Source organism: Arctopsyche grandis, chromosome 11, assembly GCF_051622035.1.
Source record: "Arctopsyche grandis isolate Sample6627 chromosome 11, ASM5162203v2, whole genome shotgun sequence".
Classification (NCBI taxonomy): Eukaryota; Metazoa; Arthropoda; class Insecta; order Trichoptera; family Hydropsychidae; genus Arctopsyche; species Arctopsyche grandis.
The window spans coordinates 19,409,178-19,553,356 of NC_135365.1; the positions used below are offsets into that span (position 1 = coordinate 19,409,178).

Below are 144,179 nucleotides of genomic sequence, written 5' to 3' on the forward strand. Positions count from 1 at the left end.
CAGAAAATCGTCATCTTTTTCATGTTTCTATGATTATTTAAAAAAAATAAAAATCGTTCAGAATAAAATTCCCTTTTTTTTCAAAATTTTTGTGTTCAAATTAAATGTACAATATGGAAGGTACTCAGGGAAGCTATCGACGACTTTTATTTTCAAAATAATAACAGAAACATGGTGATTTTATGAAGATAACGCTTTAAATGCAACATTAATCCATTTAATATATATATATATATATATATATATATATATATATATATATATATATATATATATATATATATATATATATATTATATAAATAAAAGAAGTATTGTTTTTATTATGGAGTGAAAATGGAAATTATATTGTTTATATTTACATTTTTTTTTTCGATTGAGGTATACCGGTTTAACGTTGATTTTTATAATAGCCTGATGCGAGTGTATTTGTTTCATATTATATAAGATTTTCAAATTGAAAAGAAACCGACTATTCTAAACTCTAATTAGCGAATTTGAAGGAAATGTTGATGACCAAAACTCACTTGAAGAAAATATTCATCAAATGTCACACTCCGTATTACCTAACTTGACCTTTTTTGAACGAGGCTTTCCATATGTTATAATCAAATAAGTCAATTTGACATTTAATTAATCCCTTTTGATAGTTTGTTCTACATTGCGAGATTAATGTGTCGATTGTGTGAGATTAGTTTTCCTTTGATGAAAATACCGATATTAAACACTTCGTGCGTTGAATAATAAAAAAAAAAACAGTGAACGGTGGTGTGTAAAAGCTCTCTAAAACTTTCGTCCGTCAAATTAGTAATTATTATTCACGCTAATGAGATTCGCATTGTCGACCCGAGATTGCGCTGCGAGATTGTTGCGCAACAACAACAACGTTAATTTGCCTATCGACCAGCGTTTTAGATGAGCACGAGCAGATAAAGCTCGCTAGTTTCGGTCATTACTACATAATACGGGACGGGACACACACAGGCGTTGGCCAATACGCAAATAAATCATTACGTATTTAATGTATTTATTTGTCTCAGGGTCGGGATGTCGTAACTTAACTTGATTTCAAGATTATACATATGTATTGCGTCATTTGAATGTTCGGTATCGTCACAATATTAGGTGAGAAAACTACATTAATATTGTATGGAATCTTCAAATTGAAAGTATTACGGATGAATATGAATAATACATATGTATATCTGAAGATAAATCTTTTGATGGGAAGATAGTGGAAGTTCCCAGTTGCGGGTTGTTGACATAAAAATTGAGATAGTAAAATTATTTGATCGTTTGAGGTTGAGTATTATTGAAAATGATAAGCGTGTCAAGTTGTGACAACTTTTACGATTATTATATTAGGTATAAATTGAATAACAAGCAGTATCGTAATCATGGCGTCCCACGACACTGGCCTGTACCTGTCGCACGTGAATTATTCAAATGGGACGCACTTCCACGTACATATTATATACATACATACATAATGATGTAGTGCGTTTCAGTAGAGTCTGTTGTGAAACAGATTCAAATCTAATTTATGCAAAAAAATAAAGGCGAAAAATTGAAACCATAAATAATATTAATGGTCGCATTATACGAGTTGTCGCATGCGAGCCACTGGCTGCGCTCTCGGAGTTTACCAATCGATGCTGTTGCGTTCTTTCTGTGTATGTATTTGCCAACTAATGGAGTCTGAGTAATTTGCGGATGCAACGTTTTGCAACAGTCCCGGCAAAAAGTTGTCGATTTGTCTTCCATTTTTGCGAAACGGCCCGTACCTACGCTAAGGTTACGCTATCACGGGTAACGAAGCATAGATTGATAACGCAGTATTGCGGTCAAGAATGCTAATTCGTCCATCTTGTTTCATGGCCGAACGTCGAATACAATTTCTTTCGGAGAACCGTGCACTAAGTTCACTTGTTAACATTTATTAATGCTGTGTAGTTCGGCTTTGATTGATTGATGGCAATACGTAATATAAATCTACAAGTGTGTGTGTGTGTGTCTGGTGAATGATAATTCTTTTTTTTTTCGACGATAGAATAGGAAAGCGCGCCTGAAAAGGGCAAGCTTCTGGTATGCTTAAATGTAAGAACTTGGAACTGTTATCATTCCATGTGATTTAATGATGATTTTTATAAGGAAAGGTTTTTTTGTATAAATTTATTGATTTAAATTCAATCGTATTTTTTTAGATTTGAATCAGTCAAATTCTGTCACATGATTACCAATCATATATACATGCACATACATATGTACATACTCGTATATACAAACATATGAATGTACATATCGGGCTTAGTCTCGTGAGTTTTTGGTTTTTAAATCTTTTGAGTGGTCTGGTTTAAAATGCAGTATGACGAGTTTTGTTTATAAAAAAACTTTATAATTTAGTACTTGTTTGAACCATTTATATCTAAATTGACAAATGACTCTATAAATTTATTTAACAGTCTATAGACTATAAATTTGTTTAACAGTCATGTGTACTTTAAACAAATCAAAAAACTGTCTCATAAAATCTCCAAAAAATACACATATATTAAATGTTTATATATATATGTTTAAATATACTATGTATATTAATATGGATTTTAGATACCAAAAATAATTCAGAATATTGATAGTTGGACACTCCTACTTCAAGTCAATGAAAAATGGTTATGATGCGGTTTTTTTTATAATCACTGATTTATCAACTTAGAGATGGATTGAACTGGTGAATTGGTATTGTCAACTATATTATTGCTGCTAACTGTAACATCCCTTTAGTAGGTAATTGTGGTTACCTACTAAAGGGCTGAGCCAAGAAAAGTTAAAAACGAAAATCTGTCTACAGTGAATTTTCTTGAATATTTTTTTTTTTTTTTGGTATATTTATTTAATAATATTCGGGAAAGGCGGCAAAGCCGATGGACCCAAGGGGTTTGTTAATACACAAAGTTGTAAAAAATAAAAATATCAAATACAATTAAAAAAAAATCAGAAACACAAAAAACCGAAAAGAACTCAAGCCGAGGAAAATAAAACAAAAAAGAGAAAATAAAAAATATAAACTTAAAAAAATGAAGAACTACAAAACACATATTTAATTTTAGGAAATCTTCAAGTTTATTTTTAAAAGGGTTTAAATTACTAATTCATTGGATAGACTATTACGAAATTTAACCACTCTATTTGCAAAAAAGGATTCTCTAATTAATTTTTTTGGAGTCTAACTTCTCAGATGAGTGTTATTGCTAAACGTAAGGAAGTTTATCATTTATTGTAATGGTTATTGAAATTTTTTTAGACTTCAATTAGATCACCTGTTAATCTTCTCGTCTCTAAAGTGGAATGATTCATTATTTTCAATCTCATATCATATGAAAGTGATATAAGTTCGGAAGGAATTCTTCTTTGGACCTTTTCTAGATAGACATACAACGTCTTTTAAAAAAAAATATTTACATACTTTATTATTATAATAAATACATAAAAAACCTAAACGAAACAGATCAGTCCATCTACACGATAATCAAACAGGTCCAAATGCTCCACTATATCGATAAGGAACTGGACAGTCTCTACAAGAGACGAGTTCTTGCAACAATATGTTGGAAAAATCGACGATGACGCAAAGCTCTACAACATTGTGGAGCCCAAATTTTAAGCTGAGACAAAATCATTATTTTCATTTAATACCACAAAGAAGTATTTTGAAATGGCAACAATCTTTATCGAAGATAGTGAGTCAAAACTTAAGATACCTAGTAAAAAAAGCTGTGGGAAATAAATACGGGTCATATTCACACTTTCTCACGTATGTATGTAAGGTATCGAAGAATCTTCTTTTGTACTCTTTCAATCAAGAGAGAGAATTTCATTTCACTGGGACTCCATATGATAGACAAATACCATTACCAAAAAAGTAAGAAGATGCGTCGAGCGCTTACCTTAATTATTTTCTTAATTTATTATGATGACTCAAGGATTTTTTTTTTAAAGAAATATGTACTTTGCAGTTGCACTCTCTTGTCGGTCGCGCCTAGAATACTGACGATCTCTTTATAGACGATAATTTCATATATGTATTTATGTATATACGATGTTAAGGTACCCGTCTGAATTGCGAATATGTGAATGTGCACATTCTCGACAGTTATCCTGTCAATACGGCTCGGGGGCGAATTTTCTCGCGCAATATTTGTAATATATATGATAAAAAGTTGTATTTTATGTGTGTCGAATATGTACACGACTTTTGCATTACAAACGGATAGATATATGGGTATGTTCCATTTAATATTTTAGAAACGTCTAATACGAATTCCGTACACGACAATATACATACATAAGTCACGGTGGTCAAATTTGATCGACCGCGCCGACGTGTGACCTTTGCTGAACAACAAAAGTTCGAACGTTTTCAATTCGATCAATCAAATTTGTAAAATGTAATAGCTAACAAGTTGCCCTTAGGAGCACGAATCTCGTAACAAAGAAATCAATTTATACGCATTTAATTTATTCTCATTCGGCGTATGCCCTAAGGACTTTCGAATTAATACTTTTATGCCGTTATAAATTGCATTTGGTAATGATTAATAAAAAGTAGGTATCAGTATGCACACTCGGGCGCGTGATATTAAAATTTTAATTGAGCGCGTGGGTCGTTTTTTTCCCGCTATAAATGGCGTCTAAGTCGTTTTGGAAGCGTTGAAATTTAAATAGTGAAATAAAAAAATATATAAAACGGTTCGTAGGTAGCGAACAATTAACGAACGTTTGTCGGGTATTTGTTTTCGAGACGCGTAATTTATATGGATGTAAATCAAGCTACATAATTGCTCAAAGCGCGGTACAAAATTGGAATTGCAATTAATCACATGCGAGCTGGTTGCACACACTGGTGAAATATGGTACGCATATTTATGCTAAGGAGATAATCTCACGCACGTTTAGATATGTATATTTATAATCGTTTTATAATTAGGTGTAATTTTATTGGGAAAAATCTGGGAAAACGAGCGAGTAGATCGTTATCAATTATATATAAATTATTTTAGGATACACTATGTATGCATAGGTCACATTTTAACAAAATCGTATTTGAAATAATAATAATTTGTTTGATAAAAATGAACGGAATCATAAAATATTTGTTTTCTTGTAATAAAATTGAAGGCAGTAACGTCCCGAAGTCATAGGAAGGTGAGGCAATTCCTACAGGCAATAAATTTTAGGGGGTGGCAAATTATGGCAGAATAAAATTTATCTATTTATATATGTATATAAAAGTGAATGTCTGTCTGTGTGTCTCGTATAGGCTCCTAAACCATTGAACTGATTACGATGGAACTTTCAGGATTCGTTGTATGCATTTCCGGGAAGATTATTGTGAAAAAAAAATCACCCAAAAACGGGAACAGAAACGGGAAAAACGGAAATGATTGTCATTGTAACGCAATAATTTCTAATGTGTTTGCTACCTGCGTTTTTCCGACAAATGGGAATGAGAACGGGAATGCGTTATTGTGGCATTGAAACGCATGCCGGGTTCAGCTAGTTTGAAATAAATTTATCAATAAATAAAATTCTCGGAAAGAAACTTGTTCTCTATCTGACAAAAGAACGGCAAAGAGTAAGTTTTAAATGGCGGCATCAATGATTAATGACTGTAAAGTCAAATTGTCCTGCATTCTTTTGACTAATATCTGGAATGGATTATGTTTCACACTAATGACCACATATTATTGAGGGTCTATCTCAACAATCTGTTCCTTATGAAGATATTTTTTTATTTACAGTGGATATGAAGTAAGTGGTAGATATTTTAATAGTACAACTTATGTAAATGAATATATGAATAAATACATGACTTTTGAATATTCTTCTTCTTAAACAGTGACATTCACAAAAATCCGCGTGTTTCTTTTTTACTGAATTAAGATAATATTTTATTTTTGATATTCTAATCTTAAAAATATGCTTACTCATATTTTACACATTATATACATATGTACATGTAAAATTTTTAAAATACAAACCATTTATCACCCCTCTAGCCCCTATTAATATTAAACCCTCTATGACATTATAACTATGAATAAAATATTCATTTAAACCATATCTCTTTGAGTACTGCTCAAGACGCAGGCAACATTTTGAGTACTGCTCAAGACTCAGGACGTCACTGAACCATTGATGTATAATACACTAGATCCGCCCTCACGTCTTATACTGGTCTCCTTTTTGGCGCATGCAAAATACATGGCGCATGCACAGTTTCTCTTAGTAGGTAGGTAGGTACCGCTGCGTCGTAGGGAAAAAAACCTTTACTTCCCCGCTAGTTAAACCCCCCGCACCCCTCAGTTAGTGAAGACAAGATCTCCGACCAAAATCACACGTCAGGGCCCATCTATGTGTATTATAAATCAATGCACTGAACACATTAAATGCGGGACGGGTACTAATACCCTTTTGCCGACTGATAGTTACTTGCGGGAAGGATATTTTTATCGATTACGTAGTCTGGTGGTTATCGTCGGGTAAAGTATAAATACTCTTTTTTTTTCTTTATTTTGTTAAGTTAATTGAATCTTGATGTTCGGCTGCTCCGGGATTTGGTAAGTTTGATATTGAAAAAAATATTAAAATATGTTAAATACTTTGAAAGTTATGACATTTTATGTAATTTTCAAATAATTGTGGGATTACGCTAATATAGGTCGCAAGCGATTAGTCACAGCTCCCCCCATATAATGTGTTAATTAATAGGCTACATTTTTACGACAGATATGGGGCATTTACATACTACATGACCAATACAAATGGACCAATAACTGTATAATACTTAATTTCTAAGAAATCAAATCAAAATGTGAACAACTTTTTGCAAGTTTTGTGATCTAAAATTACCAAATTTTTCTCTTGACTTATTACTTTTATATGATCTTGGCTTAGCCTAAAATGTCAATACACAATTTCGTAAATTCATGTCAACATTTATCTTGATATTTCGCGTCCCCTAATTTTTGCGCCCAGTACCAAAACATGCTGCACCTGCGTTCATATTATACGTACATACATATGTACATATGTCGTTACGACCCTGAACGTGTTACGTAGAAAACGAACATCTCGCATTTGACACCCATCGATTACGTCGCAAGGACATAGCTGAGTCTGTCCATTGACAGCAGTTATAATAGTGTCGAATGTGTAACCGATACGGCTATCGGGGCGGCTTCCACCTGAAAACGTGCACAATTTAATTTAATGCCACATTTAAGACGGTCGACCCACATATGTCCGTCTGTAGAAGGAGCTGATCGACTGCAGCCGGTGTGTGTGTGTGTGTTTGTGTGTCTGCACATTTCGCAATAGGTACACGTGATTCGCAAACTTCGGTACCTACGAGTATCCATCTACTTGTAGGCCAATTTATGTACAAATGGCCGAGCCCTGCAAAGTTAGTTTCATTCGATTACGTGACATTTCGTGAGTATTTTCTTGGATTCGGTCGAAGCTTACAGTCAGAGATGTTTCCGTTGAATGTGCATATGTATGTAAGTAACTATGCATGGTAATATTATACATATGTAACAGCAACAACGATTTTTAAGGGGGTGTTCTAGTCTAGAGGGGCAAATTTTGGGCGTTTTTTAAAATTCAATAAAACAAAAACTAACAACATTTTTGATATGCATTTTTTTATTATATGTTTATTAATATTTCAATAATACATAACAAAAATGAAAAAAAAAACATTAAAAATTGAAAAAATTACAGGCTGGTAAAGTGGGGGAGGTAAAAAAAAGGGTGCCTCCATCTTGACACGATTCCAACCCTTCTAGTCATCCGAAAAAAAAAAAAAAAAAGATTCTTAATTAATAAGAGTGTCGCTATGGTCCGTACCTCGGAAAAAAATAAAAAAAATTTTTTCGCGAAATGGCAACTGTTTGAAAAAAAAGTCATTTTTTGGCTTTTTTTTCAAAGTTTTGAATTTTTTAAAAATATTAAAAAACAATATTTTTACATAATTCTGGTACGGACCATAGAGGGATATATAAAAAAGAACCACACCAAATTTTAAGTTAACACTTTACTGTCCGCTCACGCGTATATGCGTGAATAAAAACTTTGAGTAAAAGTCCGCTCACGCGTATATGCGTGAATAAAAACTTTGCGTAAACGTCCGCTCACGCGTATATACGTGAATAAAATTAGCTTGCACTTTGTGTACATACACGCACACAAAAGCAAATTCCCATACATATATGTATGCATACATATCTATATGTGTGTATGTATATCTATATGTATTTATTTTAACGCTGCGATGATCTCATCATCGGTTAAAGGTCATCTGAAAATCTTGATTTACTTTTTTTATATAATAAAATTTTTGAATTGAGAAAAAAAATTAAAAATATTCTCATCATCTTAACGATATAATTAATTGCAAAATTTAAAATGCAATAATTTTTTGTACCAGGGTAACCATCCTTTTTTTATAGAAAAAAATTTTTGAAGCGGGAAAAAAAATCTAAAAATATAGCATCGTCTTTTAACTATAAATAATTGTAAAAATTAAAATAAAATAATTTTTTGGACTGGGGTGACCAAACTTTTTTTATACAACAAAATCAGATAAAAATTTTTATACTAAAATCATTTTTGGGCTATAAATGATTGCAAAATTTTATATATAATAATATTTTGACTAGGGTAACCAGCCTTTTTTTATTCAAAAAATTTCTTCAAGTTGAAAATAAAATTTAAAAATATTCCTATAGTTTTTATGCCATAAATGATGACAACATTTAAAATAAAATAGTTTTTTGGAGTAGGGTAACCAAACTTTTTATATAACATTTTTTTTAAAGCTAGAAAACATCTAAAAATATTACCATCATCTCTGTGATATAAATTATGGCAAAATTAAAAATATGATAATTTTTTGACTAGGGTAACCAGGCTATTTATACAAAAAATTTTTTCGAGTTGGAAATAAAATTTAAAAGTCTTAATGCTATAAATATTGCAAGCTTAAAATATTATTTTTGAGACAGGGCTTACCAATCTTTTCATACAACAATTTTTAATGTGAAAAAACAATCAATATAATATGTAAGTAATGTTTAATGACAATTTATTATTATTTTAATTTAAAAAATAAATAAACTTAAATTAAATTTTAAAATTTGTGTATTGTTGTTAAAATATTATTTTTTAAAAAATTTGAATATTTAATAATTTTAAAATAAAATTAGATCAAATCAAGATACAGTTAATAATGTATGTATGTTTAATTTTAAGCGAGAAAAAATCCAAAAATATTCCCATCGTTTAAATGCTTTCAATTATTCTAAAATTTAAAATAAAATACTATAATTTTTTGACTACAGTAACCAGCCTTTTTTATACAACAAAAAAATATTAAAATATTCCCACCGTTTTTATTCAAAATTTAAAATAAAATAGATTTTCAAAATAAATTAGATTATTTTGTCAATTGAAAAAATTCGTTGTATAAAAAAGGCTGGTTACCCTAATAAAATTTATAATATATTAAATTTTAATCATAAAGATGATGGGAATATTTGTAGATGTTGTCTCGCTTAAAAAAAAATGTTGTATAAAAAGGATGGTTACCTTAGTCCAAAAAATTATTTTATTTTAAATTTTGTCATCATTCATAGGCCATAGCATAAAAACAATGAGAATATTTTTAGATTTTATTTACAACTTGAAAATATTGTTGCGTAGGGGTGGGTGGAGGATCCAAGTAAAAGGCCAAAGTCGTTTCACTGCATTTATTGGTGATTAAGGAGATACACGCACTGGCAGTGCTCCGTCTAGAATGTCTTGATATCGCCTAAGTACCGCCTTATAACGGATAGATCTCTCAGGGCATCTTCAACGTCCGATTTGCTTGCCTATTGTTATGGTCACGTACTAGATGTCCCACGCTACCGCTGTGGGTTCTGAGAACTCTACCGGAATGCGACCCCGAGTTACCGCTACTCCCGCTAAGTGCATTCGGGGGAGATAATCCTCGAAACCAATTATAAAGGTCACACAGTCTCTGGGATGCTACTCGGCCTAATCCGATTGCACTTACTCGGCCTAATCCGAGTGTACGTAACAATATTTTTTGTATAAAAAAAGGCTGGTTACCCTAGTCAATATTTAATCATATTTTAAATACTGCAACTTCTTCAGTGGGATTCATCGTTGGTGAGTATGAATGTAAGTAATTAAAAATATGGTTTGTACGTTCAACCAGCTCACTCACTTCTGGGGTATGCTGGTATCACTTCTGGGGTATGCTGGTATCACTTCTGGGATATGGTGGATGCTGGTGTTGTCTAACACTAACCATACTTTTTCAAGATTAATACTTAATATTTGAGAAACACCGAGTTTAACATTATTATTTTGACATCTTGGTCTTGAACTTTCGCAATTTACAAAAAAAAATAAAATGTCGTCTCGTAATTATTAATGGCTAAAGAGTATTTTTTAAATAAAAAAGTTAGAGAATCACCGAATCAAAATTGTTAATGTATTTACATAAAAAATACAATTTGAGAATAATTCTTGGAAAATAAATTTTATGACCTCTTAAAAATAGTTGCCTTTTTTAAAACCAAAATATCGCTTTACAAAAATGCAAGTTAAAGAAACACTGGATCTTTAAAAAATTTAAAACACAGATGATACTGTTCTCAAGGATTCACTAGTTGATTTAGGATACTAAAAAAATATACTTATACTTTACAGTTAATTTAAATTAAACCCAAATATCCTATTTAAACATTATCCTAAGCAACTATTATTCCGAAGTTATCACTAAAGGGCGGATAGAGAGCGTGCTTTTTCCAGGAATCACGGCATTTTGTGTCTATTCACAAAGCCAGAGTGCAATAAAAAAAGGTTCGGCGAACCTTTAACAAAGGTTCATCATAAAAATGAACAATGCACAACGAACAATAAACAAAGAACGGCACGCTTCCGGTCCGACCTCTAGTTATCACAAATTGTCTCATTTTCAAATGTGTGAAAAATGATTTTATTTTTCACATTTTTGAAATTTTGATTTACCATGGTCTGTCTATTACTGTCCACTACTACAAACTTCAGTTTTATGCTATTTTTATATTCAAAGGCTATTCGGATGACATTTACATAATTTATTATTTTTTTTAATTAATTCGCGTACTCCAGTTTAAAATCCCTGGTTTTAATTTTTAGATGTTTGCAGAGGGATATAATGAACATTGTTTCAAAATATCACTACAATACGATCATTATTCTAGAAGTAATCAAATGCATCAAAAAGGCTTTTTTTCTATTGAAACTGAAATCGGCCCGGATTCTAGTGAAAATAGTCGCGCACATTTCCGGACATGGGTGAAAACAATCCACGCGTCAAAGCGGGCGGTAAGGTGTTAATTGGTCTATTAGAACTTGAGATATCATGTCAAACTCGTTGGAAAAAGTAGTTCCGAGAAAAACGCGTTTAAAGTTTCGGGTAACGTTACGCGCCGGTCGGATGCCACGTCACTAAAACAGCTATATCTCCGAAAATAATTTGAATTTTGAAAAATCCTCTTAAGGACATATTTTTAAAGGTTTAAACTTTGAAAATATGAAACACAAAAAAATCGATATTTTCAAATTTCTAGACTAGAATACCCCCTTAAGAGGGCTGTACACCCAAAATCTTAATTTTGTTACCGTTCCTTTCTTCGATATATATATTGAGTGTATGTATATATTGAGTGAATGCGACAGTTGCGCTTCGACCAGATAAAACGTATTTTAAATTGACAAAATCGAGGTTTCGTATTCTCCTATTTTCTCCTCCAAAACTGGATCAATTTTAAAAAAAATTTCATCATCGGTATGAGAAAGATACTTTCTGTGCATCTATCGGCGTATTTTTTTTTTAAATCGACCATTAAATAAGCACGCTGGACTCGTTCCGTGGGTGTAGAAAAGAGGCGATTTTATAGATGTTTGGCGGCTCCTAGCTCCTATAAAAAATAATTTATCAAAAAAATAAAACGATAGATGCACCCCAATGGTGGATATCCATAGCATATTAAAAAATAATTTCTCTAGTGCCATAATTGAGGAAGGGAGAAGTATAGTACGTTTGTATGGACAAGGCGCTGCTGTCCAGCCCTCTTAAGATGCTGCAATTTTCAAGCTTTGTATTCTGCTTTACATAGTGTAAGTGAAATGTACGTAAGGCATGGTTGTAATAAAATGATGTGCTAATAGGTTCACAGATGCAATGATCAATTGGGCAATTTAGCTGTGACAATCGTGACGATTTATCGTAGCGCTAAAGTTTTTCAAGGACTCAAAATATTATTTAATAATGAATTAATTAGCAGCGTTAGTTTTATTCTGAGAAATAATTATCCAAACAAAGTTAAATAAATGATTTTGAGTAATAATACCACTAGTTACGATTCAAAAGATATCTTAGGCAGTGATTTTTGATACAGACAAATTGGTTAATCTGTTGGAAAAAGATAATTAAAAAAAATACGACACCTATAAGGGGAGGTACCATTTTCGGCCAACTTAAAAATTTACGTCATATACATACATAGATAAACATTTTAGTAGTTTCAGTTCAATATGATAGGATAGTATTCAAAAAACCCCTAAAATAACACAGGCATACAAACTAACACACACACAGATTCTTTTCTAGATCATGAAAACCTGATCAGTGATCGATTCTTAGTTCGAATCAGTCAAAGTCTCTATTTCGAATTTTTGCATGATCATAAAATTTCATCTATTTTTACGACATATGTATGTGCATACATACAAGATGGTAAAAATGTGCTTTGCTAAGTTTTTATTGATTTTTTTTTATATTTCTAGAGCCACTCTTGGAAATTTCCTCATTTATTGGAAATACATACGTATATGTATGTACATATAAAGAAGATTCAAAATATGTACAATATTTAAAATTGGTATAGTATTTTTCTATTATTTATATTTTTTATGAACATTCATATAAGCTACAAGTCACGTGCTTCCGGTATGGCATTAGGAATCTAGCATTTTTGAGCATCGTTCTTTCTTCCCGGTTTTAATACAACATCAATTGAGCTGAATAGTTGACGATTATTCACTGTTGTGAGTTCACAAAGAGTATAGATAACTCAACGGCGAAGGTCGCGTTGCATCGTTTTGTTTTTGGTTTTTCCTTTTTGAAATTGATTTGAGACGCCCGTGGAACGATTTGACGACCTTTCACCGGTGTGAGGTCGCCTCTAGCCAACAATTAATATAGAAACTCATTTATATATTACAAATATATTTAGGTGTGTGTGTTGCGAAGAAAGAGAACCGTTGCGTTGACGGCTTGATTCATTCGGCGGGTAAAAAGAGCCCTTGATCTCTAAATTAAGGGGGCCCCTTAGGTGGTTTTTGATTGATTGATGTTGCGATGAGAAAAATTTAGGTTCGTTTCAAGGACCGATCCGTTTTTAGGTTAAGGTTTGTGTGCCATCGAATTTATTGTGTTGTAATAAATTGATGTTGTTATTGTTACGCTCGGACTTGTTGATCGTTTTCAGGACTATGTTAGGTATGGTGACTTGATGAGTAACATCTGTCTTTCTTATATTTAATTAAAATTGTAAAATAATTGAATGTTTGTAATTTATATTTTTATTAACCGTTAGTTTCGAACATACACATCTGTGTTCATTATGAATTTAGAGCCATTAATGATTCTGTTGTGGAGATATTAAATTGTTATATGAGCCGTTACAATTGAAAGTGGCATAAGTAAGCCACTTTTCTTCATTTCGAGAAATATGTCACTAAACATGAAACATAATGTTTTGCGTTTAACAATATTTAAAAATACTAGTGGCCGGGAATACTTTTATTTTGATTTTCCGAGATTCTGGACTATCGAATTAAAAGAAGTGATAACAATTTGTGTCTAGAATTGAAAATTGTACTTCTGCCACTTTAAAATATAATGGCTCATGTGGTCAAGTATAAATTATTCCATTGGATTTTATTGATTTCCTTTCGAATTGTTAATATCATAGAAATTTTAATGTAGTAAGTACATGGCTAGATAATATTATAGATGTGGTCATATTCAACCATTGCCTTTCATTTTACTTTTACTCAAGATGGCAAGTAGACGACATAGCAATTCGTATATGATCACATTCAATAAGATTTTTAATATGTGTTTATATACATATATTGTATGTATATGCATATGTATATTGTACAGAAAAAAATCACGAAGTTGCGGATGTCTATGAACTATTCGAATGATTTGATTCAATCGAACAAGACTGCGTTCAATATTTAGCAGTTTTCTTATTATGGCTACGTATTAAAATTAGACACGTGACCCCCTCTATTATAAAAAGTTTGATTTGATTTAGCGAGAATTCGCTCTTGGCAAGGTTGGTAAGAATGCTTTTCTAAAAGGTTAATATTGTTAAAATAAGTCTAGCATGAATTTTAATTAATTTTATTTAGAACGCTGCATAGTAAACAGTTAATTCATACTATTTCGCTTTGATATTTCATTAAATTGGTACATAAATCAGTCAATTTTCTCACGTGCCAACGAACGTTTTAATTATGTTTAGTATAATGCAACTTGATTGCCGATTAAAAATGCGTAAATATGTAATTTATTTTTATTTGAAATAATATAATATGTATAATTACATCGTTTGATTAGAGGGTACATGCATATGTATGTACATATGTACATGCCAATCTTGATTATTTTGAAATTTTCGATTTAATGCATTACACGTAGTACTAGTAATACATATAATAGATATGTACAACATACGCGATCGTAGTATAAAATTATATTATATTATTTTGGAAAATTATTTAGGACAGTTATGCAAAAATAATCTAACTTTTTATCGTGTCAAATTATAGTGCAAACTATAAATTTTAATGAATAATCATTACATTGTTGATTTTATCTTACCGTTTTGTGAAAACATAAATTTTTCGTGCGTGTAAGCTGTTCGCGCTGTACGGAAAAATTTATCGATTGCACAAATCTAACTGGTAGTATATGTATGTATGTATGTATGTGAGCTATGCGGATATCGTGTTAGTTAATTATAGTTTTTTTTTTTTAGTTTACTTAGTTATTTATTTATTTCACCGATCGATCGGGTCAATCGTGCACTGAATTCGAGTTCGTTCAGTTATCCGGCCGAGTATGTAGCCTGTCAAATCGGTCCAATTACGCATCCGTTTTATTTGTTTTCGCCGACCGCAAACCACGTTTGTAGAAATGTTAACCGTTAATTTGGACATGGCCGAACCGCTGTTTGTTTTAAGACCGCAAATTGTCGTAACGACCTCCTCGTTACGACCGCAAATCAATGAAGGATCGACGTCAAGTGCTGTAGGTATTGCTTTAAGTGAAATTTTTTCATTTTAATTGGAATTGTGACATTTCAGTTTGTAATTGCGACATTTCTTTTTTTTTTCAAATGTAATTTTGCTGTCTGCGATTTATTTTCCGCTACCCAAACGTATGCTTTGAAATCTTCATTGCATTTTTAATATGGCTTGAGAACTGTATCGTATTCCCACAAAGCTTCGAATGACCGCTTTAAATTGCACATATTAATTTTTTTTTTTTTGATTGTAAAAATGCGATCAGCTCTTCGTTCGACAATTTCTAAATAAAATTGGCCAATCTGCAAGTACAATGCAAGTAGAATTTTACAAAACGTGCTTTTTTTTGTGCGGATTCGATCGTGGAAAAAACTTTTCTATTGAGCAACTATTCTCCAAGTGTACGCTTTATATATGTTTTAATTGGAAAAATATTACAAATCAAATAAATAAACTCTTATAATGCAATATATCATATCGGCAATATTTACGACGTTGTATCTAATTAGTTTACGGTTCTCGATTTTATTATATGTACTTACATACATGTACGAATACGATTCGGATCATTTCTAGTTAGCGATTTCGAAATTTTTTTTCCTAACTTCAAAGTAGTATCGGCAATACATTTTTCAACGCCATTCAAACATTATTAAGCGTGAAAACATATGCTCGTACGCCATTATTGAATTATTGCAAACGATTACCGAAGAAGAGGGGAGATAGAGGTGGGGTTCGGTTAAAAATTGAAATTCAAAAAGCCGGGCCAATTTCAGCATCGGGGGCTAATGACTGTGCGAAAAAGAGCGTTTAGTCGCCATCATTAAGCCGTTCGTCCGAGTAATTGAAAATATCAGTGAAAGACCTAATTGAATTTCTTTTGAAAAATCGTTTGTTTAGCGTCGATTCATTGTGATGTGAGTCCGTGACACGAATTACCCGCCAAATATCATTACAGATAAATATTTCTTTACAATTTGTCGTCGATTACATGTATTTTGTCCCCGCTCCGTCGTAATTGACGAGATAGGATATCGTCAAATTAGCGAATTGCCACACACACACACACACACACACACACACACACACACACGCACCTCGTTAATTTTCTTCTTATTATGCCTATTATGCGCTCCACAATCAAATAAATCAATAATAATACAATGAGTACGGTTTTGGATGTACTTTGACGTAATACCATTGACTTTCTCAATTGCGGTTAAGTCGCCCATAGTCAATAGAGCATGAATAAATGATTCGTTGCACGACTGTTTTTTTTTTTTTTTTTGACATTTTCCCCGTACAGTACGAAATTAATAGTGAAATGTTTTTGAAAAGTTGTCATAAAAAATTGATCGTCAATCAATTATGGCTCCGTGATTCGATAGATGAAAATCGACTTTCGTAAGTCGTGGTCGTTCTGGTGTTTCTTACCATGTTCGAATTCACTGAACGAATCGTTGAATGTGTACCTCCGTATTATAGCATATCTACAATTTTAAGAAAGTTCTGATAAAAGGATCCAAACTACATGAGTAAAAAAAATTACCACCTTTTATTGTAATTGTATTTCCATTTTCATGTAGTAGATTCCGGGTACGGGTAAGAGATATCAAAAGGACTTTTGATATTTGTCCCAAATAAACAGCTGCTCTGATTTACAAATGATTCAAATTTTTCTTGATTTTAAAAAAAGTTCCATCAAAATTAATACTATTTTAATTTTTAACAATATTCTTCGTTTTGGCAGTTTTTTTATTGATCCACAAGCAATTAAATTCATTAAGATTGTCCTCTTCTATATTTTTATCATCATTTAGGGTCTAAGCTACAAACTATTTACGATTATGTACCTGTTTACGACCATGTCAATGATCGTATTTCAACCTTTCTATTTAGGTTCTTTCTTACGAATACACATTTATGGCTCCTAGCTACATATTTACACTTTTAATATTATTTATGTCGTTTTCATTTTCATTTTGTATTTTTATTATAATTTAGTATATTTCTTGGTATTAATATATAAATAAAATATGTACATATGTACATATTACGAAAAATCAAATATTTCATTAATTGACTTTTTTCCAGCTTCTGAGCGTCACACATTTTTCTTTCTATTTATATTTAAGCTCCCCTAACGATGTGATACAAAATATGCCATAAATTTGATTCTGAATGCGTACTTAAAAATTCACATACTGCTCATTAATTAGAAGTAGATCATTAGTATTAAAAGTTGTTTTACTAAAAAGCGTCCGTTTGCATTTATGCCCTACTTTTATTTACCTTCTCGGTTGTACATATGTAACGTATTTTCATTGGATTTAATTGACATTGCTGGCTAAATTTCGTTCATTATCGACGAGCAGTACTGAGTACATACCCATGTAGTTAATGCACGCAAATTATCACATTCCATTCAACAAATATTTGTCGTTTATGTATGAAGTAGTTCATTTTTGGAGTTTTCCACTTCAAAAGGTGTCGAGATTTTAAGCCGTACGCCCAAAAAAGGTTGACTGTCACTATTCAAGATTCCATAACACGACGGTTGATGTAACATCAGTTTTGCTGACGGGTCACAGCCGCAGATCCGCTAAGACGTGGACCGCTTGCCGTTGACCCGACTTCCGCTTTCTAATACCACAATGGCTGAACGGTCTTCAACGAACGCTGTGCTTTGCGCAAATTTCAGCCGTCGACCAGGAAACGAAGTGTCAAAATCGAAATTTTTTCGCTCGATAATGCAATTCATCGCATTTAAAAAAATTGCGACTAAGTGTCATACTTTTGCGAAATTCAACCGAGATTTAGAAACGATGCATTCAAACGACGATTAAGCACACGCGTCGTTGAAAATTGCAATACGGCCGAATATTGAATATTTATCGATTATTTTGCCACAGCATCTTTGAATAATTCATCGCGATTATTGATTTATTTTGATTCATTGAGCGTCAAAAATTGAAAAAAAATGTCGTCGCGTTAAACGGTGCAAATAATTCATTTCCATATAGATTTTTGCAACCGAAGTGCGGCGCTAAAATATGAATTAATTAATATAATGTCAATGTGAGTTATGTGACAATGTCAAATATAATTTATTCAAAGTATATATTTACATATTATTTAGCCAAATTATAATATTTTATAATAACAAGACAGTATTACATTATTCCTATTTTTTTTTTATAAATTAATCTTTATCTCATATCCAGCTTTGTTCTGATTATATTCCATTCATTATGAAGAGTCTTCCAAACAGACGTTTTATATAAATAGTTTTATTAAATGTTTGGCAATTGATAAGAGTTGCATTTTGTTCTTTTTTTTTGAATCACAATGTAGTACAATTTTTTTGTAGTCAATTTGAAACAATATAAATTACGAAAGCCCATTAATCGATTAAATTTAGCGATACAATGAAAAAACTGGACTTAATAAGTTAATTTTTATTTTTTCAATATTCAATTTAGCGTTGTGCAATTGATTCGACAATATCCAGTGTTAATTGTTCCACGAATAATTACTATCACCTTGCGCATACATTATCGAATTATGACGAAATACGATTGCTCAATTTCGCTATTGGAATTTTTTCATTATTTCGGCACGAGCAGGGTTAAAAAAACAAGCTTAATAATCGAGAGTTTAATCAGAGTTTGCGGATATTGTGAAGTTGCAGGTAGGTGCAAGATATGTATTCAGATAGGTAGGTATACTAATTTACGAGACTGAACGAGAGTATAAAGTCTTACATAAACATCAGTTTTAAGTGAACGAACGCGGAAACTGTGCCACACGACAATGCACTGGCTAAAGTCAATATATTTCGCGCGATCAATAATTTGGTAGCATTATTATTACTACGTATCGATATGGACACGCCCTGCCATTTTGTTATAAATTCCACTTGCGAAAACAGTTCTGATTATTGAATTCAGAGCGGAGACTATTTTTCATTCTTTATAATTATACATTCACGGAGATTGCACGAAAGTTGGGTATCTTGAAAAAAAAAAATGGCAGTGGCGTACTTTGCTTGCGCCACCTAAAAATAGCATGTTTAAAATATTGCATTATAGATGCTTGTCAAAAATGATGTGTAGTATCTTTAATATTTTGTATTTTATTATATATGTATGTACGTATGTACGTATGTAGGCATGGTTTATAGCGTTTGAGTTAATATTATAAAACGGTTAATGATATAATAAAGTTAAACGCCTGGAGGCTCACATCCGCGAAAATAATTGGCGTTTGGTGAACACAATGGACAATTAATATAGGCATATAATAAATGGCGAGTGACTCAAATATGAGCTAAATACTTCAAACATTATGAATGACTCATCGGTGGAATGAAATCCCTTTTTCTTTTGTGTAATACCTATGTAATTTAATAATCTATGTGTTTAATTTTCTTTTACAATTGGCATGCAGACGGATGTAGCTATTGTGTTTATTAAACGATAGTCGGAAATCCAGCCCTCCAGTCACGTCTCAGCATTTAATGATAAATATCAGTTTGAAATGATTTTTAGTTGTTTTGATACGGTCAAATAATATTACAGGGTCGATTGCCCTATGATGCGTGAAATGATTTGGGTGACGTAGTAAAGTTTAGTAAATCAAATAAAGCGAAGTAAAAATCTTTCGATAAATTACTTTATTTTATTTTACATACATAAAAGCATACATACGCTACCACTAAGCCAGCAGTTTGGCTTAGTGGTAGCGTATATATTTAGCGCCACTGAGGTCAAGGGTTCGAGTCCTCGCCATCTGCTGGTTAGATTTGGGGGTTTTGTGACTCTAAATCGATCGTTTCTCTATCAGAGTTTGCCAATTTTATCTGATCATTGCTGAAACGGTTCCTGAAAATTGGTATTAGACCTATTCCTGTTGTCACAAAATCTGCCTGTGTATAATTTGTAATAATTATACACAGTAATCTGAAATCTATAGATATCTCTATAGACATCTCTATAATTTCGTATTTATTATATGTTTAAAAATTATACACAAAAAAAAAATCTAAAAATAATCCATAGATGTCTCTGTGATTATTATTTCTGATTAATTGTTATATGCTATATATTCTGATTGTATATGTATTACTTTATTTCTGATTTCTGATTGTTTATGTATTCTTTATTTCGTTAACGTACACCCGTCGCATTGGAGCAAATCTGTAATGACGAGTGTATATTGATTTGTAACAATAACAATATATATATATATATATATATATATATATATATATATATATATATATATATATATATATATATATATATATATATATATATATATATACCAAGAAGGCCTAACAAGTATACCCCAATGCGCCTTTCTAGACAATTAATTACAAAAATTGCAGCATTTTTCATTACATAAATCGCTGTATTTCGAGAGGCTGAATAACACGAAATTAACAATTAATTAATCCATTGATATATCTATGGATTTAGACTTTTACATAAATTGTTACATATCGTAAATAAATCAAATTCAGATATTTGTGAAATAACGGTTAGGATGGTTTTTGACAAATTGATGAAATCAGATAAATTGTTTCAACAGTGAAATCAGATAAATTGGCAAACTCTGATAGGAAACGATCGACATGGAGTCACAGATATCCAAGTCTGACCAGCAGCATAAAGATTAGCACGGGTTTGAACTCGGTAGCCTCTCAGTGTTAAACATAAACGCAACCACCGAGCCATACTGCTGGCTTAATGTTATTTAATATAATTAATTAAAAATACACCTGACGTGAGATGCTGATTTTGGTCTGGGTAAAATAGTCACGCAGCCAAATTTTTTGGTCTAAAGGGTTATTTGCAGACATTTATTTATTTTTATTAATTTGTGCACTGTGATATTTATTTGGGTACTTGATTAAATGCAAATATGGACCCAGATAAAGATTTAAAAATCCGCATCGAGATGGCTAGAATAGCGTTCATCAAAATTAAGGCGGCGCTTACAAACGAGCATCTCAATCTTCGTACGCGTTTGAGATTCGCGAAGAAGTACGTCTGGTCAGTGCTGCTATATGGATGCGAAACGTGGACTCTGAAGACCAGGATGATCAGCCGCAACGAAGCTTTTGAGATGTGGGTCTATAGGCTCATGCTGAAGACCCCATGAATCAAATATGTCACGAATGTTGTCCTCAACATGATAGGGAGACGCAGGTAGCTTGTTTCTATCATCAAGCGGAGAAAGATGAAATACCTCGGACATATGATACGGGGTCCAAAATACGAATTATCCGTTTGATAACCATGGGAAAAATATGAGGTAAAAAAATGGATTGGCAGGAAAAAGTTGTCTTGGCTTCGAAACATGCACATGTGGACCGATATGACCGCCGAAGAGTTGTTTCGAACCGCTGAAGACCGATGCGGATATCATATATGTAGGTGGTCGCGAACGTTCGGATGCGGACAAGGCATTAGGAAGAAGAAGAAAATATTTATTTCTCATAAATTATATGGATTCGAAAGTTGGAAAGGTTTATCTTTTTGTTTTATGACATTTTGTTCGATTTGAACTTACACTTTGATACAATGTGTAGTTGATATAATATTAATTCAAAAAATAAATGGCAGAGTATTGAAATTCATTTATTCGATGAAGCGATTGTTTATAATATATAATATAATATAAATACATACATATAATATAATGTAAAAGGTGACTTACTCCAAAGGTTAAAAGATTTCAAATGAGAGATGTAAGCGAACTGGTTTTCGAAATGTAACAGTCGTACGTTACGATTTTTTCTTTGTGATTAAGGATACAACATGATAATTATTATTTTTTAAGTATAAAGCACTATTTTATTAATGCTGTCATGTAAAATAAAAGGCTGTGTATTTTTTTTTTTAAGAAACTTTGTCATACGATATATCAAAAAGAATTAGAAAAATGAACCAGTAAATTGAATCACCCGGTTATTTTTATAGTTACGTATACAAATTGCTTTTAGAATTTTGTCGTATTGAAAGTGTGTTTTATTTTTGACTTTGTTTATATTGGACTTTCTATGTTGTTTAGATTTTAGAAGGCAGATCGTTTGTGTGTACTTTTTGCGTTAACTTGCCAAATTTCACAATTGTTTTGTAATAAGTTCATGTGACCAATTTCACGGTCAGACGAAGCGATAGCGAGAATTGATGAAGCGTGAAGCGATCGATCGGTTTGATGATTGCGCCGGAAATTGACGTAAAATTTGGCAAAAGTTTGTTTCAAAATCGTCGTTTTGCGAAAGAAAGTAAACGGACGTCAACCCTTTCAATTCCGGCTCGGAATGTGAGATGAAAAAAAACTGTAGATACATTTAATTTTGAATAATTGAATGTGGTCGATTGTCGATTTTTGATACAACACATATTGGAGAGTTAATGTTGATTGAACGACTTTCGACTATATTTCGATAACAAGTGAAAAGGTGCTGAAGGCTCGCAATTCAGCTAAAAGGTTAAAAACGAAATGCGCCACTTTCTTTTTCTTCGACAAAAAAAAACAAAACATGAAAACCTTTACGTAAAGTTTTAAAATACACGTTATTATGTACGTAAATGGAAGAGATTCATTGTTCAATAACTATTAATTTTCTCTTGTTCAACGTATCATCATCACTCTCTTATGTTATATGCACGAAAACAATATATGTACGTACTTATGTGCGAGAAAGAATTGCGATTTTAATTTGCAAAATAAATCTCTGTTCATGCTTTCGTTCAAATATCAATAAATCATCTCACAAATTCTCACACTGTGCGTGATATCGTTTAATTAGCTCATTAAAAATATTTTTGCTCTTGTTTTTGTTAATAAACAATAAACTTGAAATTTGTCTTCGGTATAGAATTTTTTTTCAGAATTTTTAGGATTAAATTGAGAGTGCTTTAGCTGTCAATGTGAGACAGCTTTGGGCTGATTTTTTTTATCACATTTATTCGCTTGATTTATCATCTTGTAACTTGCAACTATTCCTTAAAATTAAAATTAAAATAATACGTCAGAATATTTCTGAGGCAATCCAATTGGAGGATGATTTATTCAGTTTTTCTTTACAATAAACATTTTTTTGTATCGTTATTTCGGCCATCTGTTATATTAAACAGGTATAGCAATCGATTAACCGTAAAACTGTTTTCAATAAAAACCTTTTGATATATAATATTATTAGTTTTCGCGGCTGCTGACCTAAATACTTCATGTAATACTATAGAACTGTAAATCTATTAAAATATTTAATACAATCTACATATTTAATTATATGACAGGTATATTGTTCGGAATTTTATTGTGCCTATACAAACACGATGTGAACCGTGCATTTTATTGTTTTACAATACTTATTATAAATTTCATAATAAGACCGTTATTTGATTGGTGCACTCAAAAGAACCATAAATTATATTAAATCAACGTATTTTTTGCAGGGCTATTGTATTTATTATACATATACCTGTAAGGTGCATTAATACAATAGAATGGGACAAGAGGAGAGCGCATATCACAAATCGAGATTCGTTCATTGATGAGATTCAAACCACACGGAATCGCCGAAAAGGTTAGTGAAATCTCACGTTTCTTTCACTTCGATTATGTTCTTACGTTAAATTAAATACTATTGTATTATTCCTTGAGCGTTTTATCAATAGTCTAGCGATCTCAACACGTAATATTGTATTTATGAGACATACTATTTTACGCATTATGTAATTTTGTTTGTATTCGACACGTTTTTTGGTATGAAAGTGATTGTTTCTTTGAAGATGAACAATGCCGGTTGTAATTATAGTCTATTAATTATTTTTGATTTAGTGGCGAACGGTCGTAAGTTCGTCTGTTTGTTGTCTTTAAGCAGGAAAGTGCCAGTTAATCGTGGGTTTAACTAAACTTAACGAAATTGATACGTCACGACCGTGGCTAAACCTTTGTGATTTTTTCTCGCGTTGCGCTATTTTTCAACACACACATCTCTCTTTTCGTGTCTTTTTCGTAGACTTTCGACCCGATCGATATGTATATTCGCTTTCTACGTGTAAGAGCTCGAGCGATGCTTAATAATGCTCGCTTTTGAATGAAAACAATAGCTTTTTTTAGTTGCAAAACAATTACACGACTTTTCTTGGCACGTGCTCTCATATTGGTCAAGAACCGCCTGTTTATTTATGCGTTTTTTATTTTAATTTTATCGCTGGTTTTTTTTTCATTTCCAATCGATCTTGATAATTACGCATGCTCAACTACTTTTACTATATCAGAATCTGATTAAAAAAAAGCGGTCGTTTGAATACGGTGTCTGAACGAATATGATCCTACCTGCAAGTCGCATTTAAAAGAAACGTTGAATCAATGTTATAAAATAATTGTTGAAAAGGGTCAATTTGAATCTTATTTAAATTTTATGGCTCAATCGAAGAATGCGTAAACGTTTTATTGCTACTGAGCTTTATTTTATATCTTTTATAATGTGAAAATTTATTGAATAGTACGTTATAATGTCATTATTTCATGTGTCTGTTGTATATATGAGATTGCAAAATGTTTATAATTTGTTTGAACAGTATTTATTTTACGATATGCGAATTATCGTAAGATAAATAAGCAGGTGAATAGATTTAAAAGTGTATTTATAGCTTATAGGAATTTGTGTGTCACGTTATTGCTTAATTTGCGTTTATTTGTTTTATATTGTTCACAGTTAAATGAAATTTTGCATAGCGCAATAACGCCGATGCGACGTAAATGTGTTAAGATTTTGCAAATCATTCAATCTATTCAATATATAACCCAGTTTTAGATTAGATTGAAATAAAATTAAACATTTGTTTGTGAATGAAGTGCAATCCCACGTGATTTTTTTTTACTTTCATATCGCTATCGGTGTATCTATAATGTCATATTCGATTATGAATCTAAACAAAATTTATACAACCGCCTACAATTGATTTTACGGAGGTGACTTTTTATACGTATGTATATACATATGTACATATGTGCATATATTCATATGGAAATTTCTTCTTTGATATGTATTTATGCTTGTATGTGGTTTGTATTAGATAATACAGATCAAAACGAAACCAGATCACATCGTCGATTTATATTTGAAGTGGAAGAATTTACTAAAAATGTAATATGTAATGGTGTAAAAGTGAATGGACCGCGTAAATGGAGTATCTACATAATTATGTATTCAATTTTTCTTATTTACATACATGTATGGAGCTTATTCGCAGGAGTTTGAATTTTTTTCTTAGTATAGGCGTACATGTACATACCTACATATGTATGTATGCATACATATACATATATGCTTACTTATATATGATTTACTGAATAAGGTTAATTTCAGAATCCCAGTTCGATACTCTAGACGCGTTGCACTCTTTTCACTTGATCCTTTCAATACTAATTCCCAAAAATATTTTTATCTGCAGCGCGTTTATCGCATGTTTAACGGAGAGCTGAATGAGGTTGATCTGTTTGGTATTTCCCTACATCAATTCAGGTCTAACATCAAGAGAATCTTGACCGATTGATTCATTTTTTCTCCTATTCTATTTTTTCAATATTTCCATTATTTTTATACTTTAGTTTAGTTATGTAATGTGCTATTTAATCATATTATAGCTTTCATTCTTTTCCTTTTCATTTGTTTATTTTGAATTTACCTTTTTCATTTGTTTTTTATATTTGTAAATTTCAATTTCTTCTTATATTCTATCTTATAACCTTTTCCAAATATTTTAATACTATAGTTTAATTATGCAATGTACTACATATTTTGTCATGCCTTTATTCTTTACTTTTTAATTTGTTTTCCTTATATTTATCTTTTTCATTTTTGTAAAAATCTATTATTGGACTCGGATGTTACATATATTATTTATTTACTTTTTGTTTTTTTTATACCTATCTCTGTACATCCTGTCTGTTGATTTTTCAATTAATAAAAATAAAATAAAATATGCACATTTGTATGTACATATATTGTAGGCTGCGTGCACGTATGCCTGCCCACATAAACATAATCTTTTGTTGTATCCACCATCCTAACGAAGAAGAAAAAATCAACAAGGCACGAAAGTTGACATGAACGAGGTTTATATATGTATGTATGTAGGTAAAATTTTAATTTATTAATACTAATTTTCTTTAATTACAATACTATTATTATTATTATTATTCGTATTGTAACTTTATTTTAAATTATGTATCAATTTCTTTCCGAAACCACCCGTTGACATTTCAACGGGCACAACATTAGTACTATTACATATATGAGCCGTTATATTTCAAAGTGGCTTAGATCCACTTTTCTTCATAAAATATAATGATATATGTATAATGAAATATAATGATTTGTGTTTAACAATATTTAAAAATACTGAAGGCCTGTAATACGTTTATTCTGCTTTTCCTAGATTCTGGACATATCGATATATTACCCCTATTTATTTCCCACTGCCTTTTTACAAGGTGTCCTAGGCTTTGACTCACTATCTTCGAAAAAAATTATTGCCATTTCCAAATACTTCTTAGTATTAAAGGGAAGTATTGATAACACTTCGATTTTGTCATGTTGATAAACTGGTCAGTTTCATGAGACTCGAGTATGTTTGAATGAGATGAACGATTGCTAATTTGTTACTGTTCTTGTTTTATTGTAAGACTGGTGTGACGCATTGGGGCAACCTGTCAGGTCACATTGGTTATTAATAGTGGTAGGACCGGAAGCGTGCTTTTTCCAGGAAACAGGGCGTTTTGGTTCTATTTTCCAGGAAACAGGGCAAACTACAAAGCTAGAGAGCATAAAAAAAAGTTTCATCATAAAAATGGACCAAGCACGACGAACAATGAACAATGAACGGCGCAAAGTTGGTCCTCTCTTAAGTCATTAATTTGTTACTGTTATTATTATTCTTTATTAATTTTTATGTATTTATTATAATAATAAAATGATAAAAAAAATCTATACATGATCTAAAATCTATACAGACAGACAGATAAACATTGATTTTTTAATCAGTCTGTCTGTCTGTCACGTATGTGTTCCTACACCTTTCAATCTTACTTACATGAAACTTACATGAGTTATTTTGTGTATGCCCGCGATGGTTTCTGTAAAAAAAATCGCCCAAAAAAGGGAACGGGAAAATAGGAATTAGTGGCATTAAAACGTAATAATTTCAAATGCGTTCGCCACCTGCGTTGTTACGGTAAAATAAACAAACAACTGAATAATTTCAAATGTGTTCGCCGCCTGCGTTTTTCCGACAAATCGCCCAAACACGGGAACGGAAATTGCATTGAGTTATTATGGCAACCATTCAACCGATTGTGATGAAACTTACTTTACGTTATTGTGTGCATGCCCGCGATGGTTTCTGTAAAAAAATCGCCCAAAAGCGGGAGCGGGAAAAACAGGAACGGGAATTGAAGACGTTATTATGGCATTGCAATGCATGCCGGGCTCAGCTAGTAAATAAATAAAAGTAAGTGATTAAGAAATTCAAACAGAAATGGTGTTTTTGGAACTGAAAATTGGACTTCCGCCACTTTCAAATATAACGGCTCATATTTTGATGTGTTCTGGCCAAAATCGATGTTTCCTCCATCTCATACTTTTATTTATTCATATATTTATACTTTTATTAAATTTATTTTTAATGAACTAAAAAAAATGTGGTACATTTACTTTGGGTTGCTCAATTGTTTGTCTTGGAATGCAATATTGAAATTGAATTTAACTGATTCTGTCAATTGAGTAATTGCGGGAAACTCGCACGATCGCTTTCGATTATTTCGCATGAGCTTTATCAGGCTTAGACTTAAATTGAAAACTCAACCGTGACCCCTTCAATTGACAGATATCATGCTTATTTTTTACCCCCATTTCCTTCGGTGTCAAAACACATCGCAAACGCATATCTACATATGTACACAAACAGTACAGTATTACCCGTCAAACTTGCTATACCATTTCACAAGTTCCGATTAATTTTCCGCCCGTCCACCGACATCCACCTGTCGCGATAAGCTTACACCGAATTAATTACACGACAAACGTACTCATAATATGCAATGGCAAAAAAAAAATAAACAGTCGGCTTTCGATCAAAAACATAAATCACCAAACCGCCTAGAATGAGTGATTGGTTCGGTCGGCAAGTGTTGTTGCCCGCGCCTTTTCTCCCTCTCCACCCCGTTGAAATTGCACAAGCCTCGTGCAATTAAAGTAGGCTTTTGTTTCACACCGAGACACGTACTACTCTAACAGGCCAATAATTACAGCCAGCGCCGTATGTGTATATAAATTATCATACGACCCAAATCTGCTATACCCGCGGCAAGTACGTCAGGATTCAATAATTCGTGCGTTTTGTGTGTCTAATATGCGTGCCGCACACGGTCTCGCCTTTTATTGCCTCGGGATGTTGTATACTTATGTATGTACGTACGTTGTTGACGTGTCATTTGACTCTAACACGTGTATGTGTGTGTGTGATGCAGCGATTGCCAACCTTTTTGCGGAAAAATCCGTTGCGAATTCTGCGATCGTGTGTCACGATATACGGTCGATCGTTTCAATCTTAATGCACACTAAAGACGTAAAGTGACATAAATGTGGTTTGTAATGAAATCACAGTCTGTCTGTCGTATATGTAACAGGTGGCTTAAAAATGTTGACTCGATTTCTCATTTGAATATTTCGTGTTGCAATTGTTATTTATATTATTATTATGTTAATTGTATGTACATATATGTGAGGCGTTATATTTGAAAGTGGCAGAAGTCCAATTTCCAGTTCCAAAAATGCTATTTTTGTTTGACTTAATTCAGAAATTGTTTTCACTTGAAAAAATTAAAGCAAATTCACTACCACCATATTCAATGTTAAACCCCGAAACCAACTCTCTTTCCCCTTCAGCGAAATCAAAAGGAGTTCGATTTGATATGTCCAGAATCTTGAAAAAGCAGAATAAACCTATTACAGACCACCAGTATTTTTAAATATTGTTAAACGCAGAACATTATATTCAATGTTTTGCGAGATATTTCTCGAAATGAAGAAAAGCGTACTTATGCAACTTTCAATTATAACGGCTCATATATATGTACATATATTAAGCCAGCATAAGCCAGCAGTTTGGCTTAGTGATAGCGTATATATTTAGCATCACTGAGGTCATAGGTTCGTGTCCTCGCCACTGCTGGTTAGATTTGGGGGTTTTGTGACTCCAAATCGATCGTTTCTCTATCAGAGTTTGCCAATTTGATCTGATCATTGCTGAAACGGTTCCTGAAAATTGGTATTAATCTAATCCTGTTGTCACAAAAATCTGCCTGTGTATAATTTGTATTAATTATACACAGTAATCTGAAAAATCCATAGATGTCACTATGATTATTATTTCTGATTAATTGTTATATTCTATATATTCTGATTGTATATGTATGTATTACTGTATTTCTGATTTCTGATTGTTTATGTATTTCATTAACGTACACCCGTCGCATTGGAGCAAATCTGTAATGGCGAGTGTGTATTGATTTGTGACAATAAATAAATAAATATGTATGTATAGGATGAGAGAAAATCAGAATTGTTTTACTACATATTTTGACTAAATTATTTTTTTAATATATTTGTCTTTTCATTATCTTAGTGTTCATTAAGCTGGTTGGGATGTTATTGATGTATTTCAATGATTCAGAATCTTGTTGTTTGACATTTCAGTTGCGGTGTAAGATAGAGGTGGAGAAGTGAAGTGAACTGTTTTATAGACAATAATGTGAATATTTATAATTTAAGAATCTGATTTATGTACATATGTATATAGTTATAGATCCAATTAGTACTCAGAAAGAATAAGCTTTCAAAAGCAGTTAAAGATAGGGTCATTTAAGATTTCGACCAAATTTTAGACCAGAAAAATGTAACAATTAGAAGAAGAATATTTTTTAATGATGCAATCATTCGTTCAATTGTGTCAAGACTAAAGGCGATCCACTTTCATACGTTGTTCGAAAAGTATGGTAATATTGAAACCGCCAATATATTTTATTTCAAATATTTGGGGAGGATTTATTTTATTTTAACAATTTTGAACAAGCATCCATTTTTTACAACCTAGTAACATGATAACTGTCGGCTGTTATTGTATGGCTGACGGACTTGATACGTGCATAAATAGGCTACAAATGTCAAATATTAATCTCGATGAAAATTTTAAAATCGAAACTGATGATAAGTTCGTAAATGTCTTTGAAGCTTTGTGTATCTACTTATAGGATTTCGGTTTCAACTTTCTTTAGCCTCGTTTTCGTCACACTATTGCCATTTTATTAAAAGGAAAAGTACTTTCGATCTTTACTGGTTCGAAAAACAAATCGATAGATTAAACCGCAAAAGCGGAAAATTTCAGCGTCTGGAGCTTTTAAAAAGCTCGTTTGACCGGTGAACGACCTGCCCGAACGCGAAAACTTTCCCTCCCAAGTTCAGCAATAAAACGATAACATTAAATTCACACATATGTACATATATACAATATATCGAATCACATAAACGAGTTTCATGCGAACGAACGGAAGACCTAGCAGAGTGCACACCGCAAATTTGAATACAAGCTTTCTTTTTTTATGCACTTCATCCGATGTGAACGATATCCAATATCGACTTCCTAATCGTGTATCGCGTACGATGCACTTGTATAAAGATCGGAGAAGACGAAAAAGTTTGGCATTCGCTATTAGAAAGGCTTTTATTTAATAGTACTCATATAAAATTCAATCTTATAATAGTGATTCATACGGTTCCTTTGAAGTTCGTTACGCATTCCGTTACACCCGCTTATATGTAGATATATTATATTTTATTGTTTCGGTACTATTGCTCAAATCACTGAGTGTCACGATGCCTGCAGGCTGTCAATTGTGCGATTGTGCTTATCTATTGCGATTAATAAAGTTTTCAAGCAAATGTGTGACAAATTATGTGCGATAAGTAATTGTAAAAAATTGAGCACGCGTGTAATGATCGATACGAGTCAATTAATTCGTCGTCACGTTTGTATGTATGCATGCACATGAGAGCGAGGGCTTTTATAATTGTTATGTTAATAATTGTTTTGGTGAATATTCAAACGCTACTGATATTTTCTATGAATTTAATTTAATAGTCATGGTAACAATGGAGAAATAGTGAGACTGTGGTTTATTTGCAGATTGATTGTGAACTTTGCCCTCACTTTGATCGTATCTTGAACAGTATAATTGATCTCTGCTTTGGTAGCCGATCGCAAATCGTATCGTATTCATACATATACATATATACCTACCGATATATATTAGTTTATAAACAGGTGTAAGAAAAAATCATAGATATTTGCTATAATTATTCAAATATTGATGAATTTCGTATACATACATATTTACATATGATGTTATGATGCCCCTTATAACGGTATATATTTTATTTTATGATGAGTCTTCACTTTTCAACATTTATATGATGTGAACTTTATCTTTAATTTATTATAGTATCAAAATATGATTTTATGCGTGAAATTTTTTGTTAAAAATAAAACTTCATTTTTAATGAATAATAAGACATTTTCAATGTGATTGTTTTATTAATGACTTCATTAATTCATTAATATTAGGTTTAATTTTATCAAAAATGATCTAATTCGTAAAGATTTAATAAAACTATATTAACTCATTATGGACCGCCCGCATTTTCTGAAAACTCTATGTGAGAGTTCACGTATTTTTCGCAAAGCAACGGTAAGAATAATAAATAGGGTTTATAAATTAAACATATCTTCCAAATCTGTTATTCAATTAAATTGAAAATTTGAATACAGCTTCTTTAAATGCGACCATATGAATGATCAAATCAGCATTTTTCAAACTGTGGTGATTGAGAACTGATCATTGTGTTATTTATTTTAATAAGAGATTCTATTTGAGAAATATGTATGATATGCGAGAAAAACTATTATTATTATTAATAATTCCGTGGAAAAAAGGTCAAGCTGTAAAATGTATTTATCAATATTTTTGTATAAAGTTACATACATATGTTGGTATTATATGATATTTATGAATGGTAGTTTGAAAATAAATCTTCTAAATGATACTTTTTTTGTATGAAGTTTGAAAGATTTAAAAACACATACACTGTGTTGACGGCCTTTGAATGAAGTTTTAGTAAAAACGCAGCGTATGTATTTACGGCCTATAGTGTAAATATTAAGACTATCTTAAGCAAATCATAAACAAACACGCAATTGTACCTATTTTCACTCCTCAAAAAGATTTCATTTGTTACACTGGAAAATGATAGTTTCGACAGGCGCCATTCATTGACCTTTTTTTATTTCGATGCTACGTATTTATTTTTCATTCAAAATTCTAGATATTCCTGCCAACATGAATGTAAAGATTTCTAAATCGCAGACTTATTAAATTTGCAATTCCCATGTGTATGTATTTTCGCATGCATTACCCGTATGTCAGCAACATATCTCGCTGCAATAAATCACTATTTATTGAAAAGTAACGATTTTACCGGTGACACTTACGAACCTAGGGTACTTGTAATACTTGCCTACACACACATAGTGTAAAATTTATCTTCGGATCTAAAAAAGGTAATCGAAAATGCTGCTAATTAAACTGCCAGTGTCGTGATCCGCTTTGGGCTAACCGCGGTGGCTATTTGCCACGTTTTAATTAGGTCGATTGGTCAATGCAAATAATAAAAATGTTAATATGTAACGCCGGTGCGTGACCCTGTCGTGCTAAAACGAAAGGACGTTCAATATTTAGATTTTCACCATTGATTTAATTTGAGAGTTCGATTATAGTGCTTATGACAGTGACGCATGCATTTCCTTTCTAATATTCATAATAATGATAAAGTATAAAAAGGAAATTATTCATATAAAATTGTTCGATTCCTTGTATTTGAATTGCTCGGTAGTAAAAACATTAGAATAAAATGATAACATGGAATGATCTGTTATTAACTAACGGTAATCGTGACACGTTCATTCATATTTTATTTTATTAGTAGGTATGTACTACGTGTCGTTATCGAATTTGAGCGGTTTTGATCCGCACGATTGATTTCGTTCCGGTATGGCGGAAATTGGCGATTTGTCGTGATACGAATCCGGCGCCAAAATGTATTCGCCAATTCGCGATTAAGCATAAGAAACTATTATTATATTATCATTCGAGTGAAAGCGTTATGCGTTACGATTTATGGGTATTGATTTTCAATACAAAAAATATAACATTTTCTATATTGACGACTTGGCAGTGGCATGAAGTTTATATATTATATATCATAAGAATATCCTTGAAATATTCATAAAGCTTACTAATAATCTTTTGAAGCTACTCATTTAACATAAGTACCTACACAAAATAAAATATCAATATTAGATATAATATAACATTAGATATTTACCTATACATACATATATCTATGTAGGTGCGCACTAGACGTGTTAGATTAATATATAAATATATAAATATAAACCAAATTTAAATTAAGTTAAAAAAAACATTAAAATAAGTGTGTTTGTATGTTTCGTTTTGCATAATTTTAAATACATAATTTATTTTCAGTATTGTTGCATCAAAGAAAATATACCATTGGAGTTCAAAGATCAGTTTTACCCAATTTGGAATGTTTGTTTGTGTGTTAAAAAATCATGTCAAAGGTGTACATATGTAAGTTTACCAATTTAGGTGTATAAATTATATTAAAAAAAAATCTAGTTATCATATCTATTGCAAATTCGTTAATATGCTCTCTGATTTAATCTGACGTACATATCTTGATTACTTTCTATTCTGAAAAGTTGTCACTTCGTATTTGGTCGAACTCATCTTTAATTGGACATATGACTTACGAACATATATTTTTGTTTTTGTTTCACTTTTGATTTCACTTCGTGAAAAAATTCAAGGCACTTGCTTTTGAATGAATTGTTTCGCATACATTTAAATATTTAACGGGCGGTTTTTTTTCTCCCACTTTTTATTTGCATAATCTAGTATTGAACTCGAACACGTTATTGTTATTTCGACACAATCCATATAAATAATTATTTAAAATATCTATATAAAGTATCATACGAACGACTATCTTAAATATTTTTTTAATGCAGATATTACCGCATTGATATTATTATTTCGCTTGACTTTCCCCGAACGATCAATTAACACACAACACAACGTCGATACTATCATCGATCATAGATTTTTTTTTTAAGTTGTGTTTAATTTATCCGAAACGTGTTAAGTAATTTCTCCTTAGAAGTCGCCTTGCACAAGTGTCACGTCTCACTTTCCTAAAATGCGTACCGACCGTTGACAATGCTTTACATCTCAATTGAACTGTATTCAAATCAGTCTCTTTGTTTTTGAGTTTCCATGGAACTTGTAGTGCAATCGATTAAATTACACCGCGTCGGATTAAGTGTGACTTTATCCTTGCCCCACGCACGCTCCGAGCCGCTCATTTTAATTTGGACCAAATTCCGACATTAGCCACACGTTGCATTAATCAAATATGCGATAAATATGGGTGCGTTTTAATAATAATGAAAACACATAATCGACACTGATCAGTGATCACGAGTCGTGTAAACGTTACGATGAAATTTTAATTGAGTAGAAAAAGGTATTGCGCGCTCGCTCGCGCGTTCATATCACCAGAATCGAGAGAGTCAGTGACTCTCAGTCTTCTGTATATGTACATAAATACATACATACATATTTATATACATATAATAAATTGATTCTTTTTTAATTTGAGATGTTTGATTAAAAGAATTAAGAATGAAAAAATTGGGTTGTCACAATTTATATAGGTATATATAGATACGTAAATTGATTAGTCAGTATTTTAATCAATTTTCTGTGTAAAGATACGGGTATCTAATTTTTGAAATTAATATTTTGGATAAAATGCATTAAGTATATAATAATAATTTGAAATGTATAATGAATTAGGTTATTGTAAATATTATAGAATAAGTTTTACGAGTCTATATTTTCATAATTATAGAATTCACTCAACCGGGAGTGAGTTGTGTCATTTGTAAGTATTGTTATAACAAGATATAATTTTTTATAGAATCGGCAGGTAATGAGGCAACGTTCTTGACAAACCTGCAATGCAAATAATTGACAAAAAATATTTAAGGGATAATATTTTTGGCATGGCTGTAAAATAAATTACACGACAAATGTCAAATTAAATTGACATCTCTTAAATCGTCCAGCAAATCAAACGTCATACGGATTGCCAGTAACAAAAATAAAATTTGACGTTTCAGTGAAATCATAATCAGTTACATTTTCACTGGGTAATTGTAATATCTTAGCAACTTAATATCTTAACACTTATTTATTTAAGGATTAGGTTAGGTTAGGTTAAGTTAGGGTTGGCCTTATTCATTTAAGATTAGGTTGTTAGAGTCGGTATTTATTTTTTCGAATTTTATTTTTGTTACTGGCAACCCATGTCACGTTTGATTTGTCGCGTGAAAGCCGAATCTGTCGTGCGAGCTATTTTAAAGAGGGGCATTCTTTTTATTTGCCGGTACCCTTAAAATACAAAACTAAATCCCTATCTTGAGCAAAGCCTATGAATAACTTCTGTAGTTGAATATCTGAGTGGTTGATCCATGAACTGTTTGGTATTGAGCTTTTTTTTCGTTTAACTGTGCTAAAAACTTCAAACAAAACGCTTCAAAAGATTTCAAATTATATCAAAATACATCTAAGGTCTAAGTAAGGTACCATGAGATAGTATGTATATCAAAGTTGAGAGATATGTATCTATGTAATACTAAATTTTATTATCACATATGTACATATGTATATGTACATGTAATATCAACTAAATAAATAATCACCCATGAAATTGACGCATTCTCGAGAGCTTTAGGAGTTTGATATTATTTTCCAATTATGCTGTCAGTATATTAACTTTAATACAAGATGATATCTACCACTATAAATAGTGACAAAAAAATTTAATATAATAAATAGAAAATTATCACTAGATTATGAAAGTAATTTATGAACATAATTTATGAACAATAAAATTAAATTTTACAAAACAAATGATTTATTTAAAAAGTAAAAGGATTCAATTTCAGAATATCGATTGGTTGGCCCATGTTGAAACAATGACACAGTTTTTTATGCACGTAATAAGTATCGATTGCCCATGCATCGCTTCCCACGGATGTTTTAAATTGCCCACCGCTCTACATATAATACATTAATGCGCCACTGTGTGCGTTGTCAAACTCAATTTAGGTAAATTTGAGGTTGTTGCGGTAAGGCTCTGTGTGTGTAGTGTGACCACCCGCGCTGTGTCCACAACCGAGTCACCGTCGTAATGTTGCGGTTGACGCGCTATTACGCAATCGGCATAAAGTTCGCCACGATTGTAGTGCGTGGTCCACGCAGTCCCGCAATACACATTTGCTAAAACGAAAAATAATTCGAGTTTTGTCGCAAGTTATCGCAACAGTGCATAATTTATTGTTCCGGTTCTCGCGGAGACAGCGGGCATTTCGCATCGAGTGGTGAATGTGACCCATTTGTGAACTCGCCGCCATCATTTTGAGAATACGCAAACGTACTATAACAAAACGTGCAATTTCGTACTCTTATTGATCAGCTTGCAACCACAATTGCGAATCTTTGAGGCGTAACATGAATCTTAATCAAAGTCCACTGTCCTAACTTCTAAGTGACATATTTTTACATACCTCCTTTACGTTTCACATGGCTTTCGTTTTAGTGGTCATTTTTATCTCTTATCCGATCGTTTTCATACTTTGCCATATTGCTCATTTTGGTCATCAATACACGTTAGTGTATCGTCTGCCATTACGTTGGAGATAAAATATCGTATACAACGCGTTTTAAAAATGGGGCTAGTAAACCTTCCTGACGTTTAATAAGCATTCGTCCCGTGTCTTCCAACCTGTTCGCCTTGATATGGCCATATCAGATTTTAATTGTTTAAATGCCTATAATTCACTCTATATTTTATAAAATTTGCTCTATAGGTTCTCGTTATCTCTAATATTTAAATATTTATAGTTTTAACTCTCATATGTATATATAAATTAGAAATTTGGCGTCTAGCTTCATGTAATGTAATACACGATATATATATATATATATATTGATTTTTGGCCAAATATGTCAAATCTGACATTTCACTGTATATCTCCTCAGTCGGTTTTATCTGCGAGATAAGTATTCAATACGAAGTTAATTGTTAATATGATTTACAATAAGCTTACATAAATTAAGTTTTTTACAATAAGCTTAAATACATACATCACATACACTTATTTTTAGTTATCAGCTGATTTAATTATAGGTGTTCTTCTCTTGAAATACATAATTTAATAAAATAAAATGAACTGGTAAGCTAATGGGTTCTACGAAAAAAATATTGTATTTGTGTGCTTGTTTGAGCTTGCAAGATCATATTGATTCATTATAGACCGCTCGAATTTTCCGAAAACACTCTATGAAAACTGCAAAGCAACTGTATAAATAATAGGTTTAGAAAATTAAACATAGCTCTAAACCTTTTTATCAATGAAATTGGGATACTTTTTATCAATAAAATTGGAAAATTGGAATACAGCTTCTTTACAGTTTTCTTCGATCGTATGAATTATCAAATCAGCATTTCTCAAACTGTGGTGATTGCAGTATTCAATTTTGTATAAAATTTATGTTCATTTCAATATTTATTTATTTATTTTACATACATATATATGTTTATACCAGGAAAGCCTAACAGCTAAACCCCAATGCGTCTTTCTAGACAATTAATTACAAACATTGCAGCATTTTTTATTATATAAATCGCTGTATTTCGAGAGGCTGAAGATTTTTAAATGTGTTTATCGATATTTTGAATAAAGATGCTGGTATTTCTGAAATGATATCTATGAATGGAAATTTTAGGCTAGATCTTTAAATAATACTTTCTTTGTATGAGTTTTTAGGATTTAAAAACACACGCTGTGTTGACGGCTTTTGAATGAAATTTTATTAAAATCACAGCGTATATTTTTACGGCCCATAATGCGTTAAGTAACTATGCTATGTTTGGTTTGGTATTGATGGGTCGTTGAGTATGTTTTTTTTATAGATTGAAAATAATAATATGAACAATGCATCGGTTAGTATTTAATTGATTCTATCGTACGAGTAGAAAGTTTAACGATGTTCATAAATGTCTCATTACAATGTATTATATTTTTATTATACTACAATATGTATATGTACATATACAGAGTGTATCAAAATCCTTGTGTATGTGATTTTACCGTTATATCTATTCAAAAGTCCAAACTTAATTCATTTTGAAGCACTCTGAACATGTTTTATCAATTTCATCCATTAGTTTGATGATCGAAAGATGGAATATATGTATTTCGAACTAACTAAACTAACTAAAATATATAACCGGAGAGAAATGTTACTATATACATATATAATTACTGTTTATTTTTTATTTTTTATGCTTCACATACATATAAATATATACCAGGAAGCCCTAACAGGTAAACCCCAATGCGCCTTCCTGGCTAATACAAACATCGATTTACAATTTTAGAAAAAGCATTATAGATACATCTATGGATTAATTATATTTTGTATTGTTTTGCATCTTCAAATTTCGAGATGCTGAAAAACTTGAAAATTGCGAGAAATGGGTGAAGGTCGTCAATTTGTTAGAACCATTTCAATGAAAATCAGATACATTGGCAGAATCTGATAGGAAACGATCGACCTGGAGTCACAAACCAAGGTCTGGCCAACTAGTGGGACTCGAACTCGTGACTACTATGTTCAAAGGAAAAATGCTAATCACCAACAATGCCACTAATATTATATACTAGTGGTTTTTCCCAGCTCTGCTGGGTATTTATGATATAAAGCGTTTAAACATGGCTAATCTAATAATAAACATTTATTTGTTTTTTTATTAAATTTATTTGAACCGAAATTTTTTTTTTTTGCGTTAGCCAATTAGAATTGAATTACACACTCAACTGGAACTGAAAAAATATTCCTGATCCAAACTGAAAAAGAAATCCGAATCGAGAACTGAAACAGGAATCCGGATCCGAAACTGAAAAAAGAATCGGGATCCGGAACTAAAACAGGAATCCGGAACAGGAACTAAAAAAAGAATCTGAATCCGGAACAGAAAAAGGAATCGGGATCCGGAACGAAAAAGGTAACAGGATCCGGAACTGAAAAAGGAACCCGGAACCGGAACTGAAAAAGGATTAAGGATCCGGAACTGATCAATGAGTTCGGAGTCGAAATCTGTACAAAAAAAGAAATCTAAATCGATATCCGTCGTCATAGAAATTAGATTTTTTCGATAACGTCACGCATTCTACCACCCACACCTTACATTAAACCTTACAAACTCTCTTTCGAAATTATATATTAGTTTAGAAAATGTACATATGTATTAGTAACACGAAACATGTACATAAATTTCTATACATACATATAAAGTTAAAATTGAATTAATATGCAAAGCGTATTTTTGATCAATCTGTACCTACATATGTATGTACATACAAGTACATGCGTCGATATTTTCAATATAAAAAATAATTACACGTTGAATGGTGTTGACCGATATAAAAAGCTATTGTTGTACAAATTTCGCTAATGGATTTTCTCGCATGTTAACACGCATCCGCCGTCGGATAAATGGCAAATGCGATAAAAAAAGCATTCGACGCGGTATTTTCGCGATATCAAGGTGAATACATATGCAATTTAACAGTAAACATTACGCTATAGTTTTCGTAACATACTCACTTATTTATGTACAATATATTATATATGATTATACGCGATCGGTTAAAAGTTCGAGCTCACCGTGCGTCACCTCTACGTACGGACGCAGCCATTTTAGATCCTTAATTTGTCTCGCCACTTACTTGAATTATTTTATTTTATTTTTTCATACTATATTATTACGCGTTGTGCAATTTTAATAACCGTTTACGATCATTATTCAAAATGGAAATTAATCGCGTCCTCAAGTTATAAATTAGTGTGCGCGTAGTCCCGCGTCATGGGTGTCCTCGAATTTAACACGCATATAAATTACTGCGCTTTCGAGACTTTAATTTCTGTTGAATCTTGTTGGTTGTTTTTGTTCTTTTTTTGTATTTTTTTTTTATTTTGCGTCGTTTGGTTTTGAGCGACTTTCACAATGTTTCGAAGCGTATGCTGCTCGCGTCTCACGTCTCTATGGACACAATTTCTTGGACGTGTCGCAAAATGCAATCGAACACGCTCGACGACGATCGGTTTTGGCAATTTCTCTTCTATATCCTCGAAGGAAAGGTGGTTTGGGCTCGCCTTTCGCAAACGTGCGATCGATTTAGCTGAAATCTGCAATTATGGTGGTTTACTTATTCAGTGCATGTGTGATGCTACTACGTCAGGTAGATTGAGATCGAAATCTTTGATCTTTTTTGTATACTTATTTTGCAACGGTAGCGTTCATTTAGTGTGAACGAGTTGCAATACGCTACTGTGTATAGGAAATATAACCGCTTTTAATATGGTTTGATGAGCTAAAATATCCACAAAAAGTCGATTTCATGTAGCGTTCCATATTTGTGACATTGTACGACTTCTATGGTGATTAATATTTTAGATCGGATCATCGAATATGTATGAATAATAATAAAAAAGATATAAACAAAAATAGACGAACAATAGGTGATTTAGTATTGATTTATATCGAGAGAAGAGCCTGAAGAAAAAGACCTTCGATCAAGTGTTTTGCCAGTGATGATGTATTGATGTGAAACTTATACATTTAATGCCAAGATGCTACACATAGTCCAATATACTCAAATAAATATGGAACTGTGTATGCTTGGCATAGCGATGAAAGACAGGAAGTGGAATACGTGAGTGAGAAGTATGACAAGGGTAGTGGATATAGTGGATAGAGTGAAGAGATTGAAATGGCAATGGGTGGGCCACGCGACTAGAAGAAAGGACGAAAGGTGGATACAATGTGCTAAAATGGTACCCGAGAGAATGCAAAAGGGTGAAATGAAGATCGCAAGGAAGATGGGAAGATGAAAATAGAAAAATGTGTGGAGTGAAATGGATGAGAGTTGCGGAAAATTGAGAAGAGTGGAAGTGTGTTGGAGAGGCCTTCATCTAGCAGTGGATAGTGAGTGGCTGTAGGTGATAAAGATATCAAAAATAATGGTTTTGGTTTGTGAGCAAATATTTGAATTTTTGATTAACATCTAGTAAAATATTATAATATGTACCGTATATATAAGCATTATTCAAAATTTGGCGTAAATATACACATTGTTTCTTTTGTTGTATGTTGCAATCTGTGTGAATCATAAGGAAAAATTTAATGATAAAAATTTTAATTTATAGTCGGTGTTGATTGGATGCCATGTTAAAAAAAATGTCGTCATCATAAAATGGACCGATGACAGGAATCAATATCTTTTCCATGTTTAAAAAATAAATAAAAAATACATGGACGTAAATATTAATATGTAATTAAGTTTTTTTATGGGTAGTATATTATACCTATACAGATTTTTATTTCGGTGACTATTTATCGATTTTTTTTATTTAAAAATATCATTAGTGTTTAAATACATAGCTGGTTACGAGAAAGTCTACATATATACAGGCTTATATATGTATATGTATATAGGCTTCGTAAAAAATTTATTCTAAAAATCGTTACCTGAATGAAATCGAATTGGTACTTGAAACTAGTCGGACAATAAATTTGGGTGTAAAATTTCTAAACGCTATAAACACAGACCTGTTTTTAAATATGTTATGAAAAATTACATTCAAACTGTTTCCCGTACGCTTAAAGTGGTATTGAAAATATGTATCTTCATTTTTTTATTGTATATCGAAAGAGAAAGTCAGTATAGTAAAAAAAAAAACATAATTAAGATAACATACTCAAATGTCGCTTTGAATTTAATGTTTAGGTATCCATTAAGACGCATTTACGGTAAGAGATTGCGTGTCACTGTTACCCAATGAATTTTTAATACATCCTCCATAACTTCAAGTTAACGTTCAAGAGAGAAACTATTTGAACACATTAAACCCCACTCGAACAGCAAACTGCACATTGTGCACAGTCCAGCCAGACGAATTTCCCAATTTGAACCCATAAGCCAAAGAGAGCACCGGCACAGACTCACATGAAATTGTCTGTCCGAAGCATAAAAATTAGCAAACAACCCAAAAAATGATTACAACGATCCGTGAGAAAGAACAGTGTATCCACGACGTCTGATACCTATCCATCGAGCGAGTTTCGCAACGACCTAACTAACAGGAACGACCGCCTTAATTATGCCTCTTTTTATTTATGACCCTAAATTAACATAATGGCCTGGAAACTCGCGCAAAACGAAGTTTTGCACGATCGAAACAAAGACGTAAGCAATTCGAGATTTGCGTCGAATCCGCTAGCTAGACACTTTTATTGTTTTCTCCGAATTCGTTTGAGAAACGGCATTGTTGTGGAACATGTGCAAATGTGCCGAAAATGCATAATATTGCATACATGTATGTAATGTGCTAATTATCTTAAACTGGTTTATAACGTCTCTGAATGTTTATTAATATTTTGAAATGTTTAAGCTATTAGTAAGTGCAGGTGATTATTCGTAGTTTAAATTCCATTAATCCGTTCGATATATATGTGTATGTATGTCTCTATTTTGCATGCATACTATATATGCACGTATGCACGCGAAATGATTGCACATTTCGCCTCGCGGCTCGTTTAGAACCTAGTATGTACGTTTTATAAATACTAGGATCGTTTAAAAATCTTTGAAACGTTCTTATTACAGGTCAGAATTGGTCAATCTGTCGAAATGCCGTTAAATTTTATTATGCTAACATTTTTTGCCCTCCCCCACCCCTCCTTAAGTTGAAACGGCAAATCACGTAGAACAATTCATTGCTGCAATATTGTTGTTCCATTATGGATAAATTTCAGACGACGAAATGCATTGCAAATCGATTTTAATTTGCAACATTTTGTATTAATTTTATGGGCCGTTTCGATATGAGCCATTTTTTTCGTAAACGCTTCAATATGAATATTCAGTATGAAGTTTTGTATGAAAATTAACACACTACAAACGGCTCTACATAATGGGTTGTTATTATAGCACTATCACTTTCGATCTTTATTCCCAGTCAGCATGATCATCGTGGTCATACATATGGTGCATTTCTAATTTGATGATTTATAATTTACATCCGTTTAGTAAACGGTAGCGTGTTCTAGTATAAGTAGGCGAATCAAATTGAAGCGATTAAATTTGTACGCAGCTCTACATTCTTATCAATTAGCGGTGTTATTTATCAATAACGCGTTGGTAAACGTTCCGAAATGACCGTTTTATTTCGCAATTTGGCAAATTTGTAAAGTTTACAATGTGCCGCGTACAAGCATCAATCACCAAACTGAGAGTAATAATTCTTAATGATAATGTAAAAAAAAAATTCAAGGTAAGTGAATAACAGTTTATATTTTTCCACTTATAGACATGTTTTATGTTTTTTTTTACAATGTGGCAGTTCATTCTAGAAAATGGTAATTTATGTTTTACAGAGTTGAAATTGTATTTTAACTAATTTGTACATTGACGTTACAAAATCGATTGTTTTTAGTGAATGTTTATTAATGTTTGCAAATTTCTATAACTCATTTAGAATGTGAATAAAATTTATCCTATACTTATAAATTATTCTATTTATATTGGGATATTATGTAGCTTGTGTATAATGAAGCATATAACAGATAAAAATATAATTTCAATAAAATATTTTAATTTCAAGTAATAATATTATTTATTTATTTATTTATTTTAAACAGACCATTGTGGCATAACAGGAATTCCTAAAGCGCCACAATGGTCAAAAAATATAACACAAAAAAGAAAAAAAACAAAATAACAATTAAACATAAACATAAATACATCCATACATACATAAAAAATAGCATTTATAATAACAGATAAAGTAAAAATATCAAATAAAATATAGCACAAGGAATGCCTTGCACCTACAGCCAGTTTCAATAAATATGTAAGAAACAACTACAAATACAAAACATCCCTGTAAGGCCCAAATGGAAGAGAGTTAATCAAAATTTCACTCATAAATCACAATCAATCATGAAAACAATGATGAGCGCAGACTACCAGATAAATGGGTTAGAGTAATTTCCGACAATTTACGCTCACTAAGGTGGAAAATATCACATTCAGTCTCGGCAGCAACGATTTCATTAAGAAGTCGGATAGCTCTTGGAATAGGAGCCATTCGAAAAAGGACTGTGCGGGCAGGAGGTACAGCCAGCAAATGATGATGTCTACCACGCACATAGTGAATAGGGACATAAAGCCCCAACTGCTCCAGCAACAACGGGCATGACGTATTACCACGTAAGAGCAGGAGAACGAAACGAATTAATGAGAAGTTTCTCCGAAGTTCAAGGGAATTATACCCAAGCATGCCCAAAAGGAAAGGAGTGGGGTAGAGATATGGGTAATACCCATTATGAAGATGTACATCCTATCAAGGTGTACATATGTAGATAGGAAACTAATTAATTTTAAATTACTCTTTCTCTCTCGTTCGCCATTTCTAAACTGAAAGTAAAATACCTAACTACTAGTACTTATATTAATTTTAATATTCGAGGCTCTAGCTATTGCACGTTTAGATTTGCACTACGTATTTGATAATCAATAAGTCATTAATATAGTATATTAATTATGTTATATTAAATATATTATGCAATTCAACAATATTGCAAGGCGGTTTCAATATTCCATTACAGCAAAATCCATTTTGCATAATATTTAACATAAAAAACTTTTTGTAAATTTTGGACTATTTTATAATAATCTTTCTTACAATTTTATCTTAGACTCCTTCTAATTCTTTCTGCACATCATTTACTGTCTATTCAAAGCACTCACTATCTGTATTTCGTTCGTTCAGAATAGTTAGGTGGTTGCGTTAATGCTAACCACCGACAGGTTCCCGGATTCAAGCACTGGGCTGACCTCTATTGAAAATTATTTAAGTGTATAAGTATTTCTGTACTGAATAATAAGACGTCTTCGGATAAAATCCAATATCCAACCCACGTCAGTAACATTTTGACACGCCTTTATGAATCTTTTTCAGACATATAATATTAAAACAATGTAATGCATTAATCGTTTGAGTTAGATATTGTTTGCAGAACTGCATATAGTTAGAGTAAGATAATGAATTTTACAGGTTTGAAAGATTTAGCCGGCAGCATAGCTTAGTTGTTGCGTTAATGCTAACCACCGAGAGGTTGCCGGGTTCAAAGAATTTATTGACTGACCTCAATTGCAAAGAATTTGTACCGAGTATAATCTGCAATGCTACGGGTCAGACTTGAATATTTGTGACTGAAGTCGATCGTATCCTATCAGAGTTTTCTGATTTATCTAGTTTCATTGTTGAAACGGTTCTTTATCAAATTGTCAAAACCGTCCTACCCACTATGTTACTACTTTTTGAATATGATTTCAAATTTATATAATCTATAAATTTATATATGTAAAAATTTATTACCATAAGTGTCACTCAGGGCAACCTGTAATAGCATCATGGGAAATACATATATGTATGTACATTAATAAAAAATAATACTTAGAGAGAGTATGTACTTCAAGTTTCGACTTATTCTTTTCTTACATCTTTTTCTTCTTGAATCGACTTATTCTTTTCTTACATGTCTTTCTTCTTGCATGGACTTGTTATCAATTTATCAAAGATTTTTATTATAGTTTTGACCCGTTATGGGATGAAATTTTCAGTTCATGAGACATCCTATTTTTCTCCAATTATTATTTTAAAAATTATCTCTCATCTCCTGAAAGAGCTATAGTTTTCTAATGCTAATGAATTGAGACCACTAAAATACCTGATAATCTGGTAGGTAGATGAAATTCGAAATAGAATCACCATTAAGTATGCTAATTTCAAAATAGAAATTCCGGAAAAAACTCACCTACCAACCAAAATATTTTCACAATCCCCATATCGTATTATATAAGATCGCGAATATAATACGCACCTATATTTAATGTATGTCGTGTGAACTAATTTAATGTAACACACAATGTGTTAAATAACAGTGTTGCGGTCGTGGGCATCCATGACCACGGATAATAATGGCGCGCGGATAAGAAAGGGTAAACCAGTGCAACGAGAGTGACTCTCGGGCCACTGTCACTTTCAGTGGGGATAACTTCTTGCAGAACTCTTCCTACGGAGGTTAAACGTCTCAGACCACTCAGTCTCATACCAGTGACCGACTAACGCGGACACTCACACGGTTTTGGTCCATGACAAGAAGCAAACTTACATACAACCGAGTCGATCACCGTCAACGCCAAAATGTTAATTCAAACGTTACGCGCCAATGAAACTGCGAGCTCCCGATAAAATCCAACCAATAGACTTATTTATTTCAAATAGCTTTTAGTTTAGATTATATTAATCGAACTATTATTATATATTATAGTGTTGTTAATTGACGGATTTAGTGTGTGTGTTGTATATCCCAGTGCTGTGCCAAATAGAAAATTTAAAATGTTCGACAGGTGAGCTCGTCTATTCTCTACTTGATATTGTATTATAAATGTGTCTATGTAATATTATACATATATTCAGATGAAAGGAAAATCTTTTACGGCTTCCGGTCATCTTTTAAACTGGTTTACTCATGTCATTTGTTTCACTTTTCATCTTCGGATTCTTCTTGATCTTTTCTCTTCTTGTTGGAGAATGTTAAGGCAATTATAGTCAATTATGGTTAATATGTGTACCATAAGGTTAATAAGCGTTGAATAACTTTGTAGAGATCGCCTCAGAGCTGATGTTCCTTGTAAGATACTTTCTTTGATTTGCGGTTCGAAGGTAATTTTAATGATTTATAAATTTGGTCTCAATATATAGCGACGGTTTAGATCCGCATTTTTATATGCAGTTTATCCTTGAATCTCATCTGAGCAAAAATCAAACCAATAAATCATGGTTTATTTGCAATTAAACTGACACGCTTATAACTAAAAATCTAATCGTTTTAAAAATGTATTGTTTATATCGCATACAAATAACTCTATTATGTTCATTTTAACCTTGCAGTAGATATTATACACATAAGGAAGAAATCGTTAGTTAAAAATGCAATTTAATACTCGTTTTAGAATGATCAATCAATGCTTCAATTTATATTCAATATTTTGAACTTCGCAATATGCATTATATTAATTAGCATTTTTTTTAAATGTATTCATTATCTACTTTTTCATTTCCTTATCCTGTTATGGTTTGGATTTCAACTTGTTCAGTCTTTTTCAAGAAATTCATAATTATCAACAATTCTTTTCTAATTTTCACTAATGACAAGTTTCAAATCACCTCTTTTTTATTATATCTTCATAACTAATCTGCAGAACGAACCTTTGCTAGCTTACACATATTAACATATGATTCAATACTAACAATTTCTTGATTTTTTTCCATTTGTTATTCTGTTTTTTAATTTCATATGTATGTACATACACTTTCGCGCTCTACATTATTTAAATTTATTCATATTCTTTTATTTGTAAATTTTCGCAATGTGCGATACTTAACGAATCCGTTTGATTATATTTTCAATCGAAAACGTTCGTTTAAATTTTCGCAACGAATATCAAACGGCTTTGCAAAACGTTTCCCGGAACTTGCTTCACAAGGAGATCATTTATTTTATTACAAATGAATGCAACTATAAAAATTCAACTGCTAATATACGATTTCCTTCGATATAAATTCTCATAGTATAATACATATATTAATATGCATATACGATCGTGTATTTTTTTTTAACGGAAGTCTACATTTATATGCTTCGTTAAAAGTGTCGAGACACACGTGTATCCGTGTGGCACACTATCAATTATTCAACGTCTTTTTATTTACATTTATTGATCGATATTAATTATTTTAATTTTGTCTGGCGACTTTGAATAAATAAAAAATGTGCACGTGATTATTTGAATAAAATTTATTTTGCAGACTGAGCGTAATATAATAACGAGCTATGAAAAAAAATGTCGTCTTTGATCTTTGACTGTGTCATTTATTATAATACCTATATACTAACATGTACATAAGTATTTCGTAACAGCACGGCTTTGACACAGTGAAACGGTATTGTTTCATCTTACATTGTATCGAATTGCTCAACAAATATGTACATAGTTTAAAATATATTTCATTTTAAAAAATGTACGATATTGAAAGAAAGTGAGAGATGGTTACCTTGACCTACCTTTTACGTTGCGGTCTTTCGAGGTTCACCTTGTGGACTCGCAAAGGAAGCCGCAGACAGGCAATCTCTCAAATAGTTCAATCATTTTTATTACACACGTTTCTTATACCCAATGTTCGGAATAGATGTCATTGATTCAGTTTTTTTTTTCGGTACCATAAACAAATATAAGTGTCGTACGTGTGATTTATGCAACGTTGGGCAATCAAAGAATGAATAAATTGTTATCAAACTGTGTATGTATGTAATCTATGTGTTATTCGTAAAAGTAGTTTCGTGACTCGGCATCTTTGAAATTGGGCTATCGACCGCTTTTTTCCTAGCGCTTTCGTCTGAAAATATTTTATGGAAATATAAAACGTTGTCGTTTAATTTATGCGGCGAAATAATTAATGACGAATTCCATACAAGTCGTTTAAAGAAATGCTTCAAGGCTTAAGTGCGCTGTGTTTTAAGCAGGTGAATTAATGAAAACATGACTCTTTTAAATTGAGGAAGTCGATCCTTATTGTCGTTATATTTATTTATTTTTTGCTTGAAAATTTTAAAGATGAATTATTGCCGTTTTGTATGAGGAACGACCTTAAAATAAAATTTTAATGCAAACATTAATGTTTTTTATTCCTTTCAGACAAATTATACCGTGGGTCTTTTGGTGTATGCTGTTGGTCAATGCACAATACATTCCTATATCGAGCATAGGAGATGATAATGACTGTGCATTGTATCTCAGTGGACCAGGACGTACGAGCGCTTTTGATTACAACCTTAACCTTTTAAGAGGGTCATTGTAAGTATTGTTATTATTATTTACATACACACTTAGTACTTAGAAAGTTCTGGATCGTTTCGTTCGTAATATTATAACACATACAAATGGTAGATGCATATTGATCATCATGCAATATGTTGCTGAGATGAGGCTGGAAGATATTTTTGCCCATTAGAAAGCTGAAGAGCATTGAAGGTTTACATAACGTCGTCACATCACCGGTACCGCATGTGTACCGCTGTGTGTGCATATGTGATTCGTACAGCCTCATTATACAGTACGTTAAAATGTCTGTACCTACTTACATACACTACTGCTGTGTACCTACTTGGAATTTCGCTATGAAGTCATTTGTTTTAAATTCTCGTGGTGACCAATGTGGGACCACTCTCTCATGCGAGCGTGATAAGGTGCGTTTTCACTATACATGGTCACTGCTTACGTCGTTGAGTACGACATTGAGGAAATGGGTGAAGTGTGCGTAACGAGTAAATAAATTTGATTGGAATGTCTTTATTTCGTCTGCATGTTAAGTTCGATTTATGCAATGTCTGCTTTGAAGTGACATGGAAATGTTCTCGGTTGGATTTTAGATGAATAGATATAATATTTGTGTTATATGTGGCGAATAGATGTGAAGCTTGGACGTTGAACGCGAGAATTTTATGTAAAATTTAGTGTACGTACTGTATATTTGGAATGACGAGAATGATTTGGAAGAAGAATATTGGAGATGTGTGGGAGAAGTTGAATTAAGAATGTTGGATGGAGAAAGGAATTGCTCGAATGGTATTTAAGAGGTTTTAAAAGAAAGCAAGGAAGGTCAAATCTACCATAGAAAATGTATGAGTGTAATGAAGAAAGTTGCATAAGATAGACGGGGATGGAAATGTATTGAAGTGGGCGCTTCCAGAATTGGGTGGCGAAAGGCTAATAATGATGAAGATTTACATTATAGTTAACATGCATTATATATTTTAGTTCAAAATGGTAATATTTATGTATTTATCTCACCGATTTAATTATAGATATTGCATGAATGAATAAGAGTATGGGTTTCGCTCTTACCCACCCGTCGATGTCTTTGTTGAAATTTTTTCCATCACGATGAAATCCAGTTTGTTTCGTGCATTAATTTTCTGCTGTCTTCAAAAATATTATAATATTAATGTTTACAAACTACTCTCTTTCTTATCATGATGAATGATAAGAAAGAGAGAAACATATTCATTTTAAGATTGTCTTGCCTACGATTAGCACTTGAATTTCATTTACAAAGATAGCGTAATCTTTACATAGATACTGACAAACTAATTTTTATATTCATATTTGTATGGAATCGAAAAGTATTTAGAAATAATACTCTTAATGTAGTACTTACATATCATATTTTACTAATGGTATTTTTATTTTCAGTTCTACATATATTCGAAATTTAATTAATTAGAATAATCTTCCACCTAATTTTAGCAAATATATTAATGTAAAAGCGCTTTCTAGACCTGACATTAATTATTTTCATCACTGAAAATAATGATATTGGAAACTTTCACGCACAAAGCTTAAGTATTTTTCTTGAAATACAAGTGAAATTCTTTTTAAAATAAAATCAAGTAAGATAGATTGCAATAGAACAGATGATTGATGTGTTTTTTCAATGCGGCCTTGCGAACTAAAACTGACGCGATAATACGGTTACTCTAGTGCATTCAGCGAGTGATATTCTTTTTATAGCATCCGCTAGGCTTTATTAGTTAAACTCACTCGAATCAACGACCACCTTGACAAGTAGATTTTATACAAAAGTGACATCAAAGCACTCGTCGATCAATACATCAATTTAAATAGCTTCCTAAAAAAAAATTCAATAAAAAATTATACTTTTACTATCAGTACCGAAGCCTCATTATGTAAAAAAAAGTGTAAATATTTCACACGTCGAATCCTGCTATCTTTATAGAAAATGTATTCCGCAGTTAAATTAATTGTAAATAACTGTTATTATTTTTGTGTGATTGAACTCGCTCAGAGGCGGCCTTGAATCATTTTGTGTGTTTTGTTACAACAGCTGGAAATCCGCTATGCTTGTGCCGTAACCGTCTCACTCGCTAATAATTGTTATTAACTTTTTGTGCAATCGAAAGGTACATCAGCGATGGTAAATTTGCGGCAAATTATTCGTATATCATTTGTTTAGTGGGTGATTAAAAGAATTACCATAATGCTGAGTCAGGGTAATACAAAATTACAAAATGAAATATGCTAATTTTATATTTCACAACTGATTTTCATATTTAAAAAGTATCTGAACAATAAATATAATGCATTTTGGAAGAATGAAAATAAAATTATTATACAAATTATAGTTAAATATACGTATGTAAATATGTGTGTAGTTCAAAGTGGATAATTTTTGAAGGGGGTTTTCAATAACCAATGCTTTAAAAAAATGGGATGTGTGGATGGGAAATAGTTTTTAGAATTGGATATACCAAGATAATTTATTTTAAGGAAAGCAAAGATTACAAAGAGAAACTGTGGACTTAATAGAATGTGTGAATTGAAGACTACTTGTGTATATGTATAGGTACGCATATACATACATACATACATACATGTATAAAACATATTTATGTAACTATACTCTTTTAAACCAAGAAACATTTCAAGTTGACCGGAAAGATCTCTAAGGATTACGAAAAATATATTTATTTAAAGTTTGGACCATTGTAGTAGCATTACAGGAATCCCCAATGCACCAAAATGGTCAAAAACAGAAAAGAAACAAAATAATAATTATAGTAATTAGAGGTGACAAATATATATATATATATATATATATATATATATATATATATATATATATATATATATATATATATATATATATATATATATATATATATATATATATATATATATATATATATGAAACACAGAGTGCATATGTTGATTGCACAAGATAGTTTTTCTTAAAAAATATAGATTTTTTCAAAAATACGTTATATTGAGTTGAAATTAATCCGACTAATCTACAAATGCATTTTGCAATTAGCGTAGATTTAACACTTCTGCGCACGACTGGAACGTTCCCACACGCAGATTATAAAATAATAGTTTCTTCCGTGGCAACATTAAACAATGAGTTTTCCTTGTCGGCACGTCTTAAAGTACCGCATATGATAATTTAATAACGGAAATGAGAGTGAAAGTGCTAATCTTCTTTTATGTAGGTACATATATACCTATAATCGTTTTCATCACTGAAAAAAATATGGTCACCCCGAAAACATACTCAACGTCGCAAATTGCTATGACGAAATTACACATTTCAATTGTGCATTTATTTTTAATACGTCTTCCCGCACACTGAAGCAATCCCAGTACGTATTTGTATATACGGTTTTTACCTTGGTGACAATTGAGGTTACGGAATTATTGGTCGCCATTGCGAAACATCCAGTGTCCAAAACCCCAACGATCGCATTTATCCATAAATTACGAAAACCGGCTGCTTCTTGCGGTTTTCAATCATGTCAAATGTGATATATAATATAATAATGCAATTCGACGCGATCCAGATCCGACATATTATTTACTAATTTAATTTGTATTTTTTTTGTTTCACTTCCATTAATTATTGTATACGTTAGATTTCTCTATATTGTAAACAGCTACGTGTGTTTGTGTTAAATTGAAGCTTAGGCACTGGACAAGAATTATAAGTGGTCAATGAAAGAGAAACTCACAATAAAAATTATGTGTTGTGAATAGGAAAAAAGCAGCCGATTATCATATGCATAAAAAATAGACAAAAAAGAAAACACAAACGAGTCCAATAAAATACCATTTTCATATTGAATAATTTTTTTTAATATTTTTTAGCCCGTACGATGGTCAACACACTTGCATTACATATGAAGCTGTAAACCAAGCCTACATCGATGCCAGGAAGCGTATCAGTAAGTTATACATTATTTTATTTTCATCTAAATACATTTATATATTCGATGTGATGTAATTCTAGTCACGGGTTTCTCGTATTCCGGATCCATTTTTCAATGGTAGCAGTAATCGTGACTCAACTGTAAACTTGCAATATGTAGTTAAATACTAACGTTGTATTATACTCGTACATTCTCAAGTACACGTCATATAATATAGATCATTTTGTATTTATTTGAAAATGCACGTTTTGCATATAAAAGTACAAATATTTATTTAAATGGAAATTATCGCTAGTTAACATTCTAATTTTCATATTCAGGTGTGAAGTTTCAATTGGCACGTGTGAAATTGATTCTTCTCGTTAGCATCACCGTTATGTTGTGGGCGTATTGTAATGTTTTTAAACACGTGTTTAACGCCGTTGTAATGATCTGCTATTAGTGTTGATTTTTTTAAATTGATATTTTCATTATGAATTTTAGATGTTGCAACACCGAAAGGCGATTGGAAGACTGAAGATATTGCGAGCGTTGGCGAACTCGTTTTGGATATATCAATTAGTTTAGCCAGAACGTAAGTACCCACTCATTTTTAATTATTGTTTTAACTTGTGATATTTGCGATGTGTTATACATACATATATACGAATGTAGTACATATGTAGTAAGTTTCGTATGAGAACAGAGTCTCTTAAGAATATTTTACATACATAATTTTAATTTTAATGATTTGACTTTATTTTGTATTATTTGCATACATACATTTATATACCAGGAAGGCCTAACAGGTAAACTCGAATGCGCCTTCCTGGCCAATTACAAACATCGATATACAATTTTTTTAGAATAATCTTAACAAACCATCATCTATGAATATTTTTTTTGATAAACTTACATAAATTAAATAGTCAAATTTTGAGATGCTGAAAAATTTGTAGCATTTTTTATACGACGCATTTTTTATACGAAAAAAAAATTGCGAGAAAATGGGTAAAGGTTGCCAGTTTGTTGGAAACGTTTCAATGAAAATTAGACAAATTGGCAAATTCTGATAAGCAACGATCGACCTGGAGTCACAAACCGAGGTTTGGCCAACACCAACCAGCGGAACTAAAACCCGTGACCACTATCATATGTATATCTATGCTAAATTCCACGCTTATGGTTAGTGTCTTAAGCTATGTCCACGCTTCTGGTTAGTGTCTTAAGCTATGTCCACGCTTCTGGTTAGTGTCTTAAGACGCAGACACACATAATCATGCGGCACGGTGTGCCTAGGTAAACTCCAACTGCGAATGGGCGTGTCTTATGTCATTATTAATTCGTACGATCTTATTATTTCGACAAGTTACTCTTACATTTCTTCACCGAAAACAATCCAGTGGGTGAGTTTTTAGTCTGGTTTTTTTACCTGTGTAAAACTATCTAAAAAAATACGTGTCACGTACTATTGTGTATCTGCGCCCTTATAAGCTTAAATAATTTTAATAAAACTTTAGTTTTTCTCTCAATTTCTACCTTTCACAGAATTGCAAAAAAATTAAGACTGCTTCTATTATTGCTGTGAATTCCTGTTGATTCTTTTTATATAACGGTGCATATGAAATAGGCAAAATACTATTGATTGTTCCGGTAGGGTAAAGTTTGTGAAGAAGTAGATAAACTTCACTGTGTTTAGAAACTTTTTCAAGTATGTATGTATCTATTCTAAGCGGTGTTGTTAAAATTTCCATGAATATAATTGAGATGAACCGTGCCCTCTAAGCTCAATTAGTCTATAAATTCGAAATCATTCACACGCAATTTCTTCACGCGGTAAATCGGTCTTGTGCGCAACACATGATCGCGCCTACCGTTTGAAATCGAACCGATAAATTTCACAACGATTTGTTTGACATGATGAAACGAACTTTGAAGATTCCACGCACAAAAACCGGTCAAAGATGGACGGTCAAATCGCCGTGTAATTCATGAATGAACGGGAATCGCATCTATGATGATGATGATGATGGCGCGGCCTTGGTACACATCTCGCACTTCACTTTCTAACGATTTCGTATCATTTTCGAATACATACCTACTTGTAAATTTGCAAACCGGTATCGATTGCGCATCTTCGCCACCTTGATTTACCTATCATTTATAGGGTTGAAACGTGAAGATTCTCGTTGTGAACGTGGTCAATTATACATTTGCACAATATGCATAATGGATAATATTATGCTATTGAGCCAATCGTAACTTCGTAGTATAATTGTCGCGTGTGAACTCGACACGAAAGTAAACTTGTTTTGCACATACTAATCGGGAAATTGTCTGGCTTTTCGTAATGGCTCTGTTCGCTATTTATTATATGTATTAACTTTGCACTACAATTAAGCTTCGAGTTCACGGTCGTCGGTGTAAACGCTCCGTAATCGTTCGTACGTGCAACTACCTATGATATCATTTTGGTGCTTATCAAATTAGCGTTTCTTTGATTCTTTTGTACGTATGATATAGTATTGTACGTGTAAAAAGTCGACCTTTATTCGTATTTTTATCATACACAAAAATTTATAACCACCGAGGAAAATAAATTAAAAATATAATTGTAAATGCTACCTTTCACTATTTCGGTTAGTTCACTTAACTATAATACATAGTTTATAATGTTATATTTATTTTTGCATTCTAAAAATATTTTGCTCAACTTTTGTGTCTTTAAATATGATTAATTTTATTTGACAGTGGTTCTCATACATAGCAATAATACATATATAATATAATTATATTTGTCATAAATTTTTAATCGAGAACATCCATTGTTCATTGTAGTTTTGTTTTTTTATTAATTTTTTAATTATTTAAACGCAAATAACTTTGATAAAAGTTGCTCTTGAAATAGTTCCATTCATATAAACAATGGGCATTATTTTATACATTTTTCCTTTTCAATACATATAAATTTCGCACGTGACTTTGACGCAAACGATTTTGCTCTTTTTAGATCACAGCATAGGTCGTTTACTATTTTATAAGTTTTCAGATTCGATTTGATTGTAAAATCAGACATTGACTTTTCCCGTTCGATACGTGTGACCAATTAAAATTTGAAGATGTCGAAACTGATTCGGATTAAGCGTGTTACGATTAGATTTAAATTGATTCAACTTCACTTCGCAACAAGGTCGAACGTAATTGAATACCCGCATATAACGTGGGTAGGAATTGAGATCTTAAAAAAAATCCGCTCTTATTTGAATAGGAAATAAGTGCATTTTTTTTAAATATAATACGAGGTCAAAGCTATCTGATATATCTATATACATACATAGTACGCTTTTAGTTGAAATAATTGATCATGGCTTTCGATTGTGTCGAAGAATCTTCAAGGAAGCAGTTTTGCAACGCGAATGCTCACGTACTTTCAATTTCAACAAGTGATTTTTTTCTTGTTGATACGCCCACATTGGTAAATGCTCCTGGCTAATTGCCGGATAAACGGCCCATCAGCTATCGTCTCCGAAGATGAGCGATCTCAATTTGGAGGCTAGGCCCGTTCATCATCAGGTCGATGTTACATCATCGCAGCATCGAGCCTTGACATGGATAATCCGATTGAAAAGCACACATCTCATGTGATCACGTATGAGTAAACAAAAAATAATGAAAAAATACAAATAAATAGAAGAAAGAAGCAAGTGCGATGGGGTTAACGATGCTCCCACGTACTCGTATGTACGTGAATATTTTGCTCGTGATCGACTTACAATTACAAAATTGTCCGTGAGACTTCTCGCTGGATTCAGGCTCGTGCAACACATTCTGATAGGTTGCATCATTTTGATGCATTTCTAGCCATCCGCCGTTCTATCGCCGGACAAGTCTCGGTTGCCGTTTGTTATGTCAGAATACATCTGCTTTTTAATGTGTGACAGTCGTGACCGACCCACTTTTGTAGCTTCGCGTAAATAGAGCATCGGATTCCGGTGTGTTGATTTGATGATGTTGTGATGAAATGTCCCGTAGCTTTCGAGTGAAGTATTCGTTGAGTTTTTCATTGAGCTACATAAAAATTTGTTGCGCAGGTCATAGCACAAATGGTTGCCATTTTAAGCGTAGTCAATTAGGCTCACTTTTCTTCTTTTTGGCATCCTTGTTCTTGAATCTTTTTGTATCCTTGGCAAAGTTGAACTATTGAATATAATTAACGAAATATTAGGTGAAGATAGTTTACGGTAACGCAGGAAGAGATTAGAAGTTTTACCATTCATCGAAAAAGAGCATTTCCAATATCTTATTGTCTTGATAAATAAATGGATAAAAGTAATTATTTCGTTATTGGCAGTATTTTTTTCTAATAGCATATTGTAACATTTTTATTATGACATTTGGTAACTCGAAAGCTTACATGAATATGTATGGTCTAGATAAAAAATTATTATAAAGATGAACAAAGGCACATCAAATATTTCAATTTAAATTTACTACCCGAAAGTTTTCCCGTCACTTTTATTTGAAAACAATGACGGGATAAGTCTTCATTCCCGGTCAAACATCCTTAAATGAAAAATATAAAAAATAAATAATAAAAAGTCCTCAGCTCGGATAGAATTTTCAGAATACATTAGAATCACTAGTAAATTAAATCTTATATATAATTTCAAAAGAGACTATGTATGCATGTATGTATAGGTATGTATTTATGTATGTAAGTTTTGGTTCTTCGAATCAAGAAAAAATCTGTATATATATACATATATTGTTTGCTAGCAATATTTCCTCTTGGAAAATAGTGCCTCGAGCATTTAGCACCATCTACTGAAAATTAATTTAGTTAATAAATTAATTTTTCTATTGTTTATATGTAGGTAGAGGTATTTATAATACACTCGATGAATTTTCATCGGGTCTATCACTGGTATTAAATAAATGTTGGTTTCGATTTCAAATAAACTAAGATGACTACACAATAATAATTTATCATTTACGGTGAGATTACGTCTAAAATATGGTACCTAAAAGATTAAAATTTTATTACAATATAATCATTTATAAAGTGTGGGAAGTTTTTATATTACAGATGCATATATATCGGTATAAAAAAATTGGATCAACGATGGCGATTAAATTTCTATGTAACAAAACTCATTATTTATGAAACACCCCTCGTAATTTTAAAATATGGCACATAAAACTAACTGCATTTCAAATACTCATAAAGTAATTGACCCGTTCACGGTATACATATGTACATATGTATACTAAAAAAAAATTCTCACAGCAAAGTGACTATTGTCGAAATTACCTCATCGCGGTTTCTTAGCGGTGGTTGTTAAATTTAATTGATGGATATTTGTATGGAGGCTTATCTTTATTTTTGAATGTGAAATTACTTAATCACCGGTTCGCACAACTCAACTTATCAGTCAAATTTTTACCGTATTCGATTTTAATATTTTCTTAACCACCATGTTCCTGCAATACATACATCTTCGATCGTCGCACCTTGATCCAAATATTTAATTTATACTACATATGTGAATACTTGCGTAAGTCAACCGAGACGATTCGAAACGGCCAAATTTGACTAATGGTGTTGACTGAAATACGCCTATTTAGCTCATAATATATAATTGTAGTGTGATTTATTGCAGTATTGTGAAACTGGACCGTTTTCGTATACTAAGCAGTTATACATATGTACAACATACATACATACAAGGATAGAATGCACTGTGAAATACCGAACGAATGCGATCGTAAATCATTCGAATGTGCGCAATATCCGATCGAATTACTCATTTCGGTGATCAAACTTTTCTATACGACATGCCATTTGATAATTGACTTAATAAAGGTTGCCGAATTTACTCGGAATGCCATCGCGTCTAGCATACGCTTTACAACTGCAATATCGTCGGAATAATGTCATGAAAAATGTTAGGTAATATAAAATCGTGTAATAAATATTATTATAGCAGTTGATCTTTTTTGAAAACCTTGTACTTATACAATTACACAAGTGTATCAATTGCTCATACGTGCTCCGATACTGACGTTAAGTATGCCAATATAATTAATTTTAACACAAAAAGTTCAAGGCGAACGATTAACACTACTATATATTCGATGTAAATATATTTTTTTCGATTTGATACGACCGACCTATTGGCGATTTTAAAAATATGGTTCAAACCAAAAAAAATCATTAATTATGTAATATTATACAACAAAAATAAACTGCATATGAAAGGTCACGTACATAACAGATTGATATCAAATCAAACTATTGAATCTGTAGTTTTAGTCGTTGTTTTTTATAATCAATTTATCCACACTTGGAAACTCTTGTCAGCTTTACAGAACGGTTATTATTTTAATCATTCATAATTCGTATCCTAGCTAGTGCTCATGTTTGTCGATGTGATTTTTTTTATATATGAATTCTAGCCTAAGAAAAGAAAGTCATGTTTGTTGTCATGTAAGGTATAATTATATGTATAAAAAAAACCATATGACAATATAGAACAAGTGTCGTGTTGGAATTTAAATCGCGTTTATATGTATTATGGCGGTCAAGGTATAAATTTGATTTGACCAAACGTGTATCACGTGAGGTCTAGGTCACATTAATTAAATTAGATTAATTTCATATTGCATTACCTGTTTACGTACATACATATAATACGCATATCTCGAGTGTTTTTTCTAATTAGCAATTTGACTTGCTCAATATTCACCTTCGGATTCTGCAAAATAATAACAGGACGTTAATTAATTTAAGATAAGTACTTTGTTATGATCCTAATGAAATGTTTTATGTAATAAAACATTTAGGTCAACGTGGAATTCAATAATGTTAAACTTCGGTGCTAAAATCTTGCTTTACAACGACAATAAATATTAATTATCTGCGAGTACCTACCTGCTTGTGTACAAATGTTAATTTGAAATATCCTTGAAAGCTTTCACGTTAGAATGTTGCTCGTTGAAAAAATAAATAACGCATAAATAAAATTAATTATTTAATATTCTGTCTGTGTTTAGTAAACGTTTTTGTAAATGGGCTAATTACGCGATGTTTTACAATTGCGCATGCAAAATATGTATTAATAATAAAAATTTATAAACTTGCTATGCAACGTCAAGACGAATTAACAAATCGTCTTTTTATTTTTAATGATTAATGATGCTTAAAGTTGAAACTTTTAATGCTATTTTATTTTATTAGTACATATTTATGTTCAAAATTATTTAAATAGATTCCTATCAATCAAACGCTGTTTCAATTTGCTTGCTCTCATTTGTAGGAAGCATTAATAAAATAAAAATACTTTTCACACTTAATGGAGGCTAATTATTTTTATTTATTTTTTACGACAGACAATTCAATGCTTAACCTTTTTAAGGCGTTATTAATGGACGAGAGTGAACTTTATATTGTAATATACAAATGAAACTTTAGATTTTTGCAATGATTAAGCATGTAAAAAATTATGATCATTTATTTCGTTCAATTGTACTGAAGCAGTTTGACATTTCAGTTGCGGAAATGCTATTTCATATGCTTGCATATTTATTTTTAACATCTTTTTCCATTATGTTATAATAATATATACTTACATACTCCCATGCTTTAAATTATATTACGCAATAAAGGCTCATTTTGTGTGGAAGTGTACCTACGTATAAATTATGTCATTTTAATTTTTATTCGTAAATCAATTTTCCGTTAATGGCGCTCAAACCGTAATAGGCTAGTCTACTGTACGTACATGGCACAGTTGAATAACCCTGTCACGGACAATCTGATTCATTGCTAACATGCACTCGAATTTTTAATGCATTTTTTGCAAATTAATAATAGATATGAATGTGTCTACTCAGTAGGCCTGTGAATTTATCCTCATAATTTGCAATAAATCGTACAGATTACATCGCGTAATGTTCGATGGACGGCTATTATGGTGCGTCGCGATTATAATCATTAATTATATACGGTTCGTTGACTGTGATGAATCGTTATGCTGTTGATGATAGACATTCGTCTGTGTTCAATTGAGATGTGAGATGTTTTACATCGATGTCGACAAATCGAATTGTATCGATGCTCATAAGGGAAGTTGAATTTTTTCACGCCTTATTCGTACATGACAAAAAGATGATTATATGTAGATGAAGCATTGATTCTGTCTGACTTCCTACGGTCGACATCTATAAAGGAAACCTAGTAGTTACGACCTAAATAAAGTTACGTTCGCCGAATCGGATCGAATGCTGTGGGTTGCTGGATTTTAATCTCCTTTAATTAATCCGAATGTCTTGGATTTTAAATATTGATTTGCATTAATGGGAACCCTCATCGAAATTTTATGGCGCTTAAATTAAAATCTACATAAATCGGTGATAATATTTTTATTTTTCACTGTCTGGAGGTCGTGCACCTCAATGTTGCATACGATTATCTACATGCATATGTTAATTGGATTAGCGCAAGTGTATTCTTAATCATTTCGATATCGGAGGAGAGCGCGTCGCATCTGTAAAGCAGATATTGCGAAATGTCGACAGGAGGTGTGATGATGGTCAACGGGCTTCTTCTGTGTTCTACTCATCGAGTGAAAGTGGCACAGGTGAACGATGCGGAGACTGAGTAACTCGATGATCTCAGTTACGTGATTCGAATTGACCATATAGTCTAAATTTACCTTTATATGTGAATGTTTTGTATATTCAATGGTACGATTAGTTGTGTTAATTGTATGGATTTAAAAATATATAGTTTGGAAAGCTGCTTTTTTAAAGCTTTTTTCTTAATACAGTTTGTAACTACGTATACCTGTGTATATACATACATACTTATGTACATTTCCAAAATGCAAATGCTTATTCCATAAATTTATCTGTTTTGTAAGATAATCTTTATCTTCTGTCTGCTGTCTTCTGGACAGCATTTCTCCATTGAAAACCTCAAGGATATGGAGGTCACCCAGACAGTCATCCTTTCACTTTAGCTTGGGTTTATCAGAATCTCTTTTAAAAGATCATAATTGTTAATTAATCGATAGCCAAAATTAAAACATATAAATTCTCATAAGATATCATTGCGCTTAGATTTCTGGAAAAATATCTTAATGATCTTCTATGAGAGCATTGATGTGATGTGTCTTATTTTTCAATTATTTATTTACTACAATTAAATCATAATGATATTACAGATATACTCCAAGGCGTCACTATAGCCAATATTATATTATATAAAAAAAATATTTAGAGTAAAGAACAAAAATAAATTCAAAATATAAAAAATGAAATATGAAAAAACGCATTTACGATCTCAAATTAAACAATACCTCAACCAGATCAGCAAATTTTAGATTGAACAAATACATTTACGATCTCAAATTAAACAATCCCTCAACCAGATCAGCATATTTTATACTGAACAAATCAAAGCTAACAGAAATATGATTAAGGAGCTTGATGCATCCAGCAACAGGCGACAAAACCATCAAATTGGTACGTGCCCCAGGAGAAGAGAACAAACTGCGGCATCTCATGTAACTGAGGATTGAACATTGAAGCTCAATTCTGTAAGAATTTGAGAATTGCACACCAAACAAACTTAGTAATTTATAAAAATGTTTCCCCAAATATAATCAAACGTGAGTTGAGGGAATTATAACTTATAGGATAGAGCCAAGCATAGCGACCGATGTAGGTATGTCTGAGAAACCTTCTTTGTTTCTGTACTCAAGTAATATTTGAAACTATTGCTGTCAAAGCACAGCTTCACATTTTAATTCTGTTGAAAATCCCAATTCGATTAATCGAAAATTATTAATTCAATCATTGATTGCTCAACCCCGTACTTGTCAAAATTTTATATAAATCCGCATCAACAGTGAAACAATGCAATATATTATGCAATCAACACCTCCGCTCGATGAATAATCAATGAATCGCTTCTGTTGATAATTAATTACTTCAGTATAAAGACATCATCAAAATATCACATTATCTATTATCATAATGATTCATACACACGCTAGACGTACGATGAAATGTGTTGAAATTTCATTATTAATTATGCAGGTGTGACTAATCGTTGATCGAGTTTGACCGTATATAGGGGACTCGATCGTTTGAGCTGACTTTATCGACAGAATTAATCTCATCGTTTATGTCCCTTTAAATTTGTAATAAATTATCGCAGATTTTATGGCTATGGAAAAATATGCAAAATAATTCAAATTTTTGTTATGTATGTATAAACATATGGTATTGAGTGAAAATTTGATTTTAATTTCGATGGCTACCGTTTTATTGAGATATTTATAAGTCGCGTTTGATATTTCAGTGAGGTCATTTTTAATTCGAAATTCGATCCCGATTATAAAACAACGAAGAAATATAAAAACGGACGGGATGTATGCGTGTATATTTGTACGTATGTATGTGCGAGTGTTTAAAAAAACAAATTTTAGAATACCAGTAGTATACATACGGTATACATAGGGATGTGGTATGACGACCAATCGTGTTGAGATAGCGGGTAACGGGGAAGGGGGTACCTGAGCGTCTGACATGTGCTCCTGATATTGAGCGCCTGAGTTGGAACGGGTGACGTCAGTGTCAGATGCACCTACTCATACGCAGGAGCGTACACACATACACGCATCCACGAAGACACGCATACATTCATTCATCATTTCGATGTGGGCAAACGGCCAGCTTATAAAGAGCGCACTCAACTTTTTACTATTAATAAGCGCGCGCTTATAAATTCCCTTACATTATATTTATATATAACATATTTTGATTTTTAAATGCTTTTTATTATTACGAAATTATGTTCACAATACATCTTATATCTATTTTAATAGCTACTGATCTACTGATCATTTTCTATTTTACAATTTAATTTAATTTGGTTAGTAATCACAGTATTATATTATTCTAATGTTAATCTAAAGCATAATAGGAAAAATAGCTCAAAAACCTATTTACAATCCTTATAAATGTTCATAATACATCTAATATATAATATTAATTAAAGACTCTCTAAAGTCGATGACCTAAAGCAGATTGTGTTTAGATAATCTGTGTTTATACCTGAAGGGTATAGACATTTTGTTGTAATCACCAAGACTCTTCACAAGTGTGTTAGTATGGTTATTAGTGATTCTGTCATAGAATCTACTGATTAGTTTGTTAGTAATGTCTGTAACAAACGGAATATTATATATGGCATGCAGTTTTTTCACGTTAGTATATATGGGTGTATTATAAATTATTTTTAGGGATTTATTTTGTATTACTTGGAGCTTGGAAAGGTTAGTATTCGAGGCGTTATTCCATACAGGTGAAGCATAGGTTAATAATGGTAATATGAGCGCGCGATATAATTTTATTTTATTTAGCGTTGATAAAGAACTATGGCGATTAAATATTGGATATATTGAGGATATACCCCGCATATAACATATAACTTTATTTTAATTCGTATATTAATTCCTTTCCGAATAAACTCGTTGAAATCAACAGGCACAACACTAGTAACCAATATTCACAGTCACATTTATCTTCCTTCTTCTCTTTTTTCACTTCCATCTTTCTTCTTTTTTTTAATCATCCTGCATATAAGACTATATCGACATCACAACGAACCTTTGATGTCAATTAAATAGCCCCAGTGAATTGATCTTCTTCTTTATGCGATATTTTTTGATGTCGTTCTTTTAGCTTGAATACTATTTTGATCATTTGTATCAGTTTAATATGAACTTTTAACCCATTCTTAAAAATATATATATTAAATTGAGCATAGCGACCGACATTGAAAATCGATTGTTCAACATTATAAAAAGTTGTTTGTATTGAACAACGCACTCAATCGATCCAATTGACCCTTGTCAAAACAATGATAAACACAATTTTAACCACGGCTGGCTTCATCAACCTTTCGGAAGTTAATATTCATCTAGTTATCTATGATATGAAATTTCCGGTCATTTTTATTACATTTTATACATACGTATATATCACCATTGACACATATTTGGCATATACCAACGACAAGGAAATCAAACATTACTACCGTTTAGAAATTAAAGAGCTACTTTGGCGGTCTACATACTAAATAACCTCGAGGCCTTACATCACGTTCGTTGCATTTGTGCAATTTGCATAACAGTTCCAGTTTGCATATCCTTCAGCATTCCTTGACAGAGACACCTTAAGGCGGAACCAGAATGACCCGAGGCAAAAATTTCGCACTAGAGTTGTTTTGTTACGCACGCAATATATCGCAAAGTATCGGTCACTTTATGCCGCAAGGCCGACTTGTGTCCACCAGACTTGCCTTCAGGATGCAGAATCTGTAGACAGACACGTAATACGTCGAGCCAGGTATTGCAAACCATTAATCGAAAGCTTCATATATGGTGTGCTTTGTAGGATGTTGCGAAGTGACATGAAACGTGTGCGTTCAGGATGTGTTGTTGATATTTTTTATTAGTTTTGCTTTTGCCATTTAACCTGGATATGACCGTCGACTTCCCACACGTTCGGTTTTGATTTATGACCGCCTCCAGGTGAGTCGATAATTATTTACGCTACGATGAGCCTTCGGGGCAACCATTAAAATCCATAAACGCTAATTTCGCATGTGTACAAGACGTTTCACGAATACGCCCACGAACAAATATTGTGAAGTGTTAATGTTGTTACCTCACACACCCAACGATGGCTTTTTTATTTATTTTGTTTTTTGTGTGTGTGATTTTTCGCTTTCGGCTGTATGCCGTGTCGAATTTGTATGTATTATTAAATGATTCACTGATTTTTTATGCACTGATCTATGGAACCTTACATATAAAGATAAATTAAAGAAATAAAACGAGTCACAATGTTTTGGACTTGAAATGGGGATGATCGATTAGAATCTTTCACTTTTCACTTTCACTTTCGGCCATCCTTATTATACATAAATATATTTCGTGCATCTGCATTGGACTATTATAGCTAAATTACATATAAGAAAAATTTATATGCTAACGTTCATTTGTTGGAAGCATAATTCTAGTATGACTTGAGCTGTCTTGAAAAATATTTACATCTTGGGTTTTCAAAAATTTATTATTTATTTAATTTAGAATACTTGGGAAAGACGGAAAGACATAGTTGATGGACCCAAAACCTAAAAAATTATAATACAAAACATACAAATATCAAATAAGATTAAAAAAAAAATTAAATTAAAAGCAAAAACCGTCAATTAAAAAATTAGAGGTCAATAAAATAAACAAATTAAAAAGAAGAGAAAATAAAAAAGATAAACTGAAAACTGAAAAACTACAAAAACTATTGATTTTAAGGAAATCATCAAGTTTAATTTTAAAAAGGTTTAGGTTAGTAGAAGTTAAATTAATTCCAAATTTTAGCCACTCTATTTGAAAAGAAGGATTTACTAATTATTTTAAAGTAAATATCTTAATGGAGTCTGAGAGTATAACCGCTCAGATAAGTTTTATTGTTAAACGCAAGGAAGTTAATTATATGACAATTGAAATGGTTATTTATAATTTTATAGACTTCAATTAGATCACCTTTCATTCTTCTCGTCTCCAAAGAGGAAATATTCATTTTTTTTCAATCTCATATCATAATTAGAGTAAAAAGATGTTCAAAAAACATTAATATATCGAATAAGGCCGAGCTTTTAGCTACTGATTATTACGTTATATTTACATAAAATGGCACGATTAACTTTCATAAAATAAGGCTACGTGCATACTAACACGCCTCGACACTCATCATACACATCAGGTACTCCAATTTTACCAAGCGACCTCCTATATGTGCGCCATGATCTGCAAATAAATCAAGTTTGCCTCATAGAGCCGGTTAAAGCTGAAATCCAACACCTTCAAAGCTCAATTCACCCATGATTAAATACCAAGAAATCGACCACTAAAAAAAATAATTATTGCATCAATGCAATGTTTACATTCGCAACAAAAAACACACGACGCACTTATTGAATAATTAAAGCAAGCAAAAAGCGGAACGCGCGCTGTTCAATATTATGTATTTGCGTGTCAAAAGTAATTAAGGCTCGTTTTGAGCGTGGCCAAATTTGCGAAACGCTCAATCAGGTGTAACGCTTTTTTTAATGTTTCTATTTTCTTTTTTGTTTCGCAGATACGGATTGACTTATGAAGACATCGAGAAGGGTCTGCCGTTGATCGACACCTCGAAGACTTTGATCCGAGAAGTGTGTCCGCCATTTTTGGCGCACGTGGAATGTCGCGCTGGAAAGTACAGGAGATTCGACGGCCTGTGTACCAATCTTCAGAATCCAACATGGGGTGCTACTATGACACCTTTCCAAAGGTACTAAATACATACATATACAGAGTCTCCATACTAATGTCGTTTACCAAACATTTTTGAAACTTACCATTGATGTATTTTTTAGACTGTTGGCTCCTCTCTATGCTGATGGTATCAACGCTCCAAGAGTATCGGTGACCGGACGTGACCTTCCTCTCTCGAGGATCGTCTCTCGCACCATGCATCCTGATGAAGGTTTCCACGATCACGCCGGTACTGTGATGGTCATAGCTTGGGGACAATTCATGGATCACGATTACACGCTCACCGGAACGCCTTTAGGTATGTTTAGCCTTTAGCAGATGACTCTATTGAAAAATAATCAATTACTAATCACGATGGTGCTTTAGATCCGTTCAATCGTAACGACCCCGAAGAGTGCTGCAATCGACCACCTCACCAGAAGCATCCTTATTGTAACGAGCTGAGGATTCCCGACGATGATTACTTCTATCGCCTCTTCAACATCAAGTGTATTGATTTTGTCAGAGGTTTCCCCTCGCCGAGAGTTGGCTGCAGACTAGGTATTTATACATTTTATATATATTGCACTATAGACATGTTTTCATCTGAATACTAGCGGTAATTTTAAATGTTCTATAAAAGTAGAAAGTGACTGAAGAAGACACATTTAAGATAGTAAAGGACTATAATATAGTATAGGACTATATTTTCTCAAGGCATTTAAAGTTCATTTAAAAGGTTTCATATCAGTTCAATATAACTTTATTTTCATTCAGAGTTAATTAAATTAACTTAAATTTATATTTTCCCATGATATCATTATGGGTTGCCCCTGAGCGACATCTATAGTATTGTTGCGTAAGGGTGAGTTTAGGATTTAAATGAAAGGCCAAAGTCGCTTCATTCTTTATTCAACGATTCAGAAGGTCCACACGTAACTACCGCTCACTCCAGAATAATCTGATCTACCGTGTGTACTTCCTTACAAAGGACAAGTTGCCCACCACAGATTCCCCGATCAATTTATGTATCTATTGTCGAGTCCCGTTCGCCTAATCCAGGATCCCTATTGTTCACCTACGAATGCACTTAGACAGTGAATACTTTCTCGCATGTTCCCACGTCACAGTATTTAACTTGTACATATATAAATTTAAAGAATATGAATTTTGAAATCATATTCAAATAGTGGTGACATAGTGGGTAGGATGGTTTTTGACCATTTGAGTTTTTAAAACTAGATAAATCAGCAAACTCTGATAGGAAACGGTTGAATTCGAGTCACAAATATCTAAGTCTGACCAGCAGCACTATAGATTATACTTTGAATTAACGCAACAACCGAGCTATGCTGCTGCCCAAATGTTTTAAACCTGCAAAATTTATTATCTTACTCAAACTATATGTAGTTCTGCAAACAAAATCTAACTCAAACGATTAATATATTACATTGCGTGTCGAAATGTTACCGATGTGGGTTGGATCTTATTTGAAGACTCGCGTCTTATTATTAAATTTTCTTCGGCAATATTTTGACGTTACAAAACCTGCGTATAATCGAGATGCCTCAATTACGAACCATGAAGAGAAATTCTCCGCATGATTTTATCAAAGTTCAAAGGGAATTCCATCGCCATGGAATCATATATTATTATAATAACATTGCAGAATGCGAGAGCTTTGTATGGTAAACAGAATTTCATTAGAAAGGCCTCGCCCTAATAGTTCAAAGTTCACAGTATGTTTATGAGTGCTTCTTTGCATAAAAGATCACTCTAGTTAGCATGAAACAATGGACATACTAAACGCACGTGTAGTATTTTTAAGTACTTTCAAGAAAGTCTCTAGTGTATCTATGTACATAGTCTATAATGTACTTGTGCATTCCGAAAGTCGTATCTTCATACATACATACATATATCTATTTTCATTTAACAATAAGTGCTGTACGTCACAGTTGCATAAACAAAGTTCAGTTTGTGATAACGTCTTAATGACTTCATTATCTGATCGTTGGCGTTATAAAACGTATCTGGATTAATTTAGCGGCATAAATCACCTTCGGCACAAGTCTGCAATTATATGCCCGTTCGCATCCTGTTCGCTTGATTGCGATGTTATCACCTGTTTTTTCGGCGATTGAGATCGATCGTGACCGGACGAGACTCAATCCATATCTCAAAGATCGGTATCGATTCGCGTGGCACTTTTCGAGAATCTGCAAATACGATATACTTTCGCGGTTTCGAAACCGCAACGTTTGCTTCTCAAATCCCACTATAATCACCTGGGCCCGTGTGGGAAAAATTAAATCAAATTTCACCACAATCTGGTAGCAGAACACAGAATCCACGCACGTACACCAATTATTATCTAGTTAACAATGCCCTCGGATAATTTCTCTCCGCTTTTATACAGACACGTTGCGTACGATCTATTTTATCGCAATGGAAGACTTCTTTAACTGCTTATTTTCCATGATGTAACTGCACAGTATGAGTGCCCGTCATAAATGACTGATAGTGATTGGGTTTATAAAATCTTCGATTCAATATCTCTTTCTCTTCTTCTCATTCATACTTGTTTTTCAACTATCTTTTCCTACATACAATTATCCAAATAACAACCTATCTATCGCTCATTGGTGGTTTGATTGACAAGACATCTTAATCGATCAATTATATGGATCTACCAACTACCACATATAAACGCACATGTTAGGAAAGAGAATGGTATTCGTACATATATGGGATTTTTTTTTAATTTAGCTATTTAGCTATTATATATATTTCTGTACATGGGATTAGCTCTTCATGTGACAGGCAGTTAATGTTCAAATACATATTTCACTTTTTTTAGAGTTTTATTTGCAGACTCTTGTTCATAATCATTTCCTTTCTTATCATGAATGAATATGTGGATCGGAAAGTACCTATTGTAGCATATATTTCATGGATATCATTATCTTGAAGATTTATGAAGACACTTCTGTAATTTTCTCTGGATTTAGTTGAATAGCTACCACCATAATATCGAGGCGCATCACGGATCTGCTTATTCTTGTTCCCTCTACGCTAATGGTGGCCACGCGAGCTTTTTATTGGGCGTAGTTTATTTTTCCACTATTATCCTATTGACCTTTTTTCTATAGATGCAGATGACAGGGGGTTGCATTATATAATATATAATATGTATTTTAGTAAAATGAATCACAATAAAATAAATTAACAAGTTATATCTTGTATGTATTGCAATAAAATAAATCAATAATACTTTAAATATTTTAGATAAGATCCATCGTATCCTTTTTGTCTTTATCGGGAATCGGTCCGTCCGTCTTTAGTAAACATTATTTCCTGTTTTAAATTATTAACCTCCTTTGATAGTATTATTAAAAAAAACATGAACATCCCTACTGGCAGCTAAATAATGTCTTGCTTGGAGAAAAAAGTATTTAGTTAACAGTAATTTCACACAAAAATAGTCTCAATGAACGGGCATAACCGGTACTAATATACCATAAGTATTCATTGCAGTTATTTCCTTTCAAAATATGCGAGAATACTATCAATTTCTTGACTGGTATTCGTCCTTTATTAGTCGAAAAAAAGGTTCACACCTCAAAATATAAAATACGCCCGAAAATAGCCCGCGTAGTCACCAATGTTCTATGCCATCAAAACTGTTTATAAAACAGTAAATATATTTCTGGAAGTTTCTTGAAGTGTCTATGAAGCTTTTTTGCATTGATAGTGTTGCTTTTGTGTGTTAAAATATACCAATCAACGAGATTGTACTCAGTCTTTCATCCAATAAAAACTGTGAAAGTTGTTGATTGTGCCGCTATAACCGCTGACAGGTGAAGATTATGATCTCCGACGACGACATTGAATCTTGAAGCATAAAAAATGGTCCCCCAATTGTGCGTATCAACTTATCACATTGGAACTGACAGCTACGTACGTACTCCAACTCTTTCACGCGTCGTCCTTGGATTCTGTACTGCTTGGATCGGTCGGTGCGCTTACTGACTGATTGCTATTCTTCTTATTTATATATTTTTTCTGTCCATTATTCAAAACAGTTTCTCAATCGCGTTCGACTATTGGCAATAGCGAATCTTAGAAGAGCGTGAAGGCTGCTCTTCCAAACGGGACCACGTTTAATTATCCTCGCTACAAATTTCACGCCAATTTAGCATTGTGAGGCCATTCTGCAGTCGGAGGAGTACGTACTACGTAGGTACTGCAGAATCTTCCACGGTCTTTGTTGGAGCTGTATACATTATATTACTTACAGCCGGGTGCAGTCAATTACGGTGAAAGCACCTTTTACATCCGACAACCCATTTATTTATTTAGGCTCGGCGTTGCGTAAACCCTTCACCATCTCCATAGCTTGCTTCTGGGAGAGCAAGATACGCCACAATCAAACCATACAAAACTTTAACGAACGCGCTGCTGCTGTTGTTATTGTTGTTGTTGTTGTGATATAATCCTCGACGTTATGCTGTTACGCAAACCGTAAGGCATATTGTGCAGCCTTGCGTTTGGTCGCTTTTATTATTCTAATTTTGATATTGTTGTCGACCAATCTGTCTGTCGGGAAATTAGCAATGGAAATGAGCGCCAGCCTCGAGGCTCGTTGACTTCTCAGCTCATTGACACGAATCGAGATCCAAAAACGGATATGCACTTAATCCCAGATCGTGACGATTTACATAAAAGATTAGGCGTTTCGTATATATTGCATATCGAATGTAAACACAGAGCTACTATACACATTCCAACACGAAATTCTACACTTATTATAGAAAAACGACTAAGTATATACACGTCTGTATTGAAATTGTGATTAGAATTCGAGATATAAGTAGGTATGTATATAGTAGGTTGAAAGATTTTCCTAGTCTATTATTTATGAAAAGTTTTAGATTCTGACAATGACATTTTAAAGCTGATGAAATAATATGAAGATGCTTGTACTGAAAATGCTAATTTAAAAATGGTATGAATTGTTATTAATTAATTTTAATTTGATGTTGAATTTCAAAACGGCCTTGACAGAATTTCGAAATGCTCTATTGAAAACGATTTTAAAAGCATTTTCCAAAACAGGCAGAACTATTGTCGTGGATATAAAATATATCATATTACAAAATATATGTATACAACTCTATCTGTATTGTAGCGTGGACGTGAAGAGAAGTTTTCAAGATCGGAGTGAAAGACGCAGTGAGTGTTAGTGGGGTAGTTTATTGTTGTCCGGTTGACGAGCCAGCTCCGAATGAAGCACGGAAGAAATCCGCTGAATATTTATACACAGCGTGCACTTTCAGCACAGAGAGATCATTGGTCGATGGGTCGTGAGACCTTATTGGTTGTTGTATACGGTTCATTCATACGCCGAGCACCAATCACCTAATCTCTACGTTACAGTATCATTCTGACTGGAAAGGAGATTCGTCTTGTTATTTTTATCAAGGAAAAGTGCTAAGACATGTACACAGTTCGCTGGGTAGTAAGTTATAGGCGAAGCACTGTCGTTTATATCATATGTATACAACTTTTTTTCATCTAGACCTTATCTGAGCATATAAATATGTAGTTGAATCAGTATTAGTATTAGTAAGTATTATACTGTGTAACTACCAGCTTCGACATATAGAAGATTAGATCAAAAACATTTTTGTAATACCTTCATACGAAACATTCACCACGCGTTTGAACACACCTCGTAGTAGTACCTACTCGGCGATTAAAATTTCCCGCCTTTGTACATGTGTACATATTGGGCAAGTTGTGTTGATTTAACCCATATGCTACTACCATCAAATTGACGGTATCAAACTTGCCCCTATAAATTTTAACGCAGCCGAACGGGTTCTCATAATCGAGATATAATTGTCATCCAACATTCAATATTGCCCGCGGTCGTGCGTATCGTGTGTAATTCTAATATTCTGAGTATACCGTGGGTATCTATCTATTATGTACATATAATAATAATTTCAAAAGCACGCACGAAATTGTCTCATATTGCCGCATTTCAATTTATTCGAGCGACTTGAATCGACTTTTGACATTCGGATGCAATCAAGCAGGCTGGATGTTATTACATTCTAATGCACTAATTAACTTGCTACATTTGCGCCATCTTTTCAGTTTTGTTTTTTTCTCTTGCAGGCTCTCGAAATCAATTCAACACTTTGACTGGCGTTTTAGACGGCAACACCGTATACGGAGTTACTGAAAAATTCTCAAGGTAAATATACTTATTTTAATATATACGTTTGTTATACAGTGAAAGTAATTAATTGAAAACATTGAAACTTTGACGTGTTGAAAAAATTCGACGAAACATTTTGCAATTACATAAGTGCATATTTTGCATACAAATGTTGGCTATTTGCTGATGCGTATATTAAAATAAAGATATATTCCAGCTTAGAGTAAAATACTAATGAACTGTTGTCGAATGTGCATCATCATTCCAATATTTAGAGCTTATGTAATGGCATATTCATTTAGTTATTTATTTATTATAATTGTGCCATAGTGACATTACAGAGTTGTCCCAAGTCGTCACTATGGCTAAACAAAACAAGAAAAAAGGATACAGTGAGAATAAATTGAAATAAAACATAATAAAAAATAAAATTAGCATAAATGATAATATAATATGTAAGAATTTGCATATGTAAGTACATCATCATCATCATTCACAGCCATTCATCATCCACTGTTGGATGAAGACCTTTACAATACGCTTCCGTTCTACTCTGTTTTAAGCAACTCTCATCTATCCATCCCACACGTTTGTTTCTGATTTCATCCCACCGTCTCCCCTGTGGCCTTCCTGGCTCCCTTTAACATTCTCTCGGGTATCATTCGAGCACTTTTTTCATCCATCTATCGTCCTTTTTTCTAGCTACGTTATCCGCCTATTTCCATTTAAATTTATTTATTCTCAGCTTTCCATAAACCATATTTGTCATACTTCTAACTCACGTATTCCGTTTTCTATCTCTCCTCGTTATATCCAACATATAGCGTTCTAAACTTATTTGAGTGCACTGGACCTTATGCAGCATTCTGGTGTTCTACATATCGTTACCTTACTTTGAAAAGGTTCCAACTAACAGTTAGAACCCTTTCTAAATAAGGTAACGATATATATCGCTAACGCAAACTTACAAGACTTATAGACAATAGTAAAAAGCAGTATATTGTTATTGTCGTTGCCTTACTATTGTTATTTTATAAGATTATATTGAGCAAAGGAAAAATAATGATATGACGTATCTTAAAAAAAGACTTATTACTAGTTAAATCTCTCCTTATACAGAGGTATAAGTCCATATAGAGTGTCGTGGGTCTTTCCGTTTGACACTTGCTGTACCCCAGTCTTATGTCGTATTGTAAATTGAGAAATTGGTTAGTCTGGCGTAAGTAAATTTGGTACGAGTAAAAAATTGCCAAACCAGTTCAGGCGACAATTATTACGTATCGACAACGATGTGGTCCACCTTTTACAAAAGATCAGAACAAAACGCAACGAAATGTTTGGCAACAACAAAGCATACAAACAAAAGATAAATACCGGATTTTTAGTAGGTCTAATCCGACGACGATCCATATCTTTATTCACGTTTCTATTCAAACTGACCGAAATCAACAATAAAATCCGCTACAATGTTGGAAATCAGATTCTAATCAGCTTTTTTTAAACGCCTTTGAATTGAGCAATTATATTAAAATGCATATTTCCATAGGAAATTGAGATCAGGCTTTGGAGGATTACTTCGCATGAATCCAGTGTTTGAAGAGTACGGCTTGAAAGATCTGCTCCCACTCAAGTTAGATATTCCAGATGAAGGATGCACGCGACCCAACAGATCCATGTACTGTTTTGAAGCTGGTAAACTATAAACTTTTCCATCGAATATAATGAAATTGTAAAGTTTATCTGTCGTAACATGATTTTCGATTAATTTCTAGGTGAAATCAGAGTCAACGAACAATTGGTGTTGACTTGCATGCACACTTTGATGGCTCGAGAACACAACAGAGTAGCACGAGGCTTGGCCCACGTGAACCCACACTGGGACGACGAGACCCTCTTCCAAGAGTCCAGAAGGATAGTCATCGCCCAAATCCAGCACATCACATACAACGAATTCTTGCCAATTCTGCTCGGCAAGGAAGTCATGGAGAAATTCGGCCTCTTGCTCCAGAAAGACGTAATCATTCTTAATACGCTCTCGATAAGCTATCGTAAAAGCGGTCTTTATCGCATTGTTGTTTATATGACAGTGTTTAGAAATTCGCCCCGTAAATAAATACTCGTTCTTGCATAACAATAGCAATAATAATAATGCACATTTTCACTTTACAACGTCTAAAATGAGCATAATGGTGTGCTTTTATATCGGCCGGGTCGATAAAGTGGTGCAAATGACCCGCCCGAGGCCATCGTAAAAAACATATCTTTCATCTTAATTACAATTGATTTATTAACTTTTTATTATTGTGCCGCTTTTGTGCAATCGTTTTCGGCCGCTACTGCTTTATTAATCGCATTCCTTCATCTGGGATTTGATCGTGCAATCAAACACGTACCGCCATTAATAAATTACAACAAGTGTATAATGATTATAAGCGCGTTAAAGTATAAGCGATTATGTAACTTATCTATATATGACCGTTTGATAGGTAGATAATACGTTATAATTTGAAATTTATCTGCGAAAGTTAATCGCTCGGTTAAAACTTAATCAATACAGCTCCAAGCAGTATGTACATATTAACATTCGAATACTTCAGATTGGCAAACGTCTCTATTTGACCTGAATTTTCTTGGTTATTCCGCATGTTGTCATTGATAGAAGAAAAAACGATAAAATGACGTATTTTAACTATGAATAAAAACATAATCTAAAGCTATTTTATTTGTATAGGGATATTGGGATGGACATGACGAGCACATCAATCCTAACGTAATAGACGCTTTTGCAGCCGCTGCGTTCAGATTTGGACATTCGCTCCTTCCGACAGCTATCGAAAGATGGTCCAAAGCTCATAAATTCATCGGTCAGTATTACAGCTATAATAAAAATGTCAGTTTTTTTTATTATTATTAGAACGATTTGATTAATCGTTTGATAATTTCAGCTTCGAAACGTCTCTCCGATCTGATCCGTCGTCCGTACGATTTGTATCGCGCTGGAGTCTTCGACGAGTATCTGATGGGTTTGATGAACCAGGTCGCTCAGGCTATGGACGATTCGATCACGCAAGAGGTCACCAATCACTTGTTCAAGAAGCCAGGTGCTCGATTCGGTATGGATCTCGTCTCGTTCAACATGCAAAGAGGTAGAGAGTTCGGTCTTCCTGGATACATGGAGTTCAGAAAGTTCTGCGGACTGCCCGGTGCTGGTTCCTTCCAAGAACTCTTCGGATCTATGCCTAATGAGACTATTCAAAAGTATGAGTCCATCTTCGAGCATCCTAGTGATGTAGATCTATGGTCTGGAGGTGTCTCAGAACGTCCTCTTCCTGGATCCATGTTGGGACCCACTTTCGCTTGCATCATTGCTACTCAATTCTCATACTCAAGAAGAGGAGACAGATTTTGGTAATTAACAATGATAGTGTAGTAAATTGAAATTCCTTTTACATGTATTTTGCGCTTTGTGTTTAGTTACGGCTCTGTGTGTGTGTGCAAGTGCTAGATTCAGCCACCATTTGGTGGGTTGGTATATCCACGACGTTTCACGTTGATCAACGGTGTGATTTTGATTCTCAGGTACGAGTTGCCCAATCAGCCATCGTCCTTCACTCCAGAGCAAGTGGCTGAGTTGAAAAAGACGAGACTTTCACGTATCATCTGCGACAACACTGACATCATCGATACCGTTCAAGTGTACCCGATGGTGTTGCCCGATCACGAAATGTAACCGCAGCTTCCAAAACGACACCTACATACATATGGTACCGATCCCCAAAGTTTAATTCTGATGATTTTCGAATGATTTTTTCAGCAATCCGAGAGTGCCGTGTCGCAGTGGTGTAATACCATCGATCGACTTCAGCAAGTGGGCCGATTACAACGGCCACCAGTCCGTTCCGACCAACCCTTACGTGAGTAATTTTGGATACCACCATTTTCGCGGCAAGAAGTGATCATATGAAGTATCCTAATATATGAACGATAATAATTATATTCTTCTCAAATTAAGAAATTTTATTTATTGACGCGTGAAAATCGACAGGGACTTACTTCAAAAACTGTACCAAATTTTCCATTCATTTACTTTCATCGTTTCTATATTTTCTATTTACTTTTCCTATCTATGAATGATTTGCTTGATTTTGCATGACTACATATTCTTTCTTTGTATATATGTATACTGAATCTTCTTTATTGCACTACTATTATTTTTGCATGTTTGATCCGCTAACCCTTTCGCACCCATAGCTCACATCTACGACATATTGAAATTGTTTATACAAATATTATTAATATTTTAGAACAATAAATAACATAATATATACAGTGGCGTAACTACTTCGTAGCAAAGTTATGCAAAGCATGAGAGCCCAGCTTGACAGGGGGTCCAAATTTATATAAACATTGGTACACTCAATATACATATGTAATTCAACATTGTCGAAAATATAGAAAGTAATAAAAATTACTCAAGTCATACACTTGTACGTATATAATATTATTTTGCTTCACCTTTGTTGTACGATGCAGAAATTTAAAAAAAGTCCAATGAATTATTTGGGCTTTTATCGTTGCAGACCATAAAAAGCCATTTGGATTCAAGTGGGAAAATCAATCACGTAATGCCATTTGAATTATTTCATCTATTAATCTATTATTTTTAAAATCAGATTAAGGGGGATGAGGGGCCTTTGGATAAATTTTGCATGAGGGCCCAAAATTCCTAGCTAGGCCACTGACTGTATATAATCGGTTTTAAAATATTAGTAATCTTTGTCGCCGTTTTACACATAACGTAAAAACGATAAAAAACTCTATCAACTGCATTTTAAATGCAGTTTACAGATGAATGCATTTTGTATGGCTCAAATTGTATGAATAGTTTCTGCCAAGATTGTCTCAATAATAGATGAACCGTCAGATTGGATATCATATGAAAAATTGGAATCATTCCATCAGCTGTATAAATTAGCAAATAAATACATTTGGATAGGAATCTGGTGATGGATTGATTCTGGTGCGTCTTATGTTCATTATAGTATTCGACATGTGAGATTGAACCCACGTTTGAGGTTCGTTTGGGGGCGAAAGGGTTAAATCAGCTCGCCCTCTACAATTGACTCTTCTTTCTTTCCAGCAAGTTGTTGAGGACGAATCGGACACTGTAGTTGAATTCAAGTAGGAGCTCTGCTACCACTTCAACTAACCCTTTCTTCACCATTAGTTTTGCACGTTATTTATAAAATTATCACCTACGCACACACCTACACACACTCACTGTCAAACTTATTTATTTTCTTCGATCGAGCGTGCGTTCTCTGTCTAAATTCTGAATTTTTCCAGTCTTCTTCTTCTCTACCTAGTAACTAATTTTCATATCGTTTCGTCATTAAAAAATACTCATTTGTTCTATTGTTAAGTTAAGCAACCGAATGAGGTGTTTGTTTTATTACGTGTGCATTTCTGACATAATAATTAATAAACACTCGTTAATTCAATATTCGCATGTTTTAAGCAAGAATACATTTTATTTCATTGAAATACCTACATACATAGACAATCGACAATGTAAAAACTTTTCACTATTTTACATTTATTATTGATGTGTCATATAATTTAATAGAAAGAAAAATGTGTATTTATCATGTTTAAGTAATCGTCATTTACTAGTAAATTATTTATTATATAAATAAAAATAGTCAAACTCGCATAAGGCCATTTTACAAATTTAATTCATTCGCTCTCATTCATACATACATACATACGTTGTTTTCACGTGTTCAGGAATGTGCACAGTTACCACATCTCATCCTTATTACCATTATTATAATATATTTAGTAAACAAAATACAAACTGCCATTATGTACGTAGACTAAGTTTAAATTGCACAATATGTATCCAAAATATACAGAGATATGCAAAATAGAAATCTGCATTTACGACTAGTTAACTATTTTTCACTGACACATGATACGACGCAATAATGTATAATATAAAAATATTATATTGTATTAACAATAGACGCGTACAAATTAACATATTTATTATATACCTTTAGTATACTTTTGAAGAAATTTAACTATTTTGCTCATCTCTGTTGATTTTTTAAATATACGAATGTGTACAGCAATTTTTGATACCTGCATTGTAGATTATTTTTTATAAAATGTAAATATTTTTTTAATTTTAAATATATTTTTTTTGTATGAGAAATGTGTTTCACTTGTATCTGCAACGAGCATGTGTACGTCGACCTTTAGTGTCCAATCCCTGTAATCATTTTTCCTTTCAAAAACGAAGGTAAGCTTTCACTTTTCATAGTTTGCACGTGTAGCGTTTTGCACTTTTGTAATTATATTGTTAATATGATAATGATCGAGAGTATGTAGCTTTACTTAAGATTATGTTGAGTAATTGTTTTGGGTAAAAATTATGGTGCCACACATACAAAGACAATAATTGCATCTTTGCACCGAGCTTGTACCGTGCGGCAATTTAGATATGTTGTGGTTTTTATAGGACTTTGAAACGAAAGCTGACACCAAGACTACAAACGATAAGATAAAAAATGACACTGTAATCGAAAAGACAATGGGCCATTACAAGAACTCTCTGCGTAGACGCAGACGCAACGTTAAAAATTCCACCACGACACCATCTCCAGCTTCTAATGATTCGCAAACTGCAGCAATTGTCGTGACGCAAGTGACGGGAAGCCACCCAAATAACGATGGTGCAATCACCGTCACAGAGAGAGCAGTGCCTTTAGATCAAAGCGAAGACACCTCTCCTCAGACGTTCACACAGAAAGTGGGAAACGCAAATGCTGGACAAAATTACCATACCTTCAACGATGAGGAGGAGCAGGTAAGTCAGCGACAGGGTGATGACGAGATAGCCGCTGACAAGGAACCGACCGTTTATTACAATGACAAGTTTATTGCAGATGAAAAGCTACCCTTATACGAAAACGATGAGAACCAGGCAGAGGAGGTCGAACAGTCCGATAACGATAGCGCCCAACCAGTGGAACACGGCCAGCAAGAAAATACTGATAACGAAGAATTCGTTGGAGAGCAAAACTTGGGATACACAGACTTTGTCGACGAAAGCGACCCCGGTGTATTATCATCATCATCCGCAGAATCCGACGACGACTCCGACGAAAGTCGAGTTAACAAATGCACTAGAGCTGGTGCAGCCGACTCTTCTGGAAACCGTGATGAACGTGATGAGGCAGGTGCTGGGAGGAGTTGTGCAGACGATAGTGAAAGCTTGGACGGGATAAATACCAATAGCGATAAACAAGAGCAACCATTGAATAATGATAACGAGTCGCGCACAAGTGGGAATTTGAAAGAACAATTTGAACACATACCTTTGGACTATAAGCACGAAGATGTTCAAGAAGAAAACAAAGCAAATCTCAAATCCGAAGAGCACGAATTTCCATTCAAACTAGACTTAGGAGACACGACCGTAGAAATAGAGAATATAACTTTGCCGGAGAGCATTTTCGGATTTTACAGAAGCGATTTCGTCGATAATCATCGGGCAGAGGATGCAAAGAATGCCAAATTACAAAACGAAGATAGTTCAGAGGACGGTGATGAAAATGATAAGGATTCCGAGGAAGAAAAAGATGACGAATCCGCCGATTACGATTTCGATGCACCGTATGCGCTCAAAGATTATGAGGAAATAGTTCCAGGATATGTAGCGTTTGATGCGAAACCCAAGGAAGTTGAAGATTATAGCGAAGATAAGAATTCGGAATATCTTCATGATTACATTGGAGATCCTAATTTGAGAGGAGCCGTTGCTTCCTTGATAGAAAAGAGTAAGAAAACTGAAAACGAAGCTGGTTCGGACGAAGATCCTAAATATAGCTATTCTTGGACTTTAGAATACGGTCAACCGACATAAAAAGCATTATTATACGTTTACTTCATTTTAAAAACTTTTATGTAAAATAAAATAATTCATAATATTAAGTAATAAATAAATTTAAATGTGTAAGCACTATTTCAATAATGATATCACTATTGATCTCCAAAACAATCCAACAATTAAAATTACTCAAAGTTATTTTCTCAATGGTGCAAACTTTGTGTAGTGATAATTATATTAGTGATAATAAATAAATAGTGTATTGAAAATATTAAAAATGTATTTTTTTTTATTTCTAAGTAAAATTGACACACAAATACATATGTATATATTCGAATTATTATACACAAGTAAAGCCTCAGCTTTTTACGAAATTTTTACATTAATTTTAGCCTATTCATTTCGATGTCTAACATATAAAATAAATAGACGACAAGCTAAACATATCAAATTAAAATTGGACCAAATAATGTTCACATAAAGCCGTCTCAATGACAGTTCGGGTAAATACTGCATTTCTTGGCAAACGTATAGAGAAAACACCGAAATCGTTAGCCAGAAAATAGTTATTGGCCACATCAATCATTTGGTGCTGAATATGAGTACCAGGAACGTCATTTGAAGGTTTAGGAGGGGGAGGCATTTTTCCACCTCTAGATTTGGCCAGACCAAGAACATGCATGACGTGTAGAGGGGAAAGACGCAGCGGTAGTTGCAGATGTAGTTTATTGTTCTTAATTCGTCGATCTGCCAGCTCCGAACGAAGTACAGACCATAACCGTCAAATATGTATACCCTCGGGTAATCTCCTCAGAGAGAGATCATTGGTCGATGGGTCACGATACCTTATTGGCTGTTGTATACAGCTTATTCATACGTCGAGGTGTTAAGATCAGTGCTAGTAAATCTGGGGTCGACGAGCGCCAATCACCCAATCGCTACAATACTATGAATCTTAATCAAATCAATTATTCGTTACTAAAATCTTAGGCCAGCAGAAACTGCAACAAAAACGACCAAAAACTGGCCAACTTTTGCCCCCCCCCCCTTTCCTGAAAAAAGCTGAAATGACCAATCAGTAGTAACTAGTCACTGGACCCAGAAGGAGCCGCGTATTGTTCAAAGGTTGTAAATGCATTGTTAAAGGTTTGCCGAACCATTTTTACAAAGGATTTACAACAATGGAACAATGGATAGCACTGTGACTATCCTACCTCTAGTGATAACACAGCGTAATTATATTTTAACTAGTTTTATGCCCGTTGAAATTTCAACTGGTGCTTTCGGATTGATACATGATTTAAAATAAAGTTACAATATGAATAGTAATAATTAATCGGAATCGGAACTGAAACAGAAATCGGGAATCGGCTATGCCAATTAAATTATGCAATAAAAAAAAAATAATAACATTATAAAATATCGAAGTCAAAATTGAAGTCGAAATCGGAATCGGAATCGGATAATATGAAAAGTACGTATTTTTACATCGCGTGACGTTAACAAAAATGTATGTTTAATTTAGAAAACCCACAATTATGTATAAACAAACCTGGTCATTGACCTCGCAACCTTGAATATTATAAATTACATATATGTACATATACATATGTAGATCGCAATTAAATTGTGTTATTAAAAGCATTTTGTTTATCGCCACTATAGTCGAATGGTCTATGAAGAGTGCTCTGAAATTAATTTTATTTTTCAAATATCATTAAAATATAAATTGATTTTAATTAAAAATATATATTTAATTGTTTAATATGAAAACAAAAAAAATGGTTCAAAACCTTGCTAAATAAAATTATTATAATTACGTATTTTTATATGGCGAGAACGAAAAAATAAATTAATATTTAAAAAGCCATTTGAATATTCTACGATGGTTTCATCGCTAACTCTCTAAACTCAGAGATACCTTTAAGAGGATATTTCTGTTCGCTTGAGGGTTCGCGGGTTCGACTCTGAATGAGAATTTATACAAAGTTTAAGCTTTTTATCGATTCATTCATTATGTTCGGCTAACGTGAGAGCACATAGATTACCGTCTTTGTATATAAAATTTTAAAATCCTAATGGGAAGTAGCTGTACAGTAGCCAAAAACTGTAGCGATTTCTGTAAATCGAACTCAATGGGAGATGCCAAGTTTCCGAATGGGCTCTAAGTCATCATAACTGTTTTCGACATATTTGATTATGAAATGATAATTATGTGGTAAATGAATAACAATTTAGTAAATTTGTGGGTTGTCGTGAGAGAATCATTTTCAAAAGCTTTTATTTAGTTTTCATACCACTAATATTCGACAAATTGCATCGTGGATTTTTCGAGTGTGGCAACACTACAATGACAAGTAAACATGTCAGAGCTATTTCGAGTTGAGGTTATTGTCTCAGCATAAATCGTAAATAAGAACTACAATATACACTATTTTAAGTCAAATACAATATTTTATCATTAAGAAGAGTCGTTTCTTCAATGTCTCAAGATTTTTCATCTCAATAACATTTAAATCGACGGGGATTTAACGTTCTCAAAATTCTATAAGCTTTTTCAATATAAATAATATTTTAATATGTCTATACGTGTTTTGGACGTGGAAGTTTGCTCTAAAGAGTTGACTCTTTACCAACGACTAGTAGGTGATGTATCTTGCGTGGTATGGGATGCTGCCATCGTACTCTCCAAATACTTACAATTATTAATAGAACCCAATGGAGAATGTTCACTTATTGGACGAAAAGTCCTGGAATTAGGAGCTGGAGTTGGATGTGTCGGCCTTACAGCAGCTACATTAGGGTGGGTATTACTATTGATAAAATTTTTATTAAATTGAATATTTTTTATATTGTGTTTTGTCGTTTCAGTGCTGAAGTAACGTTGACTGATTTACCAGAAGCTTTACCATTGCTTAAACACAACATCGTCGAAAACAAATCCACTCTTGTAAGTCAAGGCGGATTTGCAACTGTAGAAGCGTTGTCATGGGGAGATGTAGAATCTGATGTAATTAAAAATACAGCATTCGATTATGTATTGCTAGCTGATTGCGTTTATTATACAGAGGTATATAAATATACATAGTAATGTTTGTAATGCATTTATGTATTTCAATAACGCAAATTATTGATATTTCAGTCTATTGATCCATTAATCAACACATTAAAGTCTGTGAATCAGAACGCATCGAAGAAACCTTGTATAATCCTATCTCAAGAGCTTCGTGATTCAGAAATACAGATGGGACTGTGGAATATGTTTTTCCAAAAATTAAAGAAAGATTTTAACATTGCAAAAATAGATAGTAGCGAACAACATTCTGAATATAGCAGTGATGATATTTTGATACTACATTGTACTTTAAAGTCGTAATGTATTTTTATATGCATATATTATAAGAAGAAAAACAACTTGTATTCTTATTGTATTTTAATTCACATTTAGTATGATACAAAAACAGTTTTTAAAACATAACACTAAATCACAGTTTGATTTGTCAACACTTTTTGATCAAATTAAATTATTACGGTGAACAAAAATCAATGGTAACTATTATATTTATAATACTTTCACACTTTTTTTAATACTTAAGTATGTACTGGTTAAAAACTAATCACATTTAATTTGAAACTGAACAATTGTTTTGCTTATAGCATTTATAACACAAAGAAGACGAACATATGTTTGAGACACTTAAAATATAAACTGAGGAATTTGTTCAATTTTTCACATTGCAGACTGCGTACTCGGTACGTTCAATCTCTGTTTTAAAACTCTGAAACATAAAAATAAATCTCATTTAAATAGATGCATTACAATTCTTTAAATTAAATTATATATGTATATATTTAATATTTTAAAAAGCCTTGCACCTGTTGATTATTTAAAAAAAAATATTTTAATAACTACCTTGTTTATACATATATCATGCACGCCTCATCACAATCGAATCTTGCCTAATAAAGAAATTAAAAAGATAAAATAAAATAAAAATTGAACCCAAAAAACATACATATAAAAAAGGGTAAACGGATTATTTCGCACATTGCGATCGCGCACACGAAAATCGCGAATACGGATTATATTAGGCACTCGACTTCGCGTGAGCAACTCTCGATGAATGGAATTTTCGGGTGCCAGATGTTCCGTTATCGAGATTTTAGTGATGTCTGCGAGATCGGTTTGTGCGGAATAATCGCCGAACCATAAAAAGCTGTTACAATATGATTATATTACCGAGTGTGAATGATTCTTCTCGGATCCGAAGGATGAACTAAATCGTCTATGCTCATCCACGAATTATATTTTTCATCCTCTCTCATCTTTCTTCTGTCGATGTAACTAATAAGACAACTGACGGGTATCCATATTATTGCTGTAACGAGAATCACAGTTCCGACGATATTGTCTCTTAGAAATAGTAATACTTTATTGATATTTATATCTTCGATGATATCCCAGAAACGCTCCACAACATCTTGAATCGTTTTCTCGCAGAGCCCCTAAAAACATTCACATTTAAAACAAATACTAACTTTATTATATAAACAATTAAATACCTTATTGCAAAATCCTTGAATACACGGCGTCCCATCCGGCAATATATCCTGCTGATCAACCGGGAAACACGTCTCATTCATACTCATGCGACAGCATCTTTTACAGGCATCAGCAACTATATAGATATACAAATTAATCCAGTTTAAAAATGTGCATTGAAATATCGTTATTTATTAACCTACAACACTCACCGACATCACACATGCAACTCTGCATGCCTTGAGTTTCGCAATAAGGTACACATCTTCCTCGACGACAACGACCTCTCTCGGCACAGGCGGCCCCGTCGGCCACTGGAGGTGCACGCGGACAAGTGGCTGCTGCACCGGTGCATCTAGCTTCCCGTTCGCATGCAGCATATGCAGCCTCTCGACAAACGGCTCCAGATGCGACGAAAGCGCAACCCAAACAACACGGTGAATTTTTATCGCTGTTTTTAAATAACACATCGTTAAATTATGCATTTATGTATATAAAATTTCATTTATAGCATTAAAAAATATACCTGCAAACTGCTCCTTGATTACGTCTCAATTTGCAGTTTTTATCACAACAAGCGTCATTGTCTTCCGTACCTGTGGATTTGTAATAGTACGATACGTATATAAATATTCCAATTTGAAAAATAAACATATATATTGTTTGTTGGGCGTTATCTACACACACGGAATAACGTCTTTATATATCTAATATATAATTTCGAAAAAGACTTTGTAACTATGTAAGTATATAATGTTGGTTGGTAGCATCGAAAACCAATCAAAGTTTCTACTAAGTATCGACAATTCGATATATTTTTTTCGATTCAAATAAATTTAATAAAAATACAATCGAATATTTACTATTAGATTTGCCATGTTTAAGCTGTTTATATAACAAATACTGAGCGAAGCCGGGTAAAACAACTAGTATATAATATGTACATATATAGACAGCAGTATAGCTCGGTGGTTGCATTAATGGTAATCAACGAGAGATTTCCGAGTTCGAGCCCTAGATTTATTTCGATTGAAAATAATTTATTCCGAGTATGATCTGTAGTGCTGCTAGTTAGACTTGGATATTTGTGACTCCAAGAAGTCCATCGTTTGCTATCGTAGTTTGCCAATTATTTAGATTTCATTGTCGAAACCAGAGCATTTCAAGCGGAGTCGGAGTCGTAAAAGAAAAAAACTGACTGGTTCCTTTGTATTATTTTTTTTAATTATTTGTATTACAGTATGCGTCAACTAGTCTCTTATTCTACTGAAGTAAATCGACTAATAAATTGAAATTTAATAATTTCATTGAATTTAAATTACATTATAAATAAAATCGTTGAATTGCACATATGAGCCGTTGTAATTGAATGTGGCATAAGTCCACTTTTCTTCATTTCGAGTAATGTCTCATTTCTTTTAACAATATTTGCAAATACTGGTGCTTCAATTTATTCTGCTTTTCCAAGATTCTGGATATATCGAATTAAAAGAAGTGATAATAATTTGTGAATTAAATCAAACAGAAATAGTATTTTTGGAACTGAAAATTGGAATCCGGTCACTTTCAAATATAACGGCTCATATTTTGATGTGCTCTGGCCAAGAAACCGATGTTTCCTCCGTTTCATACTTTTATTTATTCTAATTTTTTTTAATTAAATTGATTTGTTTGTTTATGAAATTCATACACATATGTATACTGTGAATGTACTATTTTTATCTTACTAAAATCGTTCAAGTTGGATTCGGAGTCTATTTGAATATAATTTCAAATTTATAATCTATAAATTTAAATACTTACATAGAATTATTTGTATGTATAAGTTTAATACCAGTGTCGCTTAATTTTGTCAAATAAAAAAAAAAACCACATAAACTACCTAATAAACCAGCATCACATTCTTCGTCGCCTTCAACACGCAAATTTCCACAAAAGCTCTCTTCCGGCTCTGAAAAGCATCTTCCAGATTTGGCTTGAAGCACTTTGCGTATAGAACGAAGACTACAAGGTGAAAATCTCTACAATTGAATAAAAAAATATCAGTCAAACATCAATCCATATCTTTGAACTTATTTATTTATAATATAATATACCTTGTTATTGACGTCATAGCCGCTTACACTATAAGTATACATCAAATAACTACCACCTTGACTAGCCGAAGGCGAACATTCAGGAATGTCAGGATCGTGTTCGGATCCCCAATTGTGTCCGAATTCATGGGCTGTAACCAAGTCTGCCTCTCTGGTTATGACTCGTTGACCATAATGATTACGACTGGAGCTCAATCCAGAATTCAAATACAATGTATAACCATTTTTGAAATATTCTGTAAACATTAGATTTCATATCACATGTGATAGATTTTACTTTAGACAAAGTAATTTAGAAAGAAATAATCATACTCATAACAAATAAATACATATAGTATAACAAGCTTTACCATCCATACATTATTCCAGTATTATTCACAAAATATAATTGTAACTTAAATATTAAACCACACAAGATTTAAGTTTGAAATGTGCTCATCAACATACCACTCTTCTACCGCATGCAAATAATAAATAAAGCTAATAAAAAATAATATATAATAATACAAAACTTAGTAAACCACCACATAGAACTGAAAAATATAAAAATAATGCAACAAACAAATTTAAAGCATCTTTTGAGTGTTAAAAAGAAAACGGAAAGGACTTCACTATACGTCACAATATTTTCATATGAATCATCACCTGGAGTACAAATTCCACCGACTGAGTTCCTTCTCGGTGAGCCTACATAAGCCAAACCCAGAATACCTCCTTCAAACTTAAGATCGGTAAACAAATGTGCTAAACAGAAGTCCTTGTGAGTATACTCCCTGCTAAATACCTTTGTTAGTATGGAAAGTTATACGGTAAGTGTTAGAAATCATACTTGTACATTCTCAAGATTTTTTTACATACAATAAGTAATATGAAAGTATACAATTGGACATGCATGTTTAGTTTTCCATCACGGAGCGAGTTAGTACAGATTATTCTTACAAGTGAGTGTAAAAATGGTATGCAAACCGTGTGTATTCGAGCAGATGCCCCCATGGGAGTTCAGACGACTCGAAGCTATGTAGGCCAAGCCTAGCACAGAGCTTTTACCAGTCAGAAAAGTGTGGTGGGTAAACAAATGTGCCAAACAGAAATCTTTGTGATCTTTTTCACGAGAAAACATCTGGTCCATATCGTATAATAGATAAACATATGATATACACTTCATAAAATACAATATTCCCAACCACCGTTATTAAAATTATACCTATATACATGCCAATCGTAATGCAAGTCTGCGTATTAAACGTAAATTCCACAAAATTGATCCAAAGATCGACTTTCAATTAAAAACGAAACACTTTGATTAATAATTATATTCACACGAGATTGTATTTCGTAAAACAATACCTCTAGCAAATTTCTGACGTCCCATTTTTCTCTTATCATGTTGTAGTGTGCTTCTCCACCTCTGACTCTACTCGGTTCCGAATGTACGACAATTTTTTTAATTACAAACCCCATTCCTTTAAATCCGTCTTGTTCCTTAAAACCATACAATACATCAATAGTGTTCACGTTTTAAAAATTCGCATCGCATTTATAATATCACACCTGTCTATCTTGCCATATTGTGTCGTTATATATCTTGTGAACTCGGTCAATGAGACTTATCTAAAACAAACAAAATAAATATGAAACATAAAGGTGCATTGTATTTAAAAAGATTATCTGTAGATAAAAATGTCAATACTAGATAGTTTATAGTAGTTTTAGTATTGCTTGCACCCATTTCTTGAAAAAATCTATAGTCGGCAACCAAAAGCAGAGGACATCTAGTTTTAGTCGGCGTATATTCATATTGGTCCATTTGTCTCTTCTGTCTTGATTTTGATGCTAATAGTTGTGGCTCACCGCCTTCGCTAGATTTAATATATTTTTGCTTCTCTAATTCATGCTGTTTGTTCTCTAAATCATCGTCTTCATCAGTTTCAAGCTCTAAAAACAAAAATTTACATTTTATTTAAAAAAAAAACTTAACCGAATCAAAATTTAGTGCAAAAATATATTATACCTTTTCCTTCTTTGACGTAGCCACATATTGTAGGAGCCATTCCATCTTTGCGATGATCATCCCAACTGAATTTAATATCAGACGCTTTATAAGCGATCATAGATTTGTTGTCGATTTCAGGCAAATGACGCCAAGACGGCTAAAAATTCAAACATATAAAAACAGTTTGGCATATTGAAATGAAATTTACTAAAAAATATTCACCTCTATATGATAGGTCTCCTCCGGCAGATGAATAGAAGCTGTCATGACTCCATCTTCCAAGTGTACTCTGACGTCTGACGCTGTTTCACCGAATACACGACCAGTATAGAAATTATCGCGATCTATACAAATATAAGTATTCACATAAAAAGTAACATATAAGAAATTTACAGTACAAATCCACTGACCTATGTGAATTGTTGTTTCTTGTCCATCTCCATCTACGGCGTATGCTTTAAACTTCGAATGGAGAACTGTGTGATGTGGGTTTAGTATGAGTCTAAAATCTCTTCCCAGAGTTCTAAATTTGACTTCCTTGATGGTATTGTAAGGATGACTTGACGGTTTCGCACCTCTTTTGACAACATGATGATTTAAGGCTGAAGCGTGTATCGTATCGAAGTATTTCAAGTTTTTATAAATCGAACCTGGATTATAGAATCATTTGAATTTCAATTATATATAATTTATAGAAGAATGGTAAATATTTTGAGATATTTTATAATAAATAAAAAGCGACATACCTTCTGAATGCGATGAGATAGAAAATAGTAGAAATATACAGATTGAAAACTTCATCATAAGTAATTAATTAAAGACAAAATATTGTAAATATCTGCATGCTAGAAATAATAAAGCCACTCCTAGATTCTGACACTTTTATTCAATATTTACTGATCGAACTGACGGATCTTAACAGACTTATATACGGCCATCTGTGACTGTCAAATTTTATTAAAATTGTAATGATAAATAGGTAATACACGTTTTTCATGCTTATATGAATACAATTTATTTTCATACATTATACATTATTTTCCTTTTTTTGTTTTCTGTAATACTAATCTTTCAATTGAATATTTTATATTTAATTCATTTAATATTCGAACATTGAAATATTAACAGTGTCTTTATTTACAACATGGTTCTTTAAGAATCAAAACTTATTTTGTTTTTCTGTAGAAAATACTGTAGCGTAGATATTAGGTGAGTGGCGTTCGTGGACCGATGGTTTACTAGCGCAGATCACCTGATCTCTTGTCACGAATGAATCAGCCGTATGCAACGGCTAATGGGATCGTCTGACTCATCGACCAATGATTGTTGAGCCCAAACGGGTATAAATGTGGGGCGCTCTCGGCCTGGAAACCATTCCGACCTGAAGCGCCGACGAGAGCACACGAATAAACTTCTTCTACAACCTCCTGCGTCTTTCTCTCCGATTCTGGAAGCCCCCTCTTCACGTCCACGCAACAATACTTTAATCAAACTGCTCATTGGCTACGTTCACACTACCGATATCTACACCCGATACACCCGATATTTAGGAATTTTTCCATATCCAGTTCTCATATTGCTACCTGTGGTTGCTATTTAGGAACTGGTTATGGAAAAATTCCTAAATATCGGGTGTATCGGGTATAGATATCGGTAGTGTAGATGTAGCCATTAGCTATATTGTTGAGAAACCATATTTTGAATATGTATTCGATGGTAATTGGATTATTTCGCACATTGCGATCGCCCAAAAGACAATTTTCGCCATGAAAATCGCGAATATGGAATATTTGGCACTCGAGTTCTCGTTAGTATGATGGAATTTTTGGCTGCCAGATGTCCCGTTATAGATATTTTAGTGACTTTTGGGCGAGCGCTTTGTGGGCAATAATCACCGAACCGTATTCGATTTAGGAAAAATATTCCTGTACATGGACGGAACTCGATTATTTATGACTGTAAATGGCGGCTGTCAGTTTAGCCTACGCTTTGGTTTGACGTATTGTTATTAAAAATGGTAATATTATGTTTGTATTATATGTCATTGCTTCATATTGATTTCATATCTGATAAAATATCCTTTTTGCTTTAATTTTTATTTTTTATGTAATTTCTATGTGTAATATTATCGATTACTAAATAATGTGTTAGAGGTTATGTTAAAAGTATAAACATGAATTCAATTGCATTATCTTAATAATAACTATAATGGAAAATATATTATTTTGTATTAGTATTCACTTCTACATAAAAAAGAAAATGCACACGAGGATGCCATCTGGTGCTGTGCATGGAGTAGAATTGGTGTGAAAACAAATAAGCCGGACGTGGATCCAGAAAATTCTAGGTAAGTAATACATTTTTGCATTTAAATTTGTTTCAAAATTTTATAATTAACTTCTATTATAAATGTTGTAGAGATTCGATAGCATCAAGTGAAGGCCATAGCGATTACGTTATTACCGGAGGTATTGATGATTTGGTGAAAGTTTGGCAAATTCGAAATGACAAATTAGAGTTGAGGCATAAGTTAGATGGCCACTCCCTAGGTGTCGTTTCATTAGACATTAGCTCCAATGGACGAAGTAAATATCTTTTATTTTTCAATAAATTTACTCAATGTGATTTTTGACTATATTTATACAATCAAAACAAATTTTCAGCAATTGCTAGCAGTTCCTTAGATTCATCTTTGCGATTATGGGATATAGCTTCTGGTGAACAGCTAATTTCAATGGAAACTGGTCCTGTGGATGTTTGGACTGTTGTTTTCTCACCAGATGACAAACATGTCATTTCCGGTAGTAATGGTGGAAAAATTACAATGTATGGTGTAGAAAGCGGCAAACAGGAACAAACTTTAGATACTAGAGGAAAATTCATTTTGAGTATTGCATATGTAAGGTTTTTCAAATCGTATTCTTACCCTTGAATATTATTTAATATGAAAAATATTCTGAATTAATGTTATTTATTTTTAGAGTCCTGATGGTAAATATATAGCCAGCGGTGCAATCGATGGTATTATCAACATATTTGATGTGGCACAAGGTAAACTTGTACATACTCTTGAGGGACACGCCATGCCAATCAGGGGTCTTTGCTTTTCTCCAGATTCACAGTTGCTTTTGACTGCTTCGGATGATGGTCATATAAAAATCTATGATGTGTCAGTAAAAAATAATTGTATAGATATTGAAATACGTGTATTTATTTGAATTGTGTCTTAAGCTGATATTTATTATTATAGCCAACATGCTAATTTGGCTGGTACTGTGTCTGGTCATGCATCTTGGGTTCTCTCTGTGGCATTTAGCCCGGACGGTAAGAATTTTGCTTCGTGTAGTTCCGATAGGACAGTTAAAATCTGGGAATTCGCTACAAAAAGTTGCTTGAATACTTTCCATGAACATGGTGATCAGGTATTAATATTTTTTTTGTCATATATTTAATGAATTAATATTAATATGCATTAGATATTTAAATGACTTTATTTTCTTGCAGGTTTGGGGTGTAAAATACAGTCCAGATAATAACAGGGTAGTCTCTGTTTCAGAAGATAAATCAATCAACTTATATAGTTGTCCTGTTTGAATTTTTTTTATTTTGAATAAATTTTTTAATGTATATTTTATTTACTTTTACAAATGAGTTTTATTTTTTTTCACCTATAAAACAATATTGACAGTTTTAAATCATAATTACTATTCGATTTATTTATTTGCATCTTCGTAATTCATGGTTAACTAGAACATGGAAGGTAAGATTTGAGTAAGGTGACAATTTTTTCCAAATTCAAAACCAAGACATTTTTACCAAAAACGTATTTCTAAATACTTTATTAAATATTTAAAACGAAGATTAAAGAATCGTGGATGCACATTTATGAAAAAATGAATTCATTTTCTTGAATGCTCTTATAAAATTTTATACAAGACTACAATTAAACTATGTAAATGATTAGCAAACATTTTAAGGTTTCAACATTCAATTTCGTTTTATAACTCGATTATAATTGTTCATCAAAGTAAAAATTCATTTGGCTAATGCATTTGTTCCTGATAAATGCAAACAACATTTGACTTTGTCAATATTTTTGTAGGAGACATCATTTTCGTCGAAGACTTGGTATATTTATCCATCTATTAGGTAAAAAAATTCTATTACATAAAAAAAGTGTACTGGTTTTATCTCACGACTTACCAGGATAGATACCCAAAAAACCAGTACTGTCCTGGTAAAATCAGTACGAATGGTCACCTTAGATTTGAGTAATGATAAATGAAGATTTTCTAATATCTTAACATGACCATACGATTATTTGAAAAAAGGTCAAAAATATTACATAAGTATACTTGATCTACTGTAGAATACTTAGAACGAATATGAAAGCTTTTAGATTTATGGTTTTCAAACTAACCAAACAAATATATTGAATAAATCAAAATAAAATACCACATGTGAAAGACATATTTGTAAATAATTTTTAATTTACCAAAAATAATAACAAAAACGTAAATGAAAAGTATTTATAAAAAAGGTAATTAATAATTCTAATTGAAGACGAATCATTTATTTCAATACACATTTTAAGCCCATGTACCTATACTAACATAAATATGAAAATTTACTCGCACATGTACAAAGAATAACCTTGCTAATTGTACAATAGTAATATAATATATTTTCAGAACATAATGCATGTTACAAATCTGAGTGAAATGTTATACCTTTTCTAGGTCTACACCTGAGATTTAATAATGATTTTGACACAAATTGTGTATGAATTCTGATTTATTGACTTGAGTTTAGCTAAAAATTTTTTTTATCTAATTCAAAGACTTGTCTATGTTGGAATAAATTTAACAAATTTTGAATGATAGAGCCGTATCAAAAAACGCATACAATAAATTGTTACACGTTAAACTAAAAGTTAACGAGTAGTTCTATGTATAGGTACATAATATGAAGGTAGTACATAATACAATTTATGTATGTAGGTAGTTCGAGTCACACTGCTTGTTGCTGGCCAGACCTTGGTTTATAACCAGGTCGGTCGTTTCTTATCAGACTTTACCAATTTTTCTGGTTTTCATTGAAACGATTCCTATAAAATTGGCTTTCCCTACCCATTTCTCTCGCGAAATCTTGAGTTAATGTTATATCCTAGGATTCACTGGGTTTCTCTCCATAGATGTCTCTGTGGATTTTTATTGTATAAATGCGTATTGTATAAAAATGTTTATTAACGTATTGTATTCGATGTTTATTGATCTTATTGTATAAAATGTATGACCATAGATGTCATGTATGGTTTCGAATTATGTAATGATTATGTATTAAAAATATATATTTATAATTTATTAATGTCTAAAGTACACTCGTTGCATTGGAGCGATCTGTAATGACGAGTGTACATTGATTGGTTGAATAAAAATAAAATAATTTTGTGAAATTTTTACTATATATGTATACAATAAATACACGTATTTGTTTGTGCATATGTTTTATGCGTTATATGTATTATATAACGTTCCGTTTTCCATCCCTTCCCTATTATTTTCATTAGTATAAAAATAAGAAGAATGTCTGAAAATGAGTTGAAACACTATGTTATTACACTTAGCAACAAAAAAACCACGTTTTTTACTTACCGGAGCGGAGACTAATCAATAAATTTAAGCAACTAAATTCGAATATGATAATGATTTTTGTTGGTATCTTCTCGTTTATGAGATATGAATATTTTCAGATTTTCGGCTTTTGCAGTCTTTAACTTAAAATCTAGTATTGCTGTGCCAAAAGTGAGTATTGGAATTAATATTCAGGTGCTTTTGTGTATTGATTTTATTGTTTTATTGCTTGAAAAATTAATTAATTATTTCGCGAATGTTAAAAGTCAAAAATATATTTCATCATATTATTATAGATTTAAAAAATATGTATGAAAATTAGACGAAACACCACTTATTCCCCAAAATGATTCCAATTCACGAAAATAAGTAGGACTGTCCATTATTTTAAATGAATCTGCTTTAGATCGTCGGATTATTTAAGAGTATCGAGTTAAAATATTATGTATCATGAACATTAATAAGGATTTTAAATATGTTTTGAGGCTTTTTTATCCTGATTTTGAGGTCAATGATTACTAGATTAGAAACTATTATAATATACATACCTAAGATGTATAATGAACATAATTTATTAATAATAAAAAGCATAAAAATCTTCTTTGAACCCATTGGATTTCATTGATGATGTCTATTATTTATGCTTAATATACGATCATTTTTTTTTCAAATAATACCAGAGTTTTTATTTTTTATAGATAACCTAAAATTGTTAATATATTTAATATATCATTCATTTCAATTAAGTACATATAGATCAAAGTGAATTTTGAATAAGTCTCATCTTGTGATTACGTACATACAAATATGTAACTCTGTTCCAAATTCATCAACAAATTATTTACATTTCCGTTTCAACAAAAATAAACACAATATTTTACTATTTTATAAGAAAAAAAATGATTAAATGATCCGAATATTGAAACTATTAAATTTAATTGTCGTATTACATTGAACTAGATAGTGTGTTCAGTATAGCCCTTCCGAAGAGGTTTAAAAATGCTTAGATATTTAAAAAATGCAAAACACATTCGATGCATTATTAGTATGATATAAAAGATATTATACAAACGTTGAATAATTGAAATTATTACAGCTAAAAAAGAAGTGTTTTAAAAAATTATGAGTATTAAAGATCGTCGATATTATAAATCAATGTTATTAAGTTCATTCATATCTTGTTTCATATTAATAAAATTGTTAAAAATTTCGGGACATACGTATGTACATGAGCTATCGAAATACATTACCTATCTACTTCAAATAATATATAAAGTAATGAAATTACGTAAATGTCTGTATGTATACTCGTAAAAATAGATTGAACGACATTAAAAGGAAATATATTTTACGAGAAACATAATATGCGTCGTTCAATTACTTTCCTATGCGTAAGTTACTCGAAAACATTGCGAGTAACGTACAGTAGCATTTTCATGCGAAAATGTGTTTTTCTTCACTTCTTTACTATTATTAAGATTCATTAGCATCTGCCATTTTCCTAAAAATACTTACATATGTTCTTTCATAACATCTAACCAACAAAATTCTAATCCATTAGGAATTGATTGACGAACTATTTAGATAGTTGCTAGGTAACCATTTTCTGAATCGAATGCGTGTGTCCGAATGCCGCAAATAAAATGGCTTTAAAAATATAAAAATACATAAATCAGTACACAAATCATCTGTGTAGTGTTGTGTTTGATCAGTGTTGTAATAAAAAGTGGTATTTAGTGATGTATCTGTGAATTGAACCAATATATATAAATGTCTAATTTGATATTTGATAATTTTACTGTTGCGTAGTGAAAAAAAATCATTTGTTTTCAATTAAAGTGTATTTTGAATTTAAATTTAAAAAATAATTAATTTAATGTTATTGCTTTAGTGAAAATTTAAAGTGGTTATAATAATGATTGAATTTTGTACAAACCGTGTAAAATATAAACAGACCATGGCAATAAAGTTCAAGCAATTGTCATCAAGAATTCGACGGAGAAGAAAAAAGCGCTGATTGACAACGAAGGAATTTATATTTTGTATGTATTTTTATATATTCCATACTTATTTTATTCTCTTAATTCTTCTTTGATGCACTTTTTTGTCATATTTTATTCTCGTTGTATTAGCTCATTATAGACCGTCTGAATTTTCAGAAAACTCTTTTTAAGAGAGTCAGCGTATTTTTCGCAAAGTAATGGTAGGTTATGTAAATTAAAGATTCGAATTAAACCATTCAATCAATTAGATTGAAAATTGCAACACAGGTTTTTTAAAGTTGTCTTCTACCATATAAATTATCAGATCAGTATTTTTCAAACTGTTGTGATAACTAGAGGTAGGATAGTCACAGTGCTATCCATTGTTCGGCAAACCTTTAACAATGCATTTACAACCTTTGAACAATACACGGCCCCCTCAGGCTCCGGTGACTAGTGATAACTGTATTCAATTTTGTACGAAATTTATAAACATTTCGATATACTTTCCCGTAATAAACGATATCCAGTATATTGTGTACAGATCATTGTGTTATTCATTTAAATGAAAGATTACATTTGAGAAGTATGTATGTATATAAAAATATATGATACGCGAAAAATAAACAATGAATTTCAATATCTGATGATATGAAATCTTTTCTGAATATTATTATTTTGAAATATTATCGATAAATTCATTAGAAAAAAATTCAAGCTTTTAACCATATAAATACATTTATTTTTCAATTTATTTATCGATATTTTGAATAAAGATACGCTGGTATTATATCAATGAATGGAAGTTCAAAACTAAATCTTTAAAATAATACTTTTTTTGTATGAAATTTGAGAATTTAAAAACACACACACTGCGTTGACAGTCTTTGAATGAAGTTTTATAAAAAAAAAACACAAGTGATTACGGCCCATAGTGAGTTAACATAGTTATACACAGTTCAAAGTTTAATTTAAAAGATTATTTATCTGTCAAATTACTTTTGTAACTAACACTCAATAGTGAAATTTAACCACCTATATATATTTTTTTTTATTTCGCAGTAGGTAAATGTTAGATAAAGATGAATTTGGTTCCGGTTATTTTTTCTAACTATGCAAAGAACAATGTATGCAAATCACGAATAGTCAAATTAATAAATTTATGAAAGAGTAACTGAAGATAAGTCAATAAGATTTGTCTAATTTCAAAAACCAGTGAACGATTTTTCGTTTTTGGACACTAATCATTTTTCTCGTATTCTATACTTTATTTGATTAGATGCGTTTACTAAATATTATTTTATTGACTAATGAGTGTATTTTTATAAAATTCGGTAAAACAAATTCAACAAACATTAAGACAGTGTTAAAGAAAATCACTATTTTTCTACCAATTCACAGCCCAATTGAAATTAGACGAGGTATAATTTTAAAAAAATCGTTGAAATTTGATGATAGTGTTATGCTAGCAAAAAAATGCATTGTGGTTTATTACAGGTTTGAATACGTTTTCAATACTTTATTTTCTTTTTAAAACAAATTCAATATAAATCCTTTTGCACAACATACGCAACTGGATCTTCAGAAAATGGCAAAATGTCGTAAAGACATATCTAAAATGCCAGAGTTGTTAAATTTGTGGGTCGCCATAAAACATTCAGCCGCACGATTGGTCGGGACGCACTTGTAATAAATTACCCTTAGAAAGCATCCCCCATCAAACGGGGATCCCCTTTCGTACGCTGGGGGTACGTCGGCGATAAAAAGGAAAATAAAACCATGTAGAAATTGCTTTTTCCTATACGGAAACGCAGACCTTTTATGGAGGGGACGTATGTTCTACATAGATATGTATGTACATATGTATGTGCGACGATGCGACTGACAGCCCCATCGGCCAATCGTTTCTTTTACGGCGAAAATGAACGAGACAAGTATAATATATCCACCATGTTGGTAAACGAGGGTGGCGATTCCCCCATGTTCAGCAGGACGAGAATGTTTTATTTTTATTTATGCGTGGTCTTGAATGGAATACTCGTAAAAGTGCTTTTATACGATTCCATAGATGCTCGCATCGAACGCCATTGGTATTCGCACGGAACGTTTTCGACATTGTAAATACATAAATTTCCTTTAAAGTTTTATAACAATTTGAATATGAAGTGGAACGGTGTGACAGTATTGAAATAATCAATCAATTTAAAATAAGTAACTACCAACAAAAAGGAATTAAATTCAAATAATAATTTAAAAAAAAATCGGTTTGTAAATCTAAACAAATTGTATATGAACTGTAATTCATAAATAAACCAGCACCATAATCAATGGTTAGCATGTCATACTTTCAACTGTGTGGTCACGGGTTCTATCCCTTGTGTATGCTGCTACCATTGGATGTGTGATCTTGGATATGTGACTCCAAGTTCGATCGTTTCCTATCAGAGTTTGCCAACTTTATCTGATTTCATTGATAACCAACAAGATTGGCATTCCTTTCCTATCTCTCTCACAAAAATTGGAGCTATTCAACGTCTCGATTTTCGCCGATACGTACAAAATGCTGCTAATTTGTCCCTATATGTCTGTGTAGTTGTGAATCGTTGTTTGAATTTTCCTTGTAACTTATAATACTTCTGTACAATGTTTGAATATAGATATCGTGTTTAATGTAACAATATAATTATTAATTACACTGTTCGACACGAAAAATGGTTCAGAGACGAGATATGACTTTTCTTATAGATCTATGCCCAGTTAACACGAATCTGGTAATAAAAAATGTTGATTGGCTCGAGATTCGGATATATATGTGTTTTTTAAATCACGTGATTTATCTACATATATCTCGGTGTTGTTCGGTCGATGTCTCAAAATCTGACAATTTCCTGTTCAAAATTCAATCCTGTTCAAATCGTTTTCATAATTATATAAATATAAAATGGTTCAATTATTAATTATTTTGCAGTTAAGTGAAGAAATTACAATAAGTCGTCATATTTTTTTAATTAGGTATATATTGTATAATTAGCAGACATAATAGTTTTTCTTGTACTCCAATAACGCATGTTGTAGTTTTAGTATTTTTTCTTATCAAAACTTATTGTAATATTAAGAATACATTTTTATTGTATTTTAAAACTAAAACAAAACGAACAAAGAATAAGCTGAATGAGATCAATTTTTCCTGCCTTTATCTTATTATTTATAAATACAGGGATGTAAATTTAAGTTTGTAGGTATTCTCGTTTTTATACATTTTCTGACATTTAATTTTTTTATATTTACATAGATTATTTTACTAAAAATGTTCGCTTCAATATACATGTATGTAGACTAAATATGTACAATAGTTCAATGTGAATAAACATGTCTGGTATAGATTGATTGATTTTTATTACAAATAAAACATGATCATAATTAATATAAATAGGTATTAAAATTGCATATCTATGTATGTATTGATTGATAATGCAATTAAAAGTTTATCGTAATAAATTTGGCGTCATTTACGAGGTTGGTCTATAAAATGTTTATTCAGAATTTGCATAAATAGATATAAAACAAGTTAATATTATTATTTTTAATATAGTGTATAGTATATGTACGAGTCTGGATTTTATAAAGGGTGCTCATAAAAGAATTTCGTATTTAACTAAAAAAATCATAAAGTGTATAATTTATTTATGATTGTTCGTAGCTTACTACTTACCTAATTTTTAGCACCATGTAATTAATATTATTTTAACAAAAGTTTAAAAATCGCTGATCTATGCTATGAATTTGATATTCATACGAGTTGAAATAGAATGTGTAAAAAATATCATTGTATAATCTTTTGGTTCAAAATTGTAACATTATGTGTTAAATCTAGTATTGTGAATTTCACAATGGACAAAATTTACAAACATCGTCCACTATTATTGTTATTATGAGTACAAAGAGTTGAATTCCCAGACGTTAACGTTAGTAATAAAATCAAACAATAGCGAGGTTTACCCGCAAGGAATGTGAACACATACATAGTACATAAAAAAACATCGGTTTCATTCTTTTAGTTGTATTTTGCAGAGTATTTTCAGTATTTCCACTTAAATATAATATTATATACATAGATATTGTAGATACTCAAATTTGCTGAAAAATTAAAGTTTCACGATGAATAGATTTATGCCCAAATTTTATATATTAGTAAGCAATCGCTCAGAGGATATTTGTTGCATATTGCGTTATTTTATTGAAAGGAAATAAAAATATTATGAAATATATTTTATTATTCTGTAATTTATAGCAACGTAATTTTATTGTTATTTTTTATTGGTGGTGGTTGTCCTATTTTATCGTGAATTAACTTTGAGATGGCGGCCCTCTTCGTTATCTTCCAAAAAACATCCTAACGACATTTTTATTTTTATTGCTGACGTGATCTTGCAAAAAATGGGGAAAATAATTTTTTCGGTATCTACATGTGCATACAGTACGTATTTTATACACATACATATGTACACATGTACATCTGCACAGATAATAAAGAGAATGCAAATGCTTTTATTTAAATCATAAAGTGTTTTACTTGATTTAATTTAATTAAGAATATTCAATGGTATTGTTCTACATTCAGGAGTCTTAAAACCTTTTTAATCGCGTTAATAAATATGAATGATACATTTATGATGATGTATCATTCATATTTTTATTTCTTTATTATTTTCTGAACACTAATGCGTTGTTTTACAATTAACAGTACAGTTTATGTTGACAGTATATTATCGAAAACCTATTGAAAAATAAACAATTCAATTGAAAATTGAGAATGAAAGAATTATATATAATTGCCTATCACTTTATCAGTAATACACAGGTGATCACTTTTTGATGATTTTCTGTAGATATCTATTTAAGTAGGTGCCTATGTACATATCGTAGGTTTTATTTTATTTATAACTAGTTGTTTTACCCGGCTTCGCTCAGTATTTTTAATATAAACAGCGTAAACATGGCGAATCTAATCTAATATATAATTTCGAAAGAGATTTTGTATATATATATATATATATATATATATATATATATATATATATATATATATATATATATATATATATATATATATATATATATATATATATATATATATATATATATATATATATATATATATATATATTACAGATATAATAACTGATATATACATAGGTATAACAACTATTTTTTTCAGTCGTAAACGTAAAACGTCATAGGCTTTACTTATTTATTAAAGCTAAGATAATTTGTTTTGGGTATGAATTTAGTTTTAGTCGATGCTCACATAATACATTAACGATAAACTTCAATAATGTCATAACATCGTTCGTTGCCTTAATTTGTTTTGAATGTGTCACCGTCGGTATCTTTCACGTATCGAGTTGAATCTAGTATTCTTATTATATTGACATTTATTTTGTATGACAATTTAATAATGATTCCACGGAAAAAAATTGAGTACCAAGCCTATACATATATCTAATTACTGTGAGATAAACGAACAAAAATATATTGTTTAGAAACAGTTTTTCCTCTAAAAAATTCGTAATTGTTATATATGATATACATATATGATATACAACAAGTGCGTTGTTTCCATGTGAAAAAAGAATTAATCAAATGGCAAAAGAGTAGTATTCAATAAAGTTCAAAATATAATAAATTAATAGGTAAAATTTTAACGCCGATGTCATTTGAAACATAACAATTTTCAGTTATTTCCTGTTATCGTGTCATTTTTTTAATTTGATTAAAAAACATATTTCATTGGTTTGTTTTGATAAAAACACATAATATGTATACACAATTATAACTCAGATTCCAGAGGTCAGCAACTTTTTATTGCGACCAAAAGTGATTCAAAAACGTCTTCATCACATTGTCGATTGGAGACTTGCTGTCTCCAGATAAACTCAGTCAAATGCGAATTTAAATGATTGGTGTCGTGTATTACCAGATTTCCGCATTTATTTGATGGTTCGCGTGTGAACTAATCTGTAAGGATCTACGTTGCGTTAAATTATAGCGTTGATTGACTTTAAAATGATCAAATTGAGACATTCAGTAGGCGCGCCAAATATCCGAATAAATTATAAATTAAAGCCGCCATTAATGTTTCGACAACCATTGTCCTTCCACTTGGTGAATAAGCTCTCGCCAATTCCAACAATTTGTCCACAGTTTAGTAATATACTGTTTAGGCTGTTGATTGAGGTACTTTGCACAGATTTTTCTCATGTATTTTCTCCAATCGACGGTTAGATTGTATTTTTATTCATGGACTATTTCACTTTGCAAACTTTTATCGATGTCAATTATTTTATCGTATTATCGAGAAATAGAAGAAGCGAGTGGTATATGACAGTTAGTCAAGAAATTTCCAGTTCGCACGTTAATCTTCTTTGCTCGTGGATTTTCCGCAACACAAATAAATACTTAAACCAAAGTAAATCTTCATTTCATGATTTCTTTCACAGGACATCCTGTCTGGCAGTATTCCCTTTTCTTGCAAAAATGCCAAAGCTTCTTTTTAGGTAGAAGGCAGAGTGAATGGATTAATTATTAACTATTTATGGACCGCTCGAATTTTCAAAAATCTATCTATGAGAGTCCGCGCATTTTCGCAAAATAACGGTAAAATTAGAAGGTTTTGTAAATTAAACATAACTACTAAGACTTTCTATGATTTGAATTGAAAATTGGAGTACAGCTTCTTTCCAGTTGTTTCAACCGTATGAATTATCAAATCAGTATTTGTCAAACTGAGGTGATTGTTGTATTCAATTTTGTGTTAAATTTTGAATAATTTCACGTAATAAACGATATCTATCTTATAAATCAAGGGCGCCCAACCTTTTTGGAGTTGGGAGCTACTTTTCATCTAAATTTTCATGCGGATTGGCTGTTTTGGCGTTGCTTTTTTAAGAATTTTAAAGTTAAAAATATTAATTTTAAAAAGCAGAACATCTTTGAATTTACAGAAACAAAATAATTTTAATATGTTTTTTATTAATTTGTCATAAACGCCCTTTAAATATCTAACAATATTTTCCGGGGCTCAATATATTCCATTCAATGAGAAGATTTCATTTGTATCAACGTAACGCTATTTTGCAATCCAAACAACTAAATTTCCCAAATCCATTGGAAAAATCATTGCAATTGTTTTTGCTAGACTTTGGACATTATTTCCATTCATATTTAAAGGTTCATATTATAAGAAACTAGCGTATTTAAAGGTAAAATAACATATTTAAAGGTAAAATAACATATTTAATGTTTCGTATTATATGTAAATAATTTCAAGTCACTAAACTTCTTGTTAAATTGATCTAATATTTCTTGTTTTAAAAGCCCATTTCATGTTTTATAGATAAGCTGCACCATTATCCTTTCTCTCAATTAAAAATGTTCTTATTTCAGGTAATAGTTCTTGAAACCTAACAAAAATATATCATTTGCTCAACCACCTTCATTGTGAACAGCAAATCTTTGTGATGTGTCTCAACTACACACAAAAATGTTTTAAATGTTCATCTCTGAAGTGCTTTAAAACTTGTAGAATTCATTATTTTTTAATTTTAATTTTAAAATGAGCAAATCATTATTTTCAAAATTCACGATCGTAATTGAGATCGCCCAAAAATGCCTTGTGATCGAACAGTTGGGATCCCTTGTTACGGATCATTGAGTTGTTAATTTGAATGAAAGATTCAATTTGAGAAGTACATAAGCTACGCGAAAAAAACCCAAGGAATTTAATTTAATTTAATCCTAAGATTACGAAATTCCTTGGTTTTTTTTTTGCGTAGCTTATGTACTTCTCATCTTAGGATTTGAAGTCATTTCAAAATGTTATCGATAAATTCCTCGGAAAAAAGTGGAACCTGAAATTATTGAATTTATTTATCGATATTTTCAATAAAGCAATGTTAATATACGTTATATAAATGATATCAATGAATGAAAGTTCATTGTTATATTTATGTTTTCAAGTTCATTGTCACCTTTATATTTATTTTTGTCTGAAGTTTTGAGCATTTAAAAGCACACACGCTCTGTTGACGGCCATTGAATGAAATGTTATTAAAAAAGAGCCTTGCAAAAACGCAGTGTGTGTGTTTATAGTGAGTTAATTGTGGAAAACATGAAATACATATTTTATTTATAATTAAATATTATTAAAAGAATTTACACCGTATAATAGGAAAGTACCCAATAGTATTTAAATTAATAAATCTATTTCTTTAAGAATTGAACTGCTTACACATTCGAAAGGTTTTATGTATCATTAAATATTTGATATTTTTTGTTTAATAGTTTAATCCCTTTATCAAATATCTTTAAAAATAATAACTTTAAAAAATATTGGTCTGGATGACAGAGATGTCAGATTGTTGCGAAATATTTATTGGAATCAGACTGCGGTAGTACGCGTCGATGATCAATTCACTGATGAGATTCCTATAGATCGGAGCGTCAGGCAAGGATGAATCCTATCACCTATTATTTTTAGCACCTACACCGAATCCATTTTCAACGATGCTCTCTAAGAAACGGAGGGTATCAAGGTAGGTGGCGAGACGATCACCAATATAAGATATGCTGATGACACGGCACTAGTCGCTGAAAATTTAGCAGACCTGCAAAGATATCTAGATCGTGTACATCAAGAAAGCAATCGAAGAGGTCTGCGCATAAATCTGAAGAAGACAAAATGTATGATAGTAGATATAATGCAAACAGACACCGGTGATCTAACGTTGGATGGAGAGGTGTTAGAAAAAGTAGAAAGATTCAAATACCTGGGTACCTGGCTGAATGAAGAGATGGACCCAGATGAAGATCTAAGAATCCGCATCGAGATGGCTAGAACAGCATTTATCAAAATGAAGGCGGCGCTTACAAACAAGCATCTGAATTTTCGTAGGCGGTTGAGATTCGCGAAGAGCTACGTCTGGACAGTATTACTACACGGATGTGAGACGTGGACTCTGAAGACCAGGGTGATCAGCCGCATCGAAGCTTTTGAGATGTGGAACCAAAAAAATCTCAAACGAAGCTGATGGGGAGAGGCAGGAAACTTGTTTCTGTCATCAAGCGGAGAAAGATGGAGTACCTCGGACACATGATACGGGGTCCAAAATACGAATTTCTCCGTTTGATAACCATAGGGAAAATAGAAGGAAAGAATTGGATTGGCAGGAAAAAGTTATCTTGGCTTATACGAAAAGTTACTTTGGCTTATAGAACATACGCATGTGGACCGATATGAGCGCCGACGATCTGTTCCGAGTCGCTGAAGACCGATGCGGATATCTTCAAATAATCGACGAGGTGGTCGCCAACGTCTGGATGCGGACAGGGCATTAAGAAGAATAAGAAGATCTAATATATAATTTAGAAAGAGACTTTGTATGTATGTATGTAAGGTTTAAAGGTTTGGGAGCATTGAAAACAAATCAAAGTTCCTATGACGTCGATATCGATATCATTGAATTTTTTTTTCGATTCAAATTAATTTAATAAAATAGCAAATGAATGTTTACTATTAAATTAAATCATTTTTAAGCTGTTTATATTACAAATACCGAGCAGGGTAAAACCACTAGTATATTATATATCCCACTGGTTTCTGCTGGCCAGACCTTGGATTTGTGACTCTAGGTCGATCGTTTAGAGTTTGTCAATCTATCTTCTGATTCCAAAAAATTGGCAACCTTACCCATTTTCTCGCAAAATCTGGAGTTTTCAGGAATCTCGAATTTCGCTGAATTGTATAAAATGCTGCAAATTTACAAATTCAACCATAGATAGATATGTATTTATTGAATTTCGCTGAATTGTTTAAATGCTGTAAATATACAAATTTGACCGTAGATGTCTCCGTGGATATTAATTTATATGTATTTATGTACTTTGTATAATACTTATAATATTTGTATCAAATGTACAATGTTTTTGGCTAGGAAGGCGCATTAGGGTTACCTGTTATTAGGCTTTCTTAGTATAAATTGAAGATAAAATAAAATAAATTGAAGAAAAAATGTAAATTCAACATATCAAATTATGCATGTATGAAAAAATAAATTAAGCAATGTTTTTTTTATTTTGATATATGAGATAAATTTATTCGCCATGTGTAATATATTGTATGTATGTGCGTATAAACGAACCTCCTTCACACGCATGACGTTCCCGCCTCTTTCGCAATGGCTGCCCTATACGCGACATTTTATTGGCAAACGCTCTTCACCCCTCGTGCATTTAATAGCGTTTCCTTGACAACCGCGGAACCATTTCGTGAAACTTACACGAAATGGAAGCTCACTCTCAACTCATAATAAATATATTTGTACATGGAAAAAAATTTCAGGATGCAAAAATTATTTATTTGTTACAAAAAAACTTATTTGTCTTTGAAAATTATTTTTTTAGTAACATACCTATGCTTCCTGCAAAATTAATACATTGAGTATCCATTTGAAAATTTTAACTAACAAACTGATGGGTTCGCGTCGGCGGGAATAGTACAAAAATTTCGAGACCGTCAAATACATTACATAAGTATGTACATACATTCGTACATTCGTTTTCATTGTTTTTTATTGGTCTGGTTTAAAATGATTACATGAGCCGTTATATTTGAAAGTGGCATTTGTCCACTTTTCTTTATTTCGATAAATATTTCGCAAAACATTATATACAATGTTTTGCATTTAGCAATATTTAAATATACCTGTGGCCTGTAATACGTTTATTCTGCGTCTCCGACATTCTGGACATGTCGAATTAAAATAGGTATCTAAGTGTTAACAATTTGTAAATTTAGTCAAACAGAAAGTGTTTTTGGAACTGAAAATTGGACTTCCGCCACTTTCAAATATTCTTTTTTTTTTTTTTGAAACGGAAACTAAAAGTATTATTTAAATATTTATTTAATTTAAACTATTTATTGATTTACTCGTCTTTAGATTAAATTCAACGTTTACGTGCATCTTTCAGTTTAAATTGTACATTACTGTGTAATGGTATCATGATTAAATCCTCGGTAATTTTTTCATAGTATTTGTTTTCAACTTTTATTTAAAATTATTTTAAACATCAAATCTTCAGCTTCCCAGTTTCGATTTTTAGTTACCAACATTGAAATTAGTAGGATAGGATGTAGGTAGTGAAAGTTATCGAATTTTCATAAATAATAAGATGGCAAAATTGATTTTCACTGCTATGTATTTCCTTGTGGTTAGATAAAAAATGAACAGCGAGAGCCAAAGTTTTGATATTTGAAATAATATTAAGTAAAAGTTTAAAATAATTTTTTTTATTTGTATTTATGAAAAAAAATCAAGGGTTGTGTTGTAGCAATGAATGGTTCCTTTACCTTATATCAACGTTTGTATGAAATTTTATATAACGTATATATGTATGTACTTACAATATAAATATTTCATCTAATAATGACCTGTATAAAAATTCATCTATGTACATTGGATTTATAAGCTTGTCATTTCACTCTCTCACTCTTTTTCACGAGACACTTTTATTTAGAAATTAAAAAAACACGGACACTACACACTTTAACGACACATTCTGATACCGTTTAATTTACGAACTTCTGTCAAACTCGCGGCGACCTTTTGACATCCGTTAATAATGTGTCGGAGACTCACAATAACAACACGAATTCGACAAGGACGACGCTCCTGACTACACGCTCCAACGAATCGAACAAAAATAAATTATTCCGGTTGTTTTGAATACCTAAACCGAACCGAAAAATTTCGTTTTATATTCGTACATTGTTCCCTGCAAGTTATATAGTTAGCTATAAAAATAAATCCCTCATTGTTCCATTTGTGGAAGTTCCACAAAAGTCTTTGCATGTTTTGAAAAAAGGTATTTTCATTTCGGAAATGTATGTGCTTATCTTTGTATTATACTTACACATTAGTAAGTGTGATTCGTAATTTTTCTCGCGTATATTAAATTTTGCTGTTAGTGCCCAATTTATGAAAACTACACAACATTTTTTTAAAATCCATTATTTATACCGATCTATTTTTTATTTATTGCATTCCCCCTAAATTTTCTAATCCTATGTTTATATTTTCTATTGAAAATGCAATACATTTTTATACAAAATTAATATGCGATTTAAGTAGGAATAAATCTCTTATGTAATTAAAGCTGATTAAATAGGTAAACCTATTCAGCGAACATATGTACGTATGTTTTAGTAGTTAGTTCACTTTTCACAGAAGATTGACAATTAACAACTATTTGAAGATGAATTTTTGACGTTTGTTTTTCGACATGCTAGTACATATGTATGTATGTATCATATTTGATATACCATTTCATAGTACGTTTAATGCAACCTGCGGCAAGGCATTTGGCTAGTTATATGTATGTATGTACGTACAATAGAAATGACATTGTATTATGCATATTTATTTATTTACATTACAAGGATTTAATTTTAAGTTTTAAAAAGGATTGACGAGATTCGATTCGCGAATGTAATAAAGTTAGTTGTAACAGTTTTTGTCATTAGGTAGAATCACAAATATGGATCCAAAAAAATATTATTAATTTTTTGATACATGTACGTAAGTATATATATTTTTCTCAGGAAGAAAAATTTACCTTCAATTTTTCCAATTTCCAATGGTAAAATAGTTCTCTACTTTTCAACAAACTATAATATACGTGCGAAGTGCGTTAAAATGTTTTTATAAAAAATCATAGATGTCAGTGAGTATTTTCTTTACGGTTTAGAAATACGATACATAAGGTTAGAGAACATGGTGCTTATTGTATTTTATATTTAAATTATTTTATTACATACATTTACTATCATGGATGATTTAATTGTCTGAATTTAAAAAAAAATTTTCATTTGTGAAACCACTTTGAGGAACACAAAATAATAAATATGGATTAAATTTTTCAGAAAATACTCGTATTCTAATTAAAACGATTGCTTCGCAGTCAGTTCCTAACTGTCTGAAATGATCATAAATTTTACAACTTAATAATTTTACTGACAGTTTAAAGAAGTGGCGCTAATTGGTTAGATCCTGTCGTTTGATAACTACTTATCAATTTCTCGTTCACAAATTCCCGTTCGTATACATAAATATGTATGTATATATGAATGTAGGTAATGAACGCATTATAAGAACGCAGGTACATACAGTAAAATTACACCCGCTGACAATTAATTATTGATAGCTGAACTCTAAATTGGGTTCTTGATTTGAATTTGTGGAAACTGGGATTATGCCTACTTTGCAATATTAATTATGTACATATGTACATATTTCAGATTTTTATTTAATTTAAAGATCTTTACTTTAGTTTTACTCATGCTTACACATATTATAATCACGCATAAGAATACAGTTGTAAATTTTCAATGGGTTTGCAAAGGCACTTACACTTATCGGAACATCAGAAGCTGTAATTTTTTTTAGTAAGGAAAATTTGATTTTGATAAATTTTAACGATGCAAAGAACACGTGCTTGGGTGGGCGAGCGCGTAATGATTTAAAGTCGTGTCGGCTTATTAATACCATTCTTCACAGTTCACATACACTCACCGATTTCGAATAATGCGTTCCTAATTACAATTTGAACGCCGTTTATACCGAAAGTCCCATTTTTCCGCAAACGAGCTATATAATTAATACATAAATCTTATCCGTGAAACTATCAAGCCGTGAAATCTGTGTGTCGGCCGCAAACTGTTATGTGCGCTATCTTGACATTTCAGATAGCGTCGAAAAAAACCCGTTTCCAGCACAGAGGCGGGTGAAGGGGCGAAAGGGGGTGGGGGGGGGGCTTCTCGCGGCATTTTATGTTTCAAAAATGTAATAAAAAGCGAAATTTATGTCCCATTCAAAGGATATTTCCATGCAAGATGCCGCCCCCGAGTCGCATGTGCCGCTCGCAGCGGGCAGGACTGCCCACAAAAAAGGATTTTTTAAACCGTAATATTTCTCGATTTTTTCATTACGTTTGTATATGTACACGTATACAGATAGATTCTAGTATGGATAGGGGTTCATGTGTTCCTATAGTGTTATTTGAAGGTTTTGATTTATGCGCTTTGAACGAGCTGTGACGCTTTCAACGTTCGAAATAAAACTTCAAGTTTTATTGGAGCATTCCTACTCATGTACATACATATGTATATTGAGGGGGGCAAAATGCTGGGTTTTGAAAATGTTTTGTAAGCTTTGCTTTATTTTATATTCAAAACTATAAATCGGTAGATGTCATATGCTCATTGGTTTATTTTTTGTATGTGTTTTAATCATTAAAATCATGAAATACGTCCAAATATGTTAATATATATTTATGTATCTACATGAAGTTCATATATATATATATATATATATATATATATATATATATATATATATATATATATATATATATATATATATATATCTACATATCCATATAAAAGAATTATTAGAAATGTTATGCTTTCAAATATGTATTTTTCACCAGACTTTTGAATAAGCCGCTTCATTGGCATTCAATTTTGGCTTTGGAATTATCAATTAAAGTGCAGTTTTTCGCAAAAATAATAATAAATAATAATAAACTGTTTGTGTATGTTGGAAAACATGGTTTTTCTTCAATTCTTTTTTTTATTGTTTGCATATATTTGGCAACTATTATGTTAATTGAAAATGTAAATTATGATAAATTCAAAATCAATTGTGTTTCTGAAAAGTCGTTAATTAATTGCTACTTTTTATACCTCTAATTGAATTATAGGTACTAGGATTTCATTAGTTATTGAATTAAAAATGCTTTTATTTTATATAAATAATCTGCAATTAAAATTTTGCCCGCATCATATTGATAGTGTTTTTTTTATTTCTATCCATCATAGATCGGTTTTAAACTATTATATTATTTGATTGCTGTGAAGTAATTAAGGAAGACTCTAGTGTATTTACTTCAACAGGCTTTTTAAATAATCAATCATATTAGTATTACTTTTTATCTGCAATATAAAACTTTACTAACAAAGAGCGCCTTTAATATATTTTTATAACTTTTCATTTGACCAATCATGATTATATCGTGCTACATTTTTACCCCTATATAAGACAGTCGTCGCTTCGTTCATTCTTCAAATGCTTTTCCATTGTTATCAATATATTTATTTTGTTATTCAAATGATTATTTTATTGTTGCTTAAGCGAGGGATGTACGAGACAGTAAAAAACATTGTTTTCATTATGATTTATTGTGGATATAATTCAAAAAGGATGGGATGTGAACATTGAAAATAAATTGCGTCGTAAATCACGTGTATGCGGTTTTGAAATATCCATACAATCACGCGTAAGGAAATTTTACGCCAATAGTATTTCTCGGTTTTTATTAAACAGAATTTCTTGAATATGTAGATATTTCCTGCAAAAAAACAATACATACCGTTAGATTGAGTAGAAAATATTCTGCTGTCGTTGTAGAAAATTTATTTCCACTAAAATGAAAATATACATATGGAATAGAGAATCCAATTAATATTTTAGGGGACAACGCTGAGCTCATTCGTGGAGAGAAACAATAAAAAAACTAATGAAAGTCAAAGATAACATAGGACCTTAATACCGCGAGCGTCTGTATTTGTACGAAATTATACTTAGCTAAGCAAGAAATTGAGAGGCTCGGCTCCAAGCGGCTTTCGTAGATATTTCGGCTTATTCAGGTCGTAAAATCTCCCTCCTCTCCCTCTCCCTCATCGCAATCTCCTCCTCCTTCGCCTACCCGTAAATAATCTGCACACTCGAGAGCATCCGCCTGCGAAGGGTTGAACACAATATCAATTTCGTGAGCATCGCCATGCCAACACGACTGCCATTTTCTTCTAGAAAATATCAATTCATTCATTTCAAGAAAATATTCATTCACAATTGACATATAAATACACATTTTTAAATAAATACTATCATTATTACAAATCTGTTATCGTAATTAGCCGATTAAATAGCTAATGTCAACTTGGAAACATTGATAATCATAAAATAAAATCTATATATATGTATTAAACATGTATATGTACTATGTGGGTCATATATTATATGATTTTACATAAATGCGTAGCATTTTGGGTTTTACAATCTTTTTATTGTTCAAAGGGTATGTTTACAATGCATCTGTTTTGATAGTTACTGGTTCTACGACCAATATTTATAATGTTTTATATTTTTTATGTTGTTGGTATTTATAATTTTTCATTGTTTTAATGTAGAAATAATATTTACAATATGGTTTGAAAAAATATGGTAGAGCAAAATCTGGATAATCGAAAAAAAATCGGAATTGACAGGGAAAGAAAATAATATTTAGTATTTTTTTTTTAACAGAAACAATCAGAATTAGAATTTGCATATGTATGTATATGACTTGACTACAAAAAGGTTTCTAAAGATTAATAACAGAATCCAGAACCGTCCACGTTGCAAATTTACCACTCTGGTACTTCTTCTTCGTCGCATTTTTCTGTAAATTGAAATTTGTGCTTCTGCTTTTTCTCTCTCTTTTAAATTATTTTCCGCATTACTGGAATTTAATAAAGATCTTTTCAAAAATTTCATTCCATGATTTTTTCAAAGTTGACACATCTAAAAAATTTCAACTCTGCTGCAATATAGCAACAGTGTTTTGAATTAATTTTCTAGTGAAAGCTGATATCTGTTTCTTCCAGTGGCGGCTGGTGACAATTTTTAGTGGAGGGGCTGCAATTTATGACCAGTTTTAGTGTGACGGGTGATCACGTGTGACCGATCTAGAGCGACCGGTTGTCCTGTGACTGGTTCACATATGACTAGTAGTCCGTTTACCAAAAGAAACGAATAAAGCTGTGATCGTGCGAGCCAACGAATCAAATGAAAGAATAAGCGCGCGAAATCTTAGACAAAGTGACAGGTGAATCGCGACAGTGCTGCCGATATCGCTTTTTCCGCGGCGAGGTCGGAAATAAACTCAGCCCAGAGGCGATGAATAGGGCAAATTATTAACGTGTGTGAGTGAAAGAGAAAGAGCTATCTGTAGTTGCAAACATCTCTTTCACGGCCTCTCTGGGCTGTGCCGTGTTCCAGCAGACACAGTAACACTTTACATTCAGTACAGCAACATTTTAATTCAGCTGTCACCATACAAGTTAGTGGGGTGTTCGAAACAGTCAATATTACTTACAATATCACCTTTTTGGATACGGGTAATATTGTAAGTAATATTTACTCTGTCGAAGGCCTCAATAGTTCATCCATAAATAAAATATATGTATTATTAAACATATATTTTATAATTTTATAGGAAGGGCTGCAGTCCGACAGTCCATTAGTTATTATTATTTATTATTATTAGACTTATTATTTATTTATTATTATAATAATAATTATTATTATTATTTACTATTATTATTATTTATTATCAGTAATGTTTATATATTTACTGTATTTATTTATTTATTTTTTGTTTACTATTTTTCAATACTTTTTTTATTATCTATGTATATATTATTTATATGGGCGTTGGGGATTGCACTGTTCTCCTCATCGTCTGGAATAAAAGCTATTATTATTATTATTATTATTATTATTATTAGGACGAGCCGCCACTGGTTTCTTCACTATGTATTTTCGTCTGCTAGTTTATAGTCTACTGTACATACATATGTACATATGTCGACTGATGTTGGATTCTTCTCTTAAGTAATATTTGTTCCGTTAATAATAATTTCTAAGTCTGATCTCATTCACCGTCCACATCACGTCGTAGCCAAAGCAACGTCAATATTTTCCCTTATTAATTTTTAAAAAGATTTTCCTAGTTTATTCGCACGGAGGCGGCGGTGGTCTCCTTGTAAATTGTGTGGAAAATTTATTCAGCAGCGTTTCTAATAAATATTGAAATTTTATGAAGGCATAACCCTAGCTCGTATAAAGCTTCAAGGGTGCGCCAACAGGCGGGCTTTGCTTATTCTGCGTCCGTACTTTGGTTTACGAGGGTAACGTACGCTGCGATATCCAAACAAAGCTCGCCGAGCGGGAGAGCTTTTAAGCTCTGCCATGCTTATACATACATACCTATAGGTATGGGTATACCTGCCGGTATACGGCCACGCCAAGATGCTGTGCCAATAAAAATACGTGTTCTAATTTGATTACTTGTATAAACCTACGGCGTTCGTAAATAAATATTCACAGCGATCGAATCGAACTCGCCCAATACGAAAATCAATTCACCAAGTATTAATCGTCGCTCGAAGGTGTATGGAACAGAAGTAGAAGACCCTCCTCTCATTGAAATTGATCTCGGTAGTGGTGAGGTCGACGCCCTTTAAGGAGGTTGTATCGAAACGGAGGGCCAGAGCTATAACTTTCCCTTTAAGCTTTTCCGTTTTCATCAAGGCACGTTCCGTTTTGCTAAGCGAGTCGTGTACTTGTGCCCCTTACACGGAAAATACATTCGGCAAATTAGTCGATAGTCTAAGGCGACGATGACATCATCTTTTTCGTGCTTGAAAGTGTATCGATTGATGGCTTCTTTGTCTCGGATTGAAATGGTATCATGACGTATTGAAATTATGATTTTTTTATTGCTTTAGTGTGTGCTCTGTTTATAGTAAGTATTCAATTATTGAAGTGTTGTTCGGTTCAGTAGGCGAGTCCCGGAGAGAGGGTCGTAAAATTTATTGATAATATATAATGGTTTCTTCATTGATATAAATTGCTCTTTATATCGAAGGTAATTTGTGATTGTTTAGTGCTTAATGGCATTTTTCTCTCCCTACCCCTCCTCTTTATCTATATACCCTATTCGTTTTATGAAGTTTGCCTTCTAGCAAATTCATTATCGTATAGGCACCATTTGCACTTATTGCAACGGCGCTATTCGTTGCACTCAAATATCATATGCTTATTTCCGCCTTCGAATTCTTTATAGTCTAGGTACCCGCTATTGTCTATTATAGTTTAACTATACTTTGTGTATGTACTTGGTTGAGTTCAGTTTGCCAAGATTTATTAAATTGTTAATTGCGTTTAATAGGATTCCATATGTATTTATATTATTTATTTATTTTGTTCAGCCATATATTTCTGAGCTATAAATTTCGTATTATTATTACGCTTTATATTCTTTATATTGTAACTATAAAACTTCCATACTAAGTAATTCAAAATTGCTTTTTGTATTCTAAGTTTTTATGTGAATGCAAAATTTTAAATGATAGATACAAATCGGTTGTTATTGCTTGCATATAAATAATATTTTTAAATGTAAATACTATTGTATATTTGCTTGAAGTTTTGCCAAATTTTATATCTTTTATGTACAATATGAAAACAAAGTTGCAAAGTTTAGTAATACATAGTAGACGGAAGAAGCAATAATTTACTTTCAAACGATCATGCTTTTATAATATACATATATGTATATATATATATATATATATATATATATATATATATATATATATATATATATATATATATATATATATATATATATATATACATATATATATATATATATATATATATATATATATATATATATATATATATACATATATATATATATATATATATATATATATATATATATATATATATATATATATATATATATATATATCACAAAACAGGCTAATAAACTACGTATTATCTATAATAATGAACTTTAACAGCGTATTGTCTAGAAAATTATATTCCACAAGCCGGTAATACATATATTGAGGCTTAGGTAATATGTCCATAAAGTTTTTTTTCTTTGTTTCAAATTATATTAAATACAATTCAAGTATTAACTCGTGATACACATGTTACATACATAGATGAGGCCTATTTTATTTGTTTTATAACATTAAATTTAATCAATTTGAAAACAATGCAAAGTATATACATATGTACATTGTACATATAAAATTAAATCTTATCAGTACAAAAATAACTGAAGTCGAAATAATAAATAGTTATATCTATAACATTTTTAAGGCTCAAGTGGATACTTATAGGTATAAAAAACGACCGAATCACAAAGACATAAAATTGCAACGCTATGAAATACTCGATTCGAACTTTTCAATGTTTCTTCTTAACGACTAAGTAGGTAAAGATCGTCGAATTTTACAATCGCGATGAAAAGTGCGCGTGTCTCGTAAAGCTCGTCTTCATATCTCTACGAGATAAGACCTCACCCGACACAATTAAAAACTTTCTTTAACAACTTTAATTAACCTAATCTTGGCGACGGCGAGTGGGAGCTACCGAAAACGACCACTTTTTACGACGGCTCCTATTTTTTCGTCGAACTTCAGCCGCAAACGCGAATTTACGACCGCAAAGGAAGCGGAAAAGCAGCGCCCGAGGGGTGTGGGTGGTGAAATACGCCGGGATGAAATAACCCGAAAACAAAAATAATGAGAAAACAGATTTTACGGGCCTGGGGGTGGGTGGATGGGTGGTTTCCTCCGCACTCGGCGCGATATCGTTCCGCCTCATAACGTCTTTGCGTAAGAAAATGTTTTAAATTTATTACGCCGGCATCCAACCCTCGTTGCTTTATGACGCCAGCTTATATACATGTATATATATGTATATTCTTGCCGGGGGGGTAGAAAGGGAGCGCTCATATTTTATAACGAAAAGCTGGGACATTAAGTTTGTGCGGAAGGCCAGATGAAATTTTGTGATAATGTGTATGCTCAAATTCTCGTACCAGAGTGCATACGTGAATGCGTAAATCCCAAGAGATCGCATCTTACTTTACATATTTTATACATATATGTATATGTATTTAAATTTATACATATATGTATATATAAGATATTGCCATTACTTTTTCTTAATAGATCTGACACATGAGTAATTTTTTGACTTTCGCAGTTAAAATAATCTTTTTTGTATAGTATAAAAGCAAAGTTCTCAAATTCGATAAAATTTTACCCATTCCCATTTCATGGAGAAGATACACATTGAATGTGGAATCGTTTACTAACCGTTGTTACGTATCTTTTGAGTAGTGTGGGTAGACCTTTATAATTGGAATCACTTTTTTCTTTTTAGTTATAGTTATTAATATCTAATTTTTTATCTATAGATATGTGAAAATTTTTATAAATGGTTTATCTTTTGAATAACTATATTTTATTGATATTTGTTATTAAAATTGTAAATTTTCCGAAATGAATAAATATTAATAGATATAGGTGCTTTTATTGTCACTAAATTTAGGTGCTAATTAATTGAACTTGAATTTTGACCATATTCACTTTCATAAAAATAATGTATTACTCATAACAAACATATCGCACGAAAAACAAATGATTCAACTTAAGTTAAATGTATTCAACACTAATTTAATTATTTCTACATTCAACAAATATATTGCACTTGAGAAAAATTATAATCATTGGAATTAATTTATTTACACTTTGAAACCACTAAATTACACAAGTTGCCAGTATTTATTTAGCCACGTTTATATATTATTTCTACTAAAACTATATTTTGTGATATCTTGCTAGTTTTCGTATCAGAGTAATATTTTATTTTTCTATATACATACATATTTTTAGACTTTTTTAATTTTTTTTTAATAATTGTTTTTATAGTGTGCCGAGTGAATAAATAGTATCTATTTTAAAGTTAAAAGAATTTGAAATGAAGTTAGCGTGTACCATGTGAATAGTATGGAATTTTAAGTGTATAGTAGCAAAATTAATGTTCAGTGTACCTACATATGTACCTAAAACTATCTAAAATTAATTTGTTTATAAAAATATTGTATTTCATCATTGGAAAAATTATTCATAGTTATGTGTTTAAAATTCAATTAAATAGATCAATACAAATCATCTTACATATACAGGCAAATTATAAAACAATTGAAATTCATCAACTAAAACAACTCTGCTTCATTTCGGTTTAGCGTCTATTTCTTTAAGTAGCTATTGTGCTTTTGGTTATAAACTACTGAAGCGATTCCATATAAAATTAACTTAACCAATAATTTATTATATTGTGTCATTAATCGTTTTCTAGCAGTTTCACCTCGAAATAAAAGATTGAAAGACCATTGAAAGTTGGTTAAAAACATTGAAATTTTACGCTTGTAATTAAATATGATGATTATGCATTCACAGTTCAAGTAAAATAACAACTTACAATTGAGTATCGAACGTATTGAAAATGCGCCTTTAGGATTTGAGTTTCGTAAGTTTTCACGCTGGGTCGGCATGGCGGCCATTAAAAAAAATAAAAGAGTGTAGGTAATTTACACCTTTCGTTCTTGATATACTGAATACCTGCGCAGCATGGCAGGTGAGATCGGAATAATAGTAGGTTGATTAATTTATAGCAACCTGCCAAGTATGGTGTCACTTATCTGCCGCGACGTCGACGTCGACTTGATAAGTTTGTATCTTTATTCTTATTCTGATATATTTTATTGTGGCGTTTTCCCATAAAACGGAATTTCTTATACGAAAAATATCCTTGCGCGATGCGGAGCCAAACACCCCCAAACTTTGAGATCGCGCTGAGATATTAATTTACACAAAATTCAATTACGACGATTTACCAAATATATATATATGTATATATATATATATATATATATATATATATATATATATATATATATATATATATATATATATATATATATATATATATATATATATATATATATATATGTATATATATTTTTTAAATTTATATTTTAATTGAAAATGATCCGATTTTAATTTAATATTTTTTTAAATATAAAATATGTATATAAGTATCAGCAGTGTGACGTCCCCTTGCATCTCACTCTCGCACACGTAAGGCTGTACTATGAAAAAGCAGGGAGATTTCCACGGCACGCCACTGATGAGTATGTTTATGTGGTAGAATGAAAACGGCAGTCCACAGTTGAAGCGCCACAGGCTCGAGATAAAAACTTAAGATAAATACACTGAGAGAATCGAATGTTATATTGGTCAACCGAAATACCTCTTTCAGAACTTGATTGGCGGTTTATGTATAAAATTCTCGTGGTGCTTTTTTCCAATAAATTATCGGATTGTTTTTGAAAGTTTTTTTTCAGTGTAATTTATATACACATCGTATCATACTTTTTATATCCACGCTCCTTTAAAGTCGTTCTTTGCGTTTTATTTTTTTATATTTAAAAAATTACGAAGGATGGAAATCAATCGATTTATAAATTGTTCCCAAAACTTTTCTAAAAGGTAAAATTTAATATTTTATTAGTCTGATAAAAGAACATTCCCCAAATAGATAGTAGACGATTATTTGCGATATTCTCACGCATCGTCCGCGTGCAAAGTTGCATCACATGCAACATAAACAAACAGCATACGAGAGTTATTGCATATATGTATATAAATGCATGTGGTCTATTGTTCTTTAGAAATGTGTACGATCGCAAAAGGTCATGTTATTATGTTCATTGTGCACACGTTTTCACATTGTGACCAAAATGTATTTTAACGTTTGCATCTTTAAGGCCGCGAAACTCGTTTAGGTTTGCAAGTGCTTATCAACCGAGTTCTCTCTCTCGGCTTTTATTATATATCGTAAATCATCTCGGGCGCTATGCGAATAATGTGCCTGAGTTTTACAGCGTTTCGCCCGCAACACCCCCTTCCTCCAACCCCGCCGGAGGATGCTGGAGGACCGGGGGAGGTCCCCGGGAAACAACCGCACCGGGCGTAAAACCGCGATCGTAAAAACTCCCCTCACCTGGCAAACACACCTATCCATCTATCCATCTCGTATAATATACGTACATAGAGCCGTGCCCATTTTGAAAAATTCACTTTAAATTAACTACGCAGATACACGCAACGTCTAATTAATTATACAAAACGTCCCGGTTCGAATTAGTGCGATTTTACGTCGGAATTATCAATGGCCGTGTAGCGCCATTTTCGCGCTTATCTCTGTTTACGCGTTGAATTTTAATTAAAATTGTAATTGTGCTCGCTTTTATTCCGAATTTTCATATCCGCGCGCGTCGTAAATTAATTTGAATTGTTATTGTCTTTGTATAAATACATACGCGAGCGGTCAATACGTGTGAAATATTTAATGATAAAAAATTAATGCGGCAATATTTTTTTTAAAGCTTAATTACCGTGTAAAACATGAGTGATCGTCTATATATTTAATTGATTGTTTAAAAATTACGAGCGTGCACACTATACAATTTACGGCGAAGAGATTTTTATTGGACCTATCATAATCAATTAATAATAAGCATATCTATGAGTCGAGTGATAAAAACATTATTTAGGATTTTTTTCTTAAAATGTACAAGGAAACTCCATGAAGAATATCAGGTTTGGCTTAAAATAAATTTAGATAAAAATATTCAATATTTTCTTGCGGTTTCCAACTCTGAAATAAATCAATTTGTTACGGCTTATTGAATTCATTTGATAAATTACTTGCTACGAGTTTAAAAAAATTATTCTCTTAAATGAAATCAACAGTCAACAGTCTAATTCAAGAATCTAGAACCAGAAATGACGTATCCCGTGAGGAATGCTATTTTTTATTTACGTTGATTGCTATGCACTCCATTTATAATTCACAGACACTGGCAGTTTTTTTTTTAAATTTGCTATAAAAATTGTGATCCCAATCGTGATTAATTAAGATTTATAAAATACACGATTGTGTCTTAAAAGTGATTTAAACTTACTGTTTCATTATTCAATTTGTTTATTTAGGAATGTATATAAATATTTCAAAAACGTGATTTTTTTAATAGAATGTTAAATTTAATATTATAAATGTTTTAAATTTAAAATATGTAATTTTTTGTCATTTATTTGTACGCATGTAGGTTCATATTTAGATATATGTACATATATGCAATGCAAAGTAATTATTTATATAATGAAACGAAATTCATTTCACCATTACGATAGTTGAGTCGGAAATGAATTAACTATCTCTATAAAATTTAATCATTTAATTACATTGATTGCTATAATATTGCTCATTGTTATAATTATATTGGCACTTACATACGTATCTACATAAAATAGTATTATTTATACATAGGTTTACTTATAACCAGGGCCGACGGGAGGGGGGAAAGGGTATGCAAATAACCCCAGTCCCGGCTTTCGAAGGGGGCCCAGCCCTCCCCTGCAAATCATATGTACATTTTTAGCAAAAGTATAAAAGTATTATTTGGCCTTCATACTCTTAGGGTTTTTTGGACACTAAGCAAAATGGTATAACTGTTTTCAAGTTACGGATTTCACCTACTTATGGCATAATAAAATTTAGGGAAAGATATGTTCTGGTGTTCAGAATGGTCAGTTCCCTCGTCACAATATCCAAAACAAATTAGATCTTGGCCGATTCAAGCAGGTAACAAGCGAACAGTTAAAAGTACGAAATTAGTGCATTTTACATCGATAAAAAAGATAAAATCTTTCACAGTTACCTATTTGCACATTTGCTATGAAACTTTTAACTTGCTATGAAAATTGCAAATTTGATGCACGTGCTATTCCTAGAATAGTTCAACAGAAATATACTAATAAATGATTGACTTTAATCGTTAAAAGTATCCGTTTGTCTTGTCAAACATGTTAAAATTTTGCTGTATAATTGCGAACGGTAGACTGAATTTAGAATATTTTAAATCAAAGTTAGTTTTGAAATTAATAATATTAGTCGTTTACGAATTAATTTTTATTATATTAAACTGCTTTCTATGTTGATTATTTTAACCCATAATGAACATGTATCAATCTGAATTATGGGTAAAAGTCTGAATTCACGACTGGGCAGACCCTCTAGGCTCGGAAGCGAGGCTCGATCGACCCGCTCCTTCCTGTGATTGGTTGCTCTTTGCAGCTACTCTAGTATTGCCGTGCCCTGAATTAAATCGACTTTTATCTGATGAATTACTCCGACATACATATACTGCCTAGTTCGCAAATAATTTCGGACGGTTGGGCAGAGTTGATATTTTACGGTTTTATTATGTTATATGTTTAATTTTTATTTCATGTATGACAGCATTATTTTTTTTAAATTAAACTATTTTTTAACGTGTGTATACAAATGTTTTAATTATTTAATTTTTAATTTTTTGTGTTGTTATAGTTTATTGTTGTATTTAATTAATTTCATTTTTTTCACTGTATTGTATTTATGTATATAAATTAATATGAAATATATTTTTAATAATTAGCGACGATATTAATTGAAATACACACGTCACTTTTTTTTTTACATATTTTGAAATTTTTTTTTTTACTAAAATTGGTCAACGGGGGCCTTCGGTTTTTCAAATTTGCACCGGGGCCCGGATTTTCTCTCTATGACCCTGCTTATAACACGTGAGACTGAATAATAAACTTATATATAAGTAGGTACTCGATCGGATATTTTTGCTTCTTTTGTGCGTTATATGTGAATTTTAACGTCTGTACGATAGAAAACGTTATGTTACGATCGTCCAAGATTGTAAATATCGTATATAGGTATAATTTATGTTTTCGTGCCAAAAACAAAAAAAAATTGCACTTTTTATTCGATTCATTCACGACTTACGAGTAGCCTTACAAAATATCTGTGAAATTTTAAATTTCACTTTTATATGCTTACTAGCTGAACCCGGCTTGCGTTGCCATGCCACAATAACTGCTGCAATTCCCGTTACCGTTCTCATTCCCATTCCCGTTCCCGATTTTATTTTACCAATCAAGTGGAAATGTCTGGAAATGACATGTAACGAAAATTTAAGGCGGTGCTGCCTTAAATTTTCGTTACATGTCAAATTAAAATAAATAGATACAATGTAACCTTTAATATTTGCACTCACGGAAATACATGTCTGCCAATACTCATCCCATAGCTTCGCCAGAATATGCAGAATTTGCGGTAGCGATAAAATAATTTTCTCTTGTCAACGCACTGTGATCGAATGACAAAATGGTCGTTTTGCCTAGTGACCTGATGTCTTTCGCCAATAGTGTCATAAATGAACCTTCAAAATCTCCTTTGTGGTGTGTACTTTTACGAAGCGTCTTGTTAATTTAGTTTTAGCTTGTTCTGCTACAGCTTCCCGGACAATGCATACAACAAATTCTGAAAATTCCATCGTAATCGGTTGAATGTTTTAGGAGCCTTTTTTTATTTAAATGTATAAAATGGTAGTTTCCTACTTTACCTATCAATAAAAACACTGGTAATGCAAATGTCCCTTTGTTTTTGTATTTATTAATTTTTTCGCTTTCCGTTTGTTAAGGCTTTCGATTGCATTGCCCGCGACCTAATACGAATTTGATTTCTTCAGTTGGCAGACGTGGTGTTTCAAATAATGGTTGGAGTTGGCTGATTTGCATATCGCGTTTCAAGTGATGGATGGAGATCAAACAACGTCTTTTCAAAGTCGTGTAGTCAAAAACCAACTGGTTGCCGTGATTGTCAACAAACAAATTTCCTTGAAAATAATGCTTCATACTTTCGCGTCGACAATACGAATGACGAATTGTAATTACGAATATTATTATTAAGAGGTATTTTCCCGTTTTTTTTTCACAGTAATCTTCCCGGACATACATACAACAAATCCTGAAAGTTTCATCGTAATCGGTCTTAAGAGCCTATTCAAGACAGACAGACAGACAGACAGACATTGATTTATATATATATATATATATATATATATATATATATATATATATATATATATATATATATATATATATATATATATATATATATAGACAGTGGCGGACTGGCAATACAAGCGAACATGCCCGATGGCATGTGGGCCCCACTATCTGTTAGAAAATATGGGCCCTCAGTAAAATTAAATAACTTTTTAACTATTTATAGGATATTGCAACTTTGGGACCTAAAGTTTGGGTATTTCAACAAAACAAATTTCTTACGATATACACAAACAACTAATACCTGCTTTAACAGCCCAAGGATCGGTTAACTTTTTTTATTAGGCTCGAAATGTAAGTTTCAACATTTGCGTGGGCCCTTTTGCCGGGCCCATTTCCAACGTCAATATTATGTATATACCAATACCTATGTAACAACTAACTACTGAAATAAAAATGGGAATAAACAAATTTTCGTGAAAAATATAAACATAATTGCTTAAAACAATTTTGATAGGACGATTCATCATCAACCAGCGATTTAAATTTACTTCATACTTTAAAAATAACATTTGATTATACTTCGATGATATAGTAAGATTTAAATACACAATTTTAAACAGTTTCCGAATATAAAATCTATTCCTAATTTAGACACATCCATGTAAATAGAAATATAGGATAGGGGCCCCCTCCCCAAAATCCCGATTTTCGATTAACATTCATTGAAAATATTATGCATTTTTTTCAGGGACGTAATTTGGGGGGGCCATAGGGGGGCACTCGCCCCTCTAAACTAAGGAATAGTGTGAATTTAGAAAATATTATGAATTTAATGATTAATGAGATACTACGGATCTATGAATGCTACGTTTATTTTTTATGTATGTTACTTTTGGGTAACTAATAAAATAATCGCTGCTATGTGCTTTGAAGAGAAACAAAACAAAACTTTATCTATTGTTATTACGTACATGTACATAGATAAAGTGAAAAGACAGTTAGTAGAAATAAAGTTAATTGATAGTTTTTTGATGACTCAGTTTGATGGTCGATTAATGTTGACCATGTGAAGATTTGTGGAAAAAAATTTTCGTCTGCGGCGCTTTTTTCTCTTTACATAATATTTTAATATAATTACTTTTTCAAAAATAAGCTTATTTTTTTCATATTTTATAACTCAATAAGGTGTATACAAAGAATATTTTCCATTTTTATTCCGATATAAAAAAGATTTTTTGAAAAAAAATTCAATTTGACCAATTTTTACCTGCCCCCCCAAGAAAAAGCTGAAATGACGTCCCTGACGTGGTGGAAAGAAGAAAATTTTGTTATATGGGGGGGACGACGACAAATTTTTTTAACCCTGGAGGGGCCCCCTTTGACTCCTGGCATGCACTGATTTCAGTCCCAGTCCGCCACTGTATATAGATACGACAACAGTCAACAAACGGCTTTATTTTAATAAAAACTTGGATATAATATAAGAACTTATGGAGAAAATTCGTGCGTAGTCGTGACACGCAAACGCTTCTTAATTAATTGGTGAATTGTGAAAATTCATTATAACGCTAATTACACTCCGCCCGCATATAATTTACAGTGTTAGATAGTTAAAAATTTAATTAATGCCATGAGAATTTGACAAATAAATTACGAGCGTGTAACAACAACGCGCATGCATTTCGATTTGAGTGAGAAATATAAAAATGCAAGCGGTGCGTTTTTGCAGTGCACAATTTTCAACTTTTATGATTATTACGTGTTCCGAAAAATACAAAAAAAAAAATGAAAAACAAACAAACGAACTGAATAACGACCGGAAATAAAAGCGCAAAGTCGTTTAGCATGTCGGCGCGTACGCGCGCACTCGTTATTGCGATTTTTAACGTGCGTTCAATGAAATCTTCTGTCTAAAGCAAATCCGAAGGGACTTTGTCCGGATGAGGGACGACCCTCAGAGGCGGAAGAGTGTGCCGCTGAAAGCTTTTACGTTTATTAAAGAAGTTCCATCATTATTCGCATTAATGTAAGAATCTTAACGACGTCCCGAGAATTTCGGCCCCGCGCCTCCTACTATGGGCGTTTATTGCCTATCTAGCTTTATTGGCCATTTTATGTGGCTGCCGTGCGAAGACTTAAAAAGTATTCCCTTTTATATGCAGCCAATGCTGATGCCGTAAACTCCGATGAAAGGAAAAGTCATACGAGTTGGCGATCAGCACTAGTAGAAGTGCCATTACTGAACTTCGAGCAGAGAGAATTTCAAATCGAACCAAAGCATATTAAGAAGAGTTTAATTATAAATTAAATAACAATTGGAAAACCAATTAGCCACTTTGATTTGAAATGAGTTATTTAGATTGATTTCGTCCGATCGATTCGATTCGTAAGTACTTATTCGTAAATGGTAGAAGACGCTTTCTTGAAATTTTACAATATTCGCTCAATCCGATCTTATGGCGCCTGACTTGATTCATAGTACGTATTTTATTTTTTAATTACTTAATTGATCATCATAAATTTATGTATGGTTTTTTGCTTTGATGACGACGATAATTGATTTGTACTAATTGTACCAATGATCTTAGAATGAATTGAGCTCAATTCATCAATTGTCTATCCGCTGCTTACCTTCATAAAATAGAAATAAAATGATCTATATAGCATGGATATATAGATATAATAATAGATTTAATAGTTGTCTATAGATATAATAATATATTTTTGAAACTTTTGTGTCAGAAACAGATTAAACTTAATGATTTTACTTTCACTTTTAATAAAATCATTTTCAAAATAGACTTTTAAAAATAAAGTTTTATGAGATTTAATTGCAATTCTAAATCTACACGTTTCTTGAAAAAGCCATTTTGCAATTAAAGTAAACATATTATAATTAGAAATTCTAAATTGTGGTTTGAAATGTATCATTTTTTGATTATTTATAAATAATCTAAAAATATCTGTCTATTTCTCTATCCATTTTTCGAAATAGACAGCAAAAACATTTTTAAATTTTGAATAAACAATTAGTTTTTCACTCGACCGCCATTTAATTTTCTTCCATTGGTATTCTTCTACTTAATTGCTTCAGGTACGCCGGATACTTTATGGTTCAAAAGCACTAATTCCTTATTATTGCTTGTTCCGTTTAGTAAGCTTGTGCCGACTGTTTGCGTCTTAAAGCTAATTACAATTACCATCTCGCTCGACGCTTGCGCCGATCGCAATCTGTCATCTGACATGCATATCAATCCACCATAAAATAAATTACCAATTATCATACAAAAAATTCGCACATAAATAAAGAGACTTCAATAGATAACTGTGCTTGTGCGTATGTCTACATTTAAGTATATTGTTGTGTACCTATAGATATATAAGTATATATGTACATATATTTTTGCCAATTTTATGTAACACGCTTTGGGTAGTAAAATGTAAAATGTCGCCCCATAAACACTTTACAACGGGGCGATACAAGTCAAATATTAAAAGGGAACGCAACGTCACCTCTGGCAGGTGAATCCCGTATTACATATACATATATTGTATACTCTGGACGTGTACAAATTTATGTGCGAATTTATTCGTTAATTGACATTTTTTTCTATTGGTAACTGTCTATATGTTTGAAGTTCGTCCGCGATCATGACAGTTTTTCTTTCAAATATCAATTTTGATTCTCAGAATGTTGTACATACATAAATTGAACGTAGGAAGTGTTGCACAAGCGTAACTAAATGTAAATGATTCAATATTCAAAAGGGTTTTTTCTTCAGTGTTCTGTTTACAAGGAACGCGTCTAGTGAAAAGTGAAACTCGCTATTTATGTAAAGCTTCAGTGTTTCGTTTTTTTTGGCTTCGTCGGCAAAAGGATGCTATTGTAATCTTTTAACCCAGTTTTACATGTTTATGGTGGGTGCGCGTAGGAAGCTTTTGTTTTTGGTGCGTATGCAAAACCTTTTCGGGAATGCCGTCGATTGTTTGTTTTTATCACGTTTTTTTTCTTTTACGAGACTTCTGGCGCGAAACGGTGCCAGACTTGTTCTAGGAATATGGAAAAAATATATATGAGGGTAAACAAAATAGAATAGGGATTTGAATAATAAACAATGGCTACCGGTGAATGGGGTAAACTTGGGTTGTATTTCACTATTATCTATATATGTTCGTTTTTTTTTGTCTATGTATGTGTATCGAATTATGTTTATATTCTTTATTAATTTTTTGAAAACAAGACATATGTACATATTTATGTATCAAAAATTGCCTACAGTCAAGTGTTACTTTCTCAGCTTTTTTTTGTTCATAGGAAATTAATTAAAATATAATAAAAAATGGAAAACTATTTTTCGGTGTTTTTTCGATATATTTTTATCTTCTAGGAGGGATAAGATAAGTAAAACAGAATTAGTAAAGAATTGATAAGTAGGAAAAACATAACATTTGTATGGTTTCAGAATTTTATCAAGTCGCTATTTTTTTATACATATTGAATATGTAAAGTAATATACAAAGAATAATTTAGATTTTTTAAATATTTAAAACGACTACATAATTTTATAATAAAATAAATGTCACATTATATGGATAATGTGCATATATGAGCCGTTATATTTGAAAGTTGTGAACCAATTTTCAGTTCGAAAAACATTATATCAAATATAATGATTTTATTTATTTATTAAAAAAAAGTTTCGGAATTACGACAGTGAAAAAAGATGAAGAAGAAAGGCATTAAATAGTGGTAGATATGGTATATATGTATGTACATGCATATGTACCTATTACTAAGAAGAATGATAAAACAATAGAAATTTGAAGCAAGAAAACAAAAAGGATCGATATGAGGGGAAGTATTCTTAAAAGAAGATCAAGATCTTTAGAAAAAGGATTTACAGGAATAGTTGGTAGAACAGGGATTGATGTGAAATAATGAAGAATTTCGGAGAGATCTGATTGAACATTGGAATAGTATATTACTTTTTATATAAAAATAAATTATAAAACTATTATTATTTTCCATATACATACAGGTATGTTCTTGTTTATAAGTTGTACATTTTCCATTTATTTCTTATGATTACTTGTTCATCATAAATTAATAAAAAAATATCTATATAAATGATTTTAACAGGCTCAATAGCTGTCTTTGGTTGTGATTGAAGTAGTAGCAATTGTAAACGCAACGAAATTGCTTAACATCCGTTTATAACAGAAGTGAAGTACTTATAGCCCCATTTTTCTTTTAATCCCATCATTAAATTCAATTCGAGATTTCGATTCGGACAATTTAAAATAAATAAACGACGGCGCGGCCGTAATGCGCGCTGGCCGTCGGCTTGCACGCGTCTTTTATTACGATCCAAGAAGATGTCCGATTGATTCGATACAAAGAAATATACGGGCTTCAATTTGAAATGATCGTCTTTCTTAGGGAACGAGAAGGATGTCTATCGACATGAATGCACAATTCGTGATCTGAAATGGCGGCGATCAGGTCACAAAATGGACGACGAACGGGGCGGCTGGCTCTCGAATAACGAGATATGTTATCCGCTCTCGCAGAGGCGGAGATGCCGAATAAATATCAACTGTCACTGAATTATGTGAGACAGGGGTCGGCAGTTGGTCGGCGGTCTTTTTTATTTTTTTACTTTTTTCTTCGTTCAGTTTGGACGGAAAACCGGTCAAAAAAACTCATTTGTTATTCCGTGGAGCGGACGAGGAAAAAAAGGTCGAATTCGAAACGTAGGTACATACATATCTTGTCGGGTAGCATTATACAAATGTGCATTTATTTTTAATTGGTCAATTATTTATTATCATAGCGTATATGATTGTCATTATCTATTAATTAAAATTTATTCATTTAAAGAATAATTATTTCACTGAGTGCTTATTGATAAAAAATATAATTCCCGTTAGATTCATTCTTATACTTTTCATATAAAATAAAATTAATATGAATCTAGCTTGACTAATAATTACAGTTTATGTATACGAGTATCTGTGCATCGACGAATATTTTATGATATTTTTATATAATGCTTTTAAGCAAATATACTGAATTAATATATTTTTATCAAAAAAGTATCGCAGCGTATCGTTTAAAATTGATTTTTATCATTATATAATTCGGAATTTATAATATAATAAATATAAGATATAATTAACACAATTATAGTGCAGTTTTCACTAAGCAGTTAATAAATACGTTGAGATAAAGTGTGAAAAATAGGAATAGAAGAATTCGTGTGAAATTTTTCTGATTGTATTCATTATACATATATTTGATGAATACAATCCGAAAATGATGAATTCAATGATTAAAATGTATTGACTGTATATTATGTAGTGACTTGAATACATATGTATAAGTATATAAAGGGTTTTTTTTTTAAAAAAGGTGCCGGAGCTCATTTATTGTCAAGTTTTTATTGGAAAAGATTATATAAAAATCATATCATATAGAATATTCGTGTGAAATATAGAAAATGCTGAGACAAAAGGGTGCCGGAACGCCGTTCCACCGCGTTATATGGAAAAAAAAGCCCCGAGCATATGTATATACAATATTAACAAATTTCAATTCAATACATTTTTGAAACAGATATAAATACGATTCTACAGATTAATTTTCCTTCATACACTTTTGACGTCACACCGTGTGTTAAATTGGCATTTTATTTTAAAACTATTGTTTTTTTACCCGGCGTCGTTCGGTATTTGTAATATAAACCGCTTAAACATGACCAATCTGATAGTAAACATTTTAATAAATTTATCAGAACAGTTTTATTTTACTTAAATTTAGTTGAATATTCATTTGTTTTTTTTATTAAATTGAACGTCACGGAATCTATGACCCAAACAAACTTACATACATACAAAGTCTCTTTCGAAATTATATTAGATTATTTGTCACATAATGTCAAAAATTTTTGAAATTCATGATATATGTATATTATTTATTTTCCATACGTGAATATTATTTTACATATTTATGTATTAAATTATCAAATTAAATGAAAAAATAAATTCCCCTAAAATATTGCTATTATGCTTCCATTCCTGCACATCCCCCACACAACTTGAATGTCTCGACTCCCTCTTTTCAATACTCCGATCCTCTCATACATGTTTATGCATGGCGGAATGTGTGTTTCGTGTCTCGATAAATATTCACACACTCGTAGAGACCGTGTGAGAGGGTAAGATACGTATTTAGAAGATACGAGAGAACAGGACAGTCGAGTACCAAATGAATGTCGTAAAACTAGTTCTTGGGACGAACTGCGTGTGCCTGACTCGACGGCCTACGTGTTTTTATAAGAGGAAGACCTTTAGAGTTACCTTTTTAAAACTGCAATGAACAATTTTCAATATTAAGACATTTATGTTGGTACAAATTTTACATAATGAATGTATTCCTTTTGTATGAAATAAAACATCATAAATTTAATACTTTTACCTTCCAGGTTTAGCACATAGTAAACTAACAACATCCCATTTTGAAAAGTTAAATAATTAAATGCATCCAACATAAAACCCTCTCACGGTAGTAAAAAACGAATTGAAACCAACTTACATAGGTACAGATTTATGAAACTATATCTACCTGCATTATAATATATTGAAATTATCTAACCATGCAAATTTTATGTATAATCTTCCGATCATGATGTGTAATTTTCACTTGAAATTTGCAATACGGTTGAAAGCCTTTTCAACGCCTGTCTCACTCTCGATCGATTTTCCAATTTTGCTCCCCCAATTTTATACAAAAAGAAGCGAATCCACCCTCGTCAATTTCAACTCGACTGTTCTCCAAAAATTTTTGTTTTATTACCAAAAAAATACACTAAAATATCAAATTTCTTACTTAACCGTCATATATGCTCATAGTATGTATATTATGTGACTAGAACTCTTAAAGAAATCTTTTTAGCATAATTAATTATTTTTTTAAAAGGTTCTCATTAGTGTAATTTTGGGACTAGTTGAGATGAAACAATTGTATGATGTCATCAATAATTAAAAAATAAGAATCCAATTAATTAAAATTGTGGATATGTTTAGTTGCGTGGCTATAGAATTTTTTTGCTCGGTGTGAATTAAAAATAAAATCGCGTGCTCGCTTCCGTCTCATGCTAATTAGACATTTTGATTTATAACACCCAGGTTCGACAATATTTTTCGTACAAATTATTCGTACGCTGAATTTTTATATAGTTATTTTTCCATTCTTACATGCAACATCGACGTGTATATGTAAAAATATAAAAATTGATTAAAAAAATGTGTTAGAGTAGTGTTATATATCATGTGAGTCAATTTATATTGCCAACTTGCCATGGCAACTATGAAGATGATACGTTGTTGAGATGTACGATTTTGTACGCTTCATGTGATCGAATCACTTTAATGAAAATGTCAAACGTCTAGCACGTATTATGGCGTTTTAGTAAACTATAAAATATACGGTGACAATGTAACGAAATGTAGGACAAGACGATGTATCACAGAGAACGTTTCGTTTTCAAGGGAACCTTTTAAATAGGTGTTTTTAAATCCATAAAAATAAATAGCTCTCGTCTGAATGGGCTTTATAGGCTAGTAGAGACGCACTATTCGGTGCGAATTTCTCTTACTATTCCCATGCTAAATCATGGCGTTTTATTGTGTTGAAAAAAATATTAATAATGATAAAAACACAATGGAAATGACACGTTCGTATGATGAGATGCGTACGTTTGAGCATCGCCGGTCGATTGGGTGTATCTTTCCATTACTATTGCGGGGTTGGAGGGAAAAAATAATCTATTAAGAGTAGAAAATTTAGTGGCGCGTAAATTATGGCCCTTCTGCCAAGCGTTTCCTTCGTTTCTGAGAGGTGGATGGGTTTTATAAGAAAATTTACGACCTAGGCCTGGAAAAAAAGCTCTGCGATTGAATGCTACCATCAGCTTTAAGGAGGGTATTAGCTTTCGTAGCTGCACGAGAAGGTCAGCTTACAAAACTATAATTTATAAATTGAAGTGACAGAATATATCTACTTAATCTTACGTCTATATAAATTTTATTTTCATAAATATATGCAAGATATTTCAATAAATTACACGTAGCTGGTCATTATTTTATAGATTGATAATCAAATAAATCTCACGCGTGCTATTTTTCAACATACAAAATAAATTTTAAGCAATGCAAATTTTAAAAATTGCAAAATATATTCCTTATCTATTCGATATATGTATGTAATGAAATTAAGATAAAAAGACAAGTGATTTTCAAAATGTTATATCAAAACTAAATCTATCCAATAATATCTATATTATTATAACACGATCTCAAATTTAAAGTGGAATTAATCCATTCTTAGATACTCGTCATTTAAAAAAAATTTAGCATTAATATTGTTATTTTATTTCTCGATGGCTAATTATGTACAGATATTTGTAGTTGTTTATTATAACAAATAAGCCAGGTGACCTTCAAGTAAAAATTATTCGATAAAGGGCACTGCATACATACATACATATATTGTTTGTAGTCAAAAAGTACATATATCAAATATGGATGACGTCTAATTAATTTTCTGGTTAAAAAAATTCAGTTTTATAATTTATTTTATTTTTTATAATTTATTTATAATAATTTAAAATATTACTAAAGATTTATGTACAAGAGTTTATGTATTTTATTTAAAATTTAATATGTTCTCAAAAATCTTTGCAAACAATGAATTGCTTTTAATTTCACATGGCGCTATTTAATTAAATAATAGTATTGCGGCTGTATTAATAATATAATGGGCAAGCATAACATATGAATGCTTACATATTGTTTGCGATATATTATATTATTCACGATGGCTTTCTTTGTCTATTACACATATTAAAAAGTTTATGACGGTCCTGCGATATCGTATCTGGTGAATGTAACCGCTCCGAGTGGCTTTAATAAGAAAACCCCATTTACCAAATGAAGGAAAAAAAATCGAACATGTGCGTGAGTATGCGTATGAGGCCTTCGTGGAGGCCTTTTTGAGTCACAAAACGAGACACACGAGTTGGTACAATCCCTCTCCCTTACCGAAAGGAACCTTCATAAATTTTAGCTCGAAGAGATGTCTGCATTCCGCGATTACACGACTGTCCACCGGCGCGTTATAATTTATTCCGAAATATTCCTGGGATATCTACTTGTTTATTTTCGACGACATGTGGCAGCTTATGCGTGTAGTTTTTCTTTCAAAAAAAATTAAGAAATAAAAACACGAGTGTCGGCATATGGAAAATCTTTCACGGTTTAGAGATGAATGGATACGTTACAGGAGTGGTATTATTACAGATTTGAAATTATTTAGTCATGCATTCGTTCATAGATAATAAACGTCAGAGACAAGTCAATATTTTACGACTTATATGTTATGTTTGCCTATACACGGGTCGAATCAACAGAATAGTATTATTTGTATTTTGCACAGGGAGGTCTCACATATCGTTTTACACGAAGTTTTCCCTCTCAAAGACAGGATGAAAATTGAGTCGACCTTGTAAGATGAATGTCTTTTGATCTTAAATATGCGACGCCAGACCACTTCATAATTTAATTATGATAAAAGGTATTGCTTTGAAGTTGGACTTAAATAGTTTGACTCATCGAAAATCTATTCTCGTGAATGTAATAGCTTATTAAACATCAGAGAAACAACATCTTATACCTTAATGTAAAAATAAAATAAAAAATAGATAGTGAGAAATGGTACCAAATATAAATTGAACATAGATAGATATTTAAAAAAAATATTATAAATCATCTTTTTCGCTTTAAAATTTTATATCAAAATTCAAACAATAAACCCTTATGTCAAGAATAGGGATTGCAAAAATACCAAGATTTTCAATATCGATATAACTATCGGTATAACCGGTATTGATTTTCCTTTAATAGTTAATTGGTATTAAAAAGTACCCGTACGCTCGATAACCCGAGTATGGCTTTCATTTTTCAAAATTCTTATTTAAAAAACGCCAGGCCCAAACTTTAAAATACAGGATACTGTGAAGTAGGTACGGCCCAGGTACAGAGGATTATAATTTTTACAACTATGTATTTAAAATTGTAAATTCCAGAAATGCCGAAAAGAAAATACTGCATAAAGCTATTTTATGTTAGAATCCCACGTCGATAACAACACATTTAATCTCCCGCAATGAGCATTTTTTAAATCTTTTATTTTGTTTGTTGTATTCTTTGCTTTTACCTACGCATTTTCGAAAAATATACATATCGGTCGTTTCGTAGTTTTCAGTCATAGATATTGTTTTCAAAATATAACATGTATGAATTTGAAATAAATCAATACAATCGGTATTTATTTTTTAATACCGGTAGCACTGAAGGTCGATATTTAGATCGATTCCAGTAGTACCGGTATCGGTACTATCGGTATTGCAATTCTTAGTAAAGTATGTTTGAATTGAAGTATTATTTTACATCATTTTTTTATTTAAGTATATTTACAATTTAATAAAATACTATACAACAACAGCATAAATAGTGATTTGATTGATGAAATCAAATTCAAATCATACATTGTATGACTTTTTAAATCAAGGTCTAACCGTGACCTATCAGTCGGTAGCAACACACTCAATCTACTGAGTCATGCTGTTGGTTATAAATATGATTACATTAAAATCACTACCTGACATACTTTCTATCGAAAAGGTTAATGTCATATTCAATGATATTTTTAATAACCATATTGAGGTGCATCACAAATAAATGTGTATGAAATACCAAATCTAATAACGCTTATGTACATAGAAGAGAGTTGGAAGTATTGCTCTTTTGACCATTTAGAAAGGTTGAATTAGTGTTTTTAATTATGATTTTATTATGATTTCATGTTTTATTTAGTTATCTTTTCCTTATTTAATTTGTATATTTGTATATATAATTTGTTTATTTAACTTGTATGTTTTCCTTTTGTACTTCTTAATCTTTTTAGTACACTCGTCGCTTTGGAGCAATCTGTTAGACGAGTGTGCTTGATTAATTGATTTTGTAAAATAAAATAAAATAAAATAAAAATTGCTCTTGTATGAAATTACATAATTTCATAATATTTTTTTGTACAATATAGAAGCAAACTTATAAAATTCGGTAATAGTGGCCAGTAGCAGTCACAATATTCTGTTGTTTACCATCATTAAATTTTACGAGTTTGCTTTTATATTATACAAAAAAGATTCACAAATGGCGGATGTCAAAAATTATCGATGTGTGTAAACTTCATTAGCCAAAACTACGCACAAATTGAAACGTTGGCAATATACACGAAGGTTGTTTATATTATTGAATCGCTAATCGGTCACTTGGCTAACTATGAATCTGGTCGGTAGGCGATTCAAACCGGGAATAGTCGATCTGGAGAAAATCCCATGCCGAATTCCACCGAATTTTCTCGCGTGTGCGGCGCGCGATAGTCCGCCGGCTCGGCTAATGAATTATATATTATAAATAAAAAGGCGGAGGTTATTTTTCTTATCGCCGGTGAACACCGAAGACTCGGTTTGGTCGAGATATAGTCATAAGGTTTTTTATGGTGCCGCGAACGGCCCCATTTCGCGGCCTTATTACGTGTATAAAAGCCCCCGGCCATCATAACTGACGCGGCAAGTTAAGGCGCAGTCATCAACCTGTGCGGCTCGACACACATATTAATACGTATATACATATGTACATATATACATATATCGTATATGTGTGTACGAGAACACATCCGATTTTATTAAACTGCTGTACCGCTAATGTGATCGCACATTTCCGCTCTTGACCGTTTTGAGGGAATACATTTTCCATTCCGCAATCGCAAATAATATCGTTAATTATAGGCTATGCGGAAATAATATCGTTTAATTATGCAATTTAGATTGTTTTTATTACTAGTATATTAGAAGTTATTGTGCATAGGCTAGTAGATATGGTCGAGTTTGCCCGATTGTATAATAACATGTTGTTAAGGTTTAAGAATATGCAATTACATTAATAATTAAGTTCGCTGTGGAGTAATGATATTAGCTTCAAAGTCGAAAGTTCCTGCATAATTGTAGTTTCCAGAGTCATGACGACTTCATTATTATTATATACGAGATAACCAATTACGCCATCGTCGAATATTAAATTATTCCATTTTTTTTAAACATTAATTGAAATATTTTCCTTCTCGCCATATAAAAATATTTAATTATAATAATTTTATTTAGCGTGGTTTTGAACCATTTTCTTTTTGTTGTTTCCATATTAAACAATTAAATATATATTTTTAATTGAAATTTGAAATTAATTTAAATTTTAACGAAATTTGAAAAATAAAATTAATTCCAGATCGCGGGATTGAACCTACACCCGCACGACCAAATCATTGTATGCAGACCGATCGACTACAATTCGAATACAGAAAGTGCTCTAAATAACTTTAATATTCAATAATTTATAATATTCAAGGTTGCGTTTATACATAATTGTGGGTGTTGGGTTTTGTAAATTAAACATACATAGCTCCATAAATCTTTTTGTTTACGTCACGCGATGTAAAAATTCGTACTTTTCATATTATCCGATTCCGATTCCGATTTTGACTTCGATGTTGACTTCGGGTTTTACAATTTTTTTTTTATTGCATAATTTAATTGGCATAACCGATTCCCAATTTCTGTTTCAGTTCCAATTCCGATTAATTATTGCTATTCATATTGTAACTTTTTTTTAAATCAAAAGCACCCGTTGAAATTTCAACGGGCATAAAACTAGTTGATATGTATATAAAGTTGAGTTATAGTAGATTTTTCTACGGATATATATGAATGTATGTTCATGGTTATGTGGCGGACGCGTCGAGGAGACACGGGGAAGTGGTGGGGGTGTGAAGCGTCTGACATGTGCTCCTGATATTGAGCGCCGAGCGACATGTCTGAGTGACGGGTGAAGTCAGCGTCAGATGCGCTGCGCGGGAGCGTACACACATATACACACATCCACGAAGACAAACACACACATTCATTCATCATTTACAACGGGTGAACGGGTTGAATCGGTGAGCGTGTAATGCGTGCCCTCAATTTTTTCGCTATATATTTATATTTATATATAACATATAACTTTATTTTGATTCGTGTATCAATTCCTTTCCGAAACCACCCGTTGAAATCAACGGGCACAACACTAGTTTGTATATAATGTATAATATTGCTTAGTATGAATATTTTTTATTAATAAAAGCAGGACATGGTTCTTTTTATTTTTGATTAATATAAATTATTGAATGATAATTTTTTCTTATTGAATTAATTATTATGTAAAATCAAAATAAAAAAAATAATATTTGGAAGCAAAATCAGTAAAAATATAGATATATATTTTATGAATTGCTTATGTTAAAAAAATCTTTGCATATGTAAGTTATCAAATGAAAATTCAGCTTCGGAATCGAAATATAATACTATATGATGTTATAAATACAAAAATATTTATAGTAGAAATATAACAACATCCCTAAATTAATCTAAAACCTTTCCTAGCCTAGCTTTACCTTAGATATAAAATAAAGATTCGAAATATGGATCGTTGGATATATGTATTACAGAAACGGAATGTGTCGTCGAGAGATTGAAATTTTCCGGTGGGTCTTTGATTTTATTGTGTCGAATTAGTAACCTAATAAAATTCTTTATGTATTGTAATTCTATGGATACATTTTAATATATCTAAAATAAGTCATAAAAAATTTAATGCTTATGTTTTAAGATATGATATAACGATGAAATTTGAAATATATCTCAAATGTTAATAAGATTTAAATTAAATCAATAACAAATAATATATTAGAATAGATACAAAAATTTAAGTACATGAATAAAAGAATTTATTACTTGTTTAAATATAATGTGCTTAATGTATAATTTACATGTTTTTATACTGTAATAAAATCGTCAAAAGTATTCGGATTTTAAATATAATGACATTTTGATTTGTGTAATAAACTTAAATTTAATTTAAATGTGCATTTATTAGGCATTCGAGTATGCATATACGAGCATAATTAGATGTTTTGAATTCCGGTTGATTGAGAAATTTTCACAACTCTGGCGGGTGTAATAAAAATTAGAAAAAAGAAGATTTGTCGCGGGAAAAAAATATTTTCCCATTGAAAAAAAAATGAATTTCGAGAATCACTTACTGTTATATATTATACATACTTATGTATACATGTATAATATATACACACACGATAATGTTAATATCAAGTTGATAATATTTTATATTCAAAACAAGTTTTCGCACTCCACGATATATTATAGTATGGGAGTTTTCTTGTAGGCGTCATAAAACCACTTTGTCAAAGAATGCGATACAGGTAGTTGAGTTACCTGTTCAAATATACGTATAAAATACATTCATGCGTATAAGATATTTCGAAAATATAAATTTGAATTTCTTTTTTTATTTTTATGCGACACGTTTCGTAATTTTTGACGAGGATTTCACACGATTGCTAAGTAAATTAAAATTAAACGAAAGCATATAAAATCATAATATTTCACTTTAACATCACTTTTAGCACTTTTTATGGACACACATAAATAATCCAGTATCGATAGTGACGATACAATGAGTATGGAATACTTTTTTGATCGGTTGAGCAATATCTACAATCACAATTAATTATTTTACTGCCACGCTATTGAGTTAAGAACAGTTTGACACTGAAGAATTGCAGACGATTTTGACGATATTTCCCGAAAGTGAACCAGACCGCTTAGTATCTAAAAATGAACTAAAGCCTGTGTGGAGTTTTGAACGTTTATTACGAGACGGTTGGTTTAGTGGCATCATTATACAAGGCAATATAAAGAAGTGAAACCGCATCTATTATCCGTTCTATGTGAAATTATGTAGGTTTCAGTTTACCAAATCTATTATGAGAGAGACCAACAAACAGTCTGTTGAAAACAGCCCATATACACACTCGCTCACTAAAACAATTTTTCTTTTAATTCAAAATTTATAAAATTGAACGGTATTATTACAACTCGAAACGTTGAATACATCCAAAAATTATATTGAATTTTAATTTATAACATTGAATTATTTGCACATGTCAAAATATCATGAATGATATACAATTCATAAATGCACATTCGATGTGTATACCCTTCTAGGAAACATTTTGTAGGCTTTTCATAGTATCTTTTAGGTGTGTATTATATAATATTAAAATATTTCTGGTATTGTGTATGCCGGGATCCAAATTTTACAACACTGTAAAAGTGAAAAAGCAGACTGTTGATTTTTTTTCAAACTAAGACCGGCGACCGTCTGCGATGCCAATTATCACCCTCAACCCATCGCCAGCCGGCCCTCACTGACGAATGCCTCTACTGACCCTCTTTTGTCGATTTTAAGTCCAGGTAAATCTAGACAATATTCATTTTAAATAATCTTTATAATTTCTTAGTAGAAAACCTTCTCAAGTAAAAGTTCAACAGTCTACAAATGCCTCATGCATAATACACCGCATAAACACAAAGCTACCGGGCATTGAAAAAAAGTGAAAGCGGCCAAGAATCAATATTTTGTCGGTACTGCGATAGTAAAGTGTTCAAAACATGCAAATGTATGCAACATGCAACGAATTGCCCTTTGTTTCCCATTATATTATACCACTGCACGAAAGACTGTACACAAAAGTGAGGGATTTCATAGAAAAAATAGGGTTAAACAAACCGTTTACAGAAGTCGGAATATTTGTTCGAATTCCTATTATACTGCTTCGCTCATTGTTCAAACATATAAGCGAGAGTTTTTAAATTAAACAGCTTAACAAAGTGTTAGTCATTTATTATTACAAAGACCAGAGAATCTGGATTATATCTATAAGGTCAATTGAAAAGACTTTTGTATAAAAATAGGATGATTTGGTATTCGTTACAATTTGTATAGTAAAATAATGTAAAAATAAGTCTATTCTATAAGTTTTTGATATTTTTTTTTAATATAAAATATTTAATATATCTATTTTTTATTTTTTGCTTATAAATATGTATTTTTATTGTAAATTACTATTATGTTCTTTTTTTTAATGGACATTTTGACGTAATTGTGATAAAAAGAGCGCTTTGATCAGGTGTTTAATATATATTTAATAGTTTAAAATGCTTCAATGGCTTCAATAGATATATTATATTGGGTTTCCCCAATTAAAAAAAATATTATAAAAATCAAAGTATTCAAAATGTATATGAAAGTTTTTTTTTTTTGATTTTTAAATGCTTTTTATTATTACGAAATTATGTTTACAATACATTCTATATCTATTTTAATAGCTACTGATCTACTGATCATTTTCTATTTTACAATTTTAATTTAATTTGGTTAGTAATCACAGTATTATATTATTCTAATGTTAATCTAAAGCATAATAGGAAAAAGAGCTCAAAAACCTATTTACAATCCTTATAAATGTTCGTAATACATCTAATACATAATATTAATTAAAGACTCTCTAAAGTCGATGACCTAAAGCAGATTGTGTTTAGGTAATCTGTGTTTATACCTGAAGGGTATAGACATTTTGTTGTAGACTCTTCACAAGTGTGTTAGTATGGTTATATATATGAAAGTATGAAATATAAAATATGTATGAATTCATATAATAATTTTTCACCGTCGAATATATTCGTACCTCGAAGTTTAGCTTATCTTTATATGCGAGGGTGGAACAGCTGCCATTCGTGCTTCTGAAATTTCATATGTACTGATATCGCCAAATGAATTATACCTAAGCGCTGAATAAAAAACAGAAAAAAAGCTTCATTTACGACTCATATATTATTTCGGTTTAATTTATGAAACGCCGTGAAAACGTTCCAAAGTACGAGCGCATGCAAATTTCTGTACGGTTACCGAGATCGTTCAATTTAAAATAATAGTTGATTTCCCGATATTTTCGCAAGTAATTTCTACC

At 31.9% G+C, this 144,179-nt stretch overlaps 4 protein-coding genes across 7 annotated transcripts; 3 read left to right on the forward strand and 1 right to left on the reverse strand.

Annotated features, from left to right (window-relative positions):
- Positions 1-47,483: 47,483 nt before the first annotated feature.
- Positions 47,484-78,233, forward strand: cysu (peroxidase homolog). The gene is made up of 14 exons (XM_077440534.1): positions 47,484-47,497; positions 49,616-49,774; positions 53,642-53,718; positions 54,187-54,277; positions 67,894-68,085; positions 68,171-68,367; positions 68,436-68,609; positions 74,235-74,313; positions 75,824-75,969; positions 76,050-76,291; positions 77,009-77,141; positions 77,223-77,685; positions 77,857-78,003; positions 78,092-78,233. Exons 1-14 carry the CDS (start codon positions 47,484-47,486, stop codon positions 78,231-78,233), a joined length of 2,256 nt encoding a protein of 751 aa, XP_077296660.1.
- Positions 78,234-84,494: 6,261 nt separating this feature from the next.
- LOC143919464 (protein N-lysine methyltransferase METTL21D-like) lies at positions 84,495-85,986 on the forward strand. Its single transcript, XM_077441797.1, has 3 exons — positions 84,495-84,974; positions 85,043-85,241; positions 85,314-85,986. Exons 1-3 carry the CDS (start codon positions 84,751-84,753, stop codon positions 85,545-85,547), a joined length of 657 nt encoding a protein of 218 aa, XP_077297923.1. The 5' UTR covers positions 84,495-84,750; the 3' UTR covers positions 85,548-85,986.
- Tace (ADAM 17-like protease Tace) lies at positions 85,589-91,729 on the reverse strand. 4 transcript variants are annotated; one of them, XM_077441796.1, is made up of 16 exons: positions 91,550-91,729; positions 91,214-91,453; positions 91,026-91,147; positions 90,822-90,960; positions 90,501-90,745; positions 90,362-90,421; positions 90,158-90,292; positions 89,456-89,594; positions 88,811-89,046; positions 88,597-88,735; positions 87,241-87,310; positions 86,927-87,165; positions 86,735-86,850; positions 86,412-86,677; positions 86,085-86,131; positions 85,589-85,950 (listed from the first exon to the last, which is right to left on the reverse strand). In XM_077441796.1, exons 1-15 carry the CDS (start codon positions 91,605-91,607, stop codon positions 86,101-86,103), a joined length of 2,235 nt encoding a protein of 744 aa, XP_077297922.1. In that variant the 5' UTR covers positions 91,608-91,729; the 3' UTR covers positions 85,589-85,950; positions 86,085-86,100. The 4 variants fall into 4 exon arrangements, with proteins under 4 accessions (XP_077297922.1, XP_077297921.1, XP_077297920.1 ...); XM_077441795.1 differs by lacking the exon at positions 89,456-89,594 and adding an exon at positions 89,777-89,930; XM_077441794.1 differs by lacking the exon at positions 86,085-86,131 and having other exon boundaries at positions 85,607-85,950; positions 91,550-91,723.
- Positions 91,730-92,737: 1,008 nt separating this feature from the next.
- Positions 92,738-94,501, forward strand: LOC143919492 (uncharacterized). The gene is made up of 7 exons (XM_077441851.1): positions 92,738-92,820; positions 93,038-93,150; positions 93,222-93,388; positions 93,467-93,702; positions 93,785-93,972; positions 94,054-94,225; positions 94,308-94,501. The coding sequence occupies exons 1-7, from the start codon at positions 92,818-92,820 to the stop codon at positions 94,395-94,397; spliced, it is 969 nt and encodes a 322-aa protein (XP_077297977.1). The 5' UTR covers positions 92,738-92,817; the 3' UTR covers positions 94,398-94,501.
- Positions 94,502-144,179: the final 49,678 nt, after the last annotated feature.

Excerpts from the sequence above, each read along its gene's own strand:
- Tace (XM_077441793.1), bottom strand. The coding sequence starts at position 91,607 with ATGATGAAGTTTTCAATCTGTATATTTCTACTATTTTCTATCTCATCG. Across the intron at positions 90,746-90,821 it reads CTACGTCAAAGAAGGAAAAG|AGCTTGAAACTGATGAAGAC; the intron begins GTATAATATATT and ends TTTTGTTTTTAG. Across the intron at positions 90,422-90,500 it reads AAACTACTATAAACTATCTA|ATAAGTCTCATTGACCGAGT; the intron begins GTATTGACATTT and ends TGTTTGTTTTAG.
- LOC143919464 (XM_077441797.1), top strand. The coding sequence starts at position 84,751 with ATGTCTATACGTGTTTTGGACGTGGAAGTTTGCTCTAAAGAGTTGACT. Across the intron at positions 84,975-85,042 it reads CTTACAGCAGCTACATTAGG|TGCTGAAGTAACGTTGACTG; the intron begins GTGGGTATTACT and ends TTGTCGTTTCAG. Across the intron at positions 85,242-85,313 it reads ATTGCGTTTATTATACAGAG|TCTATTGATCCATTAATCAA; the intron begins GTATATAAATAT and ends TTGATATTTCAG.
- cysu (XM_077440534.1), top strand. Across the intron at positions 68,086-68,170 it reads ACTATGACACCTTTCCAAAG|ACTGTTGGCTCCTCTCTATG; the intron begins GTACTAAATACA and ends TGTATTTTTTAG. Across the intron at positions 68,610-74,234 it reads GAGAGTTGGCTGCAGACTAG|GCTCTCGAAATCAATTCAAC; the intron begins GTATTTATACAT and ends TTTCTCTTGCAG.
- LOC143919492 (XM_077441851.1), top strand. Across the intron at positions 93,973-94,053 it reads CATATAAAAATCTATGATGT|CCAACATGCTAATTTGGCTG; the intron begins GTCAGTAAAAAA and ends TTATTATTATAG. Across the intron at positions 94,226-94,307 it reads TCCATGAACATGGTGATCAG|GTTTGGGGTGTAAAATACAG; the intron begins GTATTAATATTT and ends ATTTTCTTGCAG.